This window comes from Medicago sativa, chromosome 1, assembly GCF_051527215.1.
Source record: "Medicago sativa cultivar Bolivia chromosome 1, Bolivia_mono, whole genome shotgun sequence".
Taxonomy (NCBI): Eukaryota; Viridiplantae; Streptophyta; class Magnoliopsida; order Fabales; family Fabaceae; genus Medicago; species Medicago sativa.
In genome coordinates, this window is record NC_140749.1 from 30,614,093 (window position 1) to 30,754,520 (window position 140,428).

A 140,428-nucleotide genomic window follows, 5' to 3' on the forward strand; every position below is an offset into this window, starting at 1 on the left:
TTTCTTTTTGTTTTTCCATTAGGAACTAACCCCACTCATATTTATTTTCTTTTTATTTTTTATTTTCAGAGTCTTAGTTTAGGTCATTCATTATTTAACATTGCATTTTAGTGAGTCGTAGTAAAAATAACGGTTGTTATAATATCTACATTAGAACGAGTCTATTTAACATTAAGTTAATTATTTAGTATGAGTCAGTCCATTTAATTTTGCATTTAGAATTAGGATTAACATCTAGTACTATTAGTCATAGAGTCTTGGTTTATTAGTAATAATATTAGGTATTAACTATAGTAGTTAATTTAGATGGAGTCTGTTAAGTCTAGGTAAATAAACATTAAAAACTAAGATCAATTATCATTAGGAATAAATTTTAAAATCGTCATAAGTATGTCCTAATCAACCTCTCTAATTGTAAACTAGATGTCATAAAGTAGTGTTGTATTAACTTCTTCAAGGTACCCAAACTAAAGAGGAAGATCAACATGGTGAGAACAAAGATAACAACAAGGAAAACAACTGGGGAAAAACCAATTGAAGGATTGAAGAAAGTTCCACAAGAGGAGATCCGACAAGTCAGCTTCATGGATGATGTTCCAATCAAAATCAAAGACAAGAATGCTTTCAAAAGAAGGGACATATTTATGATCAAATCGCATGAACTCTTCTGTCCACCTACTCTCATGCATAAGTCTTGGTATGGGCCTTTTGAAATAACTCGCATCTGCAAGAACAATCGTGTTGTGATCAAGGATCAAACTAGATGGTTGGCCAAGGTCCCAATTGAGGAAGTCATGCACATGCGAGACTATATGCAAAACCCAAGTAGTACAAGGGATGAACCAGATACACACGTCTAAAAACAACACTTGGACATATCCACCAGGGTTGGAACGCTAAACACGCACTGAATAGGAGAAACCCTATTCCGTCAAGCTAATGACTCAAAAGAAGCACTAGATAGGAGGCAACCTAGTGACCGTCGGGACTCAGACGTTAAACAAGCGCTGAATGGGAGACAACCCATTATTTAATTTTCAACATTTTTCTTTTTGCTAAGCTGAGATGATCTGACTAATCAATTTCTTTTCTTTTTCTGTTGCTTTTCTTTCAAATATTATCTAATACAAATTTTTCTTTTGCATTTAAATATACAACCTTTCCTTTTATACTTAAATTTATTTTAGTCTTAGGTAGTCAATCAAATAAATTAAGCCGGAGGCTAGTTTACCCTTACATTCAAGAGCATGATACTTTTCGGGGCTTGCTAGTGAAGGTACTTATAGGATCACAAACTCTTTTCCGAATAGCATAACCGGTGAGATTCAGAGCCAAATATTTCCATATCCATTCTTAGATTGTTAGATACTTAAATACTTCCAATATATATATATATATAAGTGTTCCATATGAATGCAATTTTTGCTTGAATTTGCGGTTGTTTATTATGGGCGATCGGTTAGGTTATTATACACACGAGACAATTTTTCTTTGGTACCTTGAGCCTTTGAAGCCACCTTTTTTATATTGTTATCCTTTGTGAAACCACTTTGAGCCTCCAGACCAAAATTTCTTTTTTTTTATTAGTGATGAATCATGTCACAGTCCTACACTTTACATGCACTCTATATGATCTCACTTGGAGTTAGATAGGTAATATTATGACTGCACATGCTTTGAAACTAAGTTTGAGGCTGCTCTTTGGAATTAGCAACATTTTGAGTTTGGGGTGGGGTAACAGTAAAACACATTTGTCAGAAAAAGAAAAAAATGTAAATGACCATGGATCTACACCAAAAAATTAGAAAAAAGAAAAAAATCAAGAGCAAAAAAAAATGGTCTCTTAAAAAAATGTATGATTCTGTCAAAAATAAAAAGACAAATAAATGTACTGTTTTACCCGTCTTGTTTGAATCAAGGAAGGAAGGATGGCAGTTTCATTTGTTAGCCTACTTTCCCAAATTATATCCACCCTTAACCTAAGCCAAGTTATAACCCTCAAAGTCCTCTTAGTGTGTGAATAACTTTAATTTGACTGTCTGTTTAGAATTGTTTCAAATTTATAGCAACGTACATTCATGTGACGACTGGAGTGGGCAAATGCCGAGACCAGCCCTACTAGCTTTACGAGATACATACGTGTATCATAGAAAAGAGTATGGTTGAGAATATAGGTTTTTTTCACCAAGTCGGACCCGCTTGAATGTACTGTGGTAAGTTAGTTGCTGCTCTCCTATTAATGTGATGAATGATTCCTAAGCACAACTCTCGGAAAAGTATGTTTTTCCTGAAAAAATGCAAAGAATAAATTATGTTTTTCTTTCGTTACTTGGGACAAGCAACAATTTAAGATTGGGGTTGTGATGACATATTTTATTCTTAGCATGTTTTTCAGTTATTTTCAGTAGGTTTTAGCAACAAAAAGGAGAAGTATTAGAACAATTGCCTATGATTTCGGGACTTTTTAATGTTTTCTATATTTGAGTCTGTAATTCTAGTTTTCCCGGAAAGTAGCAATTTTAGGGTGTTTTTGAAGTAATTCATGAAGAAATAATGCTAATTGGAACTGATGCCATGCGCCTAGTACATGGGAAAAATGCCTAGCACATGAAAAATGCCTTGGGCATGGAATTCACATACCATGCGCCTAGAGCATTTTCCATGCGACTAGGGAATGATTTGTGGGGAACTCACATGCGCCCCATGCATTTTTGCATGCACAGGGTGCATGCAAAAATGTGGGGCACAAGCGTCTTTTTCTGCTTTTATTTTGGGTAAAGCCCGCACTTTTAGCCCAGACCGAGGTAGAAACTCTCACTATAAATGCTAGCCTTCCTCATTCAGAATTTCTCGTTCAGAACTGTGGCAGTTCAAGAGGAAGGCAACTTTGGAGCTTCAGGAGAATTTCTATCTTCTCCTTGATTTTCTAGAGTATGTTTTTATCTTTAGTAATTTGTTTTTAGTCATTATGTGTAGCTAATTATTTTTAGGCCAACCTCTGTTTATTTTTGTTGGATTTTATTTAATATAATATCGTCTATCATTTTGTTTATCTTTTGTTCGCTATTAAGTTTTATTTAGGAATTATTTATTTCAAAAGATCGTAACCCTAGATTAGGTACTTAGGTTGTGACAGGGTCTAATATTGTTATTACTCTCTTGCTGTTTATATCTTGATATTTAGAGCATTATCCTAATAACTATCTCTCTAGGAAGTAATTAGTTAGTAACTAGCAAAAGATACCTGATCGGTCAATAATTAGTGTTTTTAATATAATATTCGAGTCCGTTTTATTTATATTTGAGTTTATTTTATTTAAGTTTATTTCCTTTTTAGAATTATTTTACTTCAATTGCAAGTTATTTAATTTCAGGAACAAATATTCTAAAGATTGAGTCTTGGAGCAAAAGCAAGGGATTCGGAGCTGATTCAGGATGAAAATACGAAGATTCGGTGCAAAAATATAACATCCCCCAAGTCAGAGACTTGGCACGGCCCGTGCCACCAGCCACACGACCGTGCCAGCCTTCAGGATCACTTTTGCTGCTTTTCTGCTTCCCGGACAAGCTCCCTATTAGTTTACTTCTGACCTAAAAGCATGTGGTTTCTTGTGGAACATTCTAGTGTTATATTTCTTAGGGCTTAAGTCATTGTAAACTATAAATAGAATAGCCAGCTATCACAACAATTCATCTTTTATTCTCTGGAATAATATGTGAAAATTGTTTCTTTGAATAAAAGTTCACCCTTTATTTTATGTTCTTGTTCTTCTTCTCTTCTATGTCTAAAATGAATGTGATTGAGTAGACTTTGTCTTGGGATTGTTGGATAAGTCTAATGATGTAATCCTAATCAAACCAACCCTTGAACCCTAATTTTATGTAAACCTAATTTCCAATCTATTTCACCGTACTTATAATCAATAACAAATATTAATTGATGGATCGAAAGATGAAGTTTATTAGTTGTTATTGATTCATCACAAATATTAAGCGATGGATCGAAAGATGAAGTTTTAATATTGGAACAAGTGAATATAGACAAGGATTGCGAAACATGAAAATAGTCCAGCAAACCTTGAGACAATAATGTTTCGAGCTTCAAGGATTTCAATAGCAATCAACCATGAAAATAGGCGTGGTTGCTAGAGAAACACACTCACTGAGACCGAAAGGAGATGTGATAGGCTAAAGAGAAACTTGTCTTTAGAAAGAAGGTCTAACATAAAGTTCTAGGTTTAAGGTTTGATTTGAGAAGGGTTTATCACCATGACGGACCAATAATCCCAAGGCTCTTTTATTTTTATTATTTTCTTTTAATTAAAAATCCAAACTTTATAACTCAAAACTCTTTTCTAATCATTGTTGAAAGTTAATTGAATTCCTAGCTCCCTGTCGGAACGATACTCTTTGTACTACTTCGGTAGAACCGTGCACTTGCGGTTTTATCTCATCAATACCGAAAGCGATTTGACCCTAGTAGCAAGAACTTAGGAGATGAAATTAGTAAGACTGAGTAGTAACTCTGCTAAACCTAGAATGTAACTGGTTAGTAGTTAAGGAAACAAGCGACTCCGGGGAATAAACCTAATAGAACCATTCTCTTCAACCCTTAGGTAGAACTAGTACATGCGAGAGAGGGTGTGCTATGAGTGTCCAAAGATTTATAGATGGGCAGATCTATAGGAACCTTGGCCTTCATTGCCTTGGGAAATCTTGGAAAGCCAATTTAAGTCTATGCTTTCAATTACATTAGAGACGGTAAGACCCCATACGTAAGGATCACCGTGTGATCAGCAGGTGCAGTTTCCAACCTTCTAGGTTAGTCACGTCCCAACGGCCTCATCACTTGTATAGTCTACCTAAGATAAATAAACGCGACATGACTGTTATTTATTATTCAACAATATAAACAGAGGAGATTCGAAGAATCCTAAACGATGCTTACTTTTCTGCAACAAAAAACAGGTAAACTTGCTCTGTTACAAACAGATAAAAATTGCAATTGTCTAACCCTTATCTTTTATTATATCGTTAACTTACAAAAATAAGTAATGCGAATTATTTGGACGAAACGACAATCATTGTGGATACGATACTCTACTTATCATTTTATTATTTGGTAAACGATTTGGTACATTTGCCTAATTCGTACATCATTTTTTTAGCCCACATCAAAGACCTTCCTCCACCTTAATGCCCATACTTATGTTATAAGCTTGCGTTACAAAGCTCGGCGGACCATTACAACTTTTTAAAAGCTATAAAAATGTAGCTTATAAAATTAATATTTTATTCCATTTACTTGATTTACTATTACTTTTTGAAGTAAAAATCTGTAACTTAAGGAGTAAAAACAGGAAATAAAAAAATCTGTAATTCTAGTTTTTTCGAAACATAGCAATTTTAGGGTTTTTTGAAGTAATTCACGAAGAAATCATGCAAATCCGCAAAATCAAGAACATTTGAAGAATTGTGAAGACTTAGGAATACCAAGAATGAAGATCCAAAAGGCCTCAGGAGACTTACAAGAGGGAGGAATTATGTTCCCTAGTTTCGAGGCAAGTTATTTGAAGACGAATACCTAAAACGACGGAAAATCGGAGAATTTGGGCCAAGGAACTGATGGCATGCGCCTAGCACATGAAAATATGCATAGGGTGTGGAATTCACATACCATGCGCCTAGGTCATTTTCCATGGCCTAGGGCATGATTTGATAGGCACTCTCATGCGCCCCGTGCATTTTCCATGTGCCCTGTGCATGCAAAAATGCGGGGCGCAAGCGTCTTTTCCTGCTTTTATTTTGGATAAAGCCCTCACTTTTAGCCCAAAATCAGGTAGAAACTCTCACAATAAATACTAGCCTTCCTCATTCAGAATTTCTCGTTCAGAACTGTGGCAGTTCAAGAGGAAGGCAACTTTAAAGCTTCAAGAGAGTTTCTATCTTCTCCTTGATTTTCTAGGGTATGTTTTTATCTTTAGTAATTTGTTTTTAGTTATCATGTGTAACTAATTCTTTTTAGGTTAGAGTTCTAAGATGAACCTCTCTTTATTTTTGTTGGATATTTATTTAATTTAATGTCGTCTTTTATTTTATTTATCTTTTGTTTGCTATTAAGTTTTATTTTGGAATTATTTATTTCAAAGGATCGTAACCCTATATTAGGTACTTAGGTTGCGATAGGGCCTAATATTGTTATTACTCTCTTGATGCTTATATCTTGATATTTATAGCATTATACTAATAACTATCTGTTTAGAAAGTAATTAGTTAGTAACTAGCGAAAGATACTGAAAGCGAGTTGACCCTGGAAAGTGACATTAGTAAGACTAAGTAGTAGCTATTTGATAGATGGGCAGACCTACAAGAACTTTGGCCTTCGCTGCCTTGGGAAATCTTGGAAAGCCAATTTAAGTATATGTTTTCCATTACCATAGAGGCGGTAAGACTCCACACGTAAGGATCGTCGTGTAATCAGCAGGTGCAACCAGACTTAGAAGGGATAGACTTAGTTAACTGAGATTTATAGACCCCACACGTAAGGATCGCCTGTGATCAGCATGTGCAGTTTCCAACCTTCTAGGTTAGTCACGTCCCAACGGCCTCATCACTTGTATAGTCTACCTAAGATAAATAAACGTGACATGACTGTTATTTAATATTCAACAATATAAACAGAGGAGATTCGAAGAATCCTAAACGCTGCTTACTTTTCTGCAACAAAAAACAGGTAAACTTGCTCTGTTACAAACAAATAAAAATTGCAATTGTCTAACCCTTATCTTTTATTATATCATTAACTTACAAAAATAAGTAATGCGAATTGTTTGGACGAAACGACAATCATTGTGGATACGATACTCTACTTATCATTTTATTACTTAGTAAACGATTTGGTACATTTGCCTAATCCGTACATCATTTTTTTAGCCCACATCAAAGATGTAATATCCCGCCTGACAGTATCGGTATATTACCCTTTGACTGTGTCAGAGGAATTAAATTCACGGAAAAGTAAGTTATTGAAAATGTTTTATGACATGTCAGCTTTTTACGGGAAAAGTATCAGTGTCGGATTAACACGCTTAAGGCAAGGGCAAAATAGTAATTTCACGTGGAAAGGATATTTAAATGGTTTTTGGGCAAAATATCTCATTATCCCAATCTCTTTCTCTCTCTAAGTTGGAAGAAACATTTTCTCTCCCTTCTCTCTCTCTTTCTCACGCCAATTTCCCTCCCTTCTTCTCCATCAATCTTCCAAATCTTCTTCCTCTTCATGGCAAGTGAAATGATATTACTCCCTCATGATCTCTTGTACAAGTAGAAGCTTGATTAAGGTTGGATTTCCCTTTTCCACCTCTCATGAAGTTCATCCCATCTCTTCTCCTCTTCACCAATCTTTCATGAAACTTCATCCTCTCATGAAGTGTTTGGAAATTAGGGTTTTGGTGAAGGAATGCTTTGGAACGGATTAGTGATGAGCTAGTAAAGATCATGATGACAAGGTTTGCAAGAAAAACATCAAGATAGGAAAGGGTTGAGCAAAGGAAGTAAATGGGACAAAGCTAGGGTTTTAGCTTGATTGGGCTTGGAACTTTGTGATGCTTCAAGAACATGTTTAGGTGAGTTCCATAGCTAGTTTTCCTACCCTTTGGGATCATGTTTATGCCATATTAGTTTATTATGAAAACTATGAAAGGTCTAGGATTATGTAGTGTGATAGTTGCCCCTTTTCTTGCCATGCATGCAAAACATGTTTATACTTGCCAAATGAATGTTTTATAAGTTTCCAATGATCAAATATGTTCCAAAACACATAGAGACACTTGGTTTGAGGTTTTTGGGTCAAAAATACCATTTTTAAGTGTTCTGGACTGTCATAACTCGCCACGGCAAGCTGAAACTCCAAAAAGGGGGTCCTGCTCGCCCCCAACTCGCCACGGCGAGCTACCACTCGCCTCCCCAGCAGAATCACTCGCCTAGGCGAGTAAGACAGTGAGAAATCTCACTGTTTTGCTTGCTTCGGGCAGGCATGGGGATTTGCGACGCGGTTTTCTCCGTGGTGTCTTTTTACGAATGTAAACCCCTCAAACCAAGGTCCTAAATGATGATTAAAGGAAGCATGATTCTTATGATGTGAAGCAAGTATTAAGCATGTTGGTAAGGCATGGCATTTGAGAGAATCATGTCATGAACGGGGTAGCAAGGTATTCTTTAAGCAAAGGAAAACTAGAGCCTCGACATAGTTGTCGAGAACTAGCTAGTTAGCATGAATTCTTAGAATGACAAGACGCGAAGTATAAGATCTTCGCATATGTTTAAGAGTGTTTAGCAAGCATGTTAAGCCGTGGTTTGATTAGTTAATCTCCACCATGATTAGGAATGAACAAGTTTAAGTTACCGCTAATCGGATCGACTCAAGGGTCCGAGGTAATAAGCAAGCAAGTATGAATATGTTTAAGTACACGTATGACAAGACTATGATTATTATTAAGTAGGTGGCATGTCTCTTGCTATCCACGTCAGGGGGATACAAGAGGTTCTCGATCTAAGGGGAACGATTCAAACCGTAAGGGACCCGCATGTCACTGAAATTAACAAGACATAGGTGCTCGTGTCTCTTGTTATCCACGCCAAGGGGATACGGGAGGTTCTCGACCTAAGGGGAACGATTCAAGCCGCAAGGGACCCGCACGACACCGAGGGAGTCCGATGTACGTACATCGGTCATGTATGGGATTGTTCTCGGGGTTACTCCCCCCGGGGCTCCCCGTAAAATGAACCAAGATAATTGTTTGTTCAACGCTAACATAATAATGAATGAACTTAGATACGTTCATGTATGATATGATTATGATTATGTTATGTTCATGATTATGCAAGAGTGAATCCATGCAAGTTTATGTTTAAGAATAAGAGCATTAGATGCTACATGATAAGTACAAGGCATGGATTAGAGCAAGTAAAGAACATGATACCGATGACGATCTTAGGTTTTCCCTAATCGTCCGGTTTAGAATCGTGCCATGATCATGTTATGTTTAGGCCTCGATACGTAAGCGTATTCTTGGCAATGCGGTCCTAGGTTCCCTCGGCCGCCATGACACGTATAGGAAGTGAAGCCTATAACAAGTTAAGATGAGACTATGACGGCCCTAGTATGCACGACCGTCTAGTATGCAAGTCCCCACACACGTATAATCAACCGTCAGGTTGTAATGTAGACACGTGGTGACCGTAGGTTTCCCCTGAGGTTACCTATAGCCTAGGATTTAGGGGAACTCACTGAGACATTATGTCTCATCCCAATCCTTATTTGTTTCAGATAAACAGGTTGGATATCAAGGTAGTAGCCGGATGGATTTTCAGCAAGAGCTCGTTCGTACAAGAAGCATGAAGAATATGGATCTCAAGGATGTACATGTTTTAAATTAGATAAGATATGATGTATTGATAATGTACGAATGCGTTTTGTTGTATATAAATTCATTCGAAGTTTTTATGTTGTATATTTTAATGTATCCAGTACTAAATTAAACGCACGTGCCAGACTTTCTAGATACGTCTGGTATGGGTGTTACATTTGGTATCAGAGCAGGTCAATTCAGACCGTGCCTTGGGTCATTAAATTACAACAAAGGAAGTGGGACCATTGGGTTCTAGGTAAATGTTCTAGTTGTTGTTGTTAGTTGAGCCTGATCAACTCAATTTAGCATTCAACGATTAGAATAGATGCCTGAGAGCTGAATAGGACCTAGGAAGAACGAAGTATGTGATGAAGTAGTTTGATCGTGCCAAAAGGTGGCCGGTGAACTAATCAAGTAGAAGTGTGAATCCTCCGGGAATGTAAGACATGTTAAGAAGGAACGTTCCAACAATATCGGGTAAGATGTTATTGATACTTCGTGTACCCATAAGTGAAGAAGTTGGATATATATATATATATATATATATATATCTAAGCATGACCGAAGATTTCGGTAAGAGTGGTTGTTGGAACGGGTTTATGATATTTTGGAATGTCAGTATAAGGTTACAAGATAGTTAGAAGTCGACGTATGTTGACGGACTCAGCAGGCTCTCAGGAAGGGTATTATATGGATGAAGTTAAGGACATGTATGTTTGGAAAGTTGCGTAACTGGCAGCGTAATGAGGTAAGCTATTCGTAGTGGAGAAAGATTTATGTTGTTAGAAGGAAAGTCACAAATGTATATGCATGAGGTATGAAGTAAGAAGTTAAAGCGGTGCAAGGTTATAAGAAATCACAAGGTTCACAGATTATGTGGAATTATGACGTATCTCTCAAACCTATGTTTTGCTTAATTGACTTGCTAAGGCTCATTATGAATTCGAACTATAAAGTTTAAATGATTTTAAAAAGATTTACACGTATGGGTGATTGAGGTTGATATTCTGAAAATTTACGGGTTTTTCTAGGAACCGGGTTGCTACGACACTCGTAGAGTGGGCTAGACTTATTAGAGTCTAGGTTTGGTGGCACGTATGTGTTATCAACCCATTCTATGATTTCCGAAGCAACGGTCGGGGCCAAAACTTAATATATATTTATAAAGTAGAAAATTATCAACGTCAATGACCCGTGCGCTAGTTTACGAAGTTTTCTTTAAAAGGAAAATCAACGAGCAAGCATTGGTATGATTAAGCAAAATATAGTATGCGAGAATGCGAAGGTACAAGGTTAGATGTTCAAGAAAGATATGTTCAAGTACAAGACAAGTGTAAGGTTGTGACGTTGGTTGCAACATGGAAGATCTCAAGAAGTAAGTAATCAAGTGATAAGCATGAATTGAAGTCTCAATTATTCTAACGGATTAGAGTAATGGTTTAAGCCAACCGGTGGGAATCAGAGTAGCGCCATGGAAGCTAATCGTTAATCATGAAACATGGATTTTAGTATGAAAGAATATACGGTTGGTAACCCAAGTTTAACAAGAATGCATCGTAAGACAAGTGAGTAGTTCTCGATGTGATACATAAGTATGAATGTTTATATAGTCAGCATTGGCTAAGGTAAAAGTTTTAAGTATGTGTCTTCACCTAAGTAAGAGGAAAAGGTATTAACGCCCAAGCGATAACTGAATGAAATTATATGGAGGATCAAGTTAGGTGTTCCTGAAGAAGAGGAACAAGTTACCGTCTAGTGGGCCAAGGATCGTCTATGGTCTGTGTTATGCAGTAATACGTGTCTGAACTACGTATATCAGTTGAGAAGGTAAGAATCCACCTTCAGAGTTAAGCATGTTATCATGGAAGGAGATGCAACTCTCGAGTTTGTGCAATGAAAATCATACTCTCGTATGCAATACTTGTTGAGTGAAAACGATACTTGTTAAGACATGTTAAGTCATGATTTTATAATTTTTAAAAGTTAAGATTGGTATTAAGGAACTTGGGAACGATGCTTATTTTAAAACTCGTGGAATTATACATTTTCGAAACTGATGTGATACGTCGTAAGTAATCTCACTTAAGACGTACAAGCTTCAGGACCAACTTGTCGTGGACAAGTTTGGGGCGAGTTGTTAAATCTTTTTCAAAATATAGAAACTCGTCTGGTGGTTCTGTGCTACCATTACACAATCAGTTTTGGAAATAGTAAAATCTTTTTAGTCATGTGTATATTCGTTCCAAGAACCCGAATACCAGAACTTAAGAAAAATTTCTTCAAGAAAGATTCTAGAACAAGTATCGTTAGTGATGACATGCTGTCATTACGTAATTTTTAGGACTTATTGTGACATTTTGATAGAGTTCTCATGCAATTTATACTGTTCTGGAGTGCAAAAAGCTCAAATATTGAAGTCTGTTCGAAGGAAATCGCGCCACGCCAATTTCAAGCCGTGCTGCGATTTTTGAAGCAAAATTACATCCTCCCTGTTTGAGGGAAATCGCGGCACGCCTATATACATGGCGCGGCGCGATTTTGACGGGTCAGACCCATGACTTCTATAAATACTGCACTCAATCTGAAGAACAAGGGTTACGATTTTGGAGAGCAAAGTGCGATTTTGAGACATCAGAGACGGCTAGAAGGGCGATTTCTTCATCCTTTTACCAATTCATGTATGTTTTAATTATTTCATTGATTATGCTATTTGTAAACTCGATTATGAGTAGCTAAATCTCTTAGAGATTAGATCCGCGATGAATCTTTGTAACCCTAATTGACACATGTTGCTGTGAAACTCTATTTTGTTTATGAATTCAATTCTAGTTTATTCAATTCAATTGTTCTTAATGCTTTTTATATCTTGATCACATATAACTTGATTTCGTGAGAATGAATGACCACTGACCATGGCTTTCGACTTAGACCTAATTGAATTGTTCTAATAAACAGGGTTAGTCTAGGAATAGATAATCGTTTGTTAGTGATAATAGGTTAACGTTCGGTAAAACCTTCAAGAATTATTAGACCACCTAAGGAATTAGGGGCTGTAGTTTAAGAAGAGGGTCCTAACTCAAGGGATTGATTAGGGCTAATTTGTTAATCATCGTAAACTAGAAGAGGGTTCATAACAAATAGGTGCAGTAGACCAATTAGGGGAACTTAGAGGATTCGACGGATCTGATCTCATCTTTCTCTCCATATTTTCTTAATCAAATCTTTATTCTCTTTTATTTGATTTCATAAAATCAAACCAAATCTTCTGCCTAGTGGCAAACTAAAAATAAACTTTACACATCCTAATTATATAACGAAATTGAATTATTGAAGTTAAAAACAGTCCTCGTGGGATCGATATTTTTACTACTTCGATAGTATTTGGTGCACTTGCCAGAGATCTATCAGTTAGCATTTAACAAGAGGCGGTACTTGAAAGTATGCACATGTTATGGAAATGACAATGTTAGTATGAAGACAATATCCTACGGGATACACGGAATTGTGTTAAGAGTATTCAACGTATGTGCAAGTGGAATTACTGGAAAGTTTCAAGAGCATGTGAACCACGATGTTGATTATTAGATTGACAAATGAAGTAACAATTTAATTTCACTCCTTTATGTCAAGCTATATGAGATACCCATTAGTTCGGGTGCAATAAGATGCAATAAGATGCAATGAGATTGCAATGAAATCGGGAGATTTCCTAAGGCTCTGAAAAGACATAAGAGATTCGTTGAATCGTTTATATGAGTAATGCAAGTAAGAGGCATGTGTCTCGAAGGGACAGTAAGTAAATTGATGAATGAAGTATATGTTTAACCGATAAGATTATGTATGTATGAAAAGATGTTTAATGTTGCAAGTAAGCACTGCAGGGCAAACCTGGTTTCCGATAGGGTTCCAGTTAAAAGGTAAATCCTGAGTGTTCATGTTTATGTTAAGATACCTTTTATGAATGGTTATGCTAAGCGGGTAAGATACGAGTCCGAGACAATACGTCTATGTGTACCAAGGAATATTCTAAATCATGATGCAACAAGTTAACTCTAATTTCTGAGGGATATTAAGATTAAGAAAGCTATATGCTTATGTATGTGAATCAAGAAACAAGACGAACACAAGCAATGATGAACTTCTTGGGAATGTATGTGTAGAATAAGTATGGCTTCGACCTAAGATGGTAAATTTTGTCATGATGATTGGTAGTCGATATCTAAATTTCGAGGACGAAATTTTTTTAAGGGGGGTAGAATGTAATATCCCGCCTGACAGTATCGGTATATTACCCTTTGACTGTGTCAGAGGAATTAAATTCATGGAAAAGTAAGTTATTGAAAATGTTTTATGACATGTTAGCTTTTTACGGGAAAAGTATCAGTGTCGGATTAACACGCTTAAGGCAAGGGCAAAATAGTAATTTCACATGGAAAGGATATTTAAATGGTTTTTGGGCAAAATATCTCATTATCCCAATCTCTTTCTCTCTCTAAGTTGGAAGAAGCATTTTCTCTCCCTTCTCTCTCTCTTTCTCACGCCACTTTCCCTCCCTTCCTCTCCATCAAGTGAAATGATATTACTCCCTCATGATCTCTTGTACAAGTAGAAGCTTGATTAAGGTTGGATTTCCCTTTTCCACCTCTCATGAAGTTCATCCCATCTCTTCTCCTCTTCACCAATCTTTCATGAAACTTCATCCTCTCATGAAGTGTTTGGAAATTAGGGTTTTGGTGAAGGAATGCTTTGGAACGGATTAGTGATGAGCTAGTAAAGATCATGATGACAAGGTTTGCAAGAAAAACATCAAGATAGGAAAGGGTTGAGCAAAGGAAGTAAATGGGACAAAGCTAGGGTTTTAGCTTGATTGGGCTTGGAACTTTGTGATGCTTCAAGAACATGTTTAGGTGAGTTCCATAGCTAGTTTTCCTACCCTTTGGGATCATGTTTATGCCATATTAGTTTATTATGAAAACTATGAAAAGTCTAGGATTATGTAGTGTGATAGTTGCCCCTTTTCTTGCCATGCATGCAAAACATGTTTATACTTGCCAAATGAATGTTTTATAAGTTTCCAATGATCAAATATGTTCCAAAACACATAGAGACACTTGGTTTGAGGTTTTTGGGTCAAAAATACCATTTTTAAGTGTTCTGGACTGTCCTAACTCGCCACGGCGAGCTAGAACTCCAAAAAGAGGGTCCTGCTCGCCCCCAACTCGCCACGGCGAGCTACCACTCGCCTCCCCAGCAGAATCACTCGCCTAGGCGAGTAAGACAGTGAGAAATCTCACTGTTTTGCTTGCTTCGGGCAAGCATGGGGATTCGCGACGCGGTTTTCTCCATGGTGTCTTTTTACGAATGTAAACCCCTCAAACCAAGGTCCTGAATGATGATTAAAGGAAGCATGATTCTTATGATGTGAAGCAAGTATTAAGCATGTTGGTAAGGCATGGCATTTGAGAGAATCATGTCATGAACGGGGTAGCAAGGTATTCTTTAAGCAAAGGAAAACTAGAGCCTCGACATAGTTGTCGAGAACTAGCTAGTTAGCATGAATTCTTAGAATGACAAGACGCGAAGTATAAGCTCTTCGCATATGTTTAAGAGTGTTTAGCAAGCATGTTAAGCCATGGTTTGATTAGTTAATCACTCCACCATGATTAGGAATGAACAAGTTTAAGTTACCGCTAATCGGATCGACTCAAGGGTCCGAGGTAATAAGCAAGCAAGTATGAATATGTTTAAGTACACGTATGACAATACTATGATTATTATTAAGTAGGTGGCATGTCTCTTGCTATCCACGTCAGGGGGATACAAGAGGTTCTCGATCTAAGGGGAACGATTCAAGCCGTAAGGGACCCGCATGTCACTGAAATTAACAAGACGTAGGTGCTCGTGTCTCTTGTTATCCACGCCAGGGGGATACGGGAGGTTCTCGACCTAAGGGGAACGGTTCAAGCCGCAAGGGACCCGCACGACACCGAGGGAGTCCGATGTACGTACATCGGTTATGTATGGGATTGTTCTCGGGGTTACTCCCCCCGGGGCTCCCCGTAAAATGAACCAAGATAATTGTTTGTTCCACGCTAACATAATAACGAATGAACTTAGATACGTTCATGTATGATATGATTATGATTATGTTATGTTCATGATTATGCAAGAGTGAATCCATGCAAGTTTATGTTTAAGAATAAGAGCATTAGATGCTACATGATAAGTACAAGGCATGGATTAGAGCAAGTAAAGAACATGATATCGATGACGATCTTAGGTTTTCCCTAATCGTCCGGTTTAGAATCGTGCCATGATCATGTTATGTTTAGGCCTCGATACGTAAGCGTATTCTTGGCAATGCGGTCCTAGGTTCCCTCGGCCGCCATGACACGTATAGGAAGTGAAGCCTATAACAAGTTAAGATGAGACTATGACGGCCCTAGTATGCACGACCGTCTAGTATGCAAGTCCTCACACACGTATAATCAACCGTCAGGTTGTAATGTAGACACGTGGTGACCGTAGGTTTCCCCTGAGGTTACCTATAGCCTAGGATTTAGGGGAACTCACTGAGACATTATGTCTCATCCCAATCCTTATTTGTTTCAGATAAACAGGTTGGATGTCAAGGTAGTAGCCGGATGGATTTTCAGCAAGAGCTCGTTCGTACAAGAAGCATGAAGAATATGGATCTCAAGGATGTACATGTTTTAAATTAGATAAGATATGATGTATTGATAATGTACGAATGCGTTTTGTTGTATATAAATTCATTCGAAGTTTTTATGTTGTATATTTTAATGTATCCAGTACTAAATTAAACGCACGTGCCAGACTTTCTAGATACGTCTGGTATGGGTGTTACAAAAGACCTTCCTCCACCTTAATGCCCATACTTAGGTTATAAGCTTGCGTTACAAAGCTCGGCGGACCATTACAACTTTTTAAAAGCTATAAAAATGTAGCTTATAAAATTAATATTTTATTCCTTTTGCTTGATTTACTATTACTTTTTGAAGTAAAAATCTGTAACTTAAGGGGTAAAAACAGGAAATTAAAAAATAAACCTAAGTGACCAAAGTATAATAAAAAAATAATGCAAGGGACCAAAAGTGTAATATAATATTGACTCGATTATGCGGATAGTCCTTATGCATAGGCTAAACACTCGGCAAATGGTCATACGATTACAAGTGGCACTTGAGTATTGGTTTGGGCAATGTGGCCAACCTTTTTATGGTAATATTTTCCATTTTGAAAAATATAAATTATATTTTAACCATGTGAATATAAATGACAATGTAGCAAACTGCATATGAAAAAAAAATACAATTAAAATCAACATTTAGATTTTAGATAGGGGAAGTCATAGGGAGGTGGGGATAGAGAGCAAGTGAACACGTCCCCGTGAGCTTAGCTCAGTTGGTAGGGACATTGCATAATTTATGCAGGAGCCGAGGTTCGAACCCCGGACACCCCACTTCTCCACGTTTAATTATGTGAGCTCTAGCCACTAGGCTACTAGACCAAAAAAAAAAAGCAAGTGAAGACGTCAGCAACAATTTGACCAAATATTTAAAGCTGCTTCCTTGAAAACTGTACTAGACATTTGTTTTTTCCGCGTGTCGGGTTGTGTATTATTTTGTACAAAAAGCTACTTAGATTAACACAAAGGTATTCAACCAAAAAAAAATAGACGTATGGTACTTTTGGAATTTCATTTATTCATTTGACTCGTTTTATGAAACTTTTTAATATTATCACATAGCTTTCTTTTTGGTTTTCTATAGGCTCGCGCCGTTGAAAGTAATCTTGTTCAAGACATGGTCAAAGAATAAATACGGCACCTCTTCCAATTGAAACCTAAAGCTTGGTTTATCGGCTTGTGAGAGACTAGCTACTGCTACTGAATTCAAGCTCAACTGGTTAAATTTGTTCCTACTTATTCATCTTAACTCAAATTACAATATTCCATGACGGGTCCATGTGTGCATTGTGGAATTAATGGTAAGTCATATCTTATCTTGAGTTTTTTTTTCTTTCAATAGATTCCCTTTACTTGGGGAAATCATATTCAAAGTAGGGATGATCACATCCAAACTGGTCTAAATTAAAACAACCAACCGATCTAAAAAATAAAACCGAAAAAAACATAGATTTATTGGATCTATTTGGATAGACTTTTGTAAAAACCGCTCTGATTGGATCGTGTATGGAATTCCTTTTTCAAAATCAAACCGAACCACATACACAAATAATAATATTTTTTAATATGTATAAAATACATAATTAATCTATTAGCATTTGATTTTTAATTTTTTAAATAATATTTATTAGTTAAATTTAATTCAATTTTTTTTTACTATTTCATGTATTGCAAACATAATCGATTTTTTCCTTCCTAATTGTTAAATTTTAGTATATTATATGTTATATTTTGCATAAAACCTATGATTTTACTGTGTCTTTATGATCTTAATTTGAATAGATTTTTTCATAAAATTGTAATTTGGATATTTAAAAACTGGTACAAACTAAACCGCCTATAATTGGAACAGATCAGACATTTTTTCAGAAGTCATCCAATCTGAATTGTACCACGAGTATTTAAATTTTTGGATCAGATGACTTTCTGTTTCATAACTGATCTAAATCATACCATGGGTTTTGATGGTGTCCACCTTGTATTTTGTTTCATCTACGTTTTCTATTTATTGGAAACTGGCGAGCCATAGTGGTTATTTTCAAATGTCAACATAATTGGGATGTCGATCTTATCGTAATGAAAAATTTTAAAGAACATTTTTTTCCTTAACTAATAAGATTGGTATTTTATATTTAAAGAACACTTTTATCTTTTCGTTATAAAATGGATGATTTGAACCTCAACATGCCTAATCAACTATAAATAGATACAATCAAATTACTGTTTTTACTTTATTTTACTCCAGTTTTTAACGTGACTCTCATCTTACGTTATTATCACTCTTGTTTATTTTTAAGTTAACATGGTTTTGACAGAAACTAAACTTTGGCGTAAAGGACCGTATGAGAAGCCAATACTATGTAATGCTTGTGGACTACATTTCAAGGCTAAAGGTGGACTACATTTCAAGGCTAAAGGAACCCTTGATAACTATCTTCCGAAGACATCCCAACAAAATCAGTTATCAGACCTTGATGTTGAAAAGGAATCTGAAAGTGATCCCGAGCTTTCAAAGCAAACTCCAGGTAATAAAAAATGCAATAAGTTAATTAACTATTAACTCGATATTTCAACAAATGTAAAGCACAATTTATACAATTTCCCTCCATTTTGTATCATCTATTTTCCTTTAATAATGCATTGATTTTATTGTGACGGTTGACGCTACTGAAGTTTTCTTAGAAATCGTGGTTGGGCCTAACACAACCCCACAAAACCGGCTTGTGAGGTGTAGATTGCCCCCACTTATAAACAAATTGTCAGGCCATCTCCTAACCGATGTGGAACTCTTAACACACCCCCTCACGCTCAGGATTAGACATTTGAAGCGTGAACATAATGACGGGTGGCCCGATAACGGAAACCTGTGGCTCGATAACGGAAACCTGACAACAGGTGGCCCAGAATCGTGAAGAGGCTCTGATACCATCTTAGAAACGGTGGTTGGGCCTAACACAACCACACAAAACCGGCTTGTGAGGTGAGGATTGCCCCCACTTATAAACAAATTGTCAGGCCATCTCCTAACCGATGTGGAACTCTTAACAAGTTTTTGAAATATCTACACAAATTTATACATTGAAAATAAAATAAAAAATTGGGTATGACTCATAAGTAGCGTAAAATGGGTAGGACATGCAAGAAGAGTGAGCGAGAAAGTTATTGTAAGAATTTAGGAGGTACAATTTAGGAGTATTGTTATGATATAAACACTACTATTTATATATGAGGTGTAACATTGTCAACCCTAATTCCTTTCATTGTCAATAAGAGCATTCATTTGAGTAGACACGGTATTAGGTTTTGAATGAATTGTATTGATGGGGATTAGGTGACATATATACAACTCCACATTCATACATTTATGGATATATTTGTGCTAATGCAAATACAACAAGAGAATGGTTGGTTTACGATTGACCAATCAATCTCAATCTTATATCCACACTTTAATAGCATATATTTTTTCAAATAATACATATAAATGATTATCCATTGATATGTACCGTGTATGATGTATACATATAAACTTTTAATTTTTTGTAGAAAGGACTCCATCGATTGTGAAGAATCAAATGGAGGAGTTTCAACAAAAGCTTCAAAGTTTATGGGAATCTGAGAAAGAATCAAATGAATCATCTGCAGACAATATTTTGTTGTTTGATAATATGAACAATTGTATACCGAGCAATGAGATAGGCATTGGATGCACTCTACTAAAGACAGATGTTATTTCTAAGAAATCTGCATGATTCACATGCATAGATAACCTAGTATATTGTGAATCGGCATGACATGCTTTAGACTTTCTGAGTTTGATTTTTTGTGAAATTGAGTCTTGTAATATCTACAACTCTACTTGTTCTTTTGTTGTTATTATCTCTTAAACTTTCGATTGGTTGTAACGAATAAATTACAAAATTTTGAAATGATTTTCTTTCCATATTTTGGTATATATTTAGTATTTTGAAAAGAAAATCAAAACAATAACGTTATAGATGATCATATAATATTATATTACCATAATATTTCATTAATTTTTACAAATATTTTATGACGTCCTCAATTTAAAAAAATAAAAAATTCTCCCCTCAATATCATATATCGAAGTCTATTCTTGATGGTTAGGCCATAATATTTTGGGTGTTACGGAACAACAATTTCGTGTATTCCGAGACTGGTGACCTCCTCGACTTCATCATCCTCCCTATTCAAAATGCAACGCATCATAACTAGAGACAAAACCACAAAAGAATAAACATACCCTAGAGACTGAGGTTGAGGATAGACTCCTCCCTTGAAGCTCCTATTGCTTGCATTTCTCTTGAGATGCTTCATTTTGAATGAATAAATATGAATGGGATAAGTTGTAATTATAGACTGATTTCTATGTGGGTTTGGGATGCAAAACTAGGCTTTTCCTTCGAACATGCATGTGCCTAGTGCATGGACTAGAACGCTTTGCACGTGGGCACAAAAATATTTATTTTTCAGCATTGTTTCGCACACCTGGGGTGTAGAGCAATACACCCGGGGAGCACAATTCTCTGCTCCAGTTCATATTTGCCTTTTTTCTTGGTGTTTTTGAGTGTTTTCTCCCTTGAAACTTGGCTTGGGGCTTGGAACAAAATTTCTCCACTTCGTAATGTCTTCATATGCCTCCTGTATCTTCATCCATTGTCTTCCCAAATCCTTATGAGATACTTTGCATTGCCGTTTTGCATGATTTTACAGTGAATTACATCGAAAACACCTAAAAGATGCTTGGTTTGAGGAAAACGAGAATTACATTACTTGAAATGAAAACATTACAAAATATCCCTTAAAATCATAGGCAATTGTTCTAAAACTCCTCTAATTTGGATCAAAACATAAATAAAATAACTGAAAATTATGCGGAATATAACGTAAGATGACCTGTCATCAGTCTCCCAATGATACATTTAATTGATTTACGTTCAACCATGATAAATTAGACTTTGATAGTAATTCTCCATTGGCTTTATCAGAATATCACAATTGTTGGATGATATGACGTATACAAATGAATCTAGCAAGGTAAATAGATTCCCTCAAGAAAAATTTCTCGGAAGCGTGTTTTGAAAATGCGTTAAACTAGACTAAATTTGACTATAGGAATGGATACCATTGATACAAATAAAATAAGCTAGCAACGATAATAACTCAATTGAACTTTGAACAAGCAATTCACAATTGAATTGTTATTAATCAATCAAACTTTAATACACAGTCAAATTTCAAAACTTAGCACAATATCAAACCAAGACTAAAACCAAGAAATAAAAGCAATCACAAAAATATATGTTAACGCTAACTCAATGGTGTATTCATATCAATTGCATGCTCTAAATCAACATTCAAACCAATTGATGTCAGTGATTACTTTTCATTTGATTGAATTGTAAAATTACTAAATGAGAAGGAATCATGTTTGATCATATTTCTATAATTTTTTGTCTAAATCATGAAAAGTATTCATCAAATTCTATATATAGAATTAGTTACCCATAACCCAGTATAATTTCATTTAAGTTTTTGTATGAGATGTGGATTCTAATCACCTTTTGAAAGAGTGCAGTTATATTGATACTCCCCTTTTCCTTCTAGTTTGCGGTGCTGCTTCCCTTTTCTTAGAAACCATTTTTCCTCTCTCCATTGTTTCTAGAGTTTTACTTTTCACACCCTGCTGACTTTTCGCGCTCCCTGCAAAAATTCCAATAATGCCCCTGGTGTGGATTTCATTTTCCGATCCAGATTGTTAGTGTTTCCGGAAAATAAAATCCGGACGCATACGCGATGAAATTTTGTGTCTTTCTTTGATGTCAAGTGTCTCTGTTGACCGTTATACGACCCCCGCATAAGCTGCAATGCAATTGCAAGGGTCGTATGAGCGGTCAACAATGACCATGACACCAGAAACACTCCTAGAATCTACCTAAAAAACTATTTTTTTTAAGATAATGTAAGAAAGGCGGTGAAGAAGAATGAAGGAAAATGTTGAAGATCCAAGCCTTTTTATAGCCTTAAATAAGTCATAGGTCTTAATTACAGTCAAATAAAACGTGTTCCACATTCAAAACCGTCAAAAAATGCATTCAAACTGCACTAATCGACCAAACCTTTGGTGAAACGTCACCAGCCAAAATGTTACTGAGGGTTTCCGGATTTTATAATCAGTAATGCATGAATTTATTCCAGATTATAAAGTCTGAACTGCATCAGACCCTTTATTTGGATTGTTTTCGTTGTGAATGCCTTGGAAAAAAGTAGAACAAAGGTACATAACATAAATAGAAGCAACATAAGACAAATAAACAGTTAAAAAAAACCATAATAACAGAAATGATGAATCTTTTGGGAAGGTGTTTCACAAGGATTTCTTTGAGTTAGATCATGTTGCCTTGCCAAATGACAAATTCATCTGGCAGGCAGCAAGATCTAACTCAAAAATCTCTTGATGTTCTATTAGATCAAGTTCAGAAGCTTTGTATCTATCTATCTATATATTTTTGGCAGCATGTTGAATATCTTCATAATGCCGTCAAATAGAGAGCAATCTATTTGCGACAACATTAGAAAGATCTTCAGCACAATGACAAAAATTTGCATGGTCTATTTGGTGTGTTTGTTTGTATTTTTGACAGCATGCTGAAGATCTTTATCACGCCGTCAAATAGAAAGCTAGTTATTCGCGACAACGTGAGAAAGATCCTCAGCTTGATGAAAAAAAAATTGCATGGTTTTCTTTGGTGTGTTTGTGTGTTTTGCTGGTATTGAAGCTCAAAACCGGAGAGAGTGTATTTATAGAGGTCTTTGGATGTTGTGGACCACATAAACTCTTGGTGCAATGTGGTCCATAAAAAAGAATCCTATGCTGAAGCAATTCAGATTTAGTAATCCGGAATACACTTACGCCCTATGTGAATCCGGATTACATTATCCGGACTTATAAAGGTATCTGGGTGTTGTGGACCACAAAAATTGTCGGTGCAATGTGGGTCACACAAAAGAATCCAATGCTAAAGCAATCCGGATTCTAAAATCCGAACCAACCTTCACCATACACAAAGTCCCAAGTTTCCCTTTGTTTCACGCCATGATCGTATTTTTCCGGAAAATAAAATCCGGAATCTATGTGTATTCTGGATTACATTATCCGGACTGCACTAGAAGCTTTGGGCCGGTGGTCTGTCCCAGAAAGACGTTTTCAAAGGTTGGTCAAGTCAAAAAACGCGTTTTTACACGTTTTTTTGACTACATTAATGGCTTTCATACCCTTTTTTTTACCCTCCCTCCCTATAAATAAGCTCATTTCCTCACAATTTCTCACACCCTCTTCTTTCTCCTGTTCTCCTCTTCTCCATTTCTACAACGATGTGTTTCCATCGTTGGCCTTTCATAGAAAGAGACCTATTTGGAAATCCATCAGGGGTCATATGATCGGTCAATAGGGAAGGGGTAAGTCTGGGTGTGAGGTTGGCCTGTCTGGGCGTAAGTTTGACCATCATGGTCTCTTGCTCCCCATAGGCCTTTGTTTCCCCTCTGTCTCCCCACCAACAGTGAATCTACTGGTATGTCCTATCAGCCGGAGCCACTGCTATAGTTTACCCCCTAGAAATAGTTTTAGGTTCTTATGTAATAAGCTTAAAAAGCTTCAACATTATTGTAATATATTATTCAAATATCAATAAAATGAGTTGTTTTTATCTTTTTGTCTTTTTATTTCTGTTTTATATGTTTATTTGCACTTATTTTACGAATTTCAAAGCTTAAAATTGAAAAAGTTATGGGAAAATATCATTCCGGATTTTAAAATCGGAACAAATCTGGAAAACATTAACAATGCATTTCGGAAAACGAAATCCAGACCAGGGGTAAAATTAGAAAAAAAAAGGGCGCGCGAGGAAAAATTTAGGGTGGGAAAAGTAAATCTCTTATTTCTATGTGAGTCTTATTTCTACATATGAATGGTGTTTGGTCTATTGGGCCTTAGGTTTGGATAAAATAGTCCAATAAAAAGAATGGTCCAATCAACTTAGAGTCATCTACTTCTTTTACTCTTCTAATCTATCTTCTTCTAATTATTTTATAAAAAGAGATAAATCAAAATAATCATATTTAATATTAAAAAAATATTATTTAAATAAATTACTAAGATACATCCACAAATAACACCCTAAACTCTTAAAGCGATAATTCACGCAAATTATACAATCATAGAAAGAATTTAGATGTTACTTCTTCAATAAATCCACATCATGCATAAATAATTTTTCAAAACATCGCAGCGGAATAATCATCATAACATTTCATCATCAAATATTAGGTAATCTCCAACATAGTCATGTCATCAAACTACATCACCAAGAGATATAAATCTGAATCTCAACATAATGAGTATCATCTCCTAAAACATGAAAATCAGAGCCCCTAAACTAAGACTCCAAAGCAAGGAGACGAGGTAGCTCCAAAGCTAGCCTCAAGCATACTCACAGCAAGCAAATCAAGGGGTAAATAACATTTTACAATAAGGTATAATCAAACGACCAATGGGGGTTAGATAACATTTTACAATAAGGCATAATCAAATGAAAGTAAAACAACATAATTAATTTCACATGATTAATAACACTTAATTAAAATCAATTCACAACAACCCCATAACATATTTATACATCAAGCATACGAGCAAAATATTGCAACAAGTACATTTCCGCATTTTCACATAATCACCGATGTAACATCCCGCTCGTCTGCTAATGGAAAGTTTATCTGATAAATGTATCAGAGGACGAAAGATCATGGAAAATGTTAAGTACGAGGGAAGTTAATATTATGCGGTATCAGTTGAGTATGGACTTATGTATCAGAGTCAATCAAACACGCTTAAGGCAAGGGCATGTTGGTAATTTCACGCAAAAGAGATATTTATTTGGATTGGACCCAAAATTATTTCATTTCCAATTCTCTTTCTCTCTCTAGGTTAAGAGAAGAGAATTCTCTCCTCCTTCTCTCTAACCCACGCCCTCCCTCTCCACTCTAAATCATCCAATCTTCCTCTAAACATGATCAAGCAAGGATTAAGGTGGTTTAGCAAGCAAGAAGCAAGTGGAGGAAAGGATTTAAGCATGGTTTTGGATGGAAGCTAAAGATTGAGAATGGATCAAAAGCTAGGGTTTGATGCTTGAAGCTTGAAGTTATGCAAGAAACATGTTTAGGTGAGTTCCATAGATAGTTTACCTACCTTTGGTTGTGTAAATTCATGTTAGAAAGGATTGAATTATGTTTATGTGAGGTTTAGAACCCTAATGTTCTCTTGATCAATTCTTGTGATTTATATGTTAAAATTGCCATGAGATATGTTTAAATAAGTCTATGTATGTTGTTGGATGGATTTGGTGCATTACAGGGTCGAATTGGACGAGTTTTGGGTCGAAAATGGCGAAAACCCGCGGCCGGAACACGCGAAAACGCAGAATTCGCAGCGCTGCGCCTGAACAAGGGCGCTAGGCGCCCACAAGTCAGGGAGCCAGCGCTAGGCGCCCTCCCTCTGGCGCCAGGCGCCCCAGACAGGACAACGTTCGCGTTGTTCTGCGCTCGGGTGCTTGGGGGCAGTCGCGTGGGGGTCCGTAGCGATCGTTTCGAAGTGTTCTTTCACTGTTTTTACTTATCTTTCTACTGGAACAAGTTTGGCTTTATCAAATCATGAAATTTGTAAACGGCTCGTAACTTGGGTTTATGGCATTTTCGGTCTTTAGAAAGTATTGAAAATTTGCACGCATCGTCAATTGATCCTTGCATCCTTAATCGTGGCAATCTTAGCATGTAACACGAGGGTGGCTCAAGAGAGCTTAAGTATGATGGGGTAGTAATAAGCTAAGAAAGGGAATGTATGTAGAGCCTCGGCTTAGCTAGTCGAGAACTAGTATGTTTAGCAAGAATCCCTAGAAAGATAAGACGCGAAATGTAATCTCTTCGCACAAGAGCTAGTATGATTTAGCAAGTACGTAAGCCGTGGTTTGACTAGTTAGTCTCTTCACCATGATTAGGTATGTTTATGAACAAGTATAGGTTACCAATAATCGGATCGATCAAGGTTCCGAGGTAAACATGTATGTATGATTATGTTTAACTTATGCACGACAAGACTATGACTAATAAGGGTAGGTGACATGTCTCTTGATATCCACATCAGGGGGATACAAGGGGTTCTCATTATGAGAACGATTCAAGCCGTAAGGGACCCGCATGTCACCGAGTAACAAGACGTAGGTGCTCGTGTCTCTTGTTATCCACGCCAGGGGGATACGGGAGGTTCTCGACCTAAGGGGAACGGTTTAAGCCGCAAGGGACCCGCACGACACCGAGGGAGTCCGATGTACGTACATCGGTCATGTATGGGATTGATTTCGGGGTTACTCCACCCGGGACAATCCGTAAAATGAACCAAGATAATAATGTTTGTTCAACGCTAACATAATGAACTTAGATACGTTTATGCAAGCTATGGCTATGATTATGTTTAAGAATGTATTCATGTACGATATGTTAGGCATAAGGGCATGAGATGATATAAGATAAGTTCAAGTTATGTATAGAACAAGTAAAGAAAGCTATGGCCGTGACGACCCTAGGTTTCCCTAATCGTCCGGATTAGAATCATGTCATGACTATGCTATGATATTTATGTTTAGGCCTTGTGACGTAAAGCATACACTTGGTAATGCGGTTTAGGTTCCCTCAACCGCCATGACATGTATAGGTGAGAAGCCTATAACAAGTGAGATATGACTATGACGGCCCTAGTATGCACTACCGTCTAAGTATGCAAGTCCCCACACATGTATAATCAACCGTCAGGTTGTAATGTAGACACGTGGTGACCGTAGGTTTCCCCTTGAGGTTGCCTATAGCCTAGGATTAGGGGAACTCACTGAGACATTATGTCTCATCCCAATCCTTATTTGTTTCAGATAAGCAGGATGTTTATGCATGTTCGGAGCCGGATGGATATTACTTCAAGGGTTCGTTCGTGAAGCTGCAGGATGTTATGGACTTCAAGGATGTATTTTTACGTATGGATGAGTTGTATTGTATTATTATTTATACGAACGGAACTTGATGTAAATATTATTCATTCGAAGTTTTTAATTCTTGTATATTTTAATGTATCCAGTACTAATATTAACGCACGTGCCAGACTTTCTAGATACGTCTGGTATGGGTGTTACAACCGAAATTCACCAAGCACATAAATCACCAAGTTGCATCAATGCACATAATCATCAAGTCTCACCAATGCACATAATCAAACATGACACTTTAAATGTATGCAATGCGCTCTAGACACGACAATATATGCATATGGTACCGGTCATTGCTAATTGATACGACAGTTTCATTATCATCGCCAATAGATACAACAATATCATTATCATCACCAATATGAATACAAAATATTCTAGTCGTCACCAATATGGATATAAATATCCGACTTGACACTTAAGAATGCATACGTTCATTCAACGATCATCAACATTAACATCATCATTTTACATACATGTGTTCATCGCCAATATCGTCACCTATTCCATGTAAGAATTCATCGTCAATAATAATTCATCATCATTTAAATCATCATCATAATCATCACTAAACATCATCATAATCATCACCAAACATCATCATAAACATCTATCAACTTAAAGAAACATCACCGTTTCAATTTCACATTTTGCACAAAGATTGACAACAACAACATCATGACATCCATCATATGAAACACCTAATCATCATTCCATCATATAAATATGATTACAATTCATTACAAGTTTTGGAAACCATACAACCCAATTTCGGTAAAGTTCGTCTATTTTCTACAAAACACCAATTTTCAAGTATTTCACCAAAATAATGTTTTCATGTTCCAACAACCTTTCACAAAATTCATATATGTTAAATAATAGTTCAAAAGTTTAAACATAACACCATCTCTTCACAAAGTTCACTTCAAGTTTCAATTTCGCCAAGTTCATCTATTTTTACACACTTTTCAAAACCAATTCATTTTCACATCAAGACCAAGTTAAAATACTCATAAAAGTCCAATTATACTCAATCATATAGGGTTAGGTGTTTGGAATACATAAGGATACTTAAAAGATCGCAAAAACACGAAAAATCGAGTTTTCAGACAGACACCTGGTAGCTTCGCACAGTCGTGCGGCCATCACGCACGGTCCATGCTTGGCAAGTGCGGATGGTTCGCATGGTCCGTGTTGCCCATACGCACGGTCGTGCTCGACCTGCAGGATAGAACTTCTGATTTTTGAGTTTTCGTCGTTTCGTGCATAAAATTCCAATCGTTTATCCGATTTCGATTACGATTTCTCCTACGCATTTCAATCACTTAAACCTATCATATTCTACTGTCAAAATCAAGTTTCCCCATCCTCAAAACAGCTTACTCATATTCTCTTATAATCACTTATTTTCCAAAAACACTTAAAACTACATTTTCATTAAAAACCCAATTTTCTCCCAAACCTCACCATGACCAAAGCTTGTGCTTAAAAACATAAAATCTATTATGACAGTTCATCACAACAACATCATCTTTTCACTCTAATTCACCAAAATCAACATTTCCATCTGTGGCCCATTTTCACATACCCACCTCATTCTCTTACTGACTTGAGTGTCGAAATGCTAACGTACTTACAATCACAATTCTCCTACGCCGTGGAGACCACCCCGCAGGATCAACATCCGTTGCAACAGAGCATCATGCACAACCGCATTCTTTTCTTGATCTTCATTGGACAGATCACAAACGAAAACTAAAACCAAAAACCAAAAAATAAATGCAAGCATAAAACTATACTATTTGATATATGATGTATTTAAGAAAGTTATCTACAATGAAAAATTATGGTATAATCGAATTGAGTTTTCAAAAAAATTCTCAATCACCTAACATATCGATTCATCTAATCAATTAACAACATATAAAAGCATTATTTAAGCACCCAATAAAAATTAACCACAAAGGTAAATTTGTGACCAATTTTTGTACCAAAAAAAAAAAAAAAATTGTGACCAATTTCCATTATATGTTGGATAAATTATTTTTGTCAACAAAAAAAAAAGTCATAAATATTTCCCAAAGAAAACAAAGACCAATTCACTCTTACCAAAAACCAGAGTAAGACATGAAATGAAACAAGAAAACATCAACAGAAAAAACAACCTTAAAAAATGGCATCATTAGCAACAAATTTCTGCGGTTTCATCTTCTTCTTCCCCATTGGTCTCCATCGTTTACTCTCATCTTCCTCTCTCTATCTCCACAACCCATCTCACTTCCGATCCAAACTCTGGTATCTCTCCGACCCTAACTGGAAAAATCTTGATCTCTATCTTCTCCTCATAGCCTTACCAATCGCTTCATTCTCAGAGTTTTTCATCTTTCTCTCTTTTTCCAACCACCCCACTTTCCGTTTCTCATTCTTCCAACAATCTTTCACTCTTTTAGCTTTCTGGGTCTTGATCATATTGATCATTGTATTGGAATATGTCAACTCTTTGCATGTTAGTGATAGTTTTGTTTATGTTTTCGGTGGTGTTGTGTTTTTGATGGAGTATGATGTTATGGATAAAGGTGTTTCAGGTGTTGCTGATGTTGTTTATGGTTTGTTAGGTGGATTGACACTAGTGTGTGCTTTTGCATGTTTTTATTTGTCTGTTAAACCTAATGCGTTTTTCGCGGAGTTTTTCTTGTGTTGTGGGATGGTTTTTAAGGGTACTTGGTTTTTGCAAATTGGGTTTTCTTTGTATACTGATTTGTTTGGATTGAAAGGGTGTAAGAAGATTTCCGTTTTGAGTTTGAGTCCGCGGATTGAGAATGTCGATGTTTTATGTGATCTTGATGAGGATAGTTTGAGAGGTGTTGCTATGATGGAGCTTTTGTTTATTTTACATGCTATTGTTGTGTTGGTTTTGGGTCTTGGATTGTTTGGAGTGTTGTCGTGGGGCAGGAATTTGAGAGGCGGTGATGTGAAAGGACCGTTGCTGGCTGATCTTGAATCCACGAGTATGAGATTGTGTGATGCTTCAGAGATCGAGATGGGGTGAAATGCGAATGGTTTTTGTTTTTGATGGATACAATGAAGGAATTGTTTGCATTTTACAATGTGAATCATTAGTGTTTTTACACTTTCAGGTTAGGAAGTGCTTACCGACATTTCTTTAGTATTTTGTTTAATTGATTTTTGTAGCAATGTTTCATGTCAGATATTTTGAACACTGTATGTTTACAACCAATGAAAGTTATAGAATTTAAAGAAATGATTGTCATCTTGTGCTTACATCTTTTATATTGAGTATTTGTACTTTTTGTTGTATTTAACGTGATTGTTGCTTGGATCGTTTGGATTCGTAATATAGCGTTTATATTGAAGCTAAAATGAATAACTAATTAAAACAGAGTTATAAAGGCTAACTAGTTGATAACTGTAATAATAGACAAACAAACGCACTAGAACACAATATTTGATCATGGAGTTCGGCTAATTATGCCAATTTCTTCAACAGAAGAGTTGCTGATGTAGTTTTCTGTTATGCAATACTTAGGTTTACATGGCACAAGTTGTGTTTAAATACTATGGGCAGATATTAAGTTTACCTTTGAATTGTCCTTTGCGAGTAAAGAAGCTTTCTAGTCCCTTTCCGATGCTTAAGTCAGTACACAGACTAAGGAATAATACTAGGAAGAGGTCTGAGATAGAGAGAATGTGTGTACCTTCATAATGAAAAAGGCTTGTGCCTTGTTGTTTATCAGCTTGATAGTAACCAAGAAGAGCTTTAACCTTAGGTTGTGAAGTGATTGAGAGTTACCATAACTCTGTTTCTGCTTCATGCCTCAGGGAGCACGATAGTGATGTATTATAAAATTATGGGTTCTTCAATGAGGGATCATGTTTGAGACGTAATATTAAAAATATCATCTATGTGCGTTCACCTAACAGCATAAGCTTTTAGGAGAATTGGTTATGTTCATGACATTTAGCAATTCTAAGGTGGCAATAAATAGTACTTCTTCTAGACTACATTTCTTGTAGATCATTGATGAGTTTACACTTCACTGAATCTTCTGAGGTGAAAATGTCAATGTTATTGCCTCTATTTATGAAGCACTGACACATACGCAAACATCGGACACTACACTGACAAACTTCGGTAATAATTTCGAAAATGAAAGTGATTAAATGTAATTACATATGTCATGTCATGTAGAACACTCTTTTGATCCGAAGTGTTGGTGCTACATGGGTCCTCTATCCTAGATGGAATTTAGTTTTTTATCTTTTGTAGTTAGGTGCGTGCCAAAACTTTTTAGAAACAAAGGTAGATGATAGTGATTTTGTGCTACATCCTTAATATTGAGTATTTATACTTTTTGTTGTATTCAACGTGGTTGTTGATTGGATCATTTGGGTTCGTTCGAGCCTCTTCTTTACTGTTTCAGTCCAGGTACTTATGTACATGCAAAGAAGAGTTAGAAAATGTTAAGAACCAGGCTATGATATCATACTAAAGTAATGAACCCAAGATAGAGAATTGAGGAATTGAATCCATTTCATTATGAATTAGTGAGTAATTACAAGGGATATCCCTATATATATAACGAAGAATGAAGCTAAAATGAATAACTAATTATGTAACTAACTAAATGCTGCATAACAGAGTTATAAAGGCTAAATAGCTGATAACCGGGATACTAGATAAACAAACGCACAAGAACACAATCTTTGATCACAGAGTTTGGATAATTGTGCCAGCGTCTTCTCAGAAGAGTGGCTGATGTAGTTTTCTATTATGCAATACTTAGGCTTACAAAGTACAAGTTTTGCTTAAATACTATGGGCAGATATTACTCTTGAATCGTACTGCAGGAGTAAAGAATCTTTCTAGTCTCTTTTTGATGCTTAAGTCGGTACATAGATGAAGGAATAATACTAGGAAGAGGTGTGAGATGTAGAGAGAATGTCTGAGATAGAGAGGTGTGAGGCTTGAGAGAATGCGTGTAACCAAGAAGTGCTTTAACCTTGGGTTGTGAAGTGATTGAGAGTTACCAAAACCCTGTTTGTGCTTTGTGCCTAACGGGCTTATGCATCAGGGAGCATAATAGTGACGTCGGTAATAATTTAAGAAAATGAAAGTGATTAAACGTAACCATAATTGTCGGTGTCATGTCCAACACACTTTTAATCCGAAGTGTCGGTGCTACACAGGCCCCCTCTATCCTATGTAGAAAAACTTCATGCATAACTGAGATTTTAAACAGCTAGAGTTGTTTTGCTGCTTTCAAGTATAATGATTATATAAAGTATCTGATGTAGAAAACGTGTTTATGATAAGAATTCAGATTCAACAACAGTATCCTATTTTTATGTACACCTTCGATGACGGTATCTAAAAGTGAGGTAAGAGACTTGTTGTAGTATTTCACTTTTCAGACTTTGACACTCTGAATACTCAAGCCAAACAAACATTATAGTATAAACATTAAACTCTTGAGGTGATTCCCTTCATATTTTGTGGAACATTTCAGCATAAAACTTCAAAATTATATCAAGGCATTAATGTTAATCTTAAACTTGCACCATCACAAGTTTGTTAGACATGTATTGTCTAGATAAATGAATATCCTCTCTTTTCTTACAATAATCAAGTAGTTTAAAGTCTGATATAGTTTTTTTATAACTATATACAATAATACATTTGAGCAAACAGTGCACTGAAGATATTCGAGTTTTTTTTTTCTTGAAGGGATATTCCAGGTTCTTCTCACTTAGTTGGATTGGAGTCGATATATTACACAAGAAACAATAACTGCAAAAGTATCTAATCTAATTTTGTATATTTTGTTGAAGAAAATTTTGGGAACCAACGTTGACGAAATCGTGTAAATCCATGAATTTTAAGTCGGAAAGAAATTTTCTTTAGTTTTCTGCCCAAAGTGTACCATCTTTTCTTCATGGTGTGTTTTGATGATCTTACTAGTTTCTTGGTATGCCTATGCCCTGCATGTCGAATAGAAATTGTAAATGAACAATATGCACTCTGTCTGACAACTTTCTCTTTTTCTTATTTTGTATTAAATTTGTTCATATCTATGAAAAGTTTAATTTTGATACACTGTCAGTGTAAAAAGGTTTACACTGTCAACAAATCACAACCAACCATATCTGTGACTTTAGAAGTTATGAATGAAGTCAAACATTTTTAAAAATCTAACGGTTTTGATTGATTGACAGTGTAAACAATCGTGCACTGACAGCGCATATAAGTTAAAGTCTACCTATGAATGTAGTTGTCTAGTGTAAACAAAAAATTAACTGTATTCCCTATAAGGGTCATTTCTGAAACAAGTTAATTGTATCATCTGTCTTATGTTTTAAATTTTATTATCAATACTGAAATGTGTTTAACAGAAAGCAAAACCTTGATGTTGTTTCACTTGTTTGGTCTGTTCGTTTTCTTCTGAGTTTGTTTCGTGCAGAACCTGCATGTAAGAGGAAAGAATTACCATTTGTCAAACCACGTTTAGCTATTTATAGTGAATGTATTTCTGTTGCACAACATTATTGTTTCTGGTGTTGGAAATCTATGTAGCACCGACACTTCAGATTGAAGGTGTGTCTGGTGTCCGACACCACATCAACTCATGTGGTTACATTTAATTATTTATTTGTCAACTCATTACTAGTGTCGATGTGTCAATGTCTGTGTTTGTGTCAGTTCTTCATAGCATAAAATATATTTTAGTAGGCACTTTGAGCATGAATGGATCCCATTTAGGTCTCACTATGCACATAAAATTTCAGTGTTGCATGTACATGAATCTTTGTTTAAACAATAAACATACTGTGAAATTCAGGTGATTGCGTACCTCAACCAGATTTTCCAAACGTTTCCTCATCCTTCTCTGAATGAAACCTTTGGTGCTCTGTAGTACAAATGTCAGTCGAATAGGTCAGAAAAATGTGATTTTCAATTGGAAGTAGTCCTTATGAAATAATATTATTATTGTTGTTATTGTTACCTTTACATGGTATCTAACATTGGCATTAAAATTTAATAGATTCCAGACAGTTTTGTCTAACCTATTGCCTTCAATATGCCGAGAAGAGATATCTACAAAATACCAAAAAAAAAAAAAAATGTTAATAACTTCGCGGATGTCTTGGAATTCATCTTCCTCAACATTTCTTGTCTCGATCTCATTTTATTTGATTTTAGGTCCTGTTTGGATAAACGGCTTGATATGCCCTTATAACATAAATACTTATCATATAAGTGCTTATGTGTAAGTCATTTCTACACCATATGGTAAAATAAAGTCAATTTTTTATTCACATAAGCTATAAGCTGTTTTCATTAGCTATTTTGGACAGTTTATGAAAATGTCATAAGTTGTTTCCATAAGCTCTCTCAAATAGTCTCACAAGTACTTATGCTGGTATATGAGTTCAAATAAGTCAATCCAATCAGATTCTTAGAGTTCAAAACTATGATCGTGTAATCAAGTTATCGCTTGTAGGGAAGTAGTTCATGGAGTAATTGATGAACGAAAATAATATACCAAAAGAGACAAACCCTCCATTTGTACTCAAATCCTCTAAAGTTTCTCCTGTCAACTCTGGTGGAGGAATGGCTGACCAAGTGCAAGGTGGTGTCTTTTTCCATTTATCTGAATTTCCAACATCCACAAGCTCCTGTCATAGGTAGTAAAACAAATAAGTTGAGAGTATATTGAGTTGAAATTAAACTACATAGTTGTGTTTTCTTAGCTGCAAACCTGAAAGAAAGCCGTTGCAATAACGACGTCGAACTTTTCTTTGAAACGAATTGGGAATATTGCTATGATTCTCTTTGGCTGTATGCAGTATATGATCAATATTGAAACTGGTAAGGCATTTGAATATGAACAACTTTTACTGACCAATTACAATGGTGAGTTGTCTTTGGTTACCACATATATGAGGTTATTAATGTATCATTTTTTGGTGGAATAGATTTTCATAAATAGTTTATGATGACTACTCGAACTGTGATTTATTGAGAATCGGTAACTTACTCCAAGTTGAAATAATTGATCGACCATGTGATGCCTCACAAGTTTATAGTATCAATATCATCATTTGATGTTGGTCCTGAGTTTTCTAAATATTTGGTATTCCGTAGGTTATTTGTATGTTTATGAAGTATCAAGCCAGTGATAAGAGTTTGACCTATAACCTTAAGGGATGAAGTTCAAATCCCCTCGAAGACGGTTGTAAAATGACTATTAGTGCCACTTTGGTGATTGATAATATTTTTTTAGCTTGTTTGTATGATATCAATCTATATAATGGTAATATTTTTCATTTTACTCAGAAGCCAGTGATAACAGTTGGGAGACTATTTGGGAGGACTTGTAGAAATTAGAAACAGTTTATGACATTTCATAAGCTGTTTTCAACTTATTTCCATAAGCTCTCGAGGATAGCTTATGAAGACAGCTTAAAATTTGTATAAAAATAATTTGACTTCATTTTATCTTTTGTTATAGAAATAGTTTATACATAAACACTTATATGATAAGCTCTTATACTATAATCACTTAATTAAGTCATTTAGCCAAACATAGCTTAATATTATTGTTTTTCTTCTATGGCATTCTTCATGACAAGTTCAAAGATTTGATTACATAGAAATTACCTGCCTGATGACAAAGAACGGTTCTCTAGGATGATAAACTAGTTTGATGGGTTTGTACATCCCTTGAGATGCATCATCAGAATCCACATTCCACAATATTTCTTTTAGCTGTGAACTCAGAATTACTGATTGAACTGTGGAAATATCCTCAATCACCTTGACATAGTCTGGAAACAAGAATTGTGCATCACCAGACAGGTTAAAATTTCAAGTTAGCTTATGTGAAAATCATACATTAGCAAGCTGTATAGACCCAAAATTATATAAATCCATCAAGCTTTTAAGGGTCAAATAATTGAACACAAATGTAGCAATATTATCAATTCTCCACAGCTCATGAAATAATCTCTCAAGTATCAATGATGTCTTTAGTTTTATGCCATGCAACCGTGAAACCAAACACGGTCTAAGTAACATAACTTTCAATTCAGTAGTTAATTCTCATTTGAAACAAAACTGCATTACCAAACATCACTTTGCATGTTTACAAAATGAAAACTTAGAAGCACTAATGCGTATAAATTTCTATTATGTAGTGTCATGATTATCATTGGTATTACTTTTTAATAAGTAATTATTATTACATTATAATTAGTTGATTGAAAGGTTTGCAACCACACTGCAAGTTAGTTAAGGCAAACAAACCTTTGTTTCTTGGAATCTGGTCTAGGTTAAGCTTTAGAGTAAGCTGGTATCCTTCTCTACCAGGTTCTTCAATCTCCACGAGGTTAGGACAAATTCCCTTTACCATTTCAATAGTGTATGGTGAAAGATTATTTGGTAGATTTCCATGGCAAAGAGGAGGTGTTGATATTGACAAGTAAGCCACCAGTGGATTAGTGGCTTGAGACTGTAAAGTAACAGAAAAAAATCAAACTTTATTGGATCAAACTTCAAACTGAAGTGAATTCGTGAGTTAACTCACACAAGTGTTAATTCCAGCGTGAGTTAAGTTGCGTGCGCATGTTAAGATGCGCAGATTTTAACACTTGCGTTACTTAACTAACGCAAGGGTATTTTCGGTATTTCAGTTGGAGGCGAGCAAAATATGTTGGGAGAAGATCAGAATTCTTTTTTTTTCTCATCCCCACACTCCTCAGAGGCCCCTGGTTGGTCTAGATTTTAAAATCCGAACAAATCAGCAGCATCTGAGAAGTGTGGGGTAGGAAAAGAAACATTGCATACTGAATGTGTCTGTGTTCAAGTAGTCATTAGTGGATCAAACTTCACACTCAATGTGTCACTGTAATGAAGTACTATATTTTTATCCAATAATAATAGTGAGTGGAGAGTTTCACCTGAATGTGGTATTCCACTGATCCAAATTCATATAAGTGATGATCAATCTCTATAGACTTCTCAGCACTGTAAATAAAGTGATGAATAAGCATTTCAGAAACATTTTCTAAATGAAGCATTGCAACAAATCGACCATCTTATTCTAATTTGAGCATGGATGCTGACATTTCAGTGTTTCAAATGCTTAATGAGGGTTTGTTAAGATTCTGAACTCAGAAAGAATAGAGAGAATATTTATTTCACAAACTTTTCATTATGATCATTTTGATAGATTCTTACAAGTAGAGACACTTTTGTGTATTGATTATTGGTGACAAAACTCTCCATAAAAGGTTTCTCTACATATGTTTAGCTTGTGTGTGGTCTACTTAGCAATGATGTGGCATTCCCTGTGCAAAAGGGGTATGATGTTCATTTGATTGATCATGGTAAATTATTGTCATGGTAGTGGTTAAAAACGAAGTCTTAAGACTTCCATTGTGTTAAATAAGAGGAAGTCTTACATGGTTACAAACATTTAGACATGTCATTTAGACACATGTGCATACAAATATTTATCAATTAACTATTTGAAAAATACATATTTAATTATTTATTTTTCTACATTTTCTTAAATATGTGTGTGTCCAAGTGAAGTGCCTAAATACTTGTGATCAACCAAATATTTTTCTAGAGATTGGTAGTCTCAATCACTTGTTTGATTAGGAGTTTGTGTTTAATGACTAGTGTTATGTTGGTGCTTTGGATGGTGTGTTTGTTTTGTGAGGATTTCTCCAATGGTCACACAACCATTTGAGCACGATGACACGCTCACATATTTAAAAAAAAAATATAGAAAAGAATTAAATGTGTATTTTAACACAATTAAGTGTGTACTCAAATGTTGTGTCTAAATTATTGTGACTATAATATTTTCTTAGCTTAGTTGTTGCAAAAACATTTTGGTTCTCTCCTCTGTGTGATGTTGACATAAGGGAAACAGTTGGTTTGCATACGGCTTTGGAGTGGACATCGGACCTTCAATTTGATAGCATAGATTTTGCATTATACTCTAAGAAGGTTGTGGATGCGTTTAGAACAGATGTAGACGATAATAGTGAATTTGGTTGTATAGTAGATGCATGTAGACAATTGTTTTAAAATAGATTTCATAACTCTCATGTCGAGTTTAATAGAAGACAAACTAATGGGGTTGTTCAAGAGTTAGCTCGGGTAGCCTCATATAATGCTGTCCCCCACACTTATGATGATGTATCGTCATTTATTTGGCATGTTTTGCTAATAAAATGCATTGAATTACTTCCTTAAAAAAAATCCTAATTTAATTATTGTTTGGTGTTTGTTTGGTTTTGGGTGTTGCGTGCTTCTTAAGTTTTGAGTTGTTTTGTTTGACTTTTCATGATATAACATTTTTATTTTTCTTAGCCTATATTGTACTTCAAATTTGAGTATTGATATATTCTTTTGACTTATTAAAAGATTCCAACTAAGATTTAAACAATAATTTGTCACGTACATTGAAGAGTATCTTCTTACTTCAAAACAAAAACAACTTTCTCATTCCTCTATAAATTAAATACGGGGCTATATCTACATTTCAAATGATAGATATAATAAACAACTTTATTCTTCATTGAAATACTTTATTCTTATGTTCCACATTTTATAAATCTTAATTTTATCTTTCTCTCTTTCTTAAGCAAAAACAAAGAGGCCAGATATATAATAAACAAAAAGAAAAGAACACAAATAAATTACAAATTTTTCCTTCAAAAAAAAATTACAAATTTAAACAACTAAACCTTGACTTTTATTTTTATTTTTTGAATACTAAACCATGAATGAACAAGTATAATGTAAACACTTACCGATACAGCTTGAGCAATATTTGTTTTAGAGCAGGAGATGCTCTCTCAATGCATGCCATTCTGATAAAACTATCTTCTTTCTCTTCTCAATTTGTCTCAATACACATTTGATTGTTTATTATGAACTATATACAATTAATATGAGACTCTCAACTGTTTTTTGATAATGAAGTTTGAGTGAAATGTAAGTTCGGTGTTGTAATCATGTTTGGTAATCTTTGAAGCAAATCCTCATAGCCACCCTCTTCCACTCAACATTCTTTTTCATTTGCTTTTTTTTTTTTTTTTGTCACTTTCCCTTCTATTCGACTCCTTCATTTATATTAATTTGTCCTTAAGTTCATGTAACTAACTGTAAATTATTAAAAATCGTAATAAAACAATTATTTAAAAATATAGAGATTCAATTACAAATTGTTTAGTTCAAGAAACTAATTAATAAATTATTGATAATTTTAGAGATAGTCACAAGTTTTTTTAACTTATTTTTTTTAGAAAAGATTTTATATAAATAGATTTCAACGGCTCGTTAAAGTTAACAAAAACAAAACCGAAATGCAATTTCACACATGCTTTTTTAACAATTGTTGAATCCTCTAAATCAACCTCCTGCCGGCAGCTCCACTTCTACCACACTCATCCAAGCTAATTGCAAGCCTTCCAACACTCCCCATAATTCTACCACATCCGTAGAGTTCGATCCCAGACTCGACTACTTTGAGAGGACCAATCCGCCCACTTGCGGGGGCCCCATCTTTTTCTGTATGGATTTGCGCACTGGAATTGCCATCAGGAAGAATCGAACTTGATACTTTGAAATGAGCAAACTCCAAAATCCCAAATCAACCATTAGGTTAACGCCAAATGGGTTTTGGAAATGTTTACTATTCAATTTCCTACGATTCAGTTATTTACGATAATAATAGAAATGTGTATTTTTTTTTTAATTTTGTTGAAAGATTAATGATAGACTAAAAAAATAATTGAATTATTTTTTTATAGTTCTTAATATCAATTTTAATTAAGATTTTACGAAATTGTGACAAAAATGTATAGTGTAGTAGAGTAAAAAAAACTGTGATTATAATATCTTAACTACTTCCTTGATTACATTTATAAACAATTTTTACTTTTTTCAGATTCATTAAATAAGTTATGTATTTGGACTAGACAATTTTTTTTTTTTAGAGAATATTTGGACTAGACAATTGTTGTTCTGACATTCAATGTGTCTTAGAGACACAAGTAAATGACCAAAAAACCCAACGACAGTTAACTGCTGCCGGTTTTTCTAGTTATAAGTCATCAGTAGTTAACTACCGCTGGAGGTATTTTAGTATTTTACTTGTGTTTTTAAGAAGTATTGAAAATCAGAAAAGCAATTGTCTTTGGACTATACTATATTTTAGATATATCAATTATTTAATAAATTTAAAAAAAAAATTATTTATAAATGTGACCGAAACAAGAGAGACTACTATTTTTTTTTTGTGGTGGCCGGAGTTTGAACCCTGGACCTTGCATATATTATGTATTGTCCATATCAACTGAGCTAAGCTCACGAGGACAGAAATATCACTATTTAACTAAACAAGTAAAGTTTCCAAACAAAAAGTTTAAAATTAGATTTAATTGTAAACAATTACTCAACCACAAGACATTGCTCATATTTTCTTTGCTACCTCTCACACCAGACATACATGTGTGTGACCTAAGAAAATCTTTGTTACATTTTTTTTTTGCAGGAAAAAATTTTGTTGCATATTATTGCAATGTAAGAATCTTGTCATTTAATCATTGAATGCAGTATAGGAATCTTGTGTCCATGTTCACTGGATTTCCTTTTAGGTCAGTGCAAAAGAAGCCAGAAGGGTTCCTCTCATTGCACAGCGTATGAACCCCACTTTTTGTGCTGAAAATGATAGTTTGTCGAAAAAGGAATGATGATAACACCACACCATTCTTATGTCGGAGTTAAGATCCTCTCCATTTATTATTCTCTCCATTTTATTCATTTGGAGAGATATAGACACACAAAAATTTCGAAAAACTAAAAAGTAATTAATAATGATGGGACTCACTTAATAGTAGAACTCACTATCTATTTTATGTGTCTATCTCTCTCCAAATTGCATAGTCCATTTATTATACCAAATCGAGATGATCTTTATACCTTATGTCGCTATTAAGTCATTCCAAAAAATAAAAAAAAGATAGCCTAATACTCCCTCCGTCCCTCCGAACCCCGAACACCACAAGAAAAAAAAACCTGAATGTTTTGGCCTATCTATTTTTATTCTATTTTTATTTTCTTACAATTTTTTGGCCTATCTATTTTTATTTTCTTACAATTTTGCCCAAGTCCCTTTTTTAATCTTCAGAAATTATGATGTGACACATTTTAATCCACTTCATTAAGCTATTATATAAATTATTTAAAAAAAAACAAATAAAAAAAAGGGTCTTACGAGTGTCTCCGGAGCACTCTTTAAGTTTTCTAAATTAAGTAACATTTCTTTAAAGAAAAATGTTAACCAATGCCCCTGGATACCGGTTAAGAAATTATAAAAAGAAATATTGTATTGAAAATCATGTATTCTACATTTTTAAAGTTAAAAAGTTATTTTCAATGCAAAATTTGACTTTTCTTTATACTTTTAGTTCTTTAACTAGTGCCCTGGGGCACTAGTTAACAAGACCCTTCTTTAAAAATGTCAAAGTGTTCAATTTCCAATGCACTTTGTTACACAAACTTTTATAAAAAGTTACCATTTAAATGCTTAATCAGTGTCATGGGAGACTAGTTAACATTTCCCTAAATAAAATTACAAAAACAAAACTAATAACTTCAATTACATTTGCATTCACCATCTTTCGTCTTCACCTTTGAAACTTCTATTAAAGTGTCTTTGCCATTGCTTGAATTGACATTTGAGTGGAAGGTAAATTTTCATAAATTTTAATGATTCGTGGCTCGAGGATGCATCAAAGTATGAGAGATGTTAAGAGCAAAACTCAGTGTTCATCTCAAGATGAAATCGGGTTTTAACATATAATTAGAAAATTTGATTGACCATGAAGAATGTCGTTTTTCTTCATACAATAACCTCCTAGAGAATCTTTGATGAAGACTTCCCTTAGAGGAAAACATGTTTGATCTAAGGGTTGTTTAATCTTGAAATGATGACATGTCCAATAACATATATTTAAAGATCTTGAAGTATCACATCATCAACAAAGACAAATAGATAATTCACTTAGAGCATTCAGAATGATAGTTCCCTAACAATGACTTTTTAAATGGACCCCACGTGACACATCACTTATTTATAATTTTTTAATGAAAGTACCTATTAAGGACTCAATGACTCCAATGGTAATACACTAATAAGGACTCAAATGAAAAGTACTTAAATATGTCCCACTACCTTTATATCATTAAACAAAAATAATTTATCTATTACTCATTTTTACAAGTGGGACCAAGTAGTACACATTTTATTACTCTTTTATGCAAGTGGGACCAAGTAGTACACATTTTATTACTTTTTTAAATGTGGGACCCGTTAGTTACCTAGAAGAGAGAGGGTCCTTATATAATTGCTCGTTCCTTAACAGGGACTCATTTTTTTCTTCCTCCAATGGAGGGTCCTTAACGGGGAGTGGTCCTTGTTAAGTAAGGACCCCCATTGGAGATGCTCTTATGTTGCTTTGACCATATGATGAGCTTGACAGAGAGATGGTCAAACTTCGATGTTTCAATTCATGTCTTCTGACGTTTCACTTCGACTAGCTAGATGCAATTCTTTTGCATGTTCACTAGTATTGAGTTAGTCCTTCAACATTCCATGTCCAAACAAGGACCTTGTTTATACTTTATCTTTTGCTTCTTATAGGGTTATCCTAGCGTGATTAAGATGTATGCTAACTTTCTCTCGTCAATGCGTATAACTGGGACGCATGAACAATTGAACACACAATTAGTTGAAAAATTATTCATTTACTTTGTTATATCAAGATATCGATTGCAAGATATTGTTTCTAAACCAAAATGGATCTTACAAATTTATGATAGACGGAACAAAATGTTACATAGGCCTTTGCATGATGCATCTTATTAGCGAAACCCATAGATGCATTTTGTTCCTGGATTTAAAGTTAATATTCAGGTTAGAAAAGGCTTAATAAAGGGCAACCCGGTGCATTAAAGCTCCCGCATACGCAAGGTCCGGGAATGGATCCCACCATTTGGTGTATTGTACGCAGCCTTACCCTGTTTTTACACAAGAGATTGTTTCCAGGACTTGAACCCGCAACCTTCCAGTCACATGACAACAACTTTACCCGTTGCGCCAAAGTTACCCCTCTTAGGATGATGGATGATTTTGGAGAACAAGATAAGTATATTTGTGAGTTGGTCCAAATTGTCTAAGTCCTCAAGGATCTTGTTACGTGCATTTGTTTTTGGACTTAAATTCAAAAGGGTTTGAATGAGATTTTAAGGTCAGTATCAATCATATGTTTTCTTTTTCGTCTGTTAGATGACAATTTCAACTAAACCTTATAAGATTTGAATAACCTTTTTCCTTCCAGTCACTACAAGCCACATCAGCGCCACGTCGCTAATCACCTGCCACGTAGGCGGATTAACTTAATTTGGACCAAATTTTAAGTGATTAATATTTGCAGGGAAGGTTTGGGAGGATTAGTAAGTACAGGGACTAAAATTCAACTGACGCCTATTTGCAGGGACTGGACACATATTTAAGCCTATTTTGTAAGATCTATTTTCTTTTGAAAGCTTTTACATATTTATTAAAGTTTAATATAGTTATACCTATCTACTTTATTTCCATGGCTCGCATTCTTTTATAAAACCAGTAAAGGTATTTTATTTAGCTCATGTTTCTAAAAATTGAAATTGTCATTAGGTACATCTTGTTCAACATACATATCATAAGTTTCTAAAAGAGGTAAAATGTAAAATGTTACTTGTTAAAATCCTCTTCTATCTCAGAGTTTTTGTTGGTCTCATCCTCCATCTTTTTGACAACGTTGACTCGTAGTTTGAACCTTGATTCACACCGATAACAATATCTTTGTAAGAAATGACTTTTCTTTCTGGTCCCACAAAGGTAGCCTTGAGTGTAGCATCTTTAGGTGCACCATTGTTGTCCTCTAAGTTTTCCATGACTATATATCTTTATCGGTCGCTCCTCTTGGCCATTTGTTGAGGTGACCTTTACTTTCTTTATACTATGTCCTAGTTGATATGCTTCTTCGCGAGATAGCTCTTGGAAGACCCCTACTAACACCATCCTCAATTGCCATTGTGAGATACAAGAAGGTAGTTGTGCAGATGTCGAGGATTCATGAGAGGTGGCAGTGTATAGGGTAGGGATTCACGAAAGGCGACGATTAAGTTTTCGTGAGAGGATAAATAAGTCTTATTTTATGAAAACGAACGGAAAGTTAATTATAAATAATTTAAATGTATTATATAATAAAACTAAAGGGCATGTAGTGTGTGTTTTAAACATGGGAGTGGAGTGTACTATCTCTATGTTTTAAAGAAAATAATTGTAATCTACTCTAATAATAACATTAATCATGAAGATGATGATAGCTAACCATATATTATGGATTTCTTTACTTGTAAAAATAACTTTTTTTTTGAAATTCTTGATCTAAATACAAATCTAACTAAAAAATTGCAGCCTTCTTGTTAACAACTTACATCCCTGAAAAGGTGATAAACCCAATATTATATAACCCGTGATCGAATTTAACTCGACATATGAATTATGAACAACTTTCAGATTCTACTTAGCAACGTTCCAGAACAAACTTTCTTAAAGAAGGAATGACGTTAAGAATTCAATGGTGTCATGCAGGAAGAAAGGACTACCTTGGATTCGTCGTGTCAGAAATAAAATATTGTTTGTGCCATAACATAACCTGTAACCACACTATATGTCTTTTCCAACCTAATCATAACCGTCCAAACTGGAATCTCGTTGATGCAATTGCAAATTAACAATGCTGAATCGTTGATAAAAAATATATTTGGCCAGTGGCATTATTGCACCGCAAGTGATTAGGTTTTAGCTAAATGAATGACTTTAAAAATAATCCTTATTAACTTCAATTTCTTATACATGGCTTTAAAATAAGATAAATGAATGACTTACAATGAAGCCATTGATTTAAAATAAGCTAAATGTTAAAATGAATGAGTTTAAAATAAGCTAAATGACTATAAAATAAATCCAATTGAAGTAATTCGTTTGAAGTGAATTCCCCACATGTAACATATAGATTTCCTAAAATGTATGACTGAGTTATTCATTGTTGGGATATTTAATATTTTTGATAGACAAAAATTCAATTTGGTTTTTTTCGAATAACCCAAATTAAAAAAACAAAAGAAATATAATAAAATAAGTTAAATGAATGACTTTGATTTGAAAATAATCACTAAAACATGATTAACAAATTAAGCTAAATGAAGTCCTTCAAAAAAAAATTAAGCTAAATGAATGACTTTTTTGTGGTTACATGAATGACTTCAATTTACTAAACGAATGATTTCAGTTAAAGTCAAGTTTTAAAAAAAAAAAAACAATAAAGTTAAATAAGTTTATTTTAAGCATGTAAAATAGGGAAATGTTAACAAGTGCCCTTAGGGCACTTGATAAGAGGTTTAAATGAAAATTTAGTCTTGAAATTTGTGCATTCAGCACATTAAAACATCAAAAAGTAACTTTTTTTACATAAAAGTTATCAATTGTTTTTATTTTTTGAATAAGTGTCTTAAAAGTACTTGTTAACAAGACCCTAAGCTTAATGAATGACTTCAATTTATTTAAGGGAAATGTTAACCAGTGCCTCGGGGGCACTGGTTAAGGAAGCAAATATAGTAACTTTTACATCGAAAATTGTGTAATCAATTTCTCAAAAGTCAAAAAGGTATTATTTTTCATTAAAATTTTTCTTTTTGGGATTCCTTAACCAGTGCCCCGTAGGCACCGGTTAACAAGACCCTTACTTTAATCATGATTAACAAACTATTCCTTTCTAGTTACGTGTGGGGGGAATTATCCCCCAAATGATGACTATTAAAAAAAATATCTAATGGGTTGTCATTTTATAATAAGAAAATTTTCCCTCATTTTCTTTTTCTGACACTGTGATTCTCTTCTAATTTTTCTCATTAATTTTCAATTTCTGTTTTCATTCAATTTTCACTGTTCCTGCGTGACTTGATACCTCCGTCTTGTGAAGAAACGCGTTGACTCTTTCTTGAGTCCATTTCCACCAATCAAAGTTTTCATCTTTCTCAAGATTTCAAACTTGCAACACAATTTTTACTCTAATGGGTCAAATGGGTTTCTTCCAAATCCTTAGATTCCTCTAAATTCTATCTTCAATTCCATTCTTACTTTTCTTTGTTTTTTCGGTTTCTGGGACGAAGAGACTCTAGTAATCTGGAGTTCGTCTGAGAGGTAAGTAAAATATTGTTGATGGATTCAAAGGGTTCTAAGGATGGGAAGAATTACATAATGGATACACCTGTGGTGGTTTGTGTTATGGAAGATGAAAAAGTTGAAGATCATGTCAATGGTGAAGATGATAGTGATTCTAATTCTTTGTTGCCTCCTAGGAGCGGTTGTATGTCAAGAAATTCTGGTAAGACAAGAAGGAAAGTGCAGTGGAATGATAAGAATGGTAATCAGCTTGCTGAGGTGTTGGAATATGAACCAAGGTAATTATTTATTATTTTTTGTTTATATAATTTTGTTATTTATATTTGGTGTATTACAAGGAAAATTTTATGAAGTCATAAGAATGACTTTTTTGGTGAAGTTAACACTATAACATCAAAAATGTAATGAGTAACACTCCACTGTTTGTACAATGACATCAAAAGTTCAGTCCTCATAGTATCATCAATTCATCAGATTAACATGACTACACTTAATCTAATTTTATCCTACCTTGTTATAAGCGTAACACCCCACAAAGTGTAACACTTAAAACTATCACATAATATCATCAACTCTGTTTGCATGTTAAAGATTCCAACGATAAAATAGTACCTCTAAGTCCAAGATGCTGCAAGCATTACTAGATGAATTATTATTGATCATTAATCAATAATCAACAATTTAAAAATGAATCAAACATTAAAATCAAAATTAACTTTTTCAAAAAAGTCAGTTTCCTGACTGCACCGTAGAAGCTCCCTTATTAGTTATTACAATTATCTGAATTAATGAATTGTTGTGTTCTGCATTGATTTGTTTTCCTTTTATAGTAACTTGTTTACAATTTAATAAATTCAATGCCATTTTGAACATTTATGATGTATTTTGCTGACACTTCTAATTAAGGGTGTCCAGGTGTCCGACACTGACACTTGTGATTATATTGAATTATGTCATTTATGTGTCAGTGTCAGTGTTTGGAAGAATCTGAGTTTGACCGTGACTGTGCTTCAGTCTCAGTGTCGATGTATCCGTGTCAGTGTCGTGACCGTGCTTCATACTACTAATTTTACATTTTTGTTCTTCATTTCTTTTGTATTTCCACCCTAGTTTAGAACATGTGCTCTCATGAATAACCATTCAATTAAGCTTAAATGGTTAATGAGTTCTACCAAATACGAATTGTTCAGAGAAATCTGAGTTTGATTGAATAAAACAATTTGTGACTTGACTTTACTTACCTCCTGGCCGAACTTCGGATTATTTGGGTCCCTTTCCCCCGAGAACCGGAAGGTTAACAAAAAAAGAACATGTGCTGTCATGAATGGTTGCTATGTTAATCTAGTTCTTTATATAACTATTCTAGGGTGCCCTGATGGTGATGGCTTGAGACCCAAGAGTGTGCTCTTCTCTAGGTTTCAAGTACGAATCCCTCAGATGTCAACAGTTCTTGTGTTGAGTCAGCCTATATAGGGCTTTGCTCTGACTTTAATTGGGGCCCACTAGCCGACAATGAGATTGGTCCCCCAGGTTAGCCGGTACTTAACTTGGATATCAACTTGGTTATTGGTTAGCCAGTGCTTGCTATGTATATGGAATGTTTTGTGAATTGATGTTCTAATGGTTTTAGATTATAGTTATGGGGCGAAGGCAAATTGCGGAGAATGCTGTCAAAATTACGGCTGTGATGTCATTGTGGAGACCCTAAAATCCATTCTATTGCATCTGCAATTGAGGTTGCAAACCCACAATTTAAAACCATGGTTATGCTAAGGTCATACGTTTAATGACAAATAAGAGTCTCCTCTAGAATAAGTCGGTGAAATCTTTGGAAACTTTGATTTATGCCATTAGTTCTGAACTAAAATCTCAGCAGAAGTTGACTATAGTTGGGTCATTAAAATGTATTCATGATGATCATCTTTTTTTTTTTTTTTTTTTTTTTTTTTTTTTTGTATTCAATTACGTGTGTTTTACTTTAGTGATATCAGGATGAGAATAATATAGTTTTGCTCTCAAGTTTCTGTCTAAAATGGCAAGTTCACGTAGAAATGATAAGCTGATAGGACTTTGGCCATCATTCTGTGTTATGTTGATGTTTACAGAATAAGTAATGTACTTTGATGTAGTTTTTTGACATTACCTTTCTACTTTGATAATTTGTAGAATGTTTATTTATGTGTCTTTAGAGGTTTTCTTTGAACCAGTACTTTAGCCTTAATTTAGAAATCTTTGGTCTTTTTTTCTTCTCTTTTCCCATTTGACTTTTTGATTTTTCTGTTGCGGCTGAAAAGTTTCAACATACTAGATGGGAACTTGTTATTCTTTTTTTGTTTACTTTCTTTTCATTCTTCTTCAGGTTATCTAGATTTAGTTTGTTTTACACCCCGGTTCCAGTTTTAAGTTTACTTCAGATTTTGTTTTTTTCTTTTTGTAAATTAGTTTCAACTTATGGTCTATTTGAGCAAATATTTTTCTGTTGGAAAAATTGTCTCTGGCTATGTTATTTTCCTGTTTCAGTTGAAAATGATTGTATACATTTGGATTTTCAAATGATGTGTTTACCTTGCAATTTTATTGTTGGCTGGCTTTTATACCTTGTCATTCCGTTAGACTTTATATCAAGTCTTTGACATATGTGAATTGACTTATTTGAGTTTATCTACTAACATAATTACTTGTTGGACTGTTTGGGAGAGCTTATGAAAACAACTTAGGACATGGCCGTAAGCACTCCAAGATAAAAATAGCTTATAGCTTATATAGAAACAGTTTGAATTAATTTTTACTTTTGTTATAAAAATAGTTTATACATAAGCACCTATGTGATAAGCACTAGAGCTTATGCTATAAATGCTCATTAAACTGTTTATCCAAACATGACCAAAATTTTCTTTTTCCTCTGAAGTTAGGTAGAGTAGTCTAGTTATAGTGGTGGTAATATGCAAGTTCTACTTTTGTAGGGTTCTCTTTGATAGACATCCAATAGGATTTGAGGAGACTTTAGACGTTTCATTTTTTGTGTTATCCTTGTTTGCTAATCTTCTTAACTGCACGATACTTTTTCCTGTTATGTGATATTCACTCTTGTTGACTAACAAGTTGCTTATGACATCATATCGTTAAAAATGTGAACACTTGTTGATTGCTTCTTAGAATCTTCGGCAAATTTGAAAAAAGATTAAAAGAGCATTAGATTGAAGTTGAAACTAAAATTGATTAATTTATTGAAACATTACTAGTAATCTTTTCCCATTTGACTTTTTGATTTTTCTTTTGCTGCTGAAAAGTTTCAACATACTAGATGGGAACTTGTTATTCTTTTTGGGTTAATAGGTTTTTACCCCCTTGTAATATAGGTCATTTCCGGTTTTACACCCTGTAAATTTTTTTTTTGATTTACCCCCTGTAAAAAATATTTGTTTTGATTTACCCCCCTAATAGGCTAAACAAAAACGAAAATTTCTTGAAAAAAAAAAATAAAATTGGTTTTTGTTTGGCCTATTAGGGAGATAAATAAAATTTTTTTTTTTACAGGGGATGAATCAAAAAAAAAAAAATTTACAGGGGGAACCGGAAATGACCTATATTACAGGGGGTAAAGACCTATTAACCCTTCTTTTTTTGTTTACTTTGTTTTCATTCTTCTTCAGGTTATCTAGATTTAATTTGTTTTACACCCCGGTTCCAGTTTTAAGTTTACTTCAGCTTTTGTTTTTTTCTTTATGTAAATTAGTTTCAACTTATGGTCTATTTGAGCAAACATTTTTCTGTTGAAAAAATTGTCTCTGGCTATGTTTTTTTGAAGAGGTGTCTCTGGCTATGTTATTTTCCTGTTTCAGATGAAAATGATTGTATACGTTTCGATTTTCAACTGATGTGTTTACCTTGCAATATGCTCTTGATAACTATTGTTGGTTGGGTTTTATACCTTGTTATTCCCTTGGACTTCATATCAAGTCTTTGACATATTTGAAATGACTTATTTGAGTTTATCTAGTGACATTGTTACTACTTGTTGGACTGTTTGGCAGAGCTTATGTAACAACTTAGGACATGTCTGTAAGCACTCCAAGATAAAAACAGCTAGTAGCTTATATAAATACAGATTGACTTTATTTTGACTTTTGTTTTAAAAATAGCTTATGCTATAAATCCTCATTAAACTGTTTATCCAAACATGACCAAAATTCTCTTTTGCCTCTGAAATTTTCTTGGCCCTTAACGTAGAACATAGTAGTCAATCTCGGTTAGCGGTGCGTAGCGGCCGACCCCAAAAGTAGGATAGCGGAATAGCTTATATCAGTATGACAAATAGCAGTCACCGATATTTGATTATTTTTTGGACAAATTACATGAATAATACGATAAAGTATAAACAAACTTATATATTTCTCAACAAAAAAAACCTTATATTTAATATAAAATTAAATATAACACTCAAATCTCATGAAACGACTGCTATTTGATTCCACACCACTACGACGATTACCGTAGCGGTTCGTCACCGCTACGCTACGCGCGCGGCCGCTATTGACTACTATGAGGTAGAATAGTCTAGTTATAGTCGTGTCTTTGAGGTAATATGCAAGTTCTACTTTTGTAGGGTTCTCTTTGATAGACATCCAATAGGATTTGAGGATACTTTAGCATTTTGTAGGCTAATTAATCTTCTTAACTGCATGATAGTTTGTCCTGTTATGTGATATTCACTCTTATTGACTGACAAGTTGCTTATGACATTAAATATGTGAACACTTGTTGATTGCTTCTTAGAATCTTTGGCAAATTTGAAAAAAGATTAAAAGAGCATTAGATTGAAGTTGAAACTATAAATGATTCATTTGTTGAAACATTGTAATCTTTTGATCACCCGAGCATTAATACTTGCAGCTCAACTGATATAAACGATCCACAAGGTAATGTGCTCACAATATTGAGATCCTGAACAATCGACACTATGTGCATTCTTTATTGAGATAATATCATAATTTTCTTACATCCGGCGTCCCATTTGTGTGTGCAGTGATGTCAGTGACTCAGAAGACGAAGATGAAGATTCAGATTCTTGTATCTGTACAATAATGTAGAAATCATCTTGATATTAGCTGTCTCATACTCTCTGCTGGATTATTCAGGGGCATAATATGACCTGCCAACCCTGAAGTTGACCAAGTTAGAGACAGAACATGATAGATTTTTTGTTCTGAGATGGGGCCCGATAGTCCAATAACCACGGCATGAGGCCTCTCATGTCTACCGATATTTGGATTCAGTTCATCTTACTGAGTTTCGAGATGATTTCTTAGATGGACTTTGGGAGGAACTCTCGGATGTAGATTGAAACACGCGTTACTTCCAGCAATATGATTCGGACAGTGATGATAGCTTTCATGCTTAACCACATCTACTGATGCTGTAAAAGTTGTGCATTCAACTGATTAGATCATTATCTATCTAATTAAAGAGGAGACACCTCCAATATTATTCCATTTTGTTTTTCTGGTTCCACATTGTACAGAACAAATTTGCAGGATTCATGTTATTTTTTCTTCAATTTTTTTTTTTGGTTTCAATGAGCCTAGCAGCGAGACTGACACACACCAAGTGCGGAGAATAGGGTGTTGCGGGTTTGAACCCTCAAATGTCACCACAGCCTTTTACCGTCTCAGCTGCAGTTACAGGACAATGATTCAAGCATTCACTCCCAAGTGATTATTCTGATACCTAGTCCTTGTGTGCTGCTTGCACATCTACCATATTGAAGTTTGTATTCACATCTACCTTTTTATGTGAATTTACTCTCCACATCTTACTTGTGTTGTAATTGTCTAGGAAAATAGTATCCTCTATTTATGAATCTCCTAAGAGACCAAGTCTGTTTGATTTGTCATTGATGTGTCATTGAATTACTTCATTTCACTTTTAATTTTGGTTTGATTTCAGAATGTAAGCAAATGTCATTTTCTAGAGAAAAGGTATTTGTTAGATATAGTTGCAACATGAAGATAGAGTCTCACTCCATTAATCATAGCATAACTATTTACAACAAAATGATGAGAATTACACAAGTCATCTCAACTGTCTCATACCAACTTGCTGATGAAATAAACAACAGGAGAATCAAATTTCATGCATGTTCCTCTATAATTGGTGTCTACTGTCAACAGATAGTGTTGATGGTATTATGTTGTCCTTTATCATGTGATTCCTCACCAACTAAAAATTGGCCTACTTAGTCCATGGAATTAATATTTGTCATTGTTTTTAACCAGTCAATATTAATATTGTTAGTAATTGTTAGCATTATGCTGACGAACTCCCCCACCCTAACCCATGAAATCAATTTTATATCTCATAGTAAATATTTTCTTCTATGTCATGGACTTGAGAATTCAAATAGTTTGAATGACTATTATCATTTGCAATTAATTTCTGGTATTTTTGGATTAGAGTTAACTTCCCCTCCTCTTTAGAATTGTCCATCCAAATTCATTACGACTCTTTCGTTTTGCCACTCTCACTCCAGTGAGGAATGTAGGTTTAGAGGTTAGCTGCCTCTTTTTTCAATTACGCTTCTAAATATAAATTCAGTTTGAAATAAAAATTATCTATAAAATATAAATTTTATTTTAAATTATTAGATGCACTTATTTTGATTGACTGTTTGTGTAATATCCCACCTGTCAGTATCGGTAAATTCATGAAAAGTAAGTTAATAGAAATATTTTATGAGAAGTCAGCTTTTACGGGAAAAGTAACAGAGTCATTTTTAATACGTTCAAGGCAAGGGTAAAATGGTATTTTCGCGAGGAAAGGATATTTATTTGGATTTTGGGCAAAAATATCTCATTATCCTCATCTCTTTCTCTCTCTAAGTTGAAGAACTTTTCCCTCTTCCTTCTCTCTTCTCTCTCACGCCTCTTTTCTCTTCTTCTCCATCAAACCTTCTCAAATCTTTATCCTCCCATGGCAAGCTTTTAATATATGTTTCTCATGATCTTCCAAGCTAAGGGAAGTTGTATTATGTTTGTTTTCTTCTAGTTCTCCTCTTGAAGAAGTTATTGAAGAATCTAGGGTTTCGTTTGGAATATGAAGTTAGGGCTTTAAGTATTGTTTTGGGAGCTCTTGAGGGACATGTTTCATGGGATTGATAAATCAAGCAAGAATCAACTATGAGTGTACTTGATATCAAGAGTAAGGGTTTGTATGTTGTAAGTCAAAGAATGGTTCAAGTGATGATTTCTTCATGGATATGGATCAAAGTATCTTGGTTGGCAAGAAAAGATAACAAGATGGTATGGTTTGAGTCAAAGAAGCAAGTAGACAAAAATAAGGTTTTGGGCATGTTTGAGCTTGGAGCTTGGAGTTGCTGCAAGATTATAATTAGGTGAGTTCCATAGATAGACTTCCCACCCTTTGGGATTATGATTATGCCATGTATGTATATTATGAATAATATGAAATTCTAGGGTTCAAGTATTAGTCTAGTTGCCCCTTTTTATGCCATGCATGCTATACATGTTAATACTTGCCATATGCATGTTTTACAAGTTTTATATGATCAATTATGTTCCAAAATACTTAGAGACACTTGGTTTGAGGTTTTTGGGTCAAAAATACCATTTTTAAGTGTTCTGGACTGTCCTAACTCGCCACGGCGAGCTATTACTCGCCACGGCGAGCTAGAACTCTGAATGGGGGGTCCTGCTCGCCCCCAACTCGCCACGGCGAGCTACCACTCGCCTCCCCAGCAGAACCACTCGCCTAGGCGAGTAAGACAGTGAGAAATCTCACTGTTTTGCTTTCTTCAGGCAGGCATGGGGATTCACGACGCGGTTTTCTCTGTGGTGTCTTTTTACGAATGTAAACCCCTCAAACCAAGGTCCCAAATGACGATCAAGGAAAGCAATATTCTTATGTTAAAGAGGCAAGTATTATGCATGTTAGTAAGGCATGGTATACGAGAGAATCATGTCATGAATCGGGTAGTAAGTACTCATTAAGCAAGGGAAAACTAGAGCCTTGACATAGTTGTCGAGAACTAGCTAGTTAGCATGAATTCTTAGAATGACAAGACGCGAAGTATAAGCTCTTCGCATATGTTTAAGAGTGTTTAGAAAGCATGTTAAGTCGTTGTTTGATTAGTTAATCACTCCACCATGATTAAGAATGTATAAGCATGAACAAGTTTAAGTTTACCGCTAATCGGATCGACTCAAGGGTCCGAGGTAATAAGCAAGCAAGTATGAATATGTTTAAGTATATGTACGACAAGTCCATGACAAGTATAAGTAGGTGGCATGTCTCTTGCTATCCACATCAGGGGGATACAAGGGGTTCTCATTTTGAGAACGATTCAAGCCGTAAGGGACCTGCATGTCACCGAAACCGCAAGACTAATTTTATAACCGCATGGCGGTGCTCGTGTCTCTTGTTATCCACGCCAGGGGGATACGGGAGGTTCTCGACCTAAGGGGAACGGTTCAAGCCGCAAGGGACCCGCACGACACCGAGGGAGTCTGATGTACGTACATCGGTCATGTATGGGATTGTTCTCGGGGTTACTCCACCCGGGACTATCCGTAAAATGAATCAAGATAATAATTGTTTGTTCAACGCTAACCTAATGAATGAACTTAGCTACGATTATGTTTCTCATGATTATGATTATGTTATGAAATGCAAGATTTATTTCCATGCATGAATAAGTTCAAGAACAAGAGCATTAGATGCTATAGGACAAGTATAAGGCATGGAATAGAGCAAGTACAGAACATGTTACCGATGACGATCTTAGGTTTCCCCTAATCGTCCGATTTAGATTTATGTCAAGATTATGTTAGGTTAGGCCTTGATGCGTAGATCGTATACTTGGCAATGCGGTCCTAGTTTTCCCCCTCGACCGCCATGACATGTATAGGAAGTGAAACCTATAACAAGTAAGATAAGACTATGACGGCCCTAGTATGCACGACCGTCTAAGTATGCAAGTCCCCACACACGTACAATCAACCGTCAGGTTGTAATGTAGACACGTGGTGACCGTAGGTTTTCCCTTGAGGTTTCCTATAGCCTAGGATTTAGGGGAACTCACTGAGACATTATGTCTCATCCCAATCCTTATTTGTTTTAGATATCAGGTTGGACGTCAAGGTAGTAGCCGGATGGATTTTTCAACAAGAGCTCGTTCGTACCCGAAGCATGAAGAATATGGATCTCAAGGATGTATTTTATTTATTAGACATGATATAATGTATTGTTTTTGTACGAACGTGTTTTGTTGTATATAAATTCATTCGAAGTTTTTATTGTTGTATATTTTAATGTATCCAGTACTAAATTAAACGCACGTGCCAGACTTTCTAGATACGTCTGGTATGGGTGTTACATTTGGTATCAGAGCAGGTCGATTCAGACCGTGCCTTGGGTCATTAAATTACAACTAAGGAAGTGGGACCATTGGGTTCCGGGTAAATGTTCTAGTTGTTGTTGTTAGTTGAGCCTGATCAACTCAAATTAACACTCAACGATTAGAATGGATGCCTGAGAGCTGAATAGGACCCAGGAGGAACGAAGTATGTGATGAAGTAGTTTGATCGTGCCAAAAGGTGGCCGGTGAACTAATCAAGTAGAAGTGTGAATCCTCCGGGAATGTAAGACATGTTATGAAGGAACGTTCCGACAATGTCAGGTAAGATGTTAGCAATACTTCATGTACCCGTAAGTGAAGAAGTTGGATATATGTATCTAACCATGACCGAAAGTTTCGGTAAGAGTTGCTATTGGAACAGGTTTAGGAGATTATGGAATGTCAGAACAAGGCTACAAGATGGTGAGAAGTCGACATATGTTGACGGAGTCAGCAGGCTCTCAGGAATAGCAATATGTGAATGAAGTTAAGGACATGTATGTGCGGAAAGTTGTGTAAGTAACAATGTAATAGAGGAAGTTAAGGATTCAACAGAAAGTTTTATGTTAACAGGATTAAGGCATTGGTTTCCGACGTGCCAAGAATTGTATCGAAAAAGGTTGATGTTGCCATGCATATGTTATAGAATATTTCAAGAAGATAGGAATGAATGATGTGCATTGTATACTTGAGAATAAGAATTTTATGCAATAAATGTTTTCTGAAAAATAGAGTTGGAGAAGCTCACCAATAGCAAGCCTGGGACAAAACTTTCCGTTTTTATGAAATCTTCCATTTCGTTCCTATGGTTTACAATGACTATTGGGGAGATGTCTTCACTATAATCTTTTATGTGACGAAAAATCTTTTATGACAACAAGTAACGAATGCATATCATATCCTAAGATTTCCAAGGAAAAGGCATGGGCAACCATCAATGAAATCGATACGGTTTAAGGTAGCTTTGGAAGTTAATGTGTTAAGAGTCAAGAACAAGCGAAGATCAAGAGCATAGGAGTTGCAGCGTTTAGAAGGAAAGTCACAGATGTTTATGCATGAGGTATGAAGTAAGAAGCTAAAGCGGTGCAAAATTATGAGAAATTACAAGGTTCCCGGTTTATGTGGAATTATGACGTATCTCTCGAACCTATGTTTTGCTTAATAGACTTGTTAAGGTTCGATATGATATTGAATTATAAAGTTTAAATAATTTTAAAAAGATTTACGCGTATGGGTGATTGAAGTTGACTTTTAAAAAAAAAATCACGAGATTTTCTAGGAACCGGTTTGCTACGACACTCGTAGAGCGGGCTAGACTTATTAGAGTCTAGAATTGATGGCACGTATGTGTTATCAACTCGTTCTATGATTTTAGAGCAATGACCGGGGCCTAAATTCAATATATATAAAGAAGAAGATTATCAACGTCAATGACCCGTGCGTTAGTTTACGAAGTTTTCTTTAAAAAGAAAAGTTAACGAGCAAGCAATGGTATGATTAAGCAAAATGTAGTATGCGAGAATGCGAAGGTACAAGGTTAGGAGTTTAAGAAAGATATGTTCAAGTACAAGACGAGTTTGTCAAAGGAATTTGAATTTACTCGGAAACAAGTTCAAGTATGACATGTATACCCCAGCCAGTAAATCTAACTAGCAATAATGTGAGGTTTACCCCAAGTCAAGTATTATGAGTATAAGATAAGTTATCACGAGTTTTGGATTTGCAAGACAAGTGTGAGGTTGTGCCGTTGGTTGCAACATGGGAAGTCTTGAGAACATTTCAAGAAGTTAGTATTCAAATGGTAAGTAAAAGAAATGTGAAGTCTCAATCACTCTAATGGATTAGAGAAATGGTCCAAGCCAACCGGTGGGAATCAGAGTAGCGCCATGGAAGCTAATCGATTAATTATGAAACATGGAAGTTTAGTATGAAAGAATATTCGGTTGGTAACACAAGTTTAACAAGAATGCATCATAAGGCAAGCGAGGAGTTCTCGATGTGATAAATAAGTATGGATGTTTATATAGTCAACATTGGCTAAGGTAAAAGTTTTAAGTATGTGACTTTACCTAAGTAAGATGAAAAGGACAAGAATTGCCATATATGAATTGGTCAGGATGCACGAAAGACGATAATGGAAAATATGTAAGATTCAGAAGGTTACCTTTCGTGACTCAAGTAAAGAATCAAATCATCAAGAATGATGACCGGTTTTGGAAAAGGTATTAACGCTCAAGCGATAACTGAATGGAATTATGTGAAGAATCAAGTTATGTGTTCCTGAAGAAGAGGAACAAGTTACCGTCTAGTGGGCCAAGGATTGTCTATGGTCTGTGTTATGCAGCAATACGTGTCTGAACTACTTATATCAGTTAAGAAGGTAAGAATCCACCTTCGGAGTTAAGCATGTTATCATGAAAGGAGATGCAACTCTCGAGTTTGTGCAATGAGAATCATACTCTCATATGTAATACTTGTTGAGCGAAAACGATACTTGTTAAGACATGTTAAGTCATGATTTTATAACTTTTAAAAGTTAAGATTGGTATTAAGGAACTTGGGAACGATGCTTATTTTAAAAAAAAAAACTCATGGAATTATATATTTTTGAAACTGATGAGATACGTCGTAAGTAAACTCTCTTAAGACGTACAAGCTTCAGGACCAACTTGTCGTGGACAAGTTTGGGGCGAGTTGTTAAATCTTTTTCAAAATATAGAAACTCGTCCGGTGGTTCTGTGGTACCATTACACAATCAGTTTTGGATATGATAAAATCTTTTTAATCATGTATCTATTCGTTCCAAGAACCCGGATACCAAAGTTTATGAAGAATTTCTTCAAGAAAGATTTTAGAACACGTATCGTTATCATTTAACAAGATACAACACATGAAAGTATGCACATGTTATGGAAACGACAATGTTCGTATGAAGCCAATATCCTACGGGATACACGGAATTATGTTAAGAATGTATGTGCAAGTAAATTTACTAGGAAGTTTCAAAAAAAAAAATGTGAACCATGATATTGGTTATTAGATTATCAGATGAAGTGGCAAGTTGATTCCACTTTTTCATGTCAAGCTATGTGAGTTACCTATTATTTTGGGTGCCATAAGATATTAATGAGATTCGTGGAATCGTTTAGTTGAGTAATGAGAATAAAAGGCATGTGTCTCAAGGTATAATAAGTAAAATGATTTATGAAGTATGTATTCATAATAAGATGTATGTATGAAAGATGTCTTAATGTTACAAGTAAGCATTGCATGGCAAACCTGGTTTCCGGTAGGATTCCAGTTAAAAGGCAAATCCGGAGTGTTCATGTTTATGAATGGTTTATGTTAAGCGGGTAAGATACGAGTCCGAGACAATAAGTCTATGTGTAGCAAGGAAAGTTCCAAATCATGATGTACTAAGATAACTTCAAGTTTAAGTGATATTAAGATCAAGGAAGCTATATGCTTATGTATGTGAACCAAGAAGCAAGACAAAACACAAGCAATGATAAACTTCTTGAGAATCTGTGTTTCGAATATGTATGGCTAAGACCAAAGATGATAAGTTTTTGTCATGATGATTGGTAGTCGATCTCTAAATTCGAGGACGAAATTTTTTAAGGGGGGTATAATGTAATATCCCGCCTGTCAGTATCGGTATATTACCCGTTGATCGTGCCAGAGGAATTAAATTCATGAAAAGTAAGTTAATGGAAATATTTTATGAGAAGTCAGCTTTTACGGGAAAAGTAACAGAGTCATTTTTAATACGTTCAAGGCAAGGGTAAAATGGTATTTTCGCAAGGAAATGATATTTATTTGGATTTTGGGCAAAAATATCTCATTATCCTCATCTTTTTCTCTCTCTAAGTTGAAGAACTTTTCCCTCTTCCTTCTCTCTTCTCCCTCACGCCTCTTTTCTCTTCTTCTCCATCAAACCTTCTCAAATCTTTATCCTCCCATGGCAAGCTTTTAATATATGTTTCTCATGATCTTCCAAGCTAAGGGAAGTTGTATTATGTTTGTTTTCTTCTAGTTCTCCTCTTGAAGAAGTTATTGAAGAATCTAGGGTTTTGTTTGGAATATGAAGTTAGGGCTTTAAGTGTTGTTTTGGGAGCTTTTGAGGGACATGTTTCATGGGATTGATGAATCAAGCAAGAATCAACTATGGGTGTACTTGATATCAAGAGTTAGGGTTTGTATGTTGTAAGTCAAAGAATGGTTCAAGTGATGATTTCTTCATGGATATGGATCAAAGTATCTTGGTTGGCAAGAAAAGATAACAAGATGGTATGGTTTGAGTCAAAGAAGCAAGTAGACAAAAATAAGGTTTTGGGCATGTTTGAGCTTGGAGCTTGGAGTTGCTGCAAGATTATAATTAGGTGAGTTCCATAGATAGACTTCCCACCCTTTGGGATTATGATTATGCCATGTATGTATATTATGAATAATATGAAATTCTAGGGTTCAAGTATTAGTCTAGTTGCCCCTTTTTATGCCATGCATGCTATACATGTTAATACTTGCCATATGCATGTTTTACAAGTTTTATATGATCAATTATGTTCCAAAATACTTAGAGACACTTGGTTTGAGGTTTTTGGGTCAAAAATACCATTTTTAAGTGTTCTGGACTGTCCTAACTCGCCACGGCGAGCTATTACTCGCCACGGCGAGCTAGAACTCTGAATGGGGGGTCCTGCTCGCCCCCAACTCGCCACGGCGAGCTACCACTCGCCTCCCCAGCAGAACCACTCGCCTAGGCGAGTAAGACAGTGAGAAATCTCACTGTTTTGCTTGCTTCAGGCAGGCATGGGGATTCGCGACGCGGTTTTCTCTGTGGTGTCTTTTTACGAATGTAAACCCCTCAAACCAAGGTCCCAAATGACGATCAAGGAAAGCAATATTCTTATGTTAAAGAGGAAAGTATTATGCATGTTAGTAAGGCATGGTATACGAGAGAATCATGTCATGCATCGGGTAGTAAGTACTCATTAAGCAAGGGAAAACTAGAGCCTTGACATAGTTGTCGAGAACTAGCTAGTTAGCATGAATTTTTAGAATGACAAGACGCGAAGTATAAGCTCTTCGCATATGTTTAAGAGTGTTTAGCAAGCATGTTAAGTCGTGGTTTGATTAGTTAATCACTCCACCATGATTAAGAATGTATAAGCATGAACAAGTTTAAGTTTACTGCTAATCGGATTGATCAAGGGTCTGAGGTAATAAGCAAGCAAGTATGAATATGTTTAAGTATATGTACGACAAGTCCATGACAAGTATAAGTAGGTGGCATGTCTCTTGCTATCCACATCAGGGGGATACAAGGGGTTCTCATTTTGAGAACGATTCAAGCCGTAAGGGACCCGCATGTCACCGAAACCGCAAGACTAATTTTATAACACCGTAAGGGACCACACACGTACAATCAACCGTCAGGTTGTAATGTAGACACGTGGTGACCGTAGGTTTCCCCTTGAGGTTGCCTATAGCCTAGGATTTAGGGGAACTCACTGAGACATTATGTCTCATCCCAATCCTTATTTGTTTCAGATATCAGGTTGGACGTCAAGGTAGTAGCCGGATGGATTTTTCAACAAGAGCTCGTTCGTACCCGAAGCATGAAGAATATGGATCTCAAGGATGTATTTTATTTATTAGACATGATATAATGTATTGTTTTTGTACGAACGTGTTTTGTTGTATATAAATTCATTCGAAGTTTTTATTGTTGTATATTTTAATGTATCCAGTACTAAATTAAACGCACGTACCATACTTTCTAGATATGTCTGGTATGGGTGTTACAGTTTGCCAAATATATTGTACAAGATGAGTATTTTTAGTAAAACTATTCATACTGACCAAAATGGCATGACATAAAGTGTTTAGTCATGTTTGGCAATTTGCGCGTGTAGTTTGTTAGTTCTCCCTCGTTGAGGGGTATGTGGCGCCCCAAGGTTGACCGGTAGCTATCCGCTTCGCGCGTGATCCATCGATAAAGTCCAATATGCATAACCTTCCACAAAACGTGTGTCCTTGCCCATCACCTTTTACTGTTGATGCTGCTATATATTTGGAGTGTGGGTTAAGCGCCTCATTGTCCAATTCTATGAAGCTTTGATTAAGTCTAATGTCTTCAAGACTCGCGTATGGATTAAAATTAACAACACGTGTAAATGCACTTACTCCAATCGTAGCCTTGATTTTCTCAAATGGTTAAATGATATTCCCTCCTCTTTTTGAGTTCCCTTCCCTTGAAGAGTTTCACAATGAATTCATCAGTAGAGTCCACACAAACAGAAACATATAAGTATTACATATGTGCATCCTTCTGGAAGTCATGCTGTGTGGAACCTCTGCTCTGCAACAATGGAATGATAAGTGGTTACAAAAGAATAAGGCAGCTGGACGAGCATATATTGAAGAAAATTTTAAAAGAAGAGTTGAATCTGTGTTCCTATGGCTTAACCAATTGGCACAAATTTTGCAATCCTCCCAAGAAAGAAGAAACATGAGTCAACTTCATGTACCCCACACCAGAAGCACTATATATCAGTGCAAATGGTGATATGTTTCTTGATTAGGGCCGTATTTTAGGTAGGACGAACAGGGGCGACCATCTTAGGCTAAAAAATAATAAGTCTAGAATATTGGCCCAAAATTTTAAAAAAAGTGTAAAGCATAATATTATATTTTGAAAAATATAGGAATAAAGACTTTGAGTCTAGTATGATTGTTGTCAAAAGCCTTGTATTTGATACGAGTATAGAGCCGACACTTCCAACAAAGTATCGCAGCTTTAAAAAAAGATAATATGATGAGAATGATAATGATGAGCAAATACAATCACCCGAGAAAACTTTTAGGGTTAATCTTTTTTTTGTTTGTGGTTGTTGATATGATAATAACTTCATTGAAAAATAGGTTTACGCGGTTAGAAGTATTTAAAAATATTGTCAAATTTTTATTTGTTTTAAGAACCTTGAAATCAATGGATAATGATGAAATAAAAAAAATCTTGCATAAGTTTTGAGGCTGTGTTTTCTTATACGAATTTGTCGGATGTTAATGCAAGTGATTTTTTGTTTTGTATTGAAATCCGATTTAGATATAGCGAAAATTGCTAGACTCTCACACAACATGTCAAACCATAATTCTAATCCAAACGGAAAGAGACAACTACATTTATCATATGATACGCCTCAAATTTGATTACTTCTAAAACAAAGTGTTTATCTTAAAAAAAATAACCGTGTATGAAAATAAAATAAAAGTTAGGTTTAAGTTTGACAATAAAAAGTCCACTCACTAGGTTTTGTCTTGAGAGGCCCACTCCCTTTTTTTGATGCTGTAGTGGTGGGTTTTAGGCTATTAGCCCTAAAATTACAATTGCAAACTATTACAATACCCCATGATAACCACACTTTTGTTTCTTGGGTAGTGTTAACTTGTGCCCTTAGAGCACATGTTAAGAAATCTAAAAGAAGAAACTTTCTCTAAAATTTTGTGCATTTAAATGATTAAAAAGTTAAATATTAAATGCAATGCACAAATTCCAATAAGTTTTTTCTATATTTAAATCATTAACTAAGTTAACATTTCCCTTGTTTCTTATATATCTAGGTTTTTTCACTTCCTTTTGCACGTGCCGTCTTTTTGCTTCTTCTTCCCAAGGTTCACCAGTCCACTTCTTTTTTGTGATCATCGACTCTATTATTTTATGTTCATGGGAAATTTCTTTTGATCAATATTTATTTTATTCATTATTTTTTTTTTGGTTACATTTTTTTATTTCTTTTGATCAATATTTATTTTATTCATTATTTGTAAACAATTGATTGCAGATTTTTGTATTTTTCTCAATTCTCGTAAATATGTCAAATAATAAGACTATAGGTTTAGAAGAAGGTTGGAATATTATCCAGCATGCCATCAAGAAAGTCCAGAATATTATAGAAGGCTTGCCTGAACCTAACTTCACGTCTCAAGATCACGTGATGCTATATACGTATTAATTTTTTTTTTCTTGTTTTCTCTTTCAGTTTTTGTTTAATTTTTTTTTTTGTATCATAATCTTGGTTTTCGATCTTTAAATTACTGTAATTTTTATTTATTTATTTTCTCTTAAATCCAGGATCATCCACAATATGTGCACCTCTGCTCATAGTGATTATTTTTCTCAGAAACTTTATGAGAAGTACAAGGAAACATTTGACGTGTACATCAAATCAACGGTGAGTAACACTGTCACTCAATAGAATAGCTACTAACATTGACATTGAATAATGCGGTTGGAGTAGTATCTCCAACCGCATCAGGCCACAAGTGCGGTTTGATTGTAAATCAAAGTGAAAATTGCATGCATCGCCACAACAAAGGTTGCAAAAAAACGGCATCACATCAGATTACAATGCTCTATATAGTCCTCACAAATTATTTTGTTTCATTTTCCTTATATCATACATTTAGAGAATATTTTACAGGATTAGAGATATTTGGTTGAGCTAAGCAATTACATGAGTTAAAAGCCCAAAGTTCGAATTTTAGGAATAGAGAAAATACTAACACGTCATTAAAAAAATTGCTATTAAAAAGAAAGAAGGTATGTGAGTTATGAGATAAATAATAGATTACAACATGCCAGGAGAAAATAAACTCTCACTACAATGTGCAATATATATATGCATTGCAATGGCCGTAACTGTAATTTAAAACTATGATTGACATGATTAAAACTAATATGGATTTCTTATCGCTAGGTTCTTCCATCTTTGCGAGAAAAAAAAGCTGAACTCTTGTTAATAGAATTGCTAAGAAGATGGTCAAATCACAAAGATATGACCGCGAGGCTCTTGAAGTTTTTCATTTATCTTGATAGATACCATATTCGAAGACATCACCTTCCTTCTCTTGAAGAGACTAGCTGTTTATCCTTCTATTACTTGGTTAGTGATGAGATTACACTACAATTTTTGTCCTTTTTTAATTTTACTTTTCTTTCCTCTTTTTCCCCTTGTTTAATTCTGGGTATACTTCTTCAATTTATTTATCTCAGGTATACAATGAATTGAATAGACAAGTAATGGATGCAATATTAGCTATGGTATTTTCCGTTTTCTATTTCTCTTATAATCAATTTATTTATGTTATTATAATTATTGATGGGTGATTGACAAACCAAGAGATAGTTAATACAAGTATTATTACACTATCATTGATAAGAAATGCTTTCACTAAGCCTTAATTTCTTTAATGATGCATTTTGTTTCTATGATATTTATGTAGTTGAATAGTAGTTAAGCTAGTTGTTCCGGTGAGTATAGCAAAGTTGGTACGGACACTGCAATATATAGGGGCCGAGGTTTGAATTCAGGATTTTTCGTATATTCATCTTAAGGGATAAACTTTTAGCCACTAGACTACTTACTAAAAACAAAAAAAAGCTAGTCATTTAGTCATCTTGAAAATGTTGTCGTCTTCATCAATCCATAATATTCATTCATTTCACTTAATTTTTCCTTGATATTAAATATTTTTATCTTCATTTATTGGTATCTAGATTAATCGGAAACATGCAGGAGAGCTTATTGATGAAACACTGGTGAACAGCGCATTGAATTTCTACTATGAGATTGGAGAAAGTACAAAAAAATATGATCCAAAACACTTTGCAGAAACAATGATTCAAGAGAATGAAACATGCAACTTTATGTCGAGGATGTCTAGGCTTCAAATTGGATAGCATGTTTTAGCAATATTGAATGTATAAATATGATTTCTACTTGATTTTCTCTTTTTATATCTTCAAATTGAAAGTGTATATAAAAATGGTTGCTACTTTGTTTTCCCATTTTACACTAGATAACTAACTAAGCGGGATATTAGTGATTGCTTCATTATTTTCTTTGTGGAAACGATATTGAAATTTATACTACTTGTTTCGATTGTGTATGCGTTTTTAGACAATACTTTGCCTTTGATATCTTTTGCTCTCTTATACTTCAATAGAAAATCAATCCGCCACGTTGCAGCTAACTCTTGTTTGTCTTGTTCCTTGCCTCCTCTAGAAAAGTTTTACGAATCAAACACTGGACAAGTGAATTTATCTTATTCTATCCTTTTACTCTCTTAGCAGATCAGATGTATCCTAATTAAACATATAGAAATAGATTGTCATATTGTCAATTTCCAGCATTGTCCTTCTTGCGAACATACTCGGAAAGCCTCTTGATCCTTTTCATCTTTTGTAGTTATCTCAATTGTTATTTTTCTTCATATCCTGTATTTCCTCTTGTATTAAGTACCTTAATCATCATTCAATAAAATATGAATTTCCAATTTCATATGATTATGATCAGCGGCGAAGCTAGCAAATTTTCTACTACATTCGTTGATTCATGTGTTCTATTATCGCCCATTATTTCCCCTTTTCTCGACCATTTAAAAATTACAACTAATTAGTATTTCCTGGAATTTTGCCGGTTGTTCTTCTATCGGGTGCAATATCGAACTCTATTAATCTAGCTTTCTCATTCACTAATGTTATGACATGTTGGTTCGTTTTATTTCAATTGCATGTCTTCAAATTTAAACTGGACCTAATACAACCATACAAAACTAAATTTTAAAGTGATGAATGCATATATACTAATCAAAATTTCGAAAAATACGAATGAAAATTTCAAAAATTTCATTTTTTTAAAAATGATTAATCTTTTTAATTTTTTTTGAAAATTTCGAATTTTTTTAAATATTTTCCAGAAATTTTTTATTTTCCAAAATTTTTTCATTATATTTCATTTTATTAGATTATTTTATATTTTTAATCATTTTTTATTATTATTAATTTTTCCAGAATTTTTAAATTTTTTCAGATACTTTTTTATTTTGATTAATTTTTAGAGATTTCTTTAAATTCTTTAAAAAAAATTCCAGAATTTTTTAATATTTTTTTATTAATTTTTCATTTTTCCAGATTTTTTATTAATTTTTCGATTTTCTAGAATTTTTAATTTTTTTAATTTTTCAATTTTCCAGAATTTTTTAATATTTTTTTCAATTTTTTTATTAATTTTTGAATTTTCCAGAATTTTTTATTATTTTTTTCAATTTTTTTATTAATTTTTCATTTTTCCAGAATTTTTTAATTTTTTTCAATTTTTTATTAATCTTTCATTTTTCCAGAATTTTTTAATATTTTTTTTCAATTTTTTTATTAATTTTTAATTTTTCCAGAATTTTTTAACTTTTTTTATTAATTTTTCAATTTTCCAGAATTTTTTTATTTTTTTTAATATTTTTTTTTAAAAAAATAAAAATGCCACGTGTACCCCAATAAAAAAAATAAAAAATAAAAATAATTATACAGTCAGCGCGCCACGTCAGCAGAATCTGCTGACGTCACGTGCCAAGTAGGAGATTCTGCTGATTCATTGGGGTCAGGGGGCAAAACCAAATAATCTTTATTTTACGAGGACGGAATCTAAATTTTTTTTTTCCTAGGGGGCAAAACCAAAAGTCACCTATATTACAGGGGGGTAAAAGCCTATTAACCCAAACAAATATATTAAATTTAAGGATAAGAATGTTTTTGGTCCCATAGTTTATAATTTTTTAGGTTTAGTCCTTATAAAAAATTTATTCAATTTTTGTCTCGATTTTTTGAAATTTTACAAAAAAAAAAAGTGTTTTCTGTTGGATAAAATGCACTTCAAGAAGCCAATTTTATGCATAATTGACCGTTTACTAAATATATTAATAATGTCTTTTCCAATGTAAACAAATAGGTTATTTGCAAGAAACTCAATGTCCATTTAATTTGTTTATGACTATTGTCTTAGTAATTTTTACGGTTGAAAAAGTTTTTTTTCTATAATTGTTATTAAGTAAGTATCAAACCAATATAAATAAATCTATCAATCATGTAGTAATGTATTTACTTTCTTATTTATCGTAATTTTCAGCAATTGAATTTGTTTGGGGTAGCTCAATGTTTATTATTTGGGGTAGCCAAATATAAATTTATACCAATTAATTGAAGATTAATATAATATTTGGGGTAGCCAAGGCTACCCCTTGTCAATGAAGGGCTACGCCCCTGATTATGATTATGTCCAGTGCCTCTGATGATTCTATCTCAACCTAAATTGGAGTGAAAGCATAATAAGGATAAGTAATAAAATATAGGGGTGACAAAATGAATGAATTTGATAAATTTGGTTTAGGTTATAATATATGAATTAACAATTAATTAATCAATTTACAATCCAATAAAAATGCAATTGTTCATTATATGAAAGCCATCTAATTCATCTATTAACCATTTTTAATAGATGAGTTTAATCCAACCCTAAAATTATAATAAAAATTCCATTAGTGAAACAGTAATAGGAGCATGTAATAATACTATAGGAATAGAGTATGCAAGCTTAAACTAACAAATGAAAAATTCCTGAAGATTCATGATTACTCTATTTAAAAATTTCAATTCTATTTAAAAATTCTAGATGCAACTGCCATTGCTGATGACATTTTTCACTCAAAAAAATACTGACATAATTGCTCTATTTAATAACAATGGGTTCTACAATAATTTTACTAAAACCTTAATGTCATTTAATTACAAAAAGTTGCTAAACCATTTCATCTTTTGTTTTTTAGCACACTTGAATTTTTACCATTTATTTCCGTAAAGGTCAAATTATTGTGTTTGATTATTACCTCCACCATCCATTGGCATACTCAGCGGGCTTGGAAAATGATCAAAGATTTCAGCAGCCAATGATGTATGCAAGGCCACCTCCTGAGGTGAATTACATGTATCCTCCTTACCCTTATCCTCCTCCAGATCCTTACTCATATGCTTTCAGTGATGAGAACACTTCCAGCTGCAATATTATGTCATGTGATTCATCAAAACCAACAATGGTGATGGTGATTGTTCAACTATAGTACCTACCCTCTCTAATTTTATGCAATATATTATACCCAATGAAACATGAGGTTTTTAGTTATGTTTTCAATTTTCTTTGATTTTGATCCCCGTTTCATCTTTAGAGGGTTTCTAATTACCATAGAGGAGTAGTTTATAGAAATATAATTATGATATGGGTCATATTAACTTGTGCCCTAAGGGCACATGTTAAGGAACCTAAAAAAAGCAAATTTGCATTGGAAAACATGATATTTTAACGTTTTAGAAATTGACTACACGACTTTTGATGCGTATATTTTTATAATTAGTTCCTTAACATGTGCCCTCAAGGGCACAAGTTAACATTTGCCTTATGATATTTACTATGTTTATTTTGTTCTTTGGTAGTAGTTCTATTACATAAAAAATATGTTTATATGTGTTTATATTTTGGGAATAGTAATAACCAGATTTAAGAATGAAAGCAATGTTATTGAGAATGGGATGAAAGAAATTCCATAGCAATATTAAAGTTTCAATATTAAAGTTTCAACATTTTTTTTATATATCTATTTATTAACTTTACAAATCGAGAGAGAGAGAGAGAGAGAGAGAGAGAGAGAGAGAGAGAGAGAGAGAGAGAGAGAGAGAGAGAGAGAGAGAGAGAGAGAGAGAGAGAGAGAGAGAGAGAGAGAGAGAGAGAGAGAGAGAGAGAATACCCAACACTTCTAATCAACTATATGAATTTTACCATGAATTTGAAAAATTAAATAAGGAGGCTAATCAATCAATTAATAATAAATCTTCAATTAATATTACATAATGCATACCTGATATTCCTTGGAGTTGTTCAGCAGTTGAATTCCAATTTTGAGCACCATGTATGGATTATGGTAGTTGCAGAGGCTGATGAAAGTATTATAGATATTGTTTATAGAATTAAGATGCAACGTTAACAAAACTCTTGAACATCAAGCACAAGAGAGAGAAGTTTTACTTTTTGTTGTCTTCACACGACAATTGTGCCCTATTTATGCACTTAAATAGATATACATTATCTTTTGTCATTCTCCCCTAATTTCTTTATCACATTCCTTTTTACTTTCCACACGCACACAGAAAATCCTTTTTTCTCTTTTTTCTTTTTAAGGGATAAAAAACATTTACTCTGTTAGTTCATTTGTTGAGAATAATATGCTTACTTTTTTTTAAGATTATAAATTTAGTTAGGTATAAATTTAATATTTAAGATAAAATATCATTATGATTTATATTTGAAATTTAATGATACTGATATCTTTAGAATTTGAAATATATAATTTTAAAATATATGTTTATTACAATTTAACTCTATATATAGAGAGACGTGAATAAATATTTAGAATGATAATTCTCCATATGTTAGTTTCCTTATTGACATATCATATATTTTATTTATTTCCGAAATACAACCATAAAAAATCCTATCAAGTCATATTACTAACTTTTAACTACTCATATAAGAGTCAAGTGATGTCATAAAATAGTGAGTTTTAACTGAAAGTGTAAGTGATGTCATAAAATAGTGAGTTTTGACTGAAAGTGTAGAAGTGTTTTACACTCACGGTGCAAATCTTTTAAACCACTCTATATGGTACGAAGACCGCTCAAAACCGAAGGGACAGAAGGCGTAGAAGAAAGGAAGAAGGACTCGTCAACACAAGTCGAAGGAGGAGGAAGAGAAGAAAAGCACAGGAAGCATCAAGAATTTTCGGTGTGTAGAATGCACTGTGTGAGCTCTCTATTTATAGAGAAAATTCACAACTAATAAGTAAGAAACTTTGGGAACAAGTAATACATTACTTTGACGTTAAGTAATTCACATATTAGATCTAGTGCAAAAATATCTCAATTGAGTACCAAAATATATTATACTATGTACCAAAATATATCTGAGTACCAAAATATATTATATTATGTACCAAAATATATTTCAGATCAAAGCACTAAATATATTAGATTGCATACTAAAATATATTATATTGTGTCCCAAAATATTCTAGATTGCGTTCAAAAATATTTTAGCATAACTCGGGGACTAAGAAAGCACTTTCTAGTAATGATTTTATTATTTAATTTATCATTTCCAAATAATAAAATACATACATATATATATATATATATATATATATATATATATATTATTTAGTGCTTACTTTGTTCACTTAATTATGCACCTCCTTAGAGGACCCCCACTATATAAACACCACTAATGTGTGGGATTCATCCAATGTGGGACTTCCAGTTTTTTCAATTCACACTACACTAGTTCTACCCATTATGGAAATTTGTGTTGAGTCAATTACTCAATTTCCAACAATCCCCTACTTGAACTTAAAAAATGGTTTCGAGAAATATCGTCAAAGACGTCTCCGTAAGATTTTCTAGTAAACAAAGGCGTCGCCTTCAACTTTAACCAATGCATAGCGGATACTATTTCGATTTAACAAGAGTTGCTTACAACATCGAACTCTATCTCGGACATAGAACCCGCACACAAACCTTTTCCTCAAGGTGTTTTCTATAAGCTCGTACGTTTAAGGCCCTGCACGTCTATCACAAATTTAACGAACGCTCTAGGAATTCTGCCTCAAAATTCCAAAGGACCGGCCTCAGTTCCACATTCGTATAGGTGAGTCTATCAAAGGTACTCCTGTAACTATGTACCCCACTCATCCTATAGTATAGATCTCATTAAGAGTTTCTATTAACTCATCCTTCTTTCACGGCAGGATCATGATTTATTAATCCTTATCGTAGCATGTTCTATCACTTCATGACTTGTTATTACCCATTGAACCTAAGTCTTGGGATCTCCAGTCATGTAGGTCGGGTTACCATCACTCATTGAGCTATATGTATTAGTACCAGCCTATTGGATGTATCTTGGACTTTCTCTCTATTTAGTCCTTTCGTCAAAAGATCCGCTAAGTTTTCATTAGTATGTACAAAATTAACTCTAACCGCTCCATTAGAGATACCCTCTCTAATTTTGCTGTGTTTCGGATTTATATGTTGTCTCTTTCGATTATAATAACGATTCTTAATCTTTGCAATAATCGTGGTACTATCACAATGAACTAACACAGCTGGTAACAATTTCTCCCATAAAGGGATCTCAGCTAGCAAGCATCTTAGCCATCTTGTTTCTTCACTAGCAGTAACTATGCTATCATCTCAGATTCCTTTGTGGACTGAGCATGAATGGTTTGCTTCTTAGACTTCCAAGAAACAGCTTCTCCAGATATGCTAAATATAAAAAGCAGCGGTCATTTTAGTCTCTGAAATTTATGAATAGCCAAATACGACCTTGAAAACATGTCGATTTTAGTTTGTCCGTCGCATTTTTACATTAGAGGTACATGATGTACGTTAAATGCATATAGAACATCTATATGTAGATATATGCAACGCTATCATACAACTTACGTCAACAATATCTAACCTCTTCTCAAGAAAAAAATTAACAATATCTAAGCTTAAATGCACTTTTCTAAATTTTGGAATTTTTTTTAACAAGTCTATATTTTCGATTTTAATGTCGTTGTTTCCCAAATTTCTGGATTTTTTGCTCAGAACATAGTTTGGATGTTATTTTTCTCACATATCATATTCATTAATATGTGGAATTACATTTGTTGGCATGGCATTGCTTATTTTGAACATAGAACAAACGGGTCATTAAAAATAACCCGAGACTTTATTGTAGGAAAAATTTCTAAAACGATTAAAATGGGGGGACTAACATGTCAAGTTTAGAAATAGTGGAACTAAATGATACTTTGGTTAAAATATGGATCTCTATTGCTCAATTTGTTTGGCATCAGCTGCTACCTGTCGAGAGATGTTTCCATATACGGCAGTGGAGGAACTTGGAAGTGCATGATGATAATTTCTGTCTTGACCAATTTTTACCCTGGAGACTGGAGTCATTTTATGTTTTGTACTTTCTTTGTTCTTTTTCAATTCTCTTTTCTTAAGTTTTTATTTTCTGAGATGATTTGTCATTTTAAAGTTGTTTCACATACTAAGGATACTGATAAGTGCTCAAAATGATCTAATTCATGTGTTAGTTTAGGCATGTTTGATGAGTTATTTTACAAATTATCGATGGAAAAGCTTCAATTATGTGCCTTAATGCCATTTATGCTTTGCATGCCTTACTTTACCCTTTTGTTCAGGAAAATACAAGCAAGGAGCAAGAATTGCCAAAAGTTCACAAGAAAATCGCTATTAGAGAATATTTCGCTGATAGCGAAATTCTCACTGGAAGTTTCGCCATCAGCGAAGCTGGGGCGCAGTCAGAAGCAGGATTTCAAGAAATTCACCATTAGCAAAAATGTCGCTATTGGCGAAAATCTCACAGGGAGTTTCGCTATCAGCAAAGTTGGAGGCGAAACTCAGGAGGATCAAGTGGATAAGGGCCACGTGGAGCAACTCCATTGGTGCAGAGGCAGATTTCACACATTTCGCTAATAGCGAAATATTTAGCTATTAGCAAAATTTTGCAGAAGTGGCCCATATAAATAGTTTTCTCTTCTCTTTCCAACCATTCACTTACTGTTTTATTGTTTTATTTTCTGGTTTTAGAGAGAGACTAGGGCTTCTCTAGAGAGAGAAACACAAAGCAAGGTAGTTAGGAGTAGATTCAACCCAAGATTTGTTGAGACATCATGGATCTAGGCATTGAATCTTCATCTTTTCTTCATCCTTTGCAAAGCTATCATAGACATATGTAGCTACATCTACTCTTGTGGTTTTGAGGTATTCAAACAAGCTATTATGTAATCTTTTGATCATTTAATATATGGTTCTAGCTATTTATTCAATATTGTTGATATTCTTGCATTTAATGTTTTATTGAGATTTAAAATGATATGGACACATACTTTTGAATCTAGAAATAGAATAACAACCTATCTTAAGTTATCACTCTAGACATAGATGTTAATATTTGATAATCACTTTTAATCTAGAACTTAATGTTTTTGGGTTATTTAATCGGTTGGGAAATCGTCGATTAAACGATCCAATCGACTTTGTGATTGTTTTAATGTTTGGGAAATCGACATTTAAACAATCTCTTAGAAATAACGATATCATTTGGACATGAATGATATTGTCGAGTGACTGTGATAATATCGTTTAAAAAGCTAGAATCCGTTAATCGATCGAGAGATTGCAGCTGTTATGCTTGATTGATATCTCTGACCCCAAGCGAAATAGCCCTATCTCTTCTCGTTTTACTTTTATGTCAAATAGTTAAAAATTGTTTTACACAAACAAACAATTTACACCCAAACACTTAATGTGATAAATATTGTGAAAATGCTTAAGATATACGCAACTCCCTGTGGATACGATCCTATATTATACTCACGTGTAAATAGTTTTTTGAGATGTAAACATCTTACATCAAAATGGCGCTGTTGCCAGGGAGTAGCGGAATAATATCATAAGAATCGAAATAATTTTGTCATTTTAAGCAATTTTGAACAAAATTCTTTCTTGTGTATATATATATATATATATATATATATATACACACACACACATATATATATCATTCATTATCCTTTTTGTTGCTAACCACTTGGTATAGTCTTTTTGAACTTTGTTTATGCGAGGTACCATTTCCAAAGAACAACTACAGTTTGATCCAGAAATCGAGAAAACAGCTCGTAGAAACAACGCTAAAACAAGGGAAGAAAAGAGATTAGCTAGGCTGGCTTAAGAGGGAACTTCTGGTTCTATTCCTACTTCTTCTGGTTCGATTCATACGGAGTCTCCACACTCTTCTGCGCCATCATCTCCGAAAAGTGAAAGAGTTATAGTCATGGAACTTGAAAATAATGAACCTCAAAATGCACTACCGTGTTGGGTTAGTCCAAGGAGGCTTGCTAGTCTTGGAAACCAAAATACGAGGCAAGTTGAGATGAAATCAGGAACAATCCAATTTGTGACTCAACACCCCTTTTCCGGTCTTGATCATGAAGACCCATATAAACATCTCACAACTTTCTATGGTATAGCTGGTACACTTGGAATGAAAGAAGATGAGGAAGAGACTATGTTTACAAGGTTGTTTCCACATTCATTGATTGGGAAAGCTAAAGAGCGGTACTTGGATCAACCAACTTCTTTGATGAATGATTGGAATGAATTGGAGAAAGCTTTTCAAGAAAGGTTCTTTCCGGAGGATAGGCATCTAGAAGCTAAAACTGCAGTCACAACATTTTTTCAAGGTTCTAGCGAGTCAATTTGTGATGCATGGGAGCGTTACAAGTCTTTGTTGAGGAATTGTCTGAAGCATGGTTTTGATAATCAAATGCAAATTTACCTCTTTCGCCAAGGACTTCAAGGTGAATCCAAGACCATGTTAGATGCATCCTCAGGTGGATCTTTAATGTTAAAAACCCCAGCGGAGGCCATGAAGATCATCAATCAAATGGCACTCAACTCTAGCAAATCTTCTCACAACAGAAATCCTTCACAAAGGAAAGCCGGTATTCTTGAATTGGATTCTAGTGATGCGGTGTTGGCACAAAACAAAATCCTCACTCAACAAATGGAAGCAAAGCAAAAAGAAATGAGAGCCATGCCCAAGCAAATCCTAGACTCATTCCAAAAAGAAGGAGGTTTGTCATAAGTAAACGTTTGTGAGTTATTTGTTCCTGCGACCATCCCATCGGATATTGTCCACCACCATTTGAAGAAGAGGTAAACTTTGTGGGAAACCAACAAATGCCAAACCAACAACAAGGGCAACAAGCCGGTAGTTCAAGTCAAGGCCAATATCCGAGCTATCCCAATCAAGGGAGATATCCAGGTAACAACAACTTTCCAAGAGGGAACCAATATGGCCAACCATGGAGAGCACCACCCAACTACTACTACCCACCACTACCAAACTACTACCAACAACCATACAACAACCAATACCAATATCCACCACAAAATAACCCACAACAACAAAATTGCCCTCAAAGCACAGATGAAACCTTGAACCAATTCATGCAAATGTCTATGGCCAACCAAAAGAACACTGATGCTTCTATCAAAGGTCTTGAGACACAAATGGGTCAAATGGCTCAACAATTGGCTCAAGCTACTCAACAGGAGCATTCACCACTAATACATAACCAAATCCAAAAGAGCATTGCAAAGCTATAACAACAAGGAGCGGTAAATTGATTGGTGAAGGGGTAGGTGATGATATTGAGGTTGAGAGGAAGGTTGTTGAAGAATTTGAAGAGGAGGATGATGTGGTAGAGCTAGAGATGGAAGTAGAGTTAGAAAATAAAGGAGATTTAGTTGAAAATGAAAAAAATGATAAAAAAGAAGTAGTTGAAAAAGATGAGATGGAGAGAAAGAAGAAAGATGTGGTGAGAGAGAAAGGAAAGAAGAAAGAAGTTGAGAAGAAGGTGGCGGCTCAACACTTACCTTACCCACATGTTCCATCGAAGAAAGACAAAGAGCGGCAATACTCAAGGTTTTTTGAACTGTTTAAGAAGTTGCAAATTGAAATTCCATTCTCAGAAGTCTTGGAGCAAATGCCGGCTTATGCAAAATTTATGAAAGATATTCTTTCCAGGAAGAGGAGAATTAACGATGAAGAAACCATCCAACTCGATGCTAATTGTAGTGCTATCATTCAACGGAGGTTGCCAAAGAAAGAACAAGATCCGGGAAGAGTCACTCTACCGGTAGCTGTAGGCACTACCAATGTTGGTAAAGCACTACTCGATCTTGGTTCAAGCAAAAATCTCATGCCTTTGTCCGTTGCCAAAAGAGTTGGTGACTTATGTATCAAGCGGACTAGGATGACCTTGCAATTGGCCGATAAATCCTTCGCAAAACCATTGGGAATGGCCAAAGATGTGCTTGTTAAAGTTGATAAATTTGTATTCGCGGTGGACTTTGTGGTGATGGATATCGAGGAGGATGAGGATGTGCCTCTACTTATGGGAAGGAAATTCATGCAAACGGCCCGGATGATGATTGACCTCGATGATAATATCATGAAGGTTAAAGTTGATGATGAAGAGGTTACTTTCAACATTCGTGAAGCCATAAAGCACTCAAAAGATAAGGGCGCATGCTTTAAAATGGATGCAACCGAAGAAGTCATCATGACCACTCAGAAGCAATTTCATAACCGAACACCCCTTGAATGTGCTTTGACGGATGCACTCAACACCATAGGTGATGAAGAAACAAGAGAGATTGAAGAGTGCTTAAAGGAGCTAGATTCCTTGAAGGAGATTCCCCCTCATCAAACTAAACTAGAAGAGTTGAAAGAGGAATCCAAGGAAGAAGCCAAAGTTGATGACACCAAGGTTGAATTAAAAGTTCTACCATCACATTTGAAATATGTGTTCCTTGAGAATGATGGTACCAAACCGGTGATCATTAGTAGCTCCTTGTCCGTCAATGAAGAAGCAAAGTTGGTGGAAATCCTCAAGTCCAACAAAGAAGCGATAGGGTGGAAATTATCCGATTTGAAAGGGATAAGTCCATCTTATTGCATGCACAAGATAATGATGGAAGAGAACTTTAAACCGGTAGCACAACCGCAACGCCACTTGAACCCAACAATGAAAGAGGTGGTGTGCAAGGAAGTGGTAAAGTTACTTAAAGCCGGCATGATTTATCCAATCTCGAATAGTGCTTGGGTTAGCCCGGTTCAAGTAGTTCCCAAGAAAGGAGGGATGACGGTGATCACAAATGAGAAGAATGAGTTGATCCCAACTAGAACCGTCACCGGCTGGAGAATGTGCATTGACTATAGAAAACTCAATCAAGCTACGAGGAAGGATCACTTCCCATTGCCCTTCATGGACCAAATGCTTGAAAAACTCTCCATTCAATCCTTCTATTTCTTTCTTGATGGTTACTCCAATTACAATCAAATCACCGTGAACCCGGATGATCACGAGAAGACGGCTTTCACTTGCCCCTTTGGTATTTTTGCTTATAGAAGAATGCCTTTTCGCTTGTAATGCACCCGCAACTTTCCAAAGGTGTGTTCAAGCCATCTTCTCCGATTTGATTGGTAAATGCATGGAGGTGTTCATGGATGATTTCTCGGTTTTTGGATCATCGTTTGACTTGTGTTTGAAGAGCTTGGACATTGTACTGAAGCGGTGTAAAGAGACTAGCTTCGTGCTCAATTGGGAGAAATGTCACTTCATGGTTACCGAGGGTATTGCCCTTGGTCATAAGATTTCTTCAAGGGGTATTGAGGTAGACTAAGCTAAGGTTGATGTTATTGGAAAGCTTCCACCACCCATCAATGTCAAAGGCGTTAGAAGTTTTCTTGGTCATGCCTGATTCTATCGGCGTTTCATCAAGGACTTCTCCAAAGTTGCAAAGCCATTGAGCAATTTGTTCAACAAAGATAAGTCCTTTGAATTTGACAATGATTATTTATATGCATTTTAATGTTTGAAAAAGAAATTGACCTCCGTTCCCATAATCACTGCACCAAATTGGAACCTTAATTTTGAACTTATGTGCGATGCTAGTGATTATGCAGGGGGGGGCTGTTTTAGGTCAAAGGAAGGACACAATATTTCATGGTATACATTATGCGAGCAAGGTCTTAAATGATGCTCAAATCAATTATGCAACAACGGAAAAAGAGTCGCTTGCAATTGTTTACGCATTAGAAAAATTTCGTTCTTACCTCATTGGTTCCTAAATTGTTATATATACTGACCATGTAGCCATAAATTACTTGCTAACCAAGTCCGACTCCAAGCCAAGGCTCATTAGATGGATGCTCTTACTCCAAGAGTTTGATTTGGAGATTAAAGACACTACTACAATTTTGGGTTTTTATAGCGCAAGTTTAATAGCGTTTTCACAAAAGTGCTATTAAAAAGGCAACATACAGGCGTATTATAGCGCTTTTAATCGACCGCTAATATAGGCAGTTCATATTTTGGTTTGGATAGCGTTTTTTAGAAAACGCTATTATTGTTCTTCACTTAGATAGCGCTTTTAAGAAGCGGTATTTATTTCATACCCCTAAGTTAGCGTTTCCCCAAAACGCTATTGTTGGACTTAATTTATTTTTTTATTTTTTTTAAATAGCAGACACGTATCAACTTTTATCCAAACTTTGTTCCACTCCTCTCTTACCAAAACACTAGCCCTCTCTCTCCTCTTTTCCACCACTCTTTCCTCACCGCCGTTCTTCTCTCTAAACCACCACCAAACCACTCGATCTCCACCACCTTCTCACCAAACCACTAGAAAACCACTCCTCTCTCTCTCTCTCTCTCTCTCTCTCTCTCTCTCTCTCTCTCTCGATCTCGATCTCGATCTCTCTCTGTCTTTCTCCACCGCACTAGTTTTCTCACTCACCAGGTTACCTTCTCACTTGTTCTTCTCACAAATCTTATACCCATACAAAATCGTTCTTAGTTGAACTTGTTTTGCCACCTCACCTTTCACTCGTTCTCACCACCGCCTCACTCACTGTCTCAGTCGGTCTCTCAGTGGAACTCACCACCGTCGAATCAAAGCAACCTTCCCCCACACACACTCAGGTAATTATTTTTTCTCAATAAGTTCATGGGTTTTGCTTGTGCATTTGGATCTTCTAAGGGTTAATGGGTGGTGTTTTTGACACTTTTTTATTTGGATGTAAATTGTTTGATAAAATGTCTATGTGGGTGGTGTCTCATGGGTTATGCAAATATAATAAGAGGATGATAATACCTCTTACCTATACCCTGTTTTAATTAACTAACTATAATGTATATAATAATATCTTTAAGAAAGACAAAAAATATTAATTAATTTACCACTAAATTAATCGAAGTAGTTCCTTTTATTTTTGTTGATTGATGTTATTATTATGTATTATGGGTATGTTTGGGATTGAATTATGATGAAAATGATTCACATGGTGAAATGGAGGAATTGCCAGGGGTGTTAGAAACAAGCTACATTGGTTGGATGTTGATTTCTATGGTACTCATGCTTGTATGTTGATTTTAAGCACCAACACAAACATGGGCACTGAACATGTCGACACGAGTAAACATTTGAAAAAATGAATTAATTGAATGTAACCTCATGTTCTCACTTTATTAAGCTCATTTCTATATAAAGTATGAGGTTCTGATTTTGATGAATTTTACGAGTTGATTCCTGCGAAAGTATATGAGAACTCGACCCTTGAACGAATTCTTACTTAATATGAGATGCTTCGTGGGTTTTCATTCAAGAACATGATGAATTTTAATTGGGTAACAATTGCAGGTCCTTGTTGAGTTCTCTTCCACTAATTGACCTGTGAAACTAGAACAATATTAAAAAGAAAAGCTGCAGTTGATTTCTCTCTCGCATGGGAGTCTCTGATTTTCTCATTATGTGAAGTTTGATGCCCATCCTTTTAACTGTCATGCTATATATTTTAGAGTTGATAGGATTTAGTGTTTAGAGAGATTGTTGGTTTATTGTTTTCCTATACAATAATTTGAGATTTTAGAATGTTCTGTTGCTACAATATTTTCATATATTATCATCATGTTTCATAAATCTGAGTTCCATGGTGTTTTAGATTATATTTGAATGCAAAGCTCCATATTAATTGTTAGATCAAATGACACTTATATTTAATTCTTTCTTTTTAAACTAATATATTGCCTATAGTGTCCGTTATTATGTCACTCAAATATTTTCCTGCTAGAATTGATATCCCATGCATAAAAGCTAAATTGCTACCTGTTTTGAATCAACGTGAATCAGAACCCAAATTCAATAGCCTTGTCATTCATTTCCATCTCTTTGTGAAGTGAAATAAATTATTAGTTGAGAATAGCCACACCTAATTTTAAGCTAGTTTATGTAAGTTTTTTTATTAAGTACCAATTGAATGGACGTAAACATGTACGTATAAATAATTGATTTCTGTGATATTTTCTTTCTTTGTTCACGGATACAACAACAACCAAGCCTTAACCCACTAAGTGGGGTCGGCTACATGGATCAATTTACGCTATAGTGTTTTATCATAAACCATATTTATTTGCAGGTTGAGTCTCCTTTGATTTGTTTGTTTGAGAAGTTTTTTTTAAATGTATACGTCAACAACTTATTTGAATCATGATATCTGGAGATATGGTACATGAAATTTAGAAGTTTTTATTTTTATTTTTAAGGTTTTTAATCATGTACAGTAATAGAAACGAGCCTTAATAAAGTATGTTAATATGTATGCAAACATATACAACATGAAAAAGGTCATTATATGCTCTTGGTGTATTGATAATTGAATCATAGGATCGGATCCCTCTCCAAATCCTTAAATTATATTTATTCCTTTATTATATTAGTTTGACTAAAGTCTTTATACTAAAACTCATCTTACCTTGAGTTGTAAAGAACATCTTCAATGGAGAGTCATTTACCTAATATGGACTCCATCCTATTAGAGATGTATTAGATTATAATAGTTTAAATAAGATGGTTTAAGTTAACAATCCTTGTAATGATATTTATGAGTTTTGCTTTTAGCATGACTAAACAACTTGTTCTTATGTTCCCAATTTGAACTAGTTATATGACTAAACAGCTTTGCTTTTTGCAAAGGATATGCTTTTCTTGAATCTAATTGTGGAATCAGATTCTCTGAACACAATTAGAGCAACAAAATCACTCCTATTTAGGTGTCATAGTTGAGGATTGTGTCAATTTATTTTCTAGCTTTCATAGTTTGCAATTTTCTCATATTAGACATGTTGCGAATCAAGCTTCACACTATTTAGCAAAGTTTGCTATATCTAACTCTGATTTTGTTTGGATTGAGGAAACTCCTACTTGTATTTCGAACGTATGTGCTTTCGAATTGAGGCCAGACTCACGGATTTTCTCAAGAATCCTACTGCAGATGGTGTTGAAGTAGTTTTTGGTTTTGTCACAGAATATGGCTCATTACTGCAGGATCTCTCACCTAGAGGACTCCATGGTGAGTATTCCCTTTAACTATAAAGTTATCATGTGTTTCGCGTTTTGTAGATATGAACAACATGACCTGTTCTATGGTCTTCATTTTGAGTATTTATTGTACTTATGAATCCTAGCTTTTATTTTGCTTCAGTATTTATTGTCCTTTTAGCATTCTAAATCACTTAATATTTGAGATCACACACTCACCACTTGATAACATTTGTTAAACTTGTTTATCTTAGGATGTCATGTAGGAAGGAGCTATTTGATGTATTATGTACATGACTGTGATTATTTTGTGAATTCTCTGAATTTGCTAAATGCAAGTGAACAAACTTAAAAGAGAACTTGAAGTTTTGTGGATTGTGGATTCTCTGAATTTTGTGGATTCTCTAGCAGGTGACTATTTTCTTGTTTCTTTCATTTCCTTGTGTTTTGTGGATTCTCTGAATGTATGTGTTAGTTAGCTTTTGGTGTAAGTTAAACCCCATCTGATTCGCTATGCATTTGATTGTTGCTTGTTTCATAAATCCAGTTTTGTCAAATAGTTATGCTACAGCGTAACAGAATATGAACGGGTCGCTATTATCAAATAAGTGTTTATATATAATCAATTTTCATCATTTTCCTTTTTAATGTAATTTGAAATAGTTATGCCTGGATGTTAAAAATTAAGTTAGATTTCACAAGATTAGGCTGTTGGAATTTTTGTATTGGAACTGGATAGTTTGACAGGTTAATAGACAAACAGTGAATTACATAATGTCTTGATGTATTGTATTGTATTGTTTATCAACTGAGATTCTTTTGATTTTAAGTGGATTCTATATGCACTTTAGAATCCTTTGAGTTATTTTAAACTGTTGGCTATGCTGGAAATTGAATGATACTTGATTAATTTTTCATTCCATACGACACAAGAGAATATGCTCGAGGTAGATCTATTGAGTAATTTGGATCGCTTGTCACGAGTCCTCTCAATGTTTGGTGTTTTTTTTTGTGTGGTTGTGGCTGCTTTTATTTCATATATATGTATTGTGCACGAACTTTCATTTTTATGCAAGTGTACATTAGATGTCATTTAGGATTGATTAATATTTATGACATTTGTAAATAAGTTTCTGATCAACAAATTACTAGTGTTTATTTCTATCAATGAATTAATGGATTACTAGCGTTTCTAATCATTATCTTGTTGTATTGTCTGATCAGCATTTTATTATAATGCTTTTGGCTGTAGATTTCATTCAAAAAAATAAAATAAAAATAGGGACTTTTATTAGCGCTTTATGTAAAACGCTAAGAAACATCAGTTAAAAATAGCACAAAAATAAAGCTATATTAGCGCTTTTCTGAAAGCGCTAAGAAACATCAGTTAAAAATAGCACCTATAATGAGGCTTTATTAGCGCTTTTCAGAAAGCGCTATTGAAACGTTGCTATTTAATAGCTTTTGGAAAGCGCTATTATAGGCTCCTGACCTTTTATAGCGGGGGCTTTCTTAGCGCTTGAGAAGCGCTATTAAGAGCCAAAATAAGTGCTATTAAATGGGTGTTTTATCTTGGTTTTCGGGTGTCAAACATTGATTACGTTTGAACCTTTTTAACCTTTGATATCTTATTTTTTCTTGGGAAGGGAAAAAGTAAGCAAAACCCTTGAGAATCGAGGTCCGGGAGTTGTTTTCGCTATGGGAAGGTGTTAGGCACCCATAACGACTATAGTAACCTATAGGAACCGTCTTTACTTTCTACGAGCGCGCTTTATTTTTAAATGCTATTTTGAAATGATATTTACACCTAAAGGTTTTCTAAATGAAGAATTGGAGGGAGAAGAATGTTTTTGGATTTTTATTTTATTTGAATTGAAGGAATTTTGTTCCTTGCCTACGTACCCGATTAAGGGATCAAATCCACCGTAGTTCTCTTCCAAAAATGTTTTTGTTTTTGTTGGTTGATTTTAAGTTTGAAAATTGGAGTTTGAAGAATAGAAAGAGGCCTCAAGGGCATGAGATTGTAAAAAGTGGGGTTGAATTAGTCATTTGCAAAAGAAGTCAAATATGATTATTTTCATTGAATTTTTGATTAAGAAAACAAAAGGGAAAATACAATGGGATTTTGATCCCAAGGTTTATTAGGAAAAAGATTTGAGTGAAGTTTGTTCATATTTTTTGGAAAATTGATTTTTTCTAAGTATAAATCCTAGGCATTCATCTAAACATACAATCCTAAACATACATCTAAACATGCATATTCTAGCTATATCTAAAGTGAGGTGTGTGCATGTGTCGGTGCTTGTGTCGGTGTACATTATTAGAGTCCATTGTCCTTATTACATCATTGGCCTAGATACATTCTATGGTCTTGCGAGAATTTAAAAATTGCATGAAAGTAAAGTACAAGAATTCCTAGGTTTACATTCTATTTGCTTACAAGTGAAATATAGAAAGAAAAAAGAGAAATATGCAAGGTGGATATGCAAGATGCTATGGAATATGAGACATGAAACAAAAGGAGTTAGTAGCACAAATGATATAGAAACAAAATGACAAATGCATAATAAAACAAATATAACTTGCAAGTAAAGTAAACTAACAATTTTAGTGGAAAAAAAAAAAGTGGCAAAGGGACTTGAAATTCAATATACTTCTAAAGCAAGTTTGAGACCTAAATTCTCACAACATTGGAAATTTTAGGTGACTTATTTCAAGGAAAGAAATATGAGAATCAAGGAAAGTCGACATGCCAAAGCTTATAAGATTTTCAAGTCCTTTATGCACTTTATTTCACAAGAGCATTTCACATTATTTACAACACAAAGTCCACAAAAATCTAACTCAAAACAGCAAGCACATGCCACATTTAAAGGGAAATTCACTTAAAAAAACACATGTCCATGGCCACAATTATGCACCAAAATTCAAGGATAAAAACACACCACAAAATTCGCAAGAAACTTAACAAAAAGTGCACAAACACGAACACATATATTTTGAAGCAAGTTTCAACATATAATTGCATTCAAAAACAAGTATCAAGTGCCAAAAATTGATCACAACAAACTTCACGAAACTTTAGAAATTTTTATCAAGACTTGAACAAAAATTAACACATGGAATTAAAACAAGACTAAAATATTTTTCACATATTGTGATCAATTTTTGACATGCAAGATATATTAAAAATTATCAAGAAAACATAAAAAGACTACTAAAATTTTTGTGGAATTTTTAGGCATGAAAACAACACACAGAGGGGGTGCAAAAACACTACGGGGGTACGCAAACAGTAAAGCAGAAAGCAACAAGAAAGCCAGCAATTGGGCTTGCAGCCCAAAACGTATTGGGCTAGGGTTCATGGGTCTTGGATCGGGTCGGATTATGGGTTTATGGGTGAGATTGAATTAGATTAGGATCTTTTCTTCTTCATTTCACAAAAACGTATTCACCTATTCTCTTGTTCTTTCTCCATCGTTCCACACCTTCCCTTCCAATCTCAAACCAAACAAACTTCTCCCCTTAACAATAACACATAAACAACCTCACTTGATGCTTAATCATCCTTCAAATCATCTTAAGATTTTAAGCACACGACGCCGAAAGCGAATTCGAACAAGAACGGACGCCTAAACACGAACAGCAACAAATTGGACTCTACAGCACGAATACTGGCGCCTAAACACGAATACTGGTGATACCTGAGTTAGATTGGAAGAAATGACAGATTGAAGCAGAAAATTTCGACTTCTACCCTGTTCTTGCTTACGTTCAAATCGCTTGAGGATTTGTGATGTTGGACCGCTCTCCCTCGATCCAGATTCGATCCTTTGGACTCCTTGCTTCAGTTTCAATTCTGGATCCTCTTCCTTCATGGTTCAGTTGCGATGAGCTTCGATCTTCTCTTTACTCGATCCCTTTGATTCAGCACGTTTGTAGGTCCACTCCTTGAATTCGATTTGCTCACTGTGAGTCCAGGCCAGTTTAGCTTCTGATTCTGATTTGGTTCATGTGTTTCACGGCTTCGAGCTCAAATTCGCTTGCTTCAATGGTACGCACTTTTGTGTTGTGGTGATGAACACGTGAGAAACTACTACTTGTTAATTCGATTTTGGATAGAGATCAAGAAATGATGGTGAATTCGAGAGATTTTCGTGAGGATTCGCAGTGGATTGAGGTTTTTGATTGTGAAATTTTCGTGTTATTCGGTGAAGATTGGTGAAATTGGTGAGTTTGGGATGAGTTTGGGAGGTTATGGAGGTTGTTAGAGTGGAGGAGAGTGGTGGTTATGGAGTTTTTTGTGTGGTGGTTGGAAGTTGTTATGGTGGTTTGAGGTGGTTATGGTGGTGGAGTGGTGGAGAAAGTTAGTTAGAAGTGAGAAAATGGGAGGGAAAAATTGAGAGAAAAAGCTTTGTGATTTTTGTGGATGTGTAAAATAATTAATGTAAAAAATGATTAGTGTGAACCTTGACCAACTTTGACCTATTTATAGGTGATGTGGGAATGCTTGGACCAATTGGAATGAGACATGTGGCACTAGACTTGTAACAAACTCTTAAGGACCAATAACATTTGGACACGTGGCACTTAAACTAAAAAAAGAATTAAAATGCAAATAATAAAAGTGCGAGGACTAAAATGAAAATTAAAACTAAAATTGAATTGAAAAAAAGTAAACTGAAAATTAACGTAAAGCGAGACGATTAAAAACACAAAGCAGATTAAAATGAATCAGAAATTTTATGTGAAATGACCAAAATGCCCCCAGGGACTAAAACGACTAAAATGACTCAAATGCAATTTAAAAATGATTTTTTAACAAGGGATTAAAGCAAGAGTTCACACAAGCGAATGAAAAGACTCAGAGACAATTTTTAGAATTTAAACAGGGTTTTAACACTTGAAAAGACTAAAACGCCCCTAGGGGCAAAACTGACTCAAAATGACTTAAAGTGCAATTTTTGAAATGGATTTTGACATAGAATTGAAATGAAGACTTATTCACACTATTTGAAAAGACTCAAACAAATTTTAAAAGATTGAAAGAGATTTTAACATGGGAAATGACTAAAATGCCCCTAGGGGCTAAACTGACTAAAAAAATGACTCAACTGATATTTTTTGAAATGAATTTCGACATGAGATTGAAACAAGGACCTATACAAACCAATTTAAAAGACTCAAACAATTTTCAAGGATTAAAATGAGTTGAATGCAGGAAATGACTAAAATACCCTTCTATGTGAATTTTGCAAATAACATTGAAATAAAATGCAGAGAAAGATGTAATTGATCAGAGACAGTTCAAATGACTTGAAATATGAGAAAAGAAGATTTGAGTTAGTATTTTTAGGTCCAAAATTAGGGTATAACAGCTGCCCCTATTTAAGTTTCTTTGTCCGGAGAGTCAAGAGACGAAGTCTTTGAATTGACTGGACGAAGATACTTAAATATTAACATTTGCACTGCTTTTGGACATAAAAATACGCTTTCAGATTTTCAAAGATATGAATGACATGCAGTACTTTGATTATGAATGCAAGACAAACAACTGGAGTCCATGGAACATGTCATGTCACTGGGGATCCAGGTGGACATTGACAGGGTGGACAAACCCGGGGATAGAAAATAGGGTACAAGTTGTTCTTTGGATCGAACTAGTCACTTGACCAAGGAATACAAAACAAGAGATAGGCACAAGCGGTTCTTGGGATCGAACTTGGCTCTTGACCGGAAACATAGACATATAGGCAGATACAAGCTGTTCTTTGGATCGAACTTGACACTTGATTGAAGATACAAACAGATAGGCAGACACAAACTGTTCTTTGGATCGAACTGGCTGTTTGGCCGGAGATAAAGACAAAAGGGTTGATACAAACTGTTCTTTGGATCGAACTTGCCGTTGGATTATCACCACATCATGTGGGTAGGTGCAAACTGTTCTTTGAGTTGAACTTGTCGTTTGTCCGGAGGTATAGGTATATAAGCAGGTACAAGTGGTTCTTTTTGGATCAAACCTGGCACTTGACCAGTAACAAGACATGTTGGAAGTCTATTTTGACAAGATACCAATTGAGGGTAACTTGTCATTGACTTGAAAAATAGACATGACCATTTTGGTTGGCCCAAGAGTAAATTGAGAGTGGATTAGCATTGATTTGAATTGAAAGTTGACATTGAAATAGAGATTGAAAGTTGAGATTGAGCAGAGACATAGACATAGACATTGGATTGAGAGTTGAAATTGAAAGAGACATTGGAAATTGAAATTGGATTGATACATAGACATTGACATTGGATTGGAGAGTTGCAATTGACATTGAGTTTGGATTGGATATTGAGATTGGACTGAAATTGGAGATTGACATTGACATTGTCATTGGATATTGACATTGACATTGACATTGAAATTGAAATTGAGATTGCTTCGAATTTGACAGTTGAAATTGAAATTGAGATTGGAAATTGCTTCGAATTGACATTGAATTGAATTTGAGATTGGAAATTGCTTTGAATTTAGGATTGGATTGAATTGACATTGGAATTTGAGAGTTGAGATTGCATCGAATTTGACAGCCGAATTTGAATTTGACAGTTGGAATTGAAATTGAAATTGAAATTGAGTTTGACAGTTGAAATTTGGATTGAATTTGACAGTTGAGAGTTGGATATGCAACATGTATGTATGGTATAGCAAGATTATTGGGTGTATGAGCACATAAAATGCATGATTATGCATGTATGAATGCTTGAAATGCATGATTGGTTTGTAGTTTGACAGAGGAATTTCACAGAGGTAGACAAGACATTGGAAGATTGGGCACGTGGTGGCTCGTGCTGCAACATATTCACAGGGGAAAACCTCTTTGGAGAGACCGTCGTTGAGAGACGCATCGAAACCATGGCTGAGGGCAATAAAACTTGTAAAGGAGAGGTCCTTGGAAAGTTCTTGGATACAGGTCGCCGTTGTTAGGCGTGTCAGTGCTGGGTAAACATGGGATGTTCGCGCCTGTGGTCAATGCTTTTTCAATATTTCATTCTTTCATTTTTCATTTTCAAACCCCATTTTTGCCTGAACCGCCCTTTCGGGTTTTCGATTCACCGGGGAGTAAGATTCTTTTCATTGCCCCATTTTTGCCTGAATTGCCTTCATAGGTTGTCAATCAGCGGGGTGCTCATTTTTGCCTAAGCCGCCCTTTCGGGTTTTCAACTTAGCGAGCTTTTCATTTTCATTTTTTTCAATTTTTTTAATTTTCATTCTGTTTTTTCATTCTTGCCATTGACCACAGATCATCTTGGGGAGTAACCTGCTTGTAACATGTATTGAAATAGACATTGACACTCATTCATTCATGCATGTTTCATTGAAATGTACCCTATTGCTCAGGTTTGCTTTCAAAATAGACAGAAAAAGATTTTTCAATTTTCAAAAATGTTTGTTTCAGACATTGACATTATCAAATGGAAAGAAATATTTTGTATATAACATTGAAAGTAGAAAGAAAGACAGAGTTTCAAACAATAGCACAGGCTCAAATTGATGTAGAAGAGTGAGAATCAGCCAAAGGCATGACTTCACGGATTTACAAAGCTTGGAAAATGGTAATTTTATTGGTTGGTGATACATTGAACACGATGACCACTACATTTCATAGAAATTTTGAATTCACAAGTACAGAAGCCTCTGATGAAGACGATCATTGACAGTTGTAGATGCCCCAAGGGTGATAGTGATTTGCCAGATATAGTTACTTGTCTTTCATTGTCAACCTCCTTTTTGCATGAACCGCCCTTTCGGGTTTTCGGCTCATCAAGACGCTCATTCTTGCCTGAGTTGCATACAATCTCAGCGAGCTTTTTCATATTCATTTTTTTTGTCCCTAACTTTTGCCTGGATCGCCCTTTCGGGTTTTCGATCCACCGGGAAGCGTATTTTTGCCTAGGCCGCCCTTTCGGGTTTTCGACCTACCACGCTGTTCTTTTCTTTTTAGACAAAGTATTTCTTGACTATATCGGCATTAACAGGATTTGGGAGCTCAACACCATTCATGTGTGTAAGAATCAAAGCACCACCAGAGAAAGCCTTCTTGACAACATAAGGTCCTTCGTAGTTAGGTGTCCACTTGCCCCTTGGGTCGGGTTGCTGGTTTATCCTTCTTTTCAATACAAGTTCGCCTTCCTTGAATTCTCGAGGTCGGACTTTCTTGTCAAAAGCATTCTTCATTCGCACTTGATACAACTGTCCATGAGCCATAGCATCCATACGCTTCTCTTCAATCAGATTCAATTGATCATACCGACTTTGACACCATTCAGCCTCAGTTAATTTTGCTTCCATGATTACTCGAAGAGATGGAATCTCCACTTCCAGAGGGAGAACTGCTTCCATACCATACACAAGAGAGAAAGGAGTTGCCCCGGTTGAACTGCGTACTGTAGTACGGTAACCATGCAAGGCAAAAGGTAGCATTTCATGCCAGTCTTTGTAAGTAGTGACCATCTTCTGAACAATTTTCTTGATGTTCTTGTTAGCGGCCTCAACTGCACCATTCATCTGAGGTCTATAAGGAGAAGAGTTGTGATGTTCAATTTTGAATTCTTCACATAAAGTTTGCATCATACTATTGTTCAGATTGGAACCATTGTCAGTGATGATCTTGTTGGGAACACCATATCGACAGATGATGTTATTCCTGATAAACTTGACAACCACTTGCTTGGTCACATTTGCATAGGAAGCAGCTTCAACCCACTTGGTGAAGTAGTCAATTGCCACTAGAATGAAACGATGTCCGTTGGAAGCCTTTGGTTCAATTCTTCCGATCATGTCAATGCCCCACATAGAGAAAGGCCATGGGGAAGATATAACATTGAGAGCGTGTGGAGGCACATGAATCTTGTCAGCATAGATTTGGCATTTGTGGCATCTCTTGGCATGTTTGTGGCAGTCACGCTCCATAGTTATCCAGTAATAGCCGGCTCTTAACAGTTTCCTCGACATAGTGTGGCCCGAAGCATGGGTCCCAAAAGTACCATCATGTACATCATGCATCAACTTCTCAGCTTCTTGTTTATCAACACATCTTAACAAGACCATGTCGTAGTTCCTCTTGTATAGGATTTCTCCGTCCAGAAGGAATCTGCTAGCCCATCGTCTCAAAGTCTTCTTATCCCTGTTGGAAGCACCAGGTGGATATTCACGATTCTGCAAGAATTGTTTGATGTTGTGATACCAAGGCTTTTTATCATTCACATCTCTATCAGCTTGATCTGGCATATTTTCAATAGTAAACACATGAGCGGGTCTATCAAGACGCTGCACCTTGATCACAGGCACATCATTCCAGTGATTGACACGAAACATGGAAGACAAGGTAGCAAGAGCATCAGCCATCTGATTCTCATCCCGAGGGATGTGGTGCAGCTCAACCTTGGTAAAATATGTCAACAGACGTCTTGCATAGTCACGGTAAGGGATCAGCTTCTCATGATGAGTCTCCCATTCACCCTTTATCTGATTAATAACAAGTGCAGAATCTCCATAGATGTCAAGGTGCTTAATTCTCAGATCAAGGGCTTCTTCAATGCCCAAGATGCATGCTTCATATTCAGCTATGTTGTTTGTGCATTCAAAAGTTATTCGAGCAGTGAAAGGAATGTGGTGCCCCTGTGGGGTTACGATGATGGCCCCAATTCCTTTACCATAAGCATTAACAGCACCATCAAACACCAAGCCCCATTTGCTATTGGGGTCCGGCCCTTCATTGATCAGTGGTTCTTCACAGTCTTTCGCTTTCAAATACATAATCTCTTCATCAGGAAAATCAAATTTAATTGGCTGGTAATCATCAAGAGGTTGACAAGCAAGATGCTCAGCAAGGACGCTTCCTTTGATTGCTTTCTGAGCTTTGTACACAATATCGTATTCAGACAACAACATTTGCCAACGTGCAATCTTTCCAGTAACAGCAGGCTTTTCAAAGATGTACTTGATTGGATCCATTCGGGATATCAACCAAGTTGTATGATTCACCATATAATGACGCAGGCATTTGGCAGCCCAAGCTAAAGCACAACAAGTCTTTTCAAGCATCGTATACCGAGTCTCGCAGTCGGTGAATTTCTTGCTCAGATAGTAGATAGCATGCTCTTTCTTACCAGTTTCATACCGAGAACACAACCCACTGAATCATCTAACACTGACAAATACATAATCAAAGGCCTTCCTTCCACTGGTGGGACAAGGATAGGTGGTTCTAACAGGTATTCTTTAATGCTATCAAAAGCTTCCTGGCATTCATCATTCCATACAATAGGCTGGTTCTTTCTGAGCAATTTGAAAATTGGTCCGCAGGTAGTAGTCATGTGAGATATAAATCTTGAAATGTAATTCAGACGTCCGAGGAAACCTCTGACTTGCTTTTCAGTCTGAGGGGCCGGCATCTCTCTGATGGCTCGGACTTATTCAGGATCAACTTCAATGCCTCTTTGGCTGACAATGAAGCCTAGCAACTTTCCAGATCTTACACCAAATGTGCACTTGTTAGGATTCAACCGCAGCTTGTACTTTCTCAATCTTTCAAACATCTTTTTCAAATACACAACATGCTGCTCTTCATCACTTGACTTCACAATCATATCATCAACATATACTTCAATCTCTTTGTGAATCATATCATGGAACAGAGTGGTCATACCTCTTTGATAGGTAGCACCAGCATTTATCAAGCCAAACGGCATCACTTTATAACAGAACGTTCCCCACGGAGTGATGAAGGATGTCTTTTCTCTATCTTCAGGCGACATTCGTATATGGTTATAGCCAGAGAAACCATCCATGAAGGAGAACACTTTGGATTGAGCAGTACTGTCAACAAGCACATCAATATGAGGCAATGGGAAGTTATCTTTTGGACTGGCTTTATTCAGATCTCTGTAATCGACACACATTCGAACTTTCCCATCTTTCTTTGGTACTGGTACGATGTTGGCAATCCACTCAGGATATTCAGCTGTCATGAGGAAACCCGCATCAATTTGCTTTTGCACTTCAACCTTGATCTTAAGAGCCATGTCTGGACGAGACCTTCTCAATTTCTGCTTGACGGGAGGACATTCAGGTCTTGTCGGTATCCGATGCTCCACAATCTTGGGATCTAGACCCGGCATATCTTCATAGGACCATGCAAAGACATCTGGATAATCATGGAGAAGCTGAATAATCTTCCTTTTCACTTCTGGCTCAAGTGCGGCACCAATCTTGATCTCTCGCTTGTTTTCTTCAGTACCCAGGTTGATAAGCTCAATCTCTTCCTGGTGAGGCTGAATGGCTCTTCTTTCTTGCTCAAGTAGTCGAGTGATCTCATGCGGTATCTCTTCATCATCATCCTCATCTTCAGCTTCATATACAGGGAATTCAAAATTTGGAGGAACCATAGGGTCACTGTGTTCAACGGGTTTATTGTGGTTCAATCTGCATAATATGATTGGGATGATTTTTAGAAAAATGTTTTCTATGCAGATTTTTGAAATTAATAAGAAAATACAGATGTTTTGGTTTTTTCTGGCATTACCATTATTTCCAAGAAAAAGGCACTAAAAAGTAAAAAACAAAGAGTCGTGAGAAAAACGACAACTTTTATTGATAACGGCAATGCCGAAACAAACACGCCCTTACAATGATATCACTTTCGCCTTGGGCAGAGCGAAAGGATTGTTATTTTGAAAACAAAAAACATGAGCAACAAGACACATTACATGGAAGCATGCATGACTAAAGGAACATCAATGGCCTCCCAATTTCTCACAGTGCCTCCTGGTACAACAAATGTAGGCACATAACTACTCTCAGCAGCATCTTCAGTAATAGCATTGATGAACCCAGCACTGTAGAAAGTTCCTTTTGAAACACCAGAGGTTGGGGAGAATCCAAGGCCCTCTTTACGCTTGTTTTCCAAAATCTGAATCACTTTGCCCCAGCCAGCAGCTTGCCCTGCTTGAACAGCCTTCTGGGCATCTTTCAGTGAAGCCATGCTAGTACCAGCCCTCCGGGGTTCTGCTCCTTCAACAGTCAAGCCTTGAAATGACGTCCCTTCGGCGGACCCTGCTTCAACACAAGAGAAAGATGACACTTGGCTAACCAGATATGCTTCTTCACCATGCACAGTGACAATCTTACCGTTCCTCATGAACTTGAGCTTTTGATGCAAAGTAGAAGTGACTGCCCCAGCGTCATGAATCCACGGCCTTCCGAGGAGACAGCTGTACGAAGCATTGATGTCCATGACTTGGAAAGTGATTTGGAATGTCTCCGGACCAATGGTAATTGGCAAGTCTACCTCCCCGAGAACATCCTTGCGGGATCCATCAAAAGCTTTAACCAGATAGCTGCTACCCCTCAGAGAAATTCCATGATGACTCAATTGCCTTAGGGTGGATTCAGGCATTACATTCAGAGACGATCCAGTGTCCACCAACACATTGGATATCATGTCAGATCTACAATGTACTGAGATATGCAGAGCCAAGTTGTGGTGTTTCCCTGCTTCGGGGAGTTCATCGTCACCAAACCCCAAGTTGTTGCAGGCAGTAATATTACTCACTATCCCATCAAACTGATCCACAGAGACTTCGTGGTCAACATAAGCTTGCTCCAGTATCTTCATTAACACTTTCCTATGAGCCTCTGAGCTCATGAGCAGAGACAGGATGGATATCTTTGACGGGGTTTGCAGCAGCTGGTCAACAATCTTGTAGTCACTCTTCTTAATAAGTCTCAGAATCTCATCCAGATTAGACTCTTCAATAGATTGGCCTGTTGGGCCGGGGTTCTTGTCAACAGGAGGAGCAACTGGTGGAGTTATTGTGGCAATGGGTGTCACCACCTTCTTTTGAAACAAGGGTGGACGGACTTTCCCGCTTCTCAGAGCTGTAATTTCACTAGCAACATTATCAACTGTAGCTGGGGATACCAGAGGCACTTCCACTCCATTCTCGACCATGGTTGCATTGTATTTGTAAGGAATTGCTTTGGTAGAGGTATATGATACCGGACCAGGTAACCTGATCACCAAAGGCTCAACATCCCTTGTCTGAGATACACTTTCAACAGGAGAGTCGTGGAACACTGGCACAATCACACATACATCACTGGCGATTAAGTACTTGTCATCCATCAGGCTCTGTATATCATCTTGCACCACACAACAGCCCATAGGATTTTGAAGACATTCTGAACAGGAAGCATGATCGTGATTAAACAAAGAAGCTTGACACAGTTTGGCATGTAGCGGCACCAAGGGAGTAGCGACATTGCGGACATCCAATATGGGATCCTCTTGAGGAACGGGGATCCTTTCAAAAGCCTCAATCATATTAACAGCAGCATGGTTTGGAAGTGGATTGTCGAGGACATGAGGAGCATTATTCTCAAAAGTCAATCTCCCTCTGTCTATCAGATCCTTCACAACATATTTCAAAGCATAACAACCTTCAACATCATGGCCTTGAGCACCCTGATGGAATTCACATGTAAGATCATGTCGGAACCTAGGGGGCAAGGGGTTAGGCGGAGGCCTGCCTGGTCTGGTGGCACAATGTCCCTTAGCAAGTAAAGTTGGGAGCAGATCAGCATACCGCATTGGTATTGGTGGAAAGTAAGTCCTAGGCCGAGGACCCTGTTGCTGCTGCTGCTGTTGTTGAGCAGGAGGCTGGTGTTGTACTTGTTGAGCAATAGCATTAACGGGAACTGGCGGTTGACCCGGTGGCAGAGGATATTGCTGGTAGAATGGTGAGAAGAAAGGATGTTGAGAGTACTGCATGTAGTGATAGGGCAGAGGTAATTGTGTAGCAGCTGCAGATGGGTTACTAGATACCATCCCTACTTCGGATTCTTTCCTCTTATGGTGACCATTACCGTACTTCTTTGGTGCACTGGCTGAAGATTCACCCTTCTCAAGGACAATAATGCCCTCTCGGACAGCCTCCTCTAGACGAGTTCCCATTGTAACCATATCAGAGAAGTTGTTCGGAGCAGAGACTATCATTCTCTCCTTATATTCCTTCTTCAAAGTCTTCAGGAATGTCTGTGTTAATTCTTCCTCATCAAGTAGAGGGGAAACCCGGGCAGCTGCCCCTCTCCACCTCTGGGCATACTCACGGAATGTTTCATCTGACTTCTGAGACAGAGCCTTAAGAGAGTCCCTGTTCGGCTTCAGACGGGTATTGAATTCATAATGACTTTCAAAAGCAGCAGCGAGTTCCTCAAAAGTATGGATGTTGTCTTTGCTCAAACTAGTGTACCAATCTGCTGCATCGTCTGTCAAGCTACTCTGGAAGCAGTGGATCATTAGTGCATCATTATCTGCGCAGTTAGCCATCTTTCGGACGTACCGGATAACATGGTTGTGTGGGCAAGAAGTTCCATTGTATTTGTCGAATTCTGGCTCTTTGAATATCTTAGGAACCTCAAATCGGGATACCAAGCATAGATCACGAGCTTTAGCAGGAGCACCATTGCTTCCCCGGCTAGCCTTGACCTCACGGAGTTCTCCAGCCAACTCCTTCAACTGTCTCTTCGTAGCTTCCATTGCGGGATTTTGTCCACACGGAGTGTCAACATCAATCACCTGTTGCACAGTGTGTACAACAGGGTCGGTGACAACAGTAGTTACCTGAGGCATAGCAGTGGACACAGGAATCTGTCCTTGACCAGCAAAACCAGAGACACCAGCAGCAGTATTAGGAGAATAGTAAGCCGAGAGACCATAAGGACGGCTGTTGGGCATAACAAAACGAGCATCAGTAGCCACAGTAGACAATGGGATAGAGGGAATCACCTCAGCAGTAACTGGAACAGAAGTGGCTGGTTGTTCTTGTGCAGCCAGCAAAGCAGACATAGTGTCATGAGCCTTAGCCAAGTCTTCTTTCATAGCAGCTAATTCGGCACGGAGCTGAGCATTTTCTTCTTCAAAGTTAGCCATAATCCTTCTCTTGTGAAATCTTGTTTGATGAATTCTATCTGGTTGGTAGACTTTGCGAACACGAGCCACTTTTCAGACTGCGGCAGACAAAACCAGGAGGCAATGAGCACGAGAGAAGTTTTTTGTGACCGATGAATGCATATGATGCATGAAATGTGTTAATGCATATGCAAAAGACTTTTTTTTTTTTTGTGTTATCGAAGGGTTTTAGACAAATTAGAAACTTGTAAACATTACTAACAACAATTAACATAAACGGGAAACAAACAACCAATATAGAGCTTTACAAGACAATTCCGACATAAACAAATGGACATAACAACAGGAAAAAGAAGTCCTCAAGCATAGGAAGTGGAAGCATCGTCCTCAGACTCAGACTCATAGCTGCAGTATCGTGCATAGAAGTCACGAGCACCCCTAGCCCTCTTGGAGTCCCTCATAAGCAACCTATCTTTCTCTTCGATCTCTCTCCTAGCCTTAGCTAACTCTTTCTTCAGTGTCAGGACCTCATGAGTCTGTTGCTCATCTTTTCCATCCAAAGTCATGATCAAGTTCTCATCCTCATAATATCTAGCCCTCCACTGATGCTTCTCCCTACTCTCCATAGCTAGATGCTCCCGATACATCTCCTGGGTAGGTGGGAGTAGAGGCAAAGGCATGGTAGGAGTAGATGCAGACACATATCTCATAGAGGGGTAAGGCATGCCAATCTCCACAGCTTGGTTTATCACCCACTGTGTATAGGCCTCATGAGCAACACCGGACCTTACACCCATATGCTTCACCTCTTTCTTTCGAAGCTTAGACCAAGCATCTATAAAATCCTCTCTTATTCCTGTGGGAGCATTGGAGTAGTAGAAGAAGTAAGGAGCCGTAGCAAGATTGATGGGTTTATCTTTCATCGGGAAACCAAATTGTCGCAAAGCAAGCTCCGGGTTATAGTTGATTCCACCCCGGGTACCAAGAAGAGGTACATTAAGAAATTTCCCACCACCAAAGATGATTTCCTTAACCCTTGAAACGGGAGTAAGCCAAACCACTTCATTAGGTGTGAGAGCCATAATCCTCTGTGAAATAGACCAATTCTCCGGATTGGCGTGGAAAGACTCCGGAAGGTGTGAAATAAACCACCTATAGAGGAGAGGCACACAACAAAGAATGTATCCACGACCCTTGCCGGAACGATCATGAATAGCATGGTATGTGTCGGCTAGCAAAGTAGGGACCGGATTCTTGGAGTGGAAGATCATAATAGCATTCATGTCCACGAAGCCGTCAAGATTCGGAAAGAGAATAAGCCCATAGATGAGAAGTGCAAGAATAGCCTCGAGAGTGTCCTGACAGGTGGTATTGAGGTTGGCTTTCCCAAGAAGATACTCTGAAGTGAACCCTCGGATGCGTGCCTTAGTGACAAGATTCTTGGAGACATCGGTGGTCTTGAGATAGAGATCTTTAGCAATAACCAATGGAGTAAGAGGATGCTCAAGTCCTGAGAAAGGTACCCCCTTAGCAATAGATAGACCCATCAAATGAGAATAAGCCTCTAGAGTAGGCACCAACTGAAAGTCCGGAAAAGTGAAGCACCGATAGTCCCGATCATAGAATTGCACTAGAGTGTGCACAAGCTTCTCGTCCACATTGGTCTGGAGAATAGTAAGTAAAGCCCCGTAACGACGTCGAAAACCAGTCGGATCCTCAATCTTGAGTGCCAAATCCCTCAAACTAGCCAAATCCACTTCCTTGAACTTGTAGGAATTAGTCCTCTTCATTCCTACAATGTTTACAAATTCAACTTATCTAAGCCCTTCGATAACAATGCATGAAAAAAGTTTATGCATGTATGCGTGTATGCATGAATGCATGAATGCATGATTATGTTCAAGTTCGGAGAAAACATGGTGGGTTGAAGTTCAAAGTCGAGGAGTCATGGGTGGACACGGCGTCCGGTGAAACTAGGGCTTTAGGAAATAGTAACCGGGTTCTAAAAAGGTTCCCAAGTTGCAACCACTCCGACGTATATCACGGTGTCACGAGACAACACTCGCTCCATGATTATCCGTGGAAGGTCTAACTTGAGTGTAGTATCGCGTGACGACTAAAACTCAAGACGACACTCGGTTTAGCCTCCGCACTACATCCTAGAAAATGGCCATGGATGGGTTTGGTTATCTACGGTTCATAGCGTCATAGAACAATTAGAAGTAAAGTGCCTAAACGCGACAACACGCGCCTACAACATCACCCCCAAAATGCCTCAGCTATGTGGGATTGATCGCATAATCCAAAACACGAGGCAACCCACGGAATGAATTGTCGATTATATCCCTCCTAAATCCTAAGTTCACTCAGCCCGGGTGCAGGACTTTTGATATTCTCACCCCACACGTTTGCAAGAAATTAAACATTTATTCACATAAGAAAGCAAAAAGAAGCAAGTAAAAACGAAGCGCAAGCGTGGAAATAAAGACTAGGCGTAACTCTCGAATCTCCCCAGTGAAGTCGCCAGCTGTTTTATCTTGGTTTTCGGGTGTCAAACATTGATTACGTTTGAACCTTTTTAACCTTTGATATCTTATTTTTTCTTGGGAAGGGAAAAAGTAAGCAAAACCCTTGAGAATCGAGGTCCGGGAGTTGTTTTCGCTATGGGAAGGTGTTAGGCACCCATAACGACTATAGTAACCTATAGGAACCGTCTTTACTTTCTACGAGCGCGCTTTATTTTTAAATGCTATTTTGAAATGATATTTACACCTAAAGGTTTTCTAAATGAAGAATTGGAGGGAGAAGAATGTTTTTGGATTTTTATTTTATTTGAATTGAAGGAATTTTGTTCCTTGCCTACGTACCCGATTAAGGGATCAAATCCACCGTAGTTCTCTTCCAAAAATGTTTTTGTTTTTGTTGGTTGATTTTAAGTTTGAAAATTGGAGTTTGAAGAATAGAAAGAGGCCTCAAGGGCATGAGATTGTAAAAAGTGGGGTTGAATTAGTCATTTGCAAAAGAAGTCAAATATGATTATTTTCATTGAATTTTTGATTAAGAAAACAAAAGGGAAAATACAATGGGATTTTGATCCCAAGGTTTATTAGGAAAAATATTTGAGTGAAGTTTGTTCATATTTTTTGGAAAATTGATTTTTTCTAAGTATAAATCCTAGGCATTCATCTAAACATACAATCCTAAACATACATCTAAACATGCATATTCTAGCTATATCTAAAGTGAGGTGTGTGCATGTGTCGGTGCTTGTGTCGGTGTACATTATTAGAGTCCATTGTCCTTATTACATCATTGGCCTAGATACATTCTATGGTCTTGCGAGAATTTAAAAATTGCATGAAAGTAAAGTACAAGAATTCCTAGGTTTACATTCTATTTGCTTACAAGTGAAATATAGAAAGAAAAAAGAGAAATATGCAAGGTGGATATGCAAGATGCTATGGAATATGAGACATGAAACAAAAGGAGTTAGTAGCACAAATGATATAGAAACAAAATGACAAATGCATAATAAAACAAATATAACTTGCAAGTAAAGTAAACTAACAATTTTAGTGGAAAAAAAAAAAAGTGGCAAAGGGACTTGAAATTCAATATACTTCTAAAGCAAGTTTGAGACCTAAATTCTCACAACATTGGAAATTTTAGGTGACTTATTTCAAGGAAAGAAATATGAGAATCAAGGAAAGTCGACATGCCAAAGCTTATAAGATTTTCAAGTCCTTTATGCACTTTATTTCACAAGAGCATTTCACATTATTTACAACACAAAGTCCACAAAAATCTAACTCAAAACAGCAAGCACATGCCACATTTAAAGGGAAATTCACTTAAAAAAACACATGTCCATGGCCACAATTATGCACCAAAATTCAAGGATAAAAACACACCACAAAATTCGCAAGAAACTTAACAAAAAGTGCACAAACACGAACACATATATTTTGAAGCAAGTTTCAACATATAATTGCATTCAAAAACAAGTATCAAGTGCCAAAAATTGATCACAACAAACTTCACGAAACTTTAGAAATTTTTATCAAGACTTGAACAAAAATTAACACATGGAATTAAAACAAGACTAAAATATTTTTCACATATTGTGATCAATTTTTGACATGCAAGATATATTAAAAATTATCAAGAAAACATAAAAAGACTACTAAAATTTTTGTGGAATTTTTAGGCATGAAAACAACACACAGAGGGGGTGCAAAAACACTACGGGGGTACGCAAACAGTAAAGCAGAAAGCAAAAAGAAAGCCAGCAATTGGGCTTGCAGCCCAAAACGTATTGGGCTAGGGTTCATGGGTCTTGGATCGGGTCGGATTATGGGTTTATGGGTGAGATTGAATTAGATTAGGATCTTTTCTTCTTCATTTCACAAAAACGTATTCACCTATTCTCTTGTTCTTTCTCCATCGTTCCACACCTTCCCTTCCAATCTCAAACCAAACAAACTTCTCCCCTTAACAATAACACATAAACAACCTCACTTGATGCTTAATCATCCTTCAAATCATCTTAAGATTTAAAGCACACGACGCCGAAAGCGAATTCGAACAAGAACGGACGCCTAAACACGAACAGCAACAAATTGGACTCTACAGCACGAATACTGGCGCCTAAACACGAATACTGGTGATACCTGAGTTAGATTGGAAGAAATGACGGATTGAAGCAGAAAATTTCGACTTCTACCCTGTTCTTGCTTACGTTCAAATAGCTTGAGGATTTGTGATGTTGGACCGCTCTCCCTCGATCCAGATTCGATCCTTTGGACTCCTTGCTTCAGTTTCAATTCTGGATCCTCTTCCTTCATGGTTCAGTTGCGATGAGCTTCGATCTTCTCTTTACTCGATCCCTTTGATTCAACACGTTTGTAGGTCCACTCCTTGAATTCGATTTGCTCACTGTGAGTCCAGGCCAGTTTAGCTTCTGATTCTGATTTGGTTCATGTGTTTCACGGCTTCGAGCTCAAATTCGCTTGCTTCAATGGTACGCACTTTTGTGTTGTGGTGATGAACACGTGAGAAACTACTACTTGTTAATTCGATTTTGGATAGAGATCAAGAAATGATGGTGAATTCGAGAGATTTTCGTGAGGATTCGCAGTGGATTGAGGTTTTTGATTGTGAAATTTTCGTGTTATTCGGTGAAGATTGGTGAAATTGGTGAGTTTGGGATGAGTTTGGGAGGTTATGGAGGTTGTTAGAGTGGAGGAGAGTGGTGGTTATGGAGTTTTTTGTGTGGTGGTTGGAAGTTGTTATGGTGGTTTGAGGTGGTTATGGTGGTGGAGTGGTGGAGAAAGTTAGTTAGAAGTGAGAAAATGGGAGGGAAAAATTGAGAGAAAAAGCTTTGTGATTTTTGTGGATGTGTAAAATAATTAATGTAAAAAATGATTAGTGTGAACCTTGACCAACTTTGACCTATTTATAGGTGATGTGGGAATGCTTGGACCAATTGGAATGAGACATGTGGCACTAGACTTGTAACAAACTCTTAAGGACCAATAACATTTGGACACGTGGCACTTAAACTAAAAAAAGAATTAAAATGCAAATAATAAAAGTGCGAGGACTAAAATGAAAATTAAAACTAAAATTGAATTGAAAAAAAGTAAACTGAAAATTAACGTAAAGCGAGACGATTAAAAACACAAAGCAGATTAAAATGAATCAGAAATTTTATGTGAAATGACCAAAATGCCCCAGGGACTAAAACGACTAAAATGACTCAAATGCAATTTAAAAATGATTTTTTAACAAGGGATTAAAGCAAGAGTTCACACAAGCGAATTAAAAGACTCAGAGACAATATTTAGAATTTAAACAGGGTTTTAACACATGAAAAGACTAAAACGCCCCTAGGGGCAAAACTGACTCAAAATGACTTAAAGTGCAATTTTTGAAATGGATTTTGACATAGAATTGAAATGAAGACTTATTCACACTATTTGAAAAGACTCAAACAAATTTTAAAATATTGAAAGAGATTTTAACATGGGAAATGACTAAAATGCCCCTAGGGGCTAAACTGACTAAAAAAATGACTCAACTGATATTTTTTGAAATGAATTTTGACATGAGATTGAAACAAGGACCTATACAAACCAATTTAAAAGACTCAAACAATTTTCAAGGATTAAAATGAGTTGAATGCAGGAAATGACTAAAATACCCTTCTATGTGAATTTTGCAAATAACATTGAAATAAAATGCAGAGAAAGATGTAATTGATCAGAGACAGTTCAAATGACTTGAAATATGAGAAAAGAAGATTTGAGTTAGTATTTTTAGGTCCAAAATTAGGGTATAACAATGGGGTATTTTGTAGTAGTGAGACAAAAGGGGACCGAGAACTTGGTAGCGGATCATCATTCAAGGTTGGTGAATAATGAGGTGATAAAGAAGGAGAAGGAGGTGCTAGAAGAATTCCCGGATGAAAAGTTGCTAATGGTGCAAGAAAGGCCATGGTTTGCCGACATGGCGAACTATAAAGCGACGAGTGTCATTCCGGAAGATTTCACTTGGCAACAAAAGAAGAAGTTCCTCCATGATTCCACTCACTATGTTTGAGATGATCCTTATTTGTTCAAAATCGGAGCGGGTAATCTTTTGAGAAGATGTGTTGCTCAAGATGAAGCAAGGAAAATTTTGTGGCATTGTCATAATTCACCCTACGGTGGACACTTCAACGGACAAAAAACGGCGGCAAAAGTTCTCCAATTCGGGTTTTATTGGCCCACACTCTTTAAAGATGCTTATGCACATTGTCAACAATGTGATAATTGCCAAAGAACCGGTGCAATTTCAAGAATGAATGAGATGTCGTTACAATGCCTTCTTTAGGTGGAAGTGTTTGATTGTTGGGGAATTGACTTTGTTGGCCCGTTTCCATCCTCTTTTGCCAATGAGTACATCTTGGTGGCCGTTGATTATGTATCCAAGTGGTTCAAAGCTATCGCATCTCCAAAGGCCGATATCAAGACGGTGATTAAATTTCTTAAGAAGAACATCTTCACCCGCTTTGGAACTCCTAGGGTGCTTATTAGTGATGGCGGATCTCACTTTTGCAATTCGCAATTAGCCAAAGCTCTTTAGCACTATGGAGTCAAGCATAACGTTGCCTCACCTTGCCATCCACACACCAATGGTCAAGCCGAGGTGTCCAATCGTGAAATCAAAAGAATCTTAGAGAAGACCGTGTCATCATCACGGAAGGATTGGGCATTAAAGCTTGATGAAGCGTTGTGGACTTATAGGACCGCTTTTAAAGCACCTACGGATTTCACACTATTCCAATTGGTGTATGGGAAGGTATGCCACTTGCCGGTTGAATTGGAGCATAAAGTGTTTTGGGCCCTAAAGTTTTTGAATTTTGACCAAGAGCAAGCGGGGGAGAAGAGGAAAATTCAAATGCATGAACTAGAAGAAATGAGGAATCAAGCCTATGAGTCCTCAAAGTTGTACAAGGAAAAGGTGAAGAGCTATCACGACAAGCGGATCGTGAAAAGGAACTTTGAGCCCGGTCAAATGGTGTTACTATTTAACTCAAGATTGAGGTTATTTCCGGGCAAGCTCAAATCAAAGTGGTCCGGTCCGTTCTTGATCAAAGAGGTTAAGCCTTATGGAGCGGTGGTTTTGGAAGATCCAATAACAAAAGCCAACTGCACCGTAAAAGGGCAAAGATTGAAGCACTACTTTGGTGGTGAAGTTGATCGACAAACGTCGACAATTTCATTAAGTGACCCATGATTTCTTCAAGAAATAGGCGTCGAGCTCATGACGTAAAACAAGCGCTTGCTGGGAGGCAACCCAATTTTGTAAGTTAATTTTTATATTTATTTGCATGTAGGATTTAAGTCGTAAGCATTGAAAGCCAAAATGAAGTAATTTGCAAAAACTGTGTTAAGAAATTTCGCTATTAGCGAAATGTTCGCTAATAGCGAAAAAAACCACAGAGAGTTTCGCTAATAGCGAAATCTGTTCTTTTCAAAAAAAAAAAAGAAAGGGTGAAACGGTTACCAAGGGGATTAACTCCTCACAACTACTCATTTCACCCACTTTTTTTCATTTTCACGGTTACTCTTCTCTCACTTCTCACAAAACTTCAAAATTTTCTCTCTTCACTCTCTAACCACAAAATTACACCCAAGCATCCTCAAAGTCAAATCAAGTCACGCACTCATCCTTGCATCATTTAGTTTGTGAACTTGCATCAATCAACAGGTTTGAATCACTATTCCTTTCTCTGGCTCTAATTTAAAAGAAAAAAAATCATGTTTTTATACATTTTTAGAAATGGCTAGGGTTAGGGATTAGATGATTTCTTGTGGTTAGAGACTGTTTTTCATAGGATTGTAATGATGGAAATGAACTAGAATCACAACTTGAAAGCCATGACACTTCACTTTTGGAAAATCTACCCATTTTGAATAATTGTGAAAAATAAGGGTTTTTGAATGATTATGAGCAAAAGTTGTGATTTTGGTTCCTTTCCATGCCATTATTGAGTTTGTAGAGACATAGAGGTGAAATTGGTGTTGAAATATGCTGGATTGTATTGAAAAATTGCAGGAACAAAGATTTTGAAAATCTGAAAAATATGCAGGTGCGAAGAAATTCGCTGATAGCAAAATTTTTTCGCTAATGGAGAAATTTGCCCAGATTCTGGGTTGAATTTCGCTGATAGCGAATTTTTTTTGTCAATGGCGAATTTCTTGCGAACTTCCCAGATTTTTAAAATTTTTGAATTTTTAATGTTTTATTCCATGCCTGTTCTAATTCTTTCTATTCTATATGTTGGCATTTCCTGGTTGTTTTGCAGATGGCTCCTAAAAATCAACCTAAAACCGGTACCAAACGCCCACGAGACAAATCCGGCTCAACCTCATCTGCACCACAACCAAATGACCAACACTGTTTCCCAACCCCAGCCTACTGTGCCAAGTTTGTTAAAATGGCCAAATACAAGACCTGGCATGAAAAGGTCTTTGACATTAACCCAGATGGCCAACACCAAGACATCCTACACATGCTTGTGGACCGTGGATGAACCGAACTCCTCAAACTCTACACCAAAATTAACATCGACCTGTTGAATGAATTTTACTGTAATGTTGTAACTGACAGCTCCTCCATGACCATGGCTGACAGTTTTTCCTCTACCACCTATGTGAGAGGGAAAACCATCCGATTTGACAGGGATGCCATTAATGACTTCCTAGGCAACCCCCTTGACCTACATGAGTCCCCAAATCCAACCGTACCTTCCCTGTGCACCTATGGCTCAAGAAATGCCAAAGGTAATTGGCAGCTAGAGCAGATTGAGAGGGACATTCTTCTCCCGGGTCGGAAATACATCAAGAATGCAGCTGGGAATCACAAACATGTGCTCTACCAAGACATAAACGCGAAGGCTGGCGTGGTGTTCCAATTTTTGGTGCATAATGTGTGGCCTAAAAGCCATACTTCTGACGCTCCAATGAAGGTTGTCCCGTTAATCTGGTGCATCATGAAAGGCATTCAAGTGGATGTTGCTAGGATCATCTCAAACGAGATGAAAAGTGTTGCCTTGAATTGTGCCACTGGTTCTAAAGCTTTTCTCACTCACTTTTCCTGGACTTATCATGGGTTTTCTTAAAGCCAATGGGGTGGACATCCCTGAACCATCTGATGAAGATATTGAGCACCTTATTGATGACACCTTCATTCGGAGCCTGGTTAAGAGAGAATATAGGGAAACTCAATACCATGTTTCTGATAATGAGGCAGCCACTAGTGCTGGTAGCTTAGACTTCTCTACTTTGCAGTCCTTTATGTCTGAGCAGCACTTGCACAACCAGAAAGTTCAGGCCCATAATGCTTACATCATGGACCAGAACGAGGCCATATAAATAGTTTTCTCTTCTCTTTCCAACCATTCACTTACTGTTTTATTGTTTTATTTTCTGGTTTTAGAGAGAGACTAGGGCTTTTCTAGAGAGAGAAACACAAAGCAAGTTAGGAGTAGATTCAACCCAAGATTTGTTGAGACATCATGGATCTAGGCATTGAATCTTCATCTTTTCTTCATCCTTTGCAAAGCTATCATAGACATATGTAGCTACATCTACTCTTGTGGTTTTGAGGTATTCAAACAAGCTATTATGTAATCTTTTGATCATTTAATATATGGTTCTAGCTATTTATTCAATATTGTTGATATTCTTGCATTTAATGTTTTATTGAGATTTAAAATGATATGGACACATACTTTTGAATCTAGAAATAGAATAACAATCTATCTTAAGTTATCACTCTAGACATAGATGTTAATATTTGATAATCACTTTTAATCTAGAACTTAATGCTTTTTGGTCATTTAATTGGTTGGGAAATTGTCGATTAAACGATCCAATCGACTTTGTGATTGTTTTAATGTTTGGGAAATCGACATTTAAACAATCTCTTAGAAATAACGATATCATTTGACACGAATGATATTGTCGAGTGATTGTGATAATATCGTTTAAAAAGCTAGAATCCGTTAATCGATCGAGAGATTGCAGCTGTTACGCTTGGTTGATATCTCTGACCCCAAGCGAAATAGCCTTGTCTCTTCTCGTTTTACTTTTATGTCGAATAGTTAAAAATAGTTTTACACAAACAAACAATTTACACCCAAACACTTAATGTGATAAATATTATGAAAATGCTTAAGATATACGCAACTCCCTGTGGATACGATCCTATATTATACTCACGTGTAAATAGTTTTATGAGATGTAAACATATTACATCAGATGCTATCTTTGTTTCACTTTTTTTATTCAAAAAGGGGTGTAGTGTAGTTAAGGCAACACAACCCTCAAGTAATATACTTATGAGGGATTTCAGGGAAGGAACAAAATCCATAACTAATTACAGAATTGGAGACAGAATTTAGTGTTCACCTTAAAAATTGAGTTGACAAATATTAGGGACGAAATAGTTTAAACATCTGCTGCAAAATTTTAGTCATTAAATTCCTCACAAAACTAATTAGTTTAAACGTTTGTACTTTGTTATGGTAGTTGACCCATCATGTATCCCTCTCTAAATTTATGGTGCAACGTTAACAAAAGTCTTGAAGATCAAGCACGGGAGAGAGAGAAGTCTTGAATAGATACATTATCTTATGTCATTCTCCCTTAATTTCTTTATCACACTCCTTTTTACTTTCCACATGCACACACACAAAATCCTTTATCCTCTTTTTTCTTTTTAAGGGATCAAAAACGTTTACTCTGTTAGTTGATTTGTTGATAATAATATGCTTACTTTTTTTTAGATTATAAATTTAGTTAGATATAAATATAATATTGATAAGATATCATTATGATTTATATTTGAAATTTAATTACACTAATATTTTTAGAATTTTGAAATATATAATTTTAAAATATATGTTTATTACAATTCAACTCTATATATAGAGAGATGTGAATAAATATTTAGAATGATGATTCTCCATATGTTAGTTTCCTTATTGACATATCATATATTTTTTTTAATTTCCGAAATACAACCATAAAAAGTCCTATCGAAAGAGCTCTACGAATACAACTAGACCACTCATCTGAAATAAGAGCTCTACGAATACAACTCATCGCACTTCCTCTAGAGTTATACCAAGTAAACATGTGCCCAAACGGGGACAAATCCTCCAAATCAACATCTCTTGAGAAATTGTTGAAAAGATTCATTTCCAACAACTGCCCCAAAGATGGTTCCAAATTTATCCCCCTTCTTTCTTGCGAATTACACACCGTATTAAAATCACCAACTAAACACCAAGATCCATCTTCAAAAGAGTTTCTAAACAACAAGAGTTTCTCCCACAACCTCCTATTTGCCATCATATCACATTTGGAATAGATATTAATAACAAAACACCTTTTTTTTGTGAATCCCCCACGCTAAACACACACCAACAAAAGCATCTCCCTCAAAAGAAAAAATACGCTTAGCATCCAACTTGTCCATTAATCAATAAATTGTTGGAACAAAGTTTAATTTTGTGTTGATTTTAAAAGAATGAGAGAGAGAGAGAGAGAGAGAGAGAGAGAGAGAGAGAGAGAGAGAGAGAGAGAGAGAGAGAGAGAGAGAGAGAGAGAGAGAGAGAGAGAAGAGATTGAGATTAAGAGATTAAGGGTTTGAAAATAATGAGAGTAGTCATTCTCAATTATAGTTAGACTCTCACCATATATTCATATGGTATTTTTTTTTATGAAATGATAGCTTTTATGATTAAAATATATACAATTTCTTAAAAGAAAAGAAAAAAAATTGTTCGTGACGAGATGATTCCTCACAAACTATGTAATTCACATTAGTGAAAATTTAGAGAGGGATACGTGATGGGTCAACTACCATAACAAAGAACAAACGTTTAAACTAATTAGTTTTGTTAGGAATTTAATGACTGAAATTTTGTAGCAGATGTTTAAACTATTTCGTCACTAATATTTGTCAACTCAATTTTTAAGGTGAACACGAAATTCTCTCTAATTCTGTAATTAGTGATGGATTTTGTTCCTTCCCTGAAATCCCTCATAAGTATAATACTTGAGGGTTGTGTTGCCTTAACTACACTACACCCACTTTTTGAATTAAAAAAGTGAAACAAAGATAGTATCCTTAGTATGTGAAACAAATTTAAAATGACAACTCATCTCAAAAAATAAAAACTTAAGAAATGAGAATTAAAAAAGAACAAAGATAGTACAAAACATAAAATGACTCCAGTCTCCGGGGTAAAAAATGGTAAAGACAGAAATTATCATCATGCATTTCCAAGTTCTTCCACTGTCGTATATGGAAACATCTCTCGACAGGTAGCAGCTGATGCCAAACAAATTGTGCAATAGAGATTCCTATTTTAACTTAACCATGATTTAGTTCCACTATTTCTAAACTTAAGATGTTAGTCCCCCCATTTTAATCGTTTTAGAAATTTTTCCTACAATAAAGTCTAGAGTTTATTTTTAATGACTCGTTTGTTCTATGTTCAAAATAAGCAATGACATGCCAAAAAATGTAATTCCACATATTAATGAATATGATATGTGAGAAAAATAACTCCCAAACTAAGTTGTGAGCAAAAAATCCAGAAATTTGCGAAACAAAGACATTAAAATCCAAAATTTAGACTTGTTTAAAAAAAAATTCCAAAATTTAGAAAAGTGCATTTAAGTTTAGATATTGTTAAATTTTTTTTGCTTGAGAAGAGCTTAGATATTGTTGACGTAAGTTGTATGATAGCGTTGCATTGATCTACATATAGATGTTCTATATGCATCATGTACCTCTAATGTAAAAATGCGACGGACAAACTAAAATCGACATGAAGGACATATTTGTCTGTTCATAAATATTAGAGTCTAAAATAACCGTTGCTTTTTATATTTAGCATATCTGGAGAAGTTGTTTCTTGGAAGTCTAAGAAGCAAACCATTCATGCTCAGTCCACAAAGGAATATGAGATGATAGAACTAGCTACTGCTAGTGAAGAAGCAAGTTGGCTAAGATGCTTGCTAGCTGAGATCCCTTTATGGGAGAAACTGTTACCAGCTGTGTTAGTTCATTGTGATAGTACCGCGAATATTGCAAAGATACAACATATAAATCGGAAACACAACACGATTAGAGAGAGTAACTCTAATGGAGCGGCTAGAGTTAATTTTGTACATACTTATGAAAACTTAGCGGATCATTTGACGAAAGGACTAAATAGAGAGAAAATCCAAGATACATCTAGTAGGCTGGGACTAATACATATAGCTCACTGAGTGATGGTAACCCGGCCTACATGATTGGAGATCCCAAGACTTAGATTCAATGGGTAATAACAAGACATGAAGAGATAGAACATGCTATGATAAGGATTAAGAAATCATGATCCTGCAGCTAAAGAAGGATGAGGTAATAAAGACTCTTGTTAAATCGAAATAGTATCCACTATGCAATGGTTAAAGTTGTAGGCGACACCTTTGTTTACTAGAAAATTATACGGAGACGTCTTTGACAATATTTCTCGAAACAATTTTTTAAGTTCAAGTAGGGGATTGTTGGAACATGTGTGAAAATTGAGTAATTGACTAAACACAAATTCCCATAATGGGTAGAACTAGTGTAGTGTGAATTGAAAAAACTGGACGTCCCACATCGGATGGATCCCACACATTAGTGGTGTTATATATAGTGGGGGTGTACCTTTAAGGAGGTGCATAATTAAGTGAACAAAGTAAGCACTAAATATTTTTATTATTTGGAAATGATAAATTAAATAATTAATAAAATCATTACTAGAAAGTGCTTTCTTAGTCCCCAAGTTATGCTAAAATATTTTTGAACGCAATCTAGAATATTTTCGAACACAATCTGAAATATTTTAGTATGCAATCTAATATATTTAGTGCTTGATCTGAAATATATTTTGGTACATAATATAATATATTTTAGTACTCAAATATATTTTGGTGCATAATATAATATATTTTGGTACTCAATTGAGATATTTTTGTACTAAATCTAATATGTGAATTACTTAACGTCAAAGTAATGTATTTCCTTATTGACATATCATTGACATATCATATATTTTATTTATTTCCGAAATACAACAACAAAAAATCCTATTAAGTCATATTACTAACTTTTAACTACTCATATAAGGGTCCGTTTGATGGTCAGGATATGATAGAGGCATGATATGATATAAAACTGGATAGAGATAGGATATGATAAGGAGATGATAAACATTAATATTATCATGTGTTTGATGTGCACATGATAACAAACAGGATATCATTATAATTAAATGAAAAAATTGCTCTCATAATTAATTAAATATTGTAAAAATGACATGTTATTAATTATAATAGAAAATACATGTTATCATTACTTTAAAAATGACAATATTTTAAAAATGGCAGAATATCAAGATAATAAATAAGGAATGATCTTCTAATACCATCAGGATAATTTCTAACCCAGCCTATACTCAAGATAGAAATTACAAAGGAAAGTCAGGATAGGATAGGAAAATGGTTTATTTTATCCTATCCCTTTGGTGCATCAAACATGAGATTTAAACAGGATATGATTAATGTATCATATCTTGTCTCCCTATCCTGTCCATCAAACGGGCCCTAAGAGTCAAGTGATGTCATAAAATAGTGAGTTTTGACTGAAAGTGTAGAAGTGTTTTACACTCACGGTGCAAATCTTTTAAACCACTCTATATGGTACGAAGACCACTCAAAACCGAAGGGACAGAAGGAGTAGAAGAAAGGAAGAAGGACTTGTCAACACAAGTCGAAGGAGGAAGAAGAGAAAAAAAGCACAGGAAGCATCAACTGTGAATTTTCGGTGTGTAGAATGCACTGTGTGAACTCTCTATTTATAGAGAAAATTCACAACTAATAAGTGAAAAACTTTGGGAACAAGTAACATACGGAGAATCATCATTCTAAATATTTATTCACGTCTCTCTATATATAGAGTTAAATTGTAATAAACATATATTTTAAAATTAAGCATATTATTCTCAACAAATCAACTAACAAGTAAATGCTTTTTATCCCTTAAAAAGAAAAATGGTTAATTATGTTTTTGGTCCCTACAAAATTGCGACCTTGTAAGTTTAGTCCTTACTTAATTTTAATAGCATTTTTAATCCCTACAAAAAATTTCTGCACTCAATATTAGTACTTACTCAATCAAAATTTGTTTAATTTATGCTTAAACTCTTAAGTTTTTCAACAATTTTTTACAGGCGTATTAAGAACGTCGTTTTAAAAAATTCATATTTAATTTATTTCATGTTAAAAAATTATAGATTTTAGTAAATGAACCTTTCATAGTGTTCTAAACTTGTATAAAAAGAATCGTTAAAAAATTTAAGAGTTTAAGGATAATTAAACAAAATTTATTTTAGCAGGGACTAAAATTATAAGTCATTTTTTTTTTGTAGGGATTAAAAATGCTATTAAAATTAAGTAAGGACTAAACTTACAAGGTCGCAATTTTGTAGGGATCAAAAACATAATTAACCCAAAGAAAAAAGAGAAAAAGGATTTTTTTTGTGCGTGTGGGAAGTAAAAAGGAATGTGATAAATAAATTAAGGGAGAATGCCAAAAGATAATGTATCTATTTAAGTGCATAAATAGGGCACAATTGTCGTGTGAAGACAACAAAAGTAACTTCCCATCCACAACCCTAAACCAACCCCTCTCCCTTTACTTTCTTATTTATCTTCTTCAAGACTTCTCTCTCCCGTGCTTGATAAGAGTTTTGTTAATGTTGCATCATAATTCTATAAACAATATCTAACCTTAACCTAACAACTGTACATCAGTGAAATCAACCTTCATCAAAAAGAAACAAATGAGAAGTCAAAATCATATGGTTAAAAATAGATATAGAAGAAAACTCGTTACTATTTTTTTACCAATTCAATTTCCCTCACGGCACAACCCCACCAATGACATAACTTTGTTCCTTTTTCTTTCAACTCTATACTAAGATACTAATATTAAAGCAGAACAACAACCAGACCCTGCATTGGATCATGATCCATCATGGTGCAGTACAATAATTATAATTATGTGGGCTACATGGAAAAAGATAAAGCGGACTTTACATGTATGATCATCACTAATATCACCACCTATCAGTCATATCAGGAAAAAAAATTACATAGTTGTTACCTAAGTCTTATAGAAAAAGTCAGCAAGAAAATATACTACTAAAAAATGAAAGAAATAACATATATAGAAAGCAATAATGAAGTTATTTATCTACTCTTCTTTCAACCTATGTGAAGGTGTGAAGGAACAACACATCTTGAAGTATCCCATTATCCCTAAGAAATGCAGTTGTTCCTGGATTACAAAGTTGTACTCTCTTGAGTAGTAAAAGGTGAATTCTTGAAGGGTGACTCAAAGAGGACAATGTATTAACAAGTAGTTGTTGATGTTGATGAGGTTGTTGATGATATTGTGATAAGTAGTTCAAAAAAAGAAAAAATATCATCAACAAAGAGGACAATATTTTTTTTCTAGATTTGCAAGGGAACTACTTATCACAATATCATCAACAACCTCATCAACATCAACAACTACTTGTTAATACATTGTCCTCTTTGAGTCACCGTTATAACAATTCCTCATCATTCAAGAATTCACCTTTTACTACTCAAGAGAGAGTACAACTTTGTAATCCAGGAACAACTGCATTTCTTAGGGATAATAGGCTACTTCAAGATGTTGTTCCTTCACATATGTTGAAAGAAGAGTAGATAAATAACTTCATTATTGCTTTCTATGTTATTTCTTTCTTTTTTTAGCAGTATATTTTCTTGCTGACTTTTTCTATAAGACTTAGGTAACAACTATGTAATTTTTCTTCCTGACTGATAGGTGATGATCATAGTTGTAAAGTACACTTGTAATTAAACAGAGCAATTAACTCTTCTAAAAATGTCACTTTTTTTTTTTTTTGGTTTGGATATGTAGTTTTAACCTGTAACAACCAAACAAAATATACAACAACAACAACAACAACAACGCCTTATCCCACTAAGTGGGGTCGGCTACATGGATCAAATGCCGCCATAATGTTCTATCAAAGACCATATTTGGATCCAACTCATTGACCTCTAAATCTTTTCTAATGGTTTCTCTAATAGTTTTCTTAGGTCTTCCTCTACCTCTTTTAACCTGACTCTCCTCCATTTGATCTACTCTTCTTACCACAGCGTCTACGGGTCTTCTCTCTACATGTCCAAACCATCTAAGCCTATTTTCTACCAACTTTTCTACTATAGGTGCTACCCCCACTCTCTCTCTAATGATGTCATTCCTAATCCTATCATGTCTAGTCTTACCACTCATCCAACGCAACATCCTCATCTCCGCTACGCTTACTTTACTCTCGTGTTGGCTCTTAACCGCCCAACACTCCGTACCATACAACATTGCCGGTCTGACTGCTGTCCGATAGAACTTTCCTTTCAGCTTAAGTGGTACTTTCTTATCGCACAAAACACCTGAGGCTCTTCTCCATTTCAACCACCCAGCTTGAATACGATGATGTACATCAGCTTCTATTTCTCCGTCATTTTGTACTATGGACCCAAGATATCTAAACCGTGTAACTTGGGGTATGATATGATCTCCAACTTTCACCTCTAAGGTAGACCCACTTCTCCTTTTACTGAAGTTACATTCCATATATTCCGTCTTGTTTCTACTCAGGCGGAAACCGTACGCTTCTAAGGCTTGCCTCCAAGTCTCTAGCCTCCCGTTTAACTCCTCCCTCGACTCACCAAGCAAGACTACATCATCTGCAAAAAGCATACATCTCGGTGCTAACTCTTGGATGTGTTCCGTCAGTACATCCAAAACCAAACAAAATATAGTTTTTTTTTTTTTTTTTTTAAGAATCCCAATCATAATTAAAACCCTATATAATACACAATTTTAAAAGATCAAACAAAAACTCAGACACAGAAAGTTACCTACATAAATAAATGAAGAAAAACATAAAGTGAGAAAAGAAACATAAAGATTAAAAAAAAAACACAAATTTTGAATCTCAAAGAGAACCGAACACCGAAAGCCACGTAATTATCTGACTAGTTAAACAATTGCAAAGTGAAAAATCAAAGAAGGAAAAAAAAAAAATTATTGTTCGAAAGGGAAGCGTGATTATATGGAAAGTGCAGCTCTGAAGATACAAACAACCTATCTTGTGATTTTAATTTTCATAAATTGGAAAAATAGAATTCGAAGTACGTCATGTTGTTTATAGAATTTGAAAATACCTTGAAACTAATATGCAAGGTAGACTATCAACCACGTCGTCTTGATCTACTAGAAAATTGGTCTATAATTACACCATCAATTATAAATTGTATGAATATCACTCAAAACTGAAGGGACTAAAGAAAAGAGATGAATAGAAGAACAACTCGATAACACAAGCCAAGGGGAGAATAGAAGAAAAAATTTGATAACTCATAAGCCTTTTTCTGAGCGCTAGCAAATGTCTGGAGAATCATTTGTAAGCTCCAATAATGAAAATACATCATCATTCAATATGCCATCGGGTTCCAGAAGGTTTTATAACTAGATTGGAAGAGATATGATTAGTTATTCACCCACATAAAACCTGGATGAGGAGCCACCGGATGATACTATGGTGCAACGACTAGAAGTCATGGTCAATGGAGTATAGATCAAGGCTCACAGGTAGCTGAAATGGCAACTAGCTATGCAAACTCTGTTGAAGCAGAAGATCATGGTGAACTGTCATCTATGTACAGTCTAATGACGTTGACGGGAAGCTTTCAAAGTGCCACAAACCCTATTGTTCCCGAGAGTTTTGAAGAGCATATGATGCTGGCTATGGTTGTCTCTATAGCCGAAGCTCGAGCCATGTCCAGTTGACAAAGCGCTTCATGGCAATAGTTTTGGTCAAGGTACTACTTCAATCTTTCTTAAATTGGTGATGCTAGCCTTGACTATGTGATCTGCCATGTCCTGTATTTGGAGTCTGAGTAAAAGTCAGACGTTGTGTGCAATTTTGGAGTTTGACTATGTGGTGTACACGGTCGTGTATTTAGAGTTTGAGCAAAATTGGAGATGGTTACCAAAATTGCACACGTGTAACTTTTGCTCAAACTCCAAACTCAAGGACCTGACAGGCCACTTAGCCAAAGCAAGCATCCCCAATTTAAGAAAGATTGAAGCAGTATCTTAACCACAAAAACTATTGCCATGAAAGCACTCTGTCAACTTGATATGGCTCGAGCTTCAGCTAAAGATACAGCCATAGCCAGCATCATCCGCTCCTCAAAACTCTTGGGAACAATAGGTTTTGTGGCACTTTGAAAACTTTCATAAATGTCATTAGAATGTGACAAAGATGACAGTTCACTATAATCTTCTGCTTCAACGGAGTTTGTGTAGCTAGTTGTCGTTTCAGCTACCTGTGATCCATGAGATATGCTCCAATTGACCATGACTCCTAGTTGTTGCCATAGCATCATCAAGTTGACCCTCATCTAGGTTTTCTGCGGGTGAATAACTAAACATATATCTACCAATCCGGTAATAAAACCTTCTGGAACCCGATGGCATGTTGAATAATGATTATTTTCATTATTGGATCTTACAGAGTTCTTAGACATTTGTTGGCGCTTATCAAGAGCTGCAATGGCACAAGCATGTCCACCACTGAATTTCATAATATGAACATATTTATAGTTGTATCTTATGTTTTTGAATACACTACAAGAAAGCATTGAAATTCCGAGGCACAAAATTCCTTGGAAATCGTCCAAATCTCCTCGGAATACCAACTTTTTCCGAGGAACTCATGTCCTGGAAAAATAGTTGGTTGGAATCCAATTACCGAGGAAATTTCCGAGGAACTTTTGTTTCCGAGGAAATATGTCCTCGGAATTAAGATGTGATGGCTAACACACAGTCTGACGCACCTGTTGCGGCTGACATAGAAGTGACTAGCATTTCCGAGGAACTTTGTCCTCGGAATGTATTACATTTAAAAAAATATTAAAATTATAATTATTTTCATGTGTTTCAAAATTTTAAATTTCAAAAAAGCGCCCGTTTTTAAATTTCAAATTTCTAAAAAAGCATCAAATATTTTAAAATTCCAAATTTAAAAAAAAAAACGCCAAATTTTAGTTCTAACTAGCAAATACATATCAAATACAAATACTAATACAAAAACAACTTAATTAGTTCTAACTAGCATTAATTCTAACTAACATATGCACCAAATCATCAAACTTATGATGATTCAAAAAGAGAAAAGCTCATACCAATGTTATGAAATCTACTCCTCCAACACAGCTGTCAATTTCTTCCAATGAACATGAATCCCTAAGATGCATTCCTTTATTCTCTTTGACATCTGAAGGGATACAAGAGAGAATAAAATTTTTTAACATTTCATCAAGCCTTAACATAAATTAAACACTACAAATAAACAACATCACCGTAAAGCAAGGTAACAACTTAACAAATAATATGCAAAAATTTAATTGAATGCAAGGGTTTCTTGCCAACCAATTTGGAAATCCAGTATAGTTACAAAATCACAGCAAAATGTATGAAAAAGCTCATATCAGTAAAAACCTCCTAATTGAGCCATGGGAAAGAGCTCATATCAGTAAAAAAACTCCCAAAAAAACCCTCCCCAAACCGCAACAGCAAAAACAGGTGATCCAAAAAGCAACACAGAACTACATGGACCAGCAGCCGCTACATGGACCAGCAGATAGCAGCACAGCACTGAACAGCTTAAAGGAGCCTGCCAGACCAAAAACAGAAGGTGCAAACAGCAGCACAAACAGCAGAACTATATGTATTCAATGGTTGTGTGACCCAGCTTCGGTTACGGTAAGGGAGGATTCGGTGAGAGTTCTTCAACGGTGAGAAGGAAAATTGACAGAGTTTGGTTCTGTGAGAGAGTGAGAAGCGCTCTAGATCTAGCCTTCTGAGAGAGAGAGAGAGACAGAGAGGAATGTGCTCTCCAATGTATCAAAATGATTTTTGTTATTGATAATGACAACATGTTTGAAAATCCTTGTTTAATACATTACACGCTTTGAAAAGAATTTAATAATGACAACATGTTTTCCGAGGAACATTTTCCTCGGTATTTAACTTGGAAAAGCGCGCCGCACTGAGTTTGCACTGCGTGGAAGCAGAGATTCTGACATGTACATACCGAGGAAAAAGTTCCTCGGAAATCCTTAATTTTAGCGAGAAACCATTGTTCCTCGGAAATTTTTGGTCGGAATACACAAGCTTTCTTGTAGTGATAGTGGATATTCTGCAATGTATAGAGTTCATAATAAACCAAATATAAATTAATATTACTCTAGAAAAATGGAAAGATGTCGATTAAAACAAGTTGGGAAACGATATATTGCAAGGGAGTGGTGAACTTCAATTTTAATAATGTAATCAAATTAATGATAACTTACAATAAGCATATTCAAACAAAATTCTTCACCTGAATGGAAAGCCAGATTGCTTCCATGACCATTATGTTCTCAAGATCGAAATCAAAATCATCATCTCTGCAGTTTACCACATATGTTTAATCAAAATAAAAATACCTACATTGAAATTTGAGGAGCTTATTTCTGGTCTTTTATGCATTCTTTCCTCTTCATCCTGAAGTTACAGTTGCCTGCACATAATATCCTGACTAATGTACAATCTCAAAAAGTCCCAAAAGAAAACTTGAGTAAAAGTACAACCATTTCAGGACTGATTTAGCAAATAAATTGTTTAGAAGCTCGATTGTACAATCATATACTGCTTCTTTCTCAGGGATATGCTTGTTTCAGAGAGCAGCACCATCAGCTGAAACTGATATAATTAAAAACAAGGCGAAACTAAAATTAGTATTCTTCACTTATAGGGATTCCAGTTTACAAACTTCAAGGTTGCAACGAAGACTATCAGGGATGAATTATCATCTCTAGATAATCCTTGTGCAGTTATGGGTTGACCTTTGAAGCTTGTGTTTTAGAATACAAATTGTCATGGTTGAAAGTTGATAAAGTGGTTTGCAAGAAATTAAATGCAGCTTAAGAAAATCCAACAACAAGAAAGAGCGTCGGATTCTTCGTCGAGCTTCAAAACGTCTAGTTGGATTTGAACATGTTGTCTCCTCTAAAAAAAAGTTCTAGAATATAAAAAAGACTAAAGATATGCCAATGCAAACTTGCGGTAAAGATAGGGTCAAGCATATATGAATCTTGTGGATCATACACCAATAGATTGAGATTCACCAGGTAAAAGCATCAACTCCACATATCTTACCCACAGCTAAAAATCAAGTGAAGAAACTTGAATATGATGTTAGTGAATAACGACGAATATAAACTTCGATTTTGTGCCTCCGTTGACCTTCTCAAACATTAATTTTATGATCAAATTCGAAGAATGGGCTTTTGATTCTTCATTATTCACTATTTCATTTTAAGTTTCTTTATCTGAATCTATTGGTGCACGATCCACAAGATTTCTATATGGTTGACCCTCCCTTTACAATAAGTATGCATTGATATCACCTTTAGTCTTTTTTATTTTATACTCTGGAACTTTTCTATAGGAGACAAGGATGTTCATCAACTTAGCTTTAAATCCAACTAAAAGTTTTGAACCATAAAGACAAATTCTATTCTCTTTCTTGTTGTTGGATATGTTTGAGAGAATTAAATTTCTAACAAATCACTTTTTGCACTCTCAATGGTGTGCAATTTGTTTTATAAAACACAATCTTCAAAGGTCAACCCATGGTTACAACAAGGATTATCTTAGACATGATTTGCTTCACGCATGGAAACTAAAAACCTTGGGTGGTGAAGATTACTTATTTTGTGTTGGCCTAGTGGTTGCTCTTTGAAAGTTGCATAACCTTCAGAAAGTATGCCGCAATTTCTGGAACCTCGAAATCCACCTAAACATCTCGCTAATCTCTTCCCCAAATCCATTAGTATTATAGCTTCAACGTCAAAATCTCCAACACCAGCTACGACGTTGCTTCGTCTACTACTTGCAATGAAGAATCTAACAAGAACCTCGAAACGACATCACTCTAGAGAGACTATCAACATAATCCTTCAACTAGTTACCTTCACTGACCAAATTCGCCTGAGAAACCATCAGAGTCCCCACCTCCATCGCAAGTACAGCCGCATTGTCTTTTTCTTTGAAAAATATTATCCGATTAGTTTTTTCCAAATGGAACTCAGCTTCTTCGTTGACGAAATACTCAAATGTACCGATTGAGTAAGTCCTTCGGTCAGTTTTTTTACTGTCAGTTGCGATGGCTTCGCGGCAGTTGTTGATGTTTCTTATGTCCAAACGAAAGTCGTTGTTACCAGAAGAAGTGGAGGAGGGACGGAAAATCTACTGACGATCGTTATGGTGATCATTAGCAACCAATAACAACAAATTTCGTTTGGAGATAAGAAACATCAGCAACCGCCGCGAAGCTATCGCAACTGACTGTAACAATGTCGCTGGAGAAATTGACTGGAGAACTACTCAGTCAGCAGTATTTAATAGACGAAGAAGTTGAGATTTCATTTGGAAACACTAATCGGAGAATATTTTTCGGTGAAAAAGACGATGTGGCAGTGCTTGCGGTGAAGGTGGAGACTCCGGTGGTTTCTTAGGCGAGTTTGGTCGGCGAAGGTAACTGGTTGAAGGATTATGTTGATAGTCTTTCTAGAGTGGTGTCATTTGTAGGTTCAGGAAGATTCTTTCCAGGAAGTAGTAGAAGAAACGACGTCGTAGCTGGAGTTGGAGTTTTTGATGTTTAAACTAATACTAATGGATTTGGGGAAGATATTAGCGAGATGTTTAGGTTGAATACCATTATTCTTTGCCAAATCTACATGGGACTTTTTGAGAGAATATGATATGGTAATGATACTCAAATTGAAATAATGCTAAACTACAATAGCATTGAATTCAAGATTTAACAAGTAAAATATCAGTATTTTAAAGTTCGATTTTTGTTTTTCAAGGTAAATTTGAAAAACCAACCTGATGAGATTTTGGGTTCTTTATGAGGTTGGATTTCCCAAGCCATGAGAGGGTCTTCAGAGATGGAGAAAGGAAGGCGGAGAATAGAATAAAGAATGCACATGTAATGCACAAAAACAAGTTCATCACAATTCACACACAACATAATAGTGATTTTTAGTACAGAAAATTCTCATAAATCAACTACAGGTGAAGAACTGGTTGGTTTCAAGAACCCTAAGATTTTGAGCAATTAAGATAAAATCAAATCAACAAAGAAGCATATTTCACTTCCATTCTAAATTCTATTTATCATGATATCTCATCTTAACAAGGATGATTCATCAGTAACCAAAAATAGACATAATCAAACATCATGAATTGTTCATGGTAAATAGAAGCGGTACCTGGTTGAAGTGAAGGATGTTTGCAGAGCCACTTGAATCCATTATTCTGTCACTTCAACATGAAGTCATAAATAAAAGACAAGGCCATAAGTAGTATCAAATTATATTTCTGAATATGAAATCATAAATAAGGTCGCAAGTTCGCAACAGTCATGAACTCCTCCTAATTACCACTATTTCCTTTGAAAATAAGTCTTTCTAACAATGGGCCCTTCTAATCCCTAAACCCTAAATCCCATGCTCGGCATTATATTCAAACAAGAGGAAAATAACGATAAACAAAAAATAATATTAGACAAGTAATATAGGTTCTATTCATTACACGCTGCCATCACGATAAAGAATGAATTTGGTAATTAGTTTGTTTTGTTTTGTAAAGGGAATTTAAAGAGGTTTATATTGATGAAGGCCAGAGTCTTGAGATACTATGTTAAGGGAATTTTGGAAAGAGTTCAAGATTACTCTTATCAATTGGAAAGAGTTCAAGGTTACTCTTATAACATTAACCACGCTTTAGTAGACCATACAAGTAATTCACATATAATTGTGAGAAACTTTGGCAACAAGTAAGGGAGAGAGGAAGTAAGGGAGAGAGAAGAAAAGGATTCAAAGTTTCAGAGTATGTTTCGGTGTGTGGAATGAACTATATGAGCTCTCTATTTATAGAGAAAATTTACAACTTATATGTGAGAAACTTTGGCAACAAGTAATTTAGTAAAAAAATATCTCAAATTGAGTACTAAAATATATCATATTGAGTACAAAAAAATATAATATATTATGTACCAAAATATATTTCAGATCAAGTACCAAAATATATTAGGCGTACTAAAATATTTTAGATTACGTTCAAAAATATTTTTGTAAAACTTGAAGACTAAGAAAGCTGTTTGTGATAATGTTTAAATTAATTAATTAATTAATTAATTAATTTAACATTTCCAAATAATTTAACATTTCACATACTTATGTACCCCTTAGAGGTACATCCTCGCTATATAAACACTACTAATATGTGTGATCTATCCAACACAAAACTTTCCATTTTTTCAATTCACACAAATTCTACCAAACTTACGAATTATGTTTAGTCTTTTAACTCTTAATTTCCACACATGTTCCAACATATACAAACATCAAAACAACATAAACATCAAGGTTTGACTTAATTATTTATTTATTTATTTATTGTGTTTCAATACTTGCAAATTAATGCCAATGTAAAAGTTAAGGATCAAGGTTTGACTTATTTATTTATTTATTTACATGAAGAGTTATAAGAGTAAATGCCAATGAATATCGGAATTTACTCATAAAAGTTAATTAAGGAATGTAGAAAGTGTAGAGAAAATGGACATCCACACTCATATTTATATTATTCATAACTGGTTCATCTTCATCCTTGTGTTTTCTCATTGCTATGCCTTGCCTGTGTCCCAAGTAACTTGAATTCAGCTGACAAAACTGTTTTTTGAACGTTTGAATTGGGTCATTTCTGTTTGAATCGTATCACCCAAAGTCTCTGACTTGGGGCGAATCTTTTCAAGCTATTTTGAATCGTATCACATAATCTTTCTGACTTGCTTTGAATCGATTCAAAATAATTTGAATTGTGTCAACCTCCATCCTGGGGATTATGAATAGATTCAAATCTTGTATGATACTTATCAAGATATCTTGGGATATGATATCTATCAAGATAAATGAAAAACTTTGAGAGTTGACAAACCATTTCTCTGTGATTTAACCATCTTTTGCAATTCTCTTAACAAGAAGAGCTCGTCTTTCTTTTCTCGTAAACATAGCAGAACCATGAATTTAAATTGCTCAAACAGTTGGTAGGGAGAAGAGAGAACAAGGGAACATGTCATGATCAGAGTACTATGAGTCAATAGCATATCAATAGAAAGTGTTATCAGTAATTATACTTGCATTGAAAAAAATGTTTTCCCAGACAAGCAGCCATTGCTTCTGTCACTGGATTCTGTTATGGCAGTCTTCCTTTTGTTTACCTAGGAGTTCCTCTTTTCAAGGGAAGGCCTAAAACTATATATCTAAAACCTATATTTGACAGAATTAAAGCCAAATTAGGAGCTTGGAAAGGCAAGTTATTGTCTATAATTGGAAGGGTTCAACTTGTTAACTCTGTTATAAGTAGCATGTTGGTCTACACTTTCCATGTTTACAAGTGGCCAAAAAGTCTTTTGAATGAACTCTCAAAAGTTATCAGGAACTTTATATGGAGTGGAGATGTCTCTTATAGGAAGATTTGCACTGTATCTTGGAAGGAGGTCTGCAAGCCTAGAAATGAATGAGGCCTTGCTGTCAAAGACCCTTATTTGATGAATCAAGCTTCTCTCCTGCATTTAACATGGAAACTGCTCACTTCCAATGAGCCTTGGGCTCAGATGTGCAGGGTCAGATTTCTCAATCAAGGTAAGGCTAAAACCTATCACATTTCTTCATCTATCTGGTTGGGAATGAAGCCTTTTCTTGTCCATATTTTTGAACATGCCACTTGGTCCATTGACAATGGTCAATCTGTGTTTTTCTGGAAAGATAAATGGCTGGACAGAGTTATAGCTGATGCTTGGAGGATCCCTGATCATGTCTCTAGACATCTGTCTATGAAGGTTGCTGACTACATAGTGGAGGGAAGTTGAAATATTCCACCTTACTTCACTCCTAAAGACAGTCAGTTAGCTGAAAAGATCAAGAAACTTACTCTTCCTTTGGAGGACACACCGGATAAGCTGAACTGGACTTCTGCTATTGATGGTAATCTCACTAATAAGCTCTCTTATGCTTTTCTTGCTGGGTCTGGACAGAAAAATAGCTGGCACAAACTTATTTGGAACTCTTTTATACCTCCGTCAAGAGCTTTTATTGTCTGGAGATTATTACACAATAAAATCCCCACTGATGACAATCTTAGGACTAGAGGTTGTATAATTGTTTCTATATGTTGCTTTTGTAGGCATGCCTATGAATCTTCTACTCATTTATTCTTCCACTATCCTATTACTTCATCTCTTTGGGATTGGCTCAGCAAGGGCTCTGAACAGGTTCTTGATTTGTCTAATTGCCTCAATTTATTGTTAAGTGTCAAAGGAAAGGGAAGCAAAATGGTGCAGCAGGTTTTAGCTTCTGCTATTGTGCATATTATTTGGGCTATATGGATGGAACGAAATTCTAGATACTTCAATAACCAAAACAAAAGTATGCTTTCTCTTACTCACAACATTATCTCTGAAGTAGCTCTTAGTTTCAAGCTGGTTATTGCTCAAGGTTCTACCTCCATGACTGACTTCAAATTATCACAACTATTTGGGATCCCTTTCAAATTAGGCAGAGTGGTCCCTGTTCAAGATGTTCACTGGATATATCCCTCTTTGGGTTGTGTTAAAATTAATTGTGATGGTTCCTCTGTTGGGTCTCATCCTTGTGGCTCTATTGGGATTGTTTACAGGAGTGCTTCTCTCTTTCTTGGTGCCTTTTCTCAAAATATAGGCTATGCTTATGCTCTTGAGGCTGAGTTTTGTGCATGCATGATGGCCATTGAAAGAGCTTCTGAGATGTGCTTAGCTGATATTTGGTTGGAAACAGATTCTTTGATAGTGTGTAAGGCTCTATCGGATCAGGTGGGAATTCCCTGGAGAATGCGTAACAGATGGCTGAACTGCATGTTTTTTTGGCTTAGCATTAGGAGCAGATTTTCTCATATTCTTAGAGAAGGCAATCTGGCTGCGGATGCCATGGCCAAGAATGGTCAAGGGCTAGCTCCAATGTCCTCTCAGTGGTGGGACACACCACCCGCTTTTGTTGCTTCTTTTCTTTCTAGAGATAGTGCAGGGTTACCTTTTTCTAGAACTATTATGGATTAACTTTGTAAGCGGTTCAGGCAGCTCCTGATATTTTATTGCAGTTTTTCACTTGATCAAAAAAAAAAGAAAAAAATGTTTTCACTACGCCTTAATTTATTTAATGATGCTTTTATGTTATCATACTCATCAATACATAACATTCATTTGTATCTAGATTGATTGGAAACATGCAAGAGAGCATAGTGATGAATCTCTGATTTAAAAGTCGACTTTCTACTCAAAGATTGCAGACAATACAGGAAAATACGATCCAAAACACTTTGCAGAAAATTAGATAACATGTTTTTGTATCTTTAAACTGAAACTTTAAACATCTTTTTTAATGGCAAATGTTTGTAGTTTTTAGACTAATATTTACTCATTACCCATTGGTTCAAAATAGTTGAGTTAACCAACCCTCTAATTGAAATAAACATTTTTTTTAAAGGTTGAAATTATAAACATTTTCTTTAACGGCAAATGTTAGTAGTTGAAACTTGTCATAAAAAAAAAACATGACAAGTTTTCGTATGGATTGCTGCTGAATTGAGTATCGTTTCCAGTGTGTGACAAAACCATCTACATGTGCATAGAAGCAATCATTTACATGCTCAAAATTCAACCGTAGGCAATATATATACATATCAAATTTATGATAAATATGCCGTTGTTAAAATGATTTTATTCTTGATTTGAGACCTGAACTTTTCTTTTGAAAGATTGTGATTGAGCTGCTGTCATATTATCTTTATTTCTCAATCTCGTTTTTAATTTAGTTATTTTTCCATGCTGTTTTAATATTTACTTTTCTGCATTGCTGCATAATTCTGATTTTTCGCAATCTGTTTGTACACAATATCGATTTTGCATTTCTGTTTCTGCGCGTTTCTGCATAATTGAGTTCTGTCTTGGCCATTTAGTGCACTAATGTTGTTGCACCAAACAAATTGCATGTCCTTGAAAACTCTATGGTTTCGAATTTCAATTCTATTTAAAAATTGTAGATGCAGCTTCCATAGCTGATGACATTTTTCACTCAAAAAAATAGCTGACATTTTTCATCTTTTATTTTTTAGTATACTTGAATTTTTACCATTTATTTCCATAAAGGTCAAATTGTTGTGTTTAATATTTACAACTCCTGATGTACATTTGGTGTTGATAACTTACATGAAATATTCCTCTAAAAAAAACTCGCATGAAATATCATGGCCCAAAAAGATAATTGGAAATGGAGAGATGATGACGAAAAATCATGGACCGAGTTCTCAACAATATGTGACATTGTTGTCGATAGAAAAGAAAATATTAATGACCAAGGTTCACCGCGATGGGAAAATATAAAAATCATAAGTCAATTGCAAGTTGATAAACATGAAATGTAGCTACTATTTCAATTTCGGTATATATATTAGTTATTTAAAATTTAAGTGTGCCTATATATAATTAGTTGATAATCGGTTCCTTCGGTGTCAAGATCTAACACTTAGCAACTTGGCTCACACAAATAGTCCAAGGAATCATCTAAGTATAGATTCATGTAAATGTACTTCTATCTCCGACCTTCATATAATTGCACCAAAAGATAATCCAAACATTGATGGGATGGATATGTCACATTGATCGAACATCAACATTGAGAATTCAATCATTCGAAATGGTCATTATGAAACAATAACTTCAAATCTAGATTTATATTCCTTTTCACACACTTGTATGAAAATAAAGTACAATCTAGAGTTGAAAATAGAGTACAACCTAGAGTTGATATAGAGGAATATTAATCTAGGGTTGAAGTTATTTATTATAATGACCATTTACAATGCTTGAATTCTTAATGATGATGTTGGATGAACATTAAATATCAAAAACATCGTTGTTTGAACTATCTTGTGGTACAATTATATCAATGTCAAAGAACTCTTGTGTTCCGTTTTCGATGCAGCTGCCCCGGTTTCACATATTGTAGAGCATGTTGACGTGCATGATGAATTGGATTCTAATACTTTGGTTTTTCCTAGACAAGATTCCCCTTTTCTGGTCCGAAATATCCCCCATAAGGAAGCTAGCATAGACAACACAGATGAAGATTCACGGTCTTCTGGTTCAGATCCCACATTGACGTCTCAGCAGGAGGTTCTGGCTGCCTCGGCCAGCAGTGCACATGCAACTTTGGATGGTGTTCACAGTGCGATACAGCAGATGGCAGGTGTTGCTGCTGTCAACTCGGATATTCTAGGTGTTAATGAATGCGGAGGCAGCAACTTTCATGTGTTTGGTCCCGAAAATCAGTTACATCCTAATATTCACACCAGTCCTTTCAAGAAAACAAAAACAAAAACTGAAGCAAGCACAAGTTCTCGGCAAGCCGACGTATCGAACCCGCTCAACCGAGAAGCATCACCACCTGCTCAATGAATATATTTTATTGGAATGCCAGAGGTATTGGTAACTCGGATACTAGAGTTACTTTAAAGAATTTAATTATGTCTCACAAGCCGATTTTAATTTTTCTTGTGGAACCTATGATTTCTTTTACTCAAGTTCCCCCTTTGGTTTTGGAATAGTGTCGGGATAACTAAATATTGCATAAATGATAGAGGTCCTTTGTTGCCAAATCTTTGGGCACTTTGGGGGATTGATATTAATCCAATAATTTTTTATGTATCTGCTCAATGTATTGCTATGGAAATTTCTATTCAACAATCTACTATTTATATCGCCGCTGTTTATGCCAGTACTGATTACATAATTTGACGCCAATTATGTGCTGATCTTACTCATCTTCAAGGTTGTTTTCATGGGCCTTGGTTGTTCGTTGAGGATTTTAATGCGGTGTTGGGAGCTCATGAAAAGCGCGGTCGTCGACCACCTCCTTCTTTGTCATGTACGGATTTTATACTTGGTCTAATGGCAGGTTTGGAATGGATAATGTTGCTCTTCAATGGTTGATGACAAGGATAATCAACTGCTCTTTAAATTATCGTCTCATGATGACATCAAAGCAGCGGTTTTTGATTTGAATGGGGATGGGGCACCGGGTCCGGAAGGTTTTGGTGGACATTTTTTTGAAACTTTTTGAGACATTGTGAAGACTGATGTGGTGCAGTCGGTGCAAGATTTTTTTCTTTCAGGCGTGCTAGCTCCTAATATTAACTATAATTTAATTGTTCTTATTCCTAAGGTGCCAGGGGCAAATGGCATGAGTGATTTTCGCCCAATCGCTGTAGTGAATTTTCAATTTAAGATTGTCACAAAAATTCTTGCAAATAGATTGGCTATAAATACAATAATGTTAAGTGATAGCAGCAAAGAGAGTGACATTCACGGTACAACAAAACACACAAATTCAGAAATAATATGGTTATTCATTTTACTATTATTGATTCCATATCGCTTTGACTTGAATCATATTCATTTGGTATTCGGCAAAAGCATAAACTAAAATAACAAGGTAACAACATACTCACAATTTGTCCACAAAAAACAGAGAATATATTCAAACTGCTAGTCGACAAACCAAATAAAAGGTTGCTTATAAGCATATATAACACTGTAGTGACGGTCGTACACATTAAAATAATTCCACAAAGCTATCCAAATTACCAACTTGTCATTAAAAAACAAAAGTTTTTTACTTCAAAGATGTCTGCTGCCTGCCATCTGGGATTGCAAATAACACGATTGGTTTTGAAGGCTGAACGAAGGGTACATCACACCTGAAATATCCCTTTCTCTCCAGCTGCAATACTTCTCCACGCTTAAGATATCGCATATTGGAGTCTCCATATGCTAGAATCTCCTTTTTTGTGCAAGGGTTAAGTACGTCAAGGAAATTCTCTTCTTTCCCATTCTCATCTTTCTCAAGCTGCAAACAAAGCAAATAAAAACTTAAACAGGGAAGCAAGCAGGTTTGATGTATATTAAGTATGAGTAGATGAAATGAACACTGAACCAAAGTGTCTATGCATAGGGTATGCACTTTTAAGAGAATGGGATCAGGATGGACAATAATAAGGACAATATGGTGCTATAAAACTAGTTCCATGGAAAGTTCATGAAAGGTCAGATAATAGCCGTTAACAAATTCTTATAACATATATGGAAGGTTCATGATTTGGTTGTGTCAGTAGAAATTGTATGGACACGTGAATTTCTCGTGGAAATGTTCACATATTATATATTTTCCTTTATTAATGACAGAAACAAACAGAAGCCAAGCACATACCTTTTTCTTCGTAATGAGGTAATCAAACTCCGTCAATGTCAGGCTAACTAGTTCGTCTAACTCAGGTAGCCAAGTGAGCTTCAGTTTTGTGGTCTTCACAGATCCTTCAAGATGTAAAACACCACTTAACCCTGTGACATTCCCATCTTGGTCCTTATCTACTTCCTTTACTATGGCATTTCCCCAATCCATCAAGGTTACTTCCTCACCTGCTGATACGGACTCTGCGTCAGCATAGTCAATCCATATCCTTTTTGTATATGTGGTATCTTTATTCCCAGCAGCTTCATACTTTTTGTGCCTAGGTATGATGCGGACAAATGATTTCTCAGGACCATCAGTGAGGGTTAACAATACACGTCTATCCGCAATGACCGCAGTGTGTCTGGGACATACAGGGTCAATAATTTTTTTATTGATGGTCCAGAGTTTGTCCCATTCCATGAGATTGAGATTTTTTGATGCCCCCTGTACAAGTACAGAGAACAGTGATCAACATTTTAAGCATGGATATACAACAAAAAAGTAAAAAAGAAGAAAAGAGTATGACAACTAAACGCCATATTCTTATTTGTTAGTAAGTGCATATTTTCTTTTAGATGTATAAAAGAAAGCAAAACCTTGTACATACTTGTTCAACAATAAATTGGATTAGCGCTTCAATTTTCAAGCCTCTACGCACAATTCCTTGCAGTGTAGGAAATCGTGGATCATCCCATGATTCAAGTTCAATTTCTTTATTATCAATAAACCATGAAAGCTTTCGTTTGCTGAGAAGAGTGTAGACCATATTCAACCGGCTAATTTCGTATATGAGAACTTTCTTAACTCCCATGTCCTCTTGAATCCTGTGATACTGAGCATTACGATCATGGTATTCACTTGACCGAAGGGCATGAGTGATACCTTCACGAGCATCAACAAATGGACAGGCAAAATCATAAGTTGGATACACTTTATACTTGGATCCAATTTCAATTCTATGATGAGGCACCAAATTGCAACGATAATAAACAGGATCACGGAGTGATTTGTTTGGATCTTGCATATCCAACTTCCCACGGACACAACACTGCACGCCTATCTCTGATCCTGCAATCATTTCCTTCCATAATTTCAAATTCTCCTCTACACTATGGTTTCTACATTTAGACTCTATGCCAGGCCTTCTCTCCTTTTTCATTTGTTCATCTGGAGTGTCATCAACATATGCCTTACCCTGGCTAATTAATTTTTCAGCCAGTTCCATCAACTCAGGGAAGTAATCTGATGTATACGTAATTTTTTCATATTTGACACCCAACATCTCAACATCCTTTTTCAAATTGTCCACAAATTCTTTTTTTTCTTTTTCAGGATTTGTATCATCGAAACGCAAAATAACCTGACCTTTGTATCTCTCAGCAAAATACTTGTTCAACAGAGCTGCTTTTGCGTGTCCATTATGAAGATAGCCACTGGGTTCAGGTGCAAATCGCAAGCGAACTTTTCCAACTTCAGCATCTGGAAGATCTATCTCTGCCGAAGCCTTGCCTCCTCCCTTAATGTTATCAGAAAAATCCCCATTCACATTCTTCACTTTTTCCTTGACGACTGGCTGGTCTTTTGGCTCGGTTGCAGATGACTCTCCCGATCCTTTTTTGCCAATATAATCAATATATTCATTTAATGCAGTACCATGTTCTGCCACTATTGAATTGTACCATCGTGCAAGATTTTGATATTTCTTTGATTTCCTCAAGCTTTCCCATCTCTTTCCAGCACCTGAAAAGGCATAGTGTAGTTGGAGATGACATGAACCATCAAGAGTATGATGAAATTAAACAATCAGCCACAACAATAGATTATTTTTGTCCAAACAATAGAGCAAAGCGGATCTAGTTTAAGTTGCAAGCTAGATTCTAGATAAGGCAACAATAAACCCTGTCAGCAGGGATACAACTAGGAAATATCCACAAAATGCAATCACTAAACAAACACAAGGATTTCCTTTTCCATAGGAATCACAGGTAAAGATGAATAGGTATAGGTATCATAAAAATATATTTACCTGCAAGACCTGCGCAGATAGCTAGATCTGCGATTGATAATGAATAACCAACTAAAAATGTACGCTTCTCCAAGTAGTCATCAATATACTTGCATCCATTTTCAAAAGCAGGGCCTGATGAGAGTACAGGTGCATACCCTAGCCATTCATCAATCTGAAAAGTCAAAGAAACACAGGAAATAAGTAAACAACAACTAACAAAAGAAAAGCGAGCAAACCGTCAATTTGATCCCTAAACAATCACTCACCCTCGAACTATGTCTCTGAACTATAGAATTCTAATTAACAAACCCTAAACTATTGTCAACCTATAAACCCTAAACCCTAAAATTAACGGTTAAACTAACTTATAATACCAACGTATAAACTCAAAATTATGTCTTACCAAACAGACCCTAATACGTAAGTGTTTATCATGATAAGTGCTTGTGATATAAGCTGCAAATAAGTTGTTTAACCAAACAGGACCTTAAAAGACAATTAAAAACTCGAGTTTTAGACAACATCACTTATTCAATGTGAACAAAAATATCTCAATTGAGTAATTCACATATTAGATCTAGTACAAAAATATCTCAATTGAGTACCAAAATATATTATATTACGTACCAAAATATATTTGAGTACCAAAATATATTATATTATGTACCAAAATATATTTCAGATCAAGCACTAAATATATTAGGCTGCATACTAAAATATTTCAGATTGTGTTCCAAAATATTCTAGATTGTGTTCAAAAATATTTTAGCATAACTTGGGGACTAAGAAAGCACTTTCTAGTAATGATTTTATTATTTAATTTATCATTTCCAAATAATAAAATACATACATATATATATATATATATATATATATATATATATATATTTATTTAGTGCTTACTTTGTTCACTTAATTATGCACCTCCTTAGAGGTACACCCCCACTATATAAACACCACTAATGTGTGGGATTCATCCAATGTGGAACTTCCAGTTTTTTCAATTCACACTACACTAGTTCTACCCATTATGGGAATTTGTGTTTAGTCAATTACTCAATTTCCAACAATCCCGTACTTGAACTTAAAAAATGGTTTCGAGAAATATCGTCAAAGACGTCTCCGTAAGATTTTCTAGTAAATAAAGGTGTCGCCTACAACTTTAACCTATGCATAGCGGATACTATTTCGATTTAACAAGAGTTTCTTACAACATTGAACTCTATCTCGGTCATAGAACCCGCACACAAACCTTTTCCTCAAGGTGTTTTCTATAAGCTCGTACGTTTAAGGCCCTGCACGTCTATCGCAAATTTAACGAACGCTCTAGGAATTCTGCCTCAAAATTCCAAAGGACCGGCCTCAGTTCCACATTCGTATAGGTGAGTCTATCAAAGATACTCCTGTAACTATGTACCCCACTCACCCTATAGTATAGATCTCATTAAGAGTTTCTATTACCTCATCCTTCTTTCGCTGCAGGATCATGATTTATTAATCCTTATCGTAGCATGTTCTATCACTTCATGACATGTTATTACCCATTGAACCTAAGTCTTGGGATCTCCAGTCATGTAGGTCGGTCGGGTTACCATCACTCAGTGAGCTATATGTATTAGTCCCAGCCTATTGGATGTATCTTGGACTTTCTCTCTATTTAGTACTTTCGTCAAAGGATCCGCTAAGTTTTCATTAGTATGTACAAAATTAACTCTAACCGCTAAATTAGAGATACTCTCTCTAATCGTGCTGTGTTTCCGATTTATATGTTGTCTCTTTCCATTATAATAACGATTCTTAATCTTTGCAATAGTCGCAGTATTATCACAATGAACTAACACAGCTGGTAACAATTTCTCCCATAAAGGGATCTCAGCTAGCAAGCATCTTAGCCATCTTGTTTCTTCACTAGCAGTAACTAGTGTTATCATCTCAGATTCCTTTGTGGACTGAGCACGGATGGTTTGCTTCTTAGACTTCCAAGAAACAACTTCTCCTGATATGCTAAATATAAAAAGCAGCGGTCATTTTAGTCTCTGAAATGTATGGATAGACAAATATGTCCTTGAAAACATGTCGATTTTAGTTTGTCCATCGCATTTTTACATTAGAAGTACATGATGTACATTAAATGGATATAGAACATCTATATGTAGATATATGCAACGCTATCATACAACTTACGTCAACAATATCTAACCTCTTCTCAAGAAAAAAATTAACAATATCTAAGCTTAAATGCACTTTTCTAAATTTTGGAATTTTTTTACATGTCGATTTTAGTTTGTCCATCGCATTTTTACATTAGAAGTACATGATGTACATTAAATGGATATAGAACATCTATATGTAGATATATGCAACGCTATCATACAACTTACGTCAACAATATCTAACCTCTTCTCAAGAAAAAAATTAACAATATCTAAGCTTAAATGCACTTTTCTAAATTTTGGAATTTTTTTTAACAAGTCTATATTTTCGATTTTAATGTCGTTTCACAAATTTCTGGATTTTTTGCTCACAACATAGTTTGGGAGTTATTTTTCTCACATATCATATTCATTAATATGTGGAATTACATTTGTTGGCATGGCATTGGCATTGCTTATTTTGAACATAGAACAAACGGGTCATTAAAAATAAACCCGAGACTTTATTGTAGGAAAATTTTCTAAAACAATTAAAATGGGGGGACTAACATGTCAAGTTTAGAAATAGTGGAACTAAATCATACTTAGGTTAAAATATGGATCTCTATTGCTCAATTTGTTTGGCATCAGCTGCTACCTGTCGAGAGATGTTTCCATATACGGTAGTGGAGGAACTTGGAAGTGCATGATGATAATTTCTGTCTTGACCAATTTTTACCCTGGAGACTGGAGTCATTTTATGTTTTGTACTCTCTTTGTTCTTTTTCAATTCTCATTTCTTAAGTTTTTATTTTCTGAGATGATTTGTCATTTTAAAGTTGTTTCACATACTAAGGATACTGATAAGTGCTCAAAATGATCTAATTCATGTGTTAGTTTAGGCATGTTTGATGAGTTCTTTTACAAATTATCGATGGAAAAGCTTCAATTATGTGCCTTAATGCCATTTATGCTTTGCATGCCTTACTTTACCCTTTTGTGCAGGAAAATACAAGTAAGGAGCAAGAATTGCCAAAAGTTCACAAGAAAGTCGCTATTAGCGAATATTTCGCTAATAGCGAAATTCTCACTGGAAGTTTCGCCATCAGCGAAGCTGGGGGCGAAGTCAGAACCAGGATTTCAAGAAATTCGCCATTAGCAAAAATGTCGCTATTGGCGAAAATCTCATAGGGAGTTTCACTATTAGCGAAGTTGGAGGCAAAACTCAGGAGGATCAAGTGGATAAGGGCCACGTCGAGCAACTACATTGGTGCAGAGGCATATTTCACACAATTCGCTAATAGCGAAATATTTAGCTATTAGCGAAATTTCGCAGAAGTGGCCCATATAAATAGTTTTCTCTTCTCTTTCCAACCATTCACTTACTATTTTATTGTTTTATTTGCTGGTTTTAAAAAGAGACTAGGGCTTTTCTAGAGAGAGAAACACAAAGCAAGGTAGTTAGGAGTAGATTCAATCCAAGATTTGTTGAGACATCATGGATCTAGGCATTGAATCTTCATCTTTTGCAAAGCTATCATAGACATATGTAGCTACATCTACTCTTGTCATTTTGAGGTATTAAAACAAGCTATTATGTAATCTTTTGATAATTTAATATATGGTTCTAGCTATTTATTCAATATTGTTGATACTCTTGCATTTAATATTTTATTGAGATTTAAAATGATATGCACACATACTTTTGAATCTAGAAATAGAATAACAATCTATCTTAAGTTATCACTCTAGACATAGATGTTAATATTTGATAATCACTTTTAATCTAGAACTTAATGCTTTTGGGTCATTTAATCGGTTGGGAAATCGTCGATTATACGATCCAATCTACTTTGTGATTGTTTTAATGTTTGGGAAATCGACATTTAAACAATCTTTTAGAAATTACGATATCATTTGGACACGAATGATATTGTCGAGTGATTGTGATAATATCGTTTAAAAAGCTAGGATTCGTTAATTGATCGAGAGATTGCAGCTGTTACGCTTGGTTGATATCTCTGACCCCAAGCGAAATAGCCCTATCTCTTCTCGTTTTACTTTTATGTCGAATGGTTAAAAATAGTTTTACACAAACAAACAATTTATACCCAAACACTTAATGTGATAAATATTGTGAAAATGCTTAAGATATACGCAACTCCCTGTGGATACGATCCTATATTATACTCAAGTGTAAATAGTTTTATGAGATGTAAACATCTTACATCAAAATGGCGTCGTTGTCGGGGAGTAGCGGAATAATATCATTAGTATCGAAACAATTTTGTCATTTTAAGCAATTTTGCACAAAATTATTTCTTGTATATATATACATATATATCATTCATTATCCTTTTTGTTGCTAACCACTTGGTATAGTCTTTTTGAACTTTGTTTATGCGAGGTACCGTTTCCAAAGAACAACTACAGTTTGATCCAGAAATCGAGAATACGGCTCGTAGAAACAACGCTAAAACAAGGGAAGAAAAGAGATTAGCTAGGTTGGCTCAAGAGGGAACTTCTGGTTCTATTCCTACTTCTTCTGGTTCAATTCATACGGAGTCTCCACACTCTTCTGCACCATCATCTCCGATAAGTGAAAGAGTTATAGTCATGGAACTTGAAGATGATGAACCTCAAAATGCACTACAGTGTTGGGTTAGTCCAAGGAGGCTTGCTCGTCTTGGAAACCAAAATACCAGGAAAGTTGAGATAAAATCAAGGACAATCCAATTGGTGACTCAACACCCCTTTTCTGGTCTTGATAATGAAGACCCATATAAACATCTCACAACTTTCTATGGTATAGCCGATACACTTGGAATGAAAGAAGATGAGGAAGAGACTATGTTTACAAGGTTGTTTCCTCATTCATTGATTGGGAAAGCTAAAGAGTGGTACTTGGATAAACCAACTGCTTTGATGAAAGATTGGAATGAATTGGAGAAAGCTTTTCAAGAAAGGTTCTTTCTGGAGGATAGGCATCTAGAAGCTAAAACTGCGGTCACAACATTTTTTCAAGGTTCTAGCGAGTCACTTTGTGATGCATGGGAGCGTTACAAGTCATTGTTGAGGAATTGTTCGAAGCACGGTTTTGATAATCAAATGCAAATTTACCTCTTTCGCCAAGGACTTCAAGGTGAATCTTGAAGGTGAGAAAAACACAAGAAGGGGGGTTGAATTGTGTTAGCTTTTTCTTCGTTTTCTCCTAAGCTGAAAACACTGATCAGAAGCAAATAGAGTTCTACTTCTGAAGTGATGTTCAGGACTAACTTGCAGCGGATAAAAACAAAGAGAGAGAAGGAAGAAAGACACAAAGCAATTATACAGGTTCCTTCCACAAACCGGAAGTAGTTCTGTCCCCCTTGCACTTCCAAGGAGAGTTCACTATAATGTAATATCTGATTACAACTGCTCACTGCTAAACTTAGCAAGAGACTTCAAAATGCTCAAGCACAACTGCAAGAGAATTCCTATGCTCCTGAACACAATCAAGAGACTTCTAATGCTCAAGCACAACTGCAAGAGACTTCTAATCAAAAAAAATTACAAAGAAAATGTTTGAGGTTGAACACTTGATATACAATAAGTGGTGCTCACAATACAAATCAGATACAGACTCTTTAAGACTCTAGAATTTGTAAGATATGAACTTTGAAAAAGAAATTCTAAGTGAACTTTGAATGCAGAACAATTTTAGCAGAGTTTTGGCACTTGTAAATTGTTGTTGAGTCTTTGCCAATCTCTAAGTCTTCACTCCTTTATATAGAGGTGTGAAAGAGACGTTGTGAATTTCCAGCACATCAAAATGGAGTTGTTTGAAGCTTTGATCAATCACCAATGATCTTTTGCCTGATATGGTTATTGTCCTATGAAGGATCAATTTCAAATCCATTCCTACTGTGAAGGAACATCGTTGCAGGCAGAGCTGTTTTTCTTGTCTTGTAGCAGAGACAAAAACAGAGTAGTGGAGGTAGTGGTTGTACACTTCGTACAATTGTACTTTGTCAATGCTCTTTAAAGAACAAGCATCCAATGCCTTCAAATCCATTTAAATTAGCCGTTGCTTCACACTTCCAGTCTTCTCCAATGCTTAGACGAGATTAAATCCATTGAACAGCCTTTGAAGCTTTAAGTCTTGCATCTCCTGATGAACTTCAGCTTATGGTGATGAACTTGCTTCTGATGAAATGCTTCTGATGAACTTGCTTCTGATGACGTCATCACTTCAGGAGCACTTTGTCTTCAGGAGCACTTCTCTTCAGATGCTTCAAGCTTCCTTTTTGTTGATTCCTTAGCTCTCTTTTGTTCTTCCGAAACCTATTTAAGATGTCAAATTTTTGTCTATGGTCTTGTACAGTGGGGGTGTACCTCTAAGGAGGTGCATAATTAAGTGAACACACTAAATAAAATATATATGTATATATATATATATATATATATATATATATATATATATGTATGTATTTTATTATTTGGAAATGATAAATTAAATAATTAATAAAATCATTACTATAAAGTGTTTTCTTAGTCCCCAAGTTATGCTAAAATATTTTTGAACGCAATCTAGAATATTTTGGAACACAATGTGAAATATTTTAGTATGCAATCTAATATATTTAGTGCTTGATCTGAAATATATTTTGGTACATAATATAATATATTTTAGTACTCAAATATATTTTGGTACATAATATAATATATTTTGGTACTCAATTGAGATATTTTTGTACTAGATCTAATATGTGAATTACTTAACGTCAAAGTAATGTATTACTTGTTCCCAAAGTTTCTCACTTATTAGTTGTGAATTTTCTCTATAAATAGAGAGCTCACATAGTGCATTCTACACATCGAAAATTCACAGTTGATGCTTCCTGTGCTTTTCTTCTCTTCTTCCTCCTTCGACTTGTGTTGACGAGTCCTTCTTCCATTCTTCTACTCCTTCTGTCCCTTCGGTTTTGAGCGGTCTTCGTACCATATAGAGTGGTTTAAAAGATTTGCACCGTGAGTGTAAAACACTTCTACACTTTCAATCAAAACTCACTATTTTATGACATCACTTGACTCTTAGGTTCCGTTTGATGGACGGGATAGGGAGACAGGATATGATACATGATTCTCCTGTTTAAATCTCATGTTTGATGCACCAAAGGGATAGGATAAAATAAACCATTTTCGTATCCTATCCTGACTTTCCTTTGTAATTTCTATCTTGAGTATAGGCTGGGTTAGAAATTATCCTGATGGTATTAGAAGATCATTCTTTATTTATTATCTTGATATTCTGCCATTTTTAAAATATTGTCATTTTTAAAGTAATGATAACATGTATTTTCTATTATAATTAATAACATGCCATTTTTACAATATTTAATTAATTATGAGAGAAATTTTTTCATTTAATTATAATGATATCCTGTTTGTTATCATGTGCACATCAAACACATGATAATATTAATGTTAATCATCTCCTTATATCCATCTTTATATCATATCATGCCTCTATCATATCCTGACCATCAAACGGACCCTTATATGAGTAGTTAAAAGTTAGGAATATGACTTAATAGGATTTTTTGTGGTTGTATTTCGGAAATAAATAAAATATATGATATGTCAATGATATGTCAATAAGGAAAACTAACATATGGAGAATCATCATTCTAAATATTTATTCACGTCTCTATATATAGAGTTAAATTGTAATAAACATATATTTTAAAATTAAGCATATTATTCTCAACAAATCAACTAACAAGTAAATGTTTTTTATCCCTTAAAAAGAAAAAAGAGAAAAAAAGGATTTTTTGTGTGCGTGTGGAAAGTAAAAAGGAATGTGATAAATAAATTAAGGGAGAATGACAAAAGATAATGTATCTATTTAAGTGCATAAATAGGGCACAATTGTCGTGTGAAGACAACAAAAGTAACTTCCCATCCACAACCCTAAATCAACCTCTCTCCCTTCACTTTCTTATTTATCTTCTTCAAGACTTCTCTCTCCCGTGCTTGATAAGAGTTTTGTTAATGTTGCATCATAATTCTATAAACAATATCTAACCTTAACCTTACAACTGTACATCAGTGAAATCAATGCACATTCATTCATCAAAAAGAAACAAATGAGAAGTCAACATCATATGGTTAAAAATAGATATAGAAGAAAGCTCGTTACTATTTTTTTACCATTTCAATTTCCCTCACGGCACAACCCCACCAATGACATAACTTTGTTCCCTTTTCTTTCAATTCTATACTAAGATACTAATATTAAAGCAGAACAACAAC

At 35.4% G+C, this 140,428-nt stretch overlaps 7 protein-coding genes and 2 long non-coding RNA genes across 9 annotated transcripts; 7 read left to right on the plus strand and 2 right to left on the minus strand.

The window, feature by feature from the left end:
• The first annotated feature begins 17,386 nt into the window (after window positions 1-17,386).
• LOC146954213 (uncharacterized) lies at window positions 17,387-19,871 on the plus strand. The gene is made up of 3 exons (XM_085753267.1): window positions 17,387-17,420; window positions 18,435-18,644; window positions 19,666-19,871. The coding sequence occupies exons 1-3, from the start codon at window positions 17,387-17,389 to the stop codon at window positions 19,869-19,871; spliced, it is 450 nt and encodes a 149-aa protein (XP_085609393.1).
• A 5,073-nt stretch (window positions 19,872-24,944) lies between these two features.
• Window positions 24,945-27,291, plus strand: LOC146954214 (uncharacterized). The gene is made up of 2 exons (XR_015012411.1): window positions 24,945-25,358; window positions 27,114-27,291. It is a non-coding gene; the product is annotated as an uncharacterized LOC146954214 (long non-coding RNA).
• Window positions 27,292-29,298: 2,007 nt separating this feature from the next.
• LOC146954215 (uncharacterized) lies at window positions 29,299-30,486 on the plus strand. The gene has a single exon (XM_085715303.1). It carries the CDS (start codon window positions 29,398-29,400, stop codon window positions 30,271-30,273), a length of 876 nt encoding a protein of 291 aa, XP_085571429.1. The 5' UTR covers window positions 29,299-29,397; the 3' UTR covers window positions 30,274-30,486.
• A 2,237-nt stretch (window positions 30,487-32,723) lies between these two features.
• On the minus strand, window positions 32,724-39,172 carry ARPC2B (actin-related protein C2B). The gene is made up of 10 exons (XM_085715293.1): window positions 39,072-39,172; window positions 37,203-37,269; window positions 36,550-36,754; window positions 35,905-36,071; window positions 35,003-35,080; window positions 34,787-34,919; window positions 34,247-34,338; window positions 34,094-34,150; window positions 33,646-33,706; window positions 32,724-33,224 (listed from the first exon to the last, which is right to left on the minus strand). The coding sequence occupies exons 1-10, from the start codon at window positions 39,128-39,130 to the stop codon at window positions 33,046-33,048; spliced, it is 1,098 nt and encodes a 365-aa protein (XP_085571419.1). The 5' UTR covers window positions 39,131-39,172; the 3' UTR covers window positions 32,724-33,045.
• Window positions 39,173-46,207: 7,035 nt separating this feature from the next.
• Window positions 46,208-52,535, plus strand: LOC146954217 (uncharacterized). The gene is made up of 2 exons (XM_085715313.1): window positions 46,208-46,836; window positions 51,585-52,535. Exons 1-2 carry the CDS (start codon window positions 46,595-46,597, stop codon window positions 51,646-51,648), a joined length of 306 nt encoding a protein of 101 aa, XP_085571439.1. The 5' UTR covers window positions 46,208-46,594; the 3' UTR covers window positions 51,649-52,535.
• Window positions 52,536-63,847: 11,312 nt separating this feature from the next.
• On the plus strand, window positions 63,848-65,715 carry LOC146954218 (cullin-1-like). Its single transcript, XM_085743918.1, has 5 exons — window positions 63,848-63,981; window positions 64,108-64,207; window positions 64,733-64,918; window positions 65,029-65,076; window positions 65,533-65,715. The coding sequence occupies exons 1-5, from the start codon at window positions 63,848-63,850 to the stop codon at window positions 65,713-65,715; spliced, it is 651 nt and encodes a 216-aa protein (XP_085600044.1).
• Window positions 65,716-73,264: 7,549 nt separating this feature from the next.
• Window positions 73,265-75,574, plus strand: LOC146954219 (uncharacterized). Its single transcript, XM_085743929.1, has 3 exons — window positions 73,265-73,378; window positions 74,543-74,653; window positions 74,711-75,574. Exons 1-3 carry the CDS (start codon window positions 73,265-73,267, stop codon window positions 75,572-75,574), a joined length of 1,089 nt encoding a protein of 362 aa, XP_085600055.1.
• A 3,467-nt stretch (window positions 75,575-79,041) lies between these two features.
• Window positions 79,042-83,075, plus strand: LOC146954220 (uncharacterized). Its single transcript, XR_015012416.1, has 3 exons — window positions 79,042-79,481; window positions 80,200-81,907; window positions 82,131-83,075. It is a non-coding gene; the product is annotated as an uncharacterized LOC146954220 (long non-coding RNA).
• Window positions 83,076-129,199: 46,124 nt separating this feature from the next.
• On the minus strand, window positions 129,200-132,437 carry LOC146954221 (glutamate--tRNA ligase, cytoplasmic-like). The gene is made up of 5 exons (XM_085743939.1): window positions 132,406-132,437; window positions 132,021-132,214; window positions 130,602-131,734; window positions 129,971-130,438; window positions 129,200-129,610 (listed from the first exon to the last, which is right to left on the minus strand). Exons 1-5 carry the CDS (start codon window positions 132,435-132,437, stop codon window positions 129,377-129,379), a joined length of 2,061 nt encoding a protein of 686 aa, XP_085600065.1. The 3' UTR covers window positions 129,200-129,376.
• Window positions 132,438-140,428: the final 7,991 nt, after the last annotated feature.

Bases quoted from the DNA above. Each gene is read 5' to 3' on its own strand.
- LOC146954219 (XM_085743929.1), top strand. From the start codon at position 73,265: ATGTCGCTATTGGCGAAAATCTCACAGGGAGTTTCGCTATCAGCAAAG. The intron at 73,379-74,542 runs GCAGATTTCACA...TTTTGAACTTTG, and splicing joins GCAACTCCATTGGTGCAGAG to TTTATGCGAGGTACCATTTC. The intron at 74,654-74,710 runs GCTTAAGAGGGA...ATTCATACGGAG, and splicing joins AAAAGAGATTAGCTAGGCTG to TCTCCACACTCTTCTGCGCC.
- LOC146954217 (XM_085715313.1), top strand. From the start codon at position 46,595: ATGGATTCAAAGGGTTCTAAGGATGGGAAGAATTACATAATGGATACA. The intron at 46,837-51,584 runs GTAATTATTTAT...TTGTGTGTGCAG, and splicing joins GTGTTGGAATATGAACCAAG to TGATGTCAGTGACTCAGAAG.
- ARPC2B (XM_085715293.1), bottom strand. From the start codon at position 39,130: ATGGCATGCATTGAGAGAGCATCTCCTGCTCTAAAACAAATATTGCTC. The intron at 37,270-39,071 runs GTAAGTGTTTAC...CTTTATTTACAG, and splicing joins ATATTGCTCAAGCTGTATCG to TGCTGAGAAGTCTATAGAGA. The intron at 36,755-37,202 runs GTGAAACTCTCC...GTTACTTTACAG, and splicing joins CAGTGGAATACCACATTCAG to TCTCAAGCCACTAATCCACT.
- LOC146954221 (XM_085743939.1), bottom strand. From the start codon at position 132,437: ATGATAAACACTTACGTATTAGGGTCTGTTTG. The intron at 131,735-132,020 runs GTAAATATATTT...ATGCCTTTTCAG, and splicing joins TATCTGCGCAGGTCTTGCAG to GTGCTGGAAAGAGATGGGAA. The intron at 129,611-129,970 runs GTATGTGCTTGG...CTTTGTTTGCAG, and splicing joins ACCTCATTACGAAGAAAAAG to CTTGAGAAAGATGAGAATGG.
- LOC146954215 (XM_085715303.1), top strand. From the start codon at position 29,398: ATGGCATCATTAGCAACAAATTTCTGCGGTTTCATCTTCTTCTTCCCC.
- LOC146954213 (XM_085753267.1), top strand. From the start codon at position 17,387: ATGACGGGTCCATGTGTGCATTGTGGAATTAATG. The intron at 17,421-18,434 runs GTAAGTCATATC...TGGTTTTGACAG, and splicing joins TGTGCATTGTGGAATTAATG to AAACTAAACTTTGGCGTAAA. The intron at 18,645-19,665 runs GTAATAAAAAAT...AATTTTTTGTAG, and splicing joins GCTTTCAAAGCAAACTCCAG to AAAGGACTCCATCGATTGTG.
- LOC146954218 (XM_085743918.1), top strand. From the start codon at position 63,848: ATGTCAAATAATAAGACTATAGGTTTAGAAGAAGGTTGGAATATTATC. The intron at 64,919-65,028 runs GTTAGTGATGAG...TATTTATCTCAG, and splicing joins GTTTATCCTTCTATTACTTG to GTATACAATGAATTGAATAG. The intron at 65,077-65,532 runs GTATTTTCCGTT...ATTGGTATCTAG, and splicing joins TGGATGCAATATTAGCTATG to ATTAATCGGAAACATGCAGG.